At 43.7% G+C, this 106,479-nt stretch overlaps 2 protein-coding genes across 2 annotated transcripts; both read left to right on the forward strand.

Annotated features, from left to right (window-relative positions):
• Positions 1 to 8,111: 8,111 nt before the first annotated feature.
• On the forward strand, positions 8,112 to 37,283 carry SMC2 (structural maintenance of chromosomes 2). Its single transcript, XM_066614642.1, has 24 exons — positions 8,112 to 8,279; positions 11,238 to 11,387; positions 11,538 to 11,660; positions 12,267 to 12,305; positions 12,409 to 12,519; positions 12,785 to 12,829; positions 13,627 to 13,860; positions 14,679 to 14,828; positions 18,343 to 18,576; positions 19,905 to 20,064; positions 21,590 to 21,707; positions 22,622 to 22,760; positions 23,042 to 23,161; positions 23,441 to 23,645; positions 24,390 to 24,525; positions 24,907 to 25,031; positions 26,748 to 26,941; positions 27,550 to 27,693; positions 28,114 to 28,308; positions 31,115 to 31,315; positions 31,810 to 31,926; positions 32,053 to 32,213; positions 34,007 to 34,154; positions 36,568 to 37,283. The coding sequence occupies exons 1-24, from the start codon at positions 8,112 to 8,114 to the stop codon at positions 36,757 to 36,759; spliced, it is 3,609 nt and encodes a 1,202-aa protein (XP_066470739.1). The 3' UTR covers positions 36,760 to 37,283.
• Positions 37,284 to 63,863: 26,580 nt separating this feature from the next.
• LOC136638618 (T-cell surface glycoprotein CD4-like) lies at positions 63,864 to 90,728 on the forward strand. The gene is made up of 8 exons (XM_066612654.1): positions 63,864 to 63,909; positions 82,475 to 82,612; positions 82,761 to 83,015; positions 84,115 to 84,414; positions 87,500 to 87,739; positions 89,073 to 89,200; positions 89,510 to 89,577; positions 90,698 to 90,728. The coding sequence occupies exons 1-8, from the start codon at positions 63,864 to 63,866 to the stop codon at positions 90,726 to 90,728; spliced, it is 1,206 nt and encodes a 401-aa protein (XP_066468751.1).
• The last annotated feature ends 15,751 nt before the right edge of the window (positions 90,729 to 106,479 follow it).

Genomic DNA, 106,479 nt, shown 5'->3' on the forward strand with positions numbered 1-106,479 from the left:
TCCCCTTGGTTTGATAGGGATTGTATGGATCTCAAAAATCAGATTAGATCAGTTTACCAGCAATACCGCTATTCAGGGGATATTCAAATTCCCGATACATATTTTATTCTAAAGCAGCTGAAACAACTGATCCAAGAAAAGCGACATAATTATGCTTCCCGCTTGTGGTATAAACTACTAGCCGCCATAGAACACAAAAATTCTAAGCAATTTTGGGGTATAATCACCAATTCTGCTCAGAAAACTGCACCTCGCTCTCAGATGGTCATCTCCCCACACAAGTGGTGCCGCTTTTTCTCCACCTTATATTGCCAAGAGGGTGAAAGTGGCTTAGCATCTTTTACTTTAAATCCTTCAGCAACCACCCCATGGCCTCCTGTATCTACTGAAGAAATTAGAGCTAGTCTCTCAAAGTAAACAAGGGAAAGCTCCTGGGCCAGATTTGGTATTGTCAGAGATCCTGAAAGTGGACCCCGAATGGTGGGCCCCTATTCTATCCTCATTATTCACAGTGGTGGACCAAACAGGTATAATACCAGCTGAATGGACAAATGCTACTATAGTGCCTATTTACAAAAGAGGCGACCATCGTGATCCCTCCAATTTTAGACCTATAAGCCTTTTATCAGTGGGGGGAAAACTTTATGCAAAACATCTTTTAAACAAGCTGCTATCCTGGATGGAAGATCTGGGCCTTCCAGGATGGGATCAGGTAGGATTTCAAAAAGGATCTTCACCAATTGATCACTGTGCTGTTTTAGTTCATCTGATTGACAAGTACACAAGGCTAAAAAATCAAAAAGTTACTTTTCTGGATCTTAAAGGAGCCTTTGACTCCGTTAATAGATCGCTGCTATGGGACAAACTAGTTAAACTCAATATAGACCCTAGACTTCTAACTCTTATTCAGAAACTTTATACAGGCACCACCTGCCAAATTAAATTTACATCTTCGGGGAAATTGACTTCCAAAATTCAAGTCGAAAGGGGAGTGAAACAGGGGTGCATTTTAGCACCCAATCTTTTTAATCTTTTTCTACACGATTTTACCCCTTTTGCTTCAGATAGATGGACATTTTTCCAAACTAGGTTCAATGCATATTCCAGCATTGCTTTATGCAGATGATGCAGTGCTGGTATCCTGTACACCTATTGGACTTAAGCGACTTTTAAATAGAACTTCTGACTATCTGAAATGTAACAAACTCAAACTGAACTCTCAGAAAACCAAAGTTAAGGTCTTTTCAAAATCATGGAGCCCAGGCACTTGGTCTATTGGAGGGGAGAAACTGGAACAGGTCAAAAGCTTTAAATATTTGTTTCAATGCCAATAAAGGTTCTCAAAATTGAATCCTTAAACTCAGAAAGCCAACTGAGACCGTATCAATTTTTTAATGATTTGTTTAATGACACTTAACAAGAATCATTAAAAATGGTATTTAACCATTAAACAAGGGAATAAATCAGTCATATCAATTTTCTCCCTTGTTTAATGGTTAAATATCAACTATGTATATACTACATATGTACATACTACATATATACTACATGTTGCATACTACAACACTTTCATTTACGACATCGTATGATATTATTGTATGATATGGAAATGTAATTCAGCGTACAGCCCCCCGGCTCTGTGTTGAATTACTACTGCAGCCTTTCGCATGAAAGTTAGACCACCCTGATGTACGTTATCCAGTGGGAGCTGGGAAGATCAGTCGTTTACAAGCCAAGATTAAGAGCATTCTGGACTTGTTCACAAATAAAAGAAACTACTCAGACGGTTTTTGGTGAAAGCATCTTATTGCCATTACTGTTGCCAAGGGGGGAAAAGCCATAGTGTGGAGACAATAAAGTTGAGTCTCACCACCTTTGCAAAAGCTACTAGAGATACAAGAATCATTAAAATGGTGGATGATGTTGCTCTTACAATACTGGAACGAGGCAAGGTTGATGAGATGCCCAAAGACATTGCTAAATTTCTTCTATCTGCACATGCAAATATTTTCCCCTCACTATATAAAAGAGATGTGACAAAATTGATGTACAAAGAGTTGAGTAGTAGGCGCACTGTATCAGCAAACAGTTTGATATGAAGATCTTCTTGACTTGCGTCAGTTGGCTTCAACCAGAGAAGTCATTTTTTAAGAAATAAAAATAGTTATGGGAAAATGGGGAAACTAGATAGCAGGAAAGGGCACTCAACTCATGATTCTCATCTGTAAGTGACAAGCTGCACCCTTTAAAGACTCTGACTTGATTTAGATGCAGGAACTCACAACTCAACTATGGGCTCCCTTGAGTGGGAGGGGTTTTTGTCATACTATGAGCTGCTCCTGCCACCACTCCGCCAACTCACTACCTCATTGAGCCAGATTCAATACTTTGGGTGTGCTAAAGTGTCATCCCTGCCACTGTTGACCTCGACTGCTTGCGCGCCTCTCGGCCAAGCTGGTTCACACCGCCCCCCCTACACACCATTTAAGGCTGCAATGTGCAATCCTATTCCATTAACTGAAAGGAAGCCTCATTGACTATAATGGGACTTCCAAGTAGACATGCATAGGATTGGGTTGTAAGCATCCCAGCTTGGGATGTGACCAACCCTGTCTGCTGTTTGTCCCCTCACACCTTGCCAACCTCAAGCACCACCCTGATTGGTCCATGGCATGCTGCTCATCAGGCCAGGTGCTCCTGGATGGAATTGTTCTGTGAACTAGCGGGATTGCAGGTAGGGGGGCCATATCAAACCAATGGTTTTTCAGAAATGCTACAAACTTGACAGCACAGCTTTTTTTTTTTTACTTAAATGTTGGTTGCAGGACTTCCAGCACATAGCTGACTGGACTGCAGATGGGATGGTAGGGTGTTAAATGACAACACCCACAGCCACCACTATCACCTCCCTTTATTCTGTGAAATCTGACTCAGACTTGAGACTTGCAACTCAAGAGTCTTGGGATTAGACTTGAGAATCTGGTAGAGACCTTGAGGCTTGATGGCCAAGACTTGATTGACACTTGAGCTTAGGTACTTAAGCACATCCCAGCAAAAATGGAGCTCCTGCAATGAATGGCAAAGTACAAGGTTTTGTGGCTTTATTGGAAAATTTGAAATGCAACATATTCATATACCACTGTATTACAGTATTCACCAAGAACCCCCCCTGTGCCAAAGACATGAAATTTTCTTCTGTCCTGGATGAAACGGTTCAATGTATCAACGAATCTGCACAGGAGCACTCAACAGAAGTGAATTCCACAAACTCCTGAAAGAGGAAGAACACAGAGGGGAATTTCTGCTTTATTGTAGCATCTGTGGGCTGAAATAGGGAATTATGCTTGAAAGATTTTGGATATTAACATTCTGAAGTGTTTAGAAGAAAACAATGAATCTCCTAATGCGTGCACACTGCTGAAAGATGAAAATTGGCTACGAGACTTGGCACTGGCAACAGATATCAAGGCCACCTTACTAATCTGAATCTGCATTTGCAAGGTAAAAACCTTTTCCCAGTTTTATTCAGTTCCAGTTTTTAAAACAAAACTGGTTCTTCTCAGAATGCAGTTCTCTCAGCATATGCTGGCCCGTTCTCCACAAACCAAACTATAAAACACCAAGCATAGTGGGCTTCCATACTTAAATATAAATGACTATTTCTGAATTAAAAACTTTGGAGCCAAGTTTTCAGGCTTCCAGAAGAAAAAAAATCTTTGCAAATTCCTTCACCATATCTATGCAGAACATCATTCACTAACCTCCTCCTTATTCTAGTCTGAAATTTTGGAGCTTCAGGAAACTGCAATTCATAGCAAGTTCAAGAAGGCCCTTGGAAATCTAGTCAACCAGGAATTTGCCACCTTCTGGAAATATCCTTTCCCCCCCATCAGTTTCCGGGAAATACAATACATGGCCCCATGATAGGTTTGGGTTACTATACATGGTTTTCTATTATGAACTTGGTGTAAAGTACCATTCAGAACTCACTAATCAGCATCTCAGAAACCCATTGCTTCTTGCTCCCTCATCTACGAATCCCAACATTGAACTGGTGAATAGGAAAGAAGTTCTGAAGACTCACTACGGAGCCAGTTTTGTTTCATGTGAATGCTAATGTAATTATGCAATGGAGGGATGTTCCTTTCTTTGTAAGTAATTTTGCTTTTTAATATTCGTTCTTGAATGATTATTCATCAAACACATGTATTTTTCAACAAAATTATTTAAAGCATTCAAAAAAACATTAGTATTGGGTCATGTAGTAAATAATGCTAATAAAATAATAGTATTGGTTTGTTTCCATTATAGCAGTATTTGTTCTTTCAAAATATTCTATTTCTGAATGCTTCAAATTCACAACTGCATAACTTTTAGATCATTTCTGGCAACTGTGGGAAGGGATGGTAAGGTGAAATAACTCATTCAAGATTCTCTTCATAAAAAGTGGCATGTGATGTACTACAAATTGGCCAAACCTGATCTATTACGACAAAACATAGAAAGCTTAACATCAGAAAAGTCCAAATTGGTATTTGATAGAGCATCCCATTTCCCACAGTGGCCTACCAGCTGCCTCTAGGAAAGCCCATAAGTAGGAAAGAAAGGCACACTTCCCTCCCAAAGTAGCTCTTCCTACAGCTGCTATTCAGACATATTGCTGCAGGATATGGAGATAACAATTATGACCAGTAGCCATTGATAGTCCTGTCCTCCGTGATTTTGTCCAATACCTTTTTAAAGCCATCCAAGCTAGCATTCATCGCATCTTATAAGGAATTCCAAAGATGCATTGGATTAAGTACCTCCTTTTGTTCACTTTAAATAGCCTCAATGATCTCTGGTTCTAGTGGTATTAGAGAGAGAACGTTTTCTGTCACTACACCACACATAATTTCAGAAATCTCAAACATGTTCCCTTCCTTGTCTTCTTTCCTAGCTAAAGTCCAAAGTCCTGAAGCCCCCCCAATTCCTGCAAAGCTTACTAGCTTTTAGCACCACACATCAAGTCCAAAATATGAACTTGTGTGTATTACTCAAAGGTTAGCATTTCCCCTATACATTCTTCTACAAGTATGTCATTCCCTATACATACATACAAAATGACAAATTTTCCATTTCCCTATACATTCTTCTACAAGTATGTCAACTTGAGACTGCAATTGTATATTCTGAGACTAGTTTCTGCTCCAGTGTTTGTATAAAACTGCAGGGCTCACTTATTGCTTTAAGAACAGAACCTTACTATAATTAAAAGTTTATCATCTACACTATGCAACTATTAGGGATGCTTCTTGGACTTTCTATTCACACACTAGGAACTACTTCACATTTCAGGACCACACAGATCTCAATCCAAAGGGAGGAAATGCCTAGTGCAAAAAACAGATGTATCTATGAATGAATAATTATGAACATCTAGTTGCAGTTGAATTCTCCCTCATCACTAAAGTATAACAGGAGAACTACAGAATTTCTAGCAATCTGAGCCCAAAATCCCACTATTGCTTTTATACTACATGACAAGCCAAGATTGTACCCCAGCTAATTCTTTCATTTTTCTAAGGCTGTGATCCTATACACACTTTCCAGGGAGTAAGCACCTTTGAACACAATGGGACTTACACCTGGGACCAACTGTGCTGTAGGAGTGTTAAGTAATTACTTCCCCTTTCCTCCCCCTTCTGATAGGCAGTAACTATTTCCCTTTTCCTCCTGTCTTGCATAGGCAGAAAAAACTGCCCAAGTGCTAAAAACCCAGTTCTTAAAACCCACTCCAAGAGCAAAGTAAAGTAAAAGATGCTACTTACTACTGTAGTAAGCTACTACTACTGCCTGAGCTTACAAAGCCTAACCTGCTGAAGTCAGTGCAGGGCAGGCTGCATGTGAATAAAACATGCAAAAAATAAATGTAGTAAGAAGACAAATAATGAAATAAATATTTCTTTAAGTGTTTTAGGAACAGTCCTAAAAAAAATCCCACATTAAACGATTGAAGGAAATAAAATCTCCCTAAATAAAGTCCTCCAGAAGTTCCCACTCAAAGCAACAACACAGCCAAGCCCTGGCCTGGAAGGGGGGGAAACAGCCAGCAACAGCACACAACCAGCACCCCCTCCCGCCTCCCTTCCCTGCAAGCAAAATGGCTGCTGCGTGCTCACCGCCTCCTTTTATAGCCAAGCCCCCTCTTCCTCCCCGCCCTCCCGACTCGTTCCAAGAGGAGGGGGGAGGGGCGGGGCCTTGGCGGTTTTAGGCGTCCACCTCCAGCGCCTGACTAGAAACCGACCTTCTTTCAACAGCTAAGCAGGCAGAGGGCGGGCAGCCCTTGACGGAACGTTGACTGAGAGGAAAGGAGGGGGAGGGCCTTCGGCTTCGCCGGCGCCAAAATTCAAGTGGAGGAGGAAAGAGGCGAGGAAGCTGCAGGAGAGCTGGGAGTTCAGCGTTCAGGTAGGAGTCTTGGCAGCGCCTCGCGGCTTCGGGGGCCTCTTTAGGTAGGAGGACTCCGTTGGGAGAGCCCAAGCCTAGGCAGGTCTACTCAGAAGTAAGCCTCATTAGAGTCAATGGTGCTTACTCCCAGGAAAGTGTGGAAAGGACTGCAGCCTGAGAGCCCTATCCTAGGCATGTCTACTTGGAAGTAAGCTCCATTATAGTCAATGGGACTTACTCCCAGGTAAGTGTGGCTAGGATGGCAGCGTGAGGGCCCTATCCTAGGTATGTCTACTTGGAAGTAAGCTTCATTATAGTCAATGGGGCTTACTCCCAGGTAAGTGTGGATGGGATGGCAGCCTGAGAGCCCTATCCTAGACATGTCTACTTGGAAGTAAGCTTCATTATAGTCAATGGGGCTTACTCCCAGGTAAGTGTGGCTAGGATGGTAACATGAGTCTGTGCATTCTGTGCAGAATGCCCCCTATCCAGAATAAAGTTGATTCCCCTCCAATTTGCGGTGTGCCCTCAGTAGTGAGGTTAAAAAGTTAATAGGTTCACTCAGGTTTAAGGGTAAAACTCTGTATGCAATTACCTGGGAGTAAGCCCCATGGAACTCAATAGGTTTGTGGTGTTGGTTCCATAGAGTTCAGTGAGCTTTATACACCCAGGTAAGTGCAATCAGGATTGTATATGAAGCTGGGGGTGTACACTCCTGCTACCTAATTGTAACATAATTGTGTCTGCTGCTGCAGAATTATAGCTATGTAGTCTGATCTTATGTATGCTTATAAAGCTGTTGTGTTCAGCAGGACTTACTCTCAGGTAAGGGTGTCTCCCAGCTTCAGGGTTTTGTTTTGTTTTTCTTTGTGCTTGAGAGGAAAGCAAGGAAGAGCAGGATTTGTAGTAAAGCACCTGATTGATAGAATCCATGCATGTGCTTGCTGATTGCGCACAGCTGTGGTTGGGTTATGTTTGCTAGTTATACAAAATTTCCTTACCCCTTTTGTAACAAATTCTTTGCAGCTCAAAAAACTGCACAAGTCAAGAATATTATCTGACCAGCTTGTGCCATTCTCAGACTTTCCGATCAGTGTAACCATTTGTAAATATTGAACCTTTTCTTAAGAAACTTTAAATTTACAAACTGTGCTTCCCTTTCCTTTTGTGTCATAAGTTATTATTATTATCATAAAAGCTTTGAATGCTGCATACAGGGAATACCCTTTATAAATTAGAGAGCGACTAGAAAGCTTGGACCTATAGTGAAACAACTTATAAAGCAAAATACTCCTCTATAAGAAATAGTGAAATAAGGTAGGAATAGGGAAAGAGTTGTATGCAGTCTTGAAGAGGATATAAAACGCCTGCTATGCCTCCCAGAAAGGAAGTCTATCCATCACATGAGTTTAGAATTTTGTATCGGGCAGCTAATTAGTGGAGACTCATACTATTGCTATCAATAGGAGGTTTTCCTACTGATGGTTTCTAGAAAGTTCCAGTGAGTTTGATGCAAATTGCTTCCCAAAAAGTCATTGCTGCCAATGTTGTGACTAGCACCTGCTGAATTGTGACCAATGGATTTTATGACGTATATGTGATTTGTAACTTGCAGAATCAAAAACTGGACATATTCTTTCTCAGTTTTAAAGTAGGTTTACTTGGAATCTTCATGATCAATTAAGATGTACATCAAATCAATTGTTCTGGATGGATTCAAGTCTTATGCTCAAAGGACAGAGGTTAATGATTTTGACCCACTGTTCAATGCCATTACTGGTTTAAATGGGAGTGGCAAGTCCAACATCCTGGACTCCATCTGTTTCTTATTGGGTATCACCAATCTATCACAGGTAGGTATACAGCATCTACTGCCATCAACACTTCTTTCCATTAGCCATATGTTATTTTATGGTGAGTCTTCAGCTTAAAATATTGTGTAGTATGGTTTTGCTTTTTTAAGATGTGTTAGAGAATCTTAAAGTCATTCTTCTGATTTAACTCAAAATTCCAAAAACAGCATTAACATGTAATTACTGCAGCATAAAAGTCAATTCTGTGGATAGTGTTAGGGTTTGGACCAGGAAAAAGTTGGAATCTTTGGAATGGATTCCTTTAAGTTTTCCTTCAACAAAGTTTGACAAATAAAGAAGTACTTTACTTCAGTGGTATGACGATGAATGAGGGATACAAATGAGGGATGCAAACATCATCACGCTGTACAAGAACAAAGGTGACAGGGGTGACTGCAACAACTACCGCGGCATCTCTCTCCTTAGCGTTGTAGGAAAGCTGTTTGCCCGAGTTGCACTAAAGAGGCTCCAGGTACTTGCAGAGAGCATCTATCCAGAATCACAGTGCGGATTCCGAGCCAACAGGTCCACCACTGATATGGTATTCTCCCTTAGACAACTGCAGGAGAAATGCAGGGAACGACGACAGCCACTCTTTATAGCCTTCATAGATCTCACAAAGGCTTTCGACCTGGTCAGCAGAGACGGCCTCTTCAAGATTCTCCCCAAGATCGGATGTCCACCCAGGCTCCTCAGCATCATCAGATCTTTCCACAAGGACATGAAGGGCACTGTTGTCTTCGATGGCTCCACATCAGACCCTTTTGACATCCGAAGCGGAGTGAAGCAGGTCTGTGTTCTTGCACCAACCTTGTTTGGGATTTTCTTCGCTGTCCTGCTGAAGCAGGCCTTTGGAACTGCAACAGAAGGCATCTATCTCCGGACCAGATCAGACGGAAAGCTCTTCAACCTCTCCAGACTGAGAGCAAAATCCAAAGTCCAGCTGAAATGTCTGCGTGACTTCCTCTTTGCCGACGATGCAGCTGTCACTACCCACTCTGCCAAAGATCTCCAGCAGCTCATGGATCGTTTTAGCAAGGCCTGCCAAGATTTTGGACTGACAATTAGCCTGAAGAAAACACAGGTCATGGTTCAGGATGTGGTCTCACCTCCCTGCATTACAATTCTCTGCGCATGAACTGGAGGTTGTCCATGACTTTGTGTACCTTGACTCAACGATCTTCAACACTCTTTCTCCCGATACCGAGCTAAACAAGCGCATCGGTAAAGCAGCTACCACGTTTTCCAGACTCACAAAGAGAGTCTGGTCCAACAAGAAGCTGACGGAACATACCAAGATCCAGGTCTACAGAGCTTGCGTCCTGAGTACACTTCTGTACTGCAGCGAGTCATGGACTCTTTGCTCACAACAGGAGAGGAAACTGAGTGCCTTCCACATGTGCTGCCTCCGACGCATCCTCGGCATCACCTGGCAGGACAAAGTTCCAAACAACACAGTCCTGGAACATGCTGGAATCCCTAGCATGTATTCACTGCTGAAACAGAGACGCCTGCGTTGGCTCAGTCATGTTGTGAGAATGGATGATGGGCGGATCCCAAAGGATCTCCTCTATGGAGAACTCGTGCAAGGAAAGCGCCCAAAGGTAGACCACAGCTTCGATACAAGGACATCTGTAAGAGGGATCTGAAGGCCTTAGGGATGGACCTCAACAAGTGGGAAACCCTGGCCTCTGAGCGGCCTGCTTGGAGGCAGGCTGTGCAGCATGGCCTTTCCCAGTTTGAAGAGACACTTTGCTAACAGTCTGAGGCTAAGAGGCAAAGAAGGAAGGCCCATAGCCAGGGAGACAGACTGCACTTGCTCCCGGTGTGGAAGGGATTGTCACTCCCGGATTGGCCTTTTCAGCCACACAAGACGCTGTGCGAGAACCACCTTTCAGAGCGCGATACCATAGTCTTTCGAGACTGAAGGTTGCCAATACAATGACGATGAATGAAGAAAGAATGTTGTTTCATGATAACATACAATCTGTTTTTAAATAAAGACAAGTGTTTGCTCCTTAATCTCCAATGGAGTAGTTTATTAAGTTACTGCAATAAAAACAAAATGAGATTGTAATCCTATGCACACTTCCCTAGTAATATATCCTACTAAATACAATGGTACTTCTGAGTAAACACGTAGATGATTGCACCTTAAAGACTAATTTATTTTAGCAATAAATTTTATTCAGAACCCAGTTTCAGAGATGTGTAGTGAGGACACCACTGACTTGTGTTATTTGCAAATCATAATCTGCTGTTAGAAATTCATTCTGGGGGTGGGGGTATGTGGCAGATCATTGCACTGGGGCAAAAGGTGTTGAATCTTACTTTGTTTCCTTCTGAGGCAGCCAAGAGAACCAAAAGGTCAATCCTAAATTGCACTGTAATAGTTCACGTGATCTGTGGATTACTTGCTTAATGCTGTACAAATCCAGATTGAATTATTGTATTTAATAAAAGGGAGAAGTAATTTCCTGGCACATCAGATTTTTGGGGAATGAAATCCTGATACATTCTGGGGGTGTGGACCAAACTTTCTATTTAAATTATGCTGCTGAAAGGAGGAGAAAAAAGATTGCCATGTTTCAGATCACCTTGGTGCAAAGCACCAAGGTAGCAGGGGCAGGTAATTTGGAACCTGCCATTCCTTCCCTTTAGTCTACTTGCTTTCCTGCTCTGGGATGCTTCTGTCTGATATGAACAAACAAGGCTGGGAACCCAGACTGCACTGTTCCCATTCTCATCAATCAGAAGCAGTGTGGAGCAGGAAGGCTGTGTGCTGGATACCTGGTAAGTAAAGGATGGTGGGACAGGAGTGTGCCCTCTTGTTCCTGCACCTGCCTTCCCTCCACATCCATAGAAATTATGCATGCAAAAGCAGCTCTGCCAGCAGCTGAAACAATTTTTCCTAAAATGCAATTGTTTCAATTGAAATCAATATCTCAACTTTTTCAGGTGCGGGCTTCCAATTTGCAAGATCTTGTTTACAAGAATGGCCAGGCTGGGATTACTAAAGCTAATGTATCCATCACCTTTGATAATTCTGATAAGAAGCAAAGTCCACTGGGATTTGAGAATCATGATGAGATTACAGTCACAAGGCAGGTGAGCCAGGGTTGGGTTTTAGCACGATCTATATGACTTGTAAGCAGGGAGTGGGGTCTTGCACATCTAACTGCACATGATAATTTGACTTGTCTGATTAGTGTCATATTCATCTGGAAAGAACTGTGCTTTACCTTCTTCCTTCTCAAGGTGGTGATAGGAGGCAGAAACAAATATCTCATCAATGGAGTTAATGCAAACAATACCAGAGTACAGGATCTCTTCTGTTCTGTTGGACTGAATGTCAATAATCCCCACTTTCTTATTATGCAGGTAGTATATATGTGTTTGTGGCACTGGTTCCAATTATTTTCCTTGCTTTCCTCCCCTTTCTATTGTATTGGTTATTTGAGTTCATAAGTCTGCAGGCAAGGAGTTGAGCTTTTTTAACCCCTTGTTAACACCTTGAACCTAGTCCCCTCAATTTTTTGCTATAAACAAAATTAAGTTGTGATTAAGTTCTATGTGAGGATCTGTCAGTGGGGATATTAGTTACTATATCAACATTATTGGGGGGTAGACTCTCTTCTAAAACCAAGCAGAGAAAAATAGAAGAGCAATGCTACCTTGACTCCCTTCTTTCCAAATCACATTGAGGAAAAAGCACAGTCACCATAAATTCAATGTTGGGATCCATGAAGGTCCTCCGTCAGGTGCATTCAATCCACCCAAGTCTTGGCTAATGGGAACAAAAAACATCTGGTACATATTCTTATCCTTCCCTGTACCTTCCCCAGTTCTTATTCTTCACCTGTAACTTGATGAACCTACTCTTCATGTGCCCTGCCCCACAGTTTGCTAATACTAAATCAGTAGCTTTTTGAAGCATCCCAGCATGTAAGATATTAGTGACTGATTATTTTGCTTCTGTGGTTTTAGGGGCGAATTACCAAAGTTTTAAATATGAAGCCTCCAGAGGTAAGTGTACCAGCGCGTTGTCCTCCTTGTTTAAATGCTCTTTATACTTTTTGGAGTAATTCTATGTGGCCTGAGATAACAAAGTGTTGTTGTGGTGTTTTAGATTTTGGCTATGATTGAAGAAGCAGCTGGAACAAGGATGTACGAGTGCAAAAAAATAGCTGCCCAGAAAACCATAGAGAAAAAAGAGGCAAAACTTAAAGAAATTTGCACGGTACTGGATTTTTGCAATGGCTCACTTCTATTTGTGCGATTTATATTGCTGTGTAGAAACAGGTGGCTGCATAAGTTTCTCAAAATATATCTGACAGTTTAAGAGAAATACATATTACTTCCTGAAAACAAAAAAGTCTTGTTCCTTGTTTTATTAAACCACCTTAATGTTTAATAATATCCATCACAGTTATGTTTTCTGTGTAAAGCATTATGCGAGCATTTGATAAAGCAAAATGAAGGATATCCTGTCTTTTCATTTACAGATTTTGATGGAAGAAATCACTCCCACTTTGCAGAAACTGAAAGAGGTATTTCCCTTTTAAATTAAAAGCACTTCAGGCTTGTTTCAAAATGTGCAGTAATAAGTTTATGAAAGTTCTAATTTGTAGGGGGAAAGGATATTTTGAATAAGATTTCATTATCTTTTTTGTTTTTGATATCACTTAATCGCTGTACAAATTGATTCTAAGGACACAACTGTGTTTGCACCTCCTTGCATAGTATGACTCTGTTAAGGAACAGAGTTGCATGAAATGCATGTAGGGTACAGAGCCTGGGAAAGAGATGGTCGTTGAGTGCTGCAGTGGGCAGCATTTTCCTTGAGGTAAGGAGTGCTATGCTTTTGTTAGAGCTTTTGAGTATCGAGACCAGGAAATGGTTTTCTAATATGTCTTAACCCAGGCGCTACATCACCTCAGGCTGCAATCCTAACCAACTTTCCAGCACTAAGGACAATGCAACTCTGAGGTAAGGGAACAAACATTGCCTTACCTTGAGGAGGCCTCTGTGACTGCCACCCAACTGCAGTATGCAGCACTTGCCCCAATGGCACAGCTATGCCAGTACTGGAAAGTTGGTTAGGATTGTGCCCTCAGTCTCTTAATTTACAAAATACGTAGTTTATCTGTATTTGCTTCACCTCATTTGCATTATTTTTAAATTTGGGTTCTTGCATCAAAGGACTACATTCTTAAAGACCAGTAATGGGAGCAAACAGTTGATCAAAGTGTCTCATCATTAAACCTTGTTGGCTATATTTTCTATTCTTCCTACAGCATTCTATCAGTTTTGAATGACAGCTTTTCTTACTGGTTGTCCTTTCCAGGAACGATCCTCTTATTTGGAGTACCAAAAAGTCATGCGAGAGATAGAACACCTCAGTCGTCTGTATGTTGCATATCAGTTTGTGTTAGCTGAAGAAACTAAGGTACAGTCTGCTGATGTGCTGAAGGAAATGGAGGGCAACATTGTGAAACTCCAAGAACAGATAGTTGAAAATGAAAAGAAGGTGAAAGAACTCGGTAAAGAAATAGCAGAAATGGAAAAGAAAAGGGATCAAGTAAGACTGGTTAAACTTTTTTTAAAAAAAAATAGTAACATGCTAATACCAGAAATAAGAATTATTTTGTCTCTGGATTAAACAGAATTCTCTGGGTGGAGAATCTTAATGGGTGCTTATTGCCATTAATGAATTTATTAAGAATTTGATTTAGTTCATTTGAAGGAATAGCAGTTGATTCACTGTATGACTAGCAGAGCAACTCTTATGCCATAGCTCAGCAGTCGAGTTTGGGTTTGGTTTGAGCACCCCAGTTCAGTCCCAGTCTCCTCCATTTAAGGGATCCTGGATCATTGGGGTTGAGGAAATTTAGCTGTCTGGCCATGTTGGAGACAAGGCAATCTCAAAGAACTGGTTTATCACTGAGAAGAACATCACTTTTTCTAGTTAAAGGTGACCATGGGGTCACTGGCTCAGAATATATGTTAAAACATGATGATGTGAACACTTAATATATTTGGCCAAAAGTAAGTAAGTAAATGGGACCATTTTTATAAAGCAAATGGAAGATTTTGGTCATACTCTGGTTGGTAGAATGTTCCAAAAGGCTGTGCTGTCTATTAACAAATAAGGTGTCTGTTACTACTCTTCCTAGAGGGATGGGAGCTTGGGGGGGACTCCCTCCCAGGGCAAAGGTTGCAGGTTCCCTAACAATGGCTTATTTTCCTTACCCTGGCATGGTAAGGATATGACACAAGTTCATGGCATGGGGAGGATATCTTTTGAGGAGGAATGGGACAGTCTCTCTTCCAGGCAGATTTGCAGTTGTTTGGAACACTTTCATAAAGACTGAAATTTGCTTTTAAAACTATTGGTAGGAATTTGGTGGTGTGCTTCATTCACTAGAAGAAGCTCTTGCTGAAGTTCAGAGAACTGATACCAAAGTACAAAGTACACTTGATATAAAAAAGCAAAATTTGCAAAGTGAAGAAAAAAAGCATAAAGAGCTGGTTAAAAGCATGGAAGAGGTAAGTAATAAGAATTATATGGCAACTTCCTTGGCTTAATTTTTCCCTTCTTGTACCTCTCCATACTCTCATGTGCTTGTTTTTTAGTATGTTTTATTGCATGCAATATGCTAAGCCAATGGTTTTCCAAACTGATGAATCACAAGCCAGCATCCAAGGAAGCACTTGTCCTTGGCTCCTTAAGGGGTGGGGCGATGGCAGCGACCCTATTCCCAGGATCATACCATGACAGGGCACAGAAGGGGGCGTTACTTACCTAAGCCAGTGTCGGCCTCAAGGGTGTGTGGGGAGTCTTGCAGATGCTTCTGGAAACCGGAAGTGGGTTCTGATGGCTATTTTTAGTTATTCTGATGCTTGGGAAGCCCTGTGGAGGCACCTGCAGGGCTCTCCCCCCAGGTTGGCACTCACTCAAGGGTTTTTAAAAAACCCTTCTGTCCTCGGCAGTTGTACAATCCTGGGGATTACATCACTTCCCTCACCCTTCCCCCCCCTGCAAAGACATAACCATGGTCTTTGGACTTTGGGAACTGTTGCGCTAAGCACTTTTGTTGGAGCACTCATAAGAGCATTTTTAAAGGTGAAATACAATCTAAGGGCCCAGTCCTATTCAACTTTCTAACACTGATGCAGCCATGCCAACAGGACTTGCACTGTATCCTGCAGTGGGCAGGCAGTCACTGAGGCCTCCTCAAGGTAAGAGAATGTTTGTTCCCTTCCCTTATCTCAGGGCTGCATTGCAGCTGCATCACTGCTGGAAAGGTAGATAGGATTGGGCCCTAAATGTATGAAGGAAACTACGCCTGCTTCACACATTAAAGTAGAAGCACCTGGATATAGTGTACCTATCTTTGCAAGGGAGAGAGAAATTCCGTTTCTCCTTCTGAGAGGCAGGGTCAACCCATACTTTCTTTCAGCACGTACATGCTGCAAAAAAGGTGTTGTATGTTGTTGGCCATGCTGCAGTGCTTACACAGTGTATGCATCAAATTGTAACCTGTTAAGTTGCCCTTAGGCTGTTACTTTGTGCTGTAGAAAAAGCTGCTTCAAAAGAGAATGAATAAATAATTTGTACTACCTGATGTCCTCAAACAATCTGACTGTGCAAGTCTTTCTTTGTTATCATTACATGGGTTAAGTAACAGGATTCCCACTAAGCTGCAGTGCCCCATAACTCTAGCCAACCTCTGCATAGCACAGAGCTCAGCAACCTGGAGGTTTGGCAATGACATGTGACGGCTGTCCAGAGTTAGCATTGCGATGCTGCTATGACATCAGACATGAAGAGAAGAGGTCTGCACACCAACCTAGACCCCTTATAGGTAGGGGTCTTTTTTGGTGACTGCAAATTAATGAGGATTGCTGCCCAAATTGCTATATTAAATGAACAATTAAGATCAAAACACAAAAAACACTTGTGTCACAAAATAACATCACTTTTGTGTATTTTTGAGGAATTGACAAGTAGTTTTCACTATAAGGCAGTGAGTGAGTCTCTGAAGCATTTCCAATAGAAGAGCGGCTGAGTAAAAGTACCTTAGGGTACTGCTAGAGAGTGACTTGTGCAGCAGCTGGGGTGGGGGTGAGTGGATGGGGAGAAAGCAAATGTCTGAGCAGAGGCCCTGAGAAAGAAGAGCTAAGCTTGCAGTTCTGTTGGCTTTTGGGGGTTTTCCAAAGACACCTGACTGCTGATGAGACCAGAAAGGTAGCCAGCATGGATCTTTAGTCCAGCTCTGCAGGACCATTCTGAAATCTATATAAGGTGCATTCATTGCCCTTCTGCACAGCCCAGCCCCCGCCCCAGCTGCTCACCTCATCCTCAAAGAAGAACTTCTGTGGTGCTGTCTTTGTTATTTAAATGTTTTTCAACAATATATGGCAATTTTGTGCATACCACTCAGAAAGTGTCCATGTGCCACAAGTGATGTGTGCCACAGGTTGGCCACCCCTGTCTAAAATGATACAGAATTCACAGTTGAAATGCTCATTGTGCTTTATTTCACTGTTTGTACAATTTGGAATAAGAATTTGGATAAAAACACAACACCACAATTTGCCATTTTAATCAAGAAACTTTGGAAATAATATCACAGAAAAGCACCAGAATATAGCTGGGAAAGATGGTCAGCTGCAATACGACTGCCAAAAGCCTCTGTTCTACATTTCTTGTTCATAGTTCTTGTTTTCCAAAGGAAGCTGGAAATTGCATAGCATCTTTGTTCAACACGAGCTGAGGCACAAATTCATAGGGATGTGAGACACCCTAGACCAGTGGTTTTCAACTGCTGTGACCCTCCCTGTGTTGCCTCACCTGGCAAGCCTTTGGCAGGAAGGGTGCTGGGCCACAATCCTATCCACACTTACTTAGGAGTAAGCCCCATTGACTATAATGGGGCTTACTTCTGAGTAGATGTACAGAGGCTTGGTTGGTCACACTGTTTCTTGAATAAATGAGCAGGCAAGTGATGTTTTTCTCCCCCCCCACCTCCTCCCCTCCTGCACACACATCCCCCCCATTATAATTGCAGTTAACCCCTCTGGCTACCCCTCCCTCTTCCCCACCTTCCAAAGTTCAAAACCAGTTGCTTCCCATTCATTCTCCCCCTCCCCCCACCCACCCCAGTGAATCCTGCACTTGTTTCAGCAGCATCTCACTGCCCCTCCAGTATGCTCAGTCTCATCTCTCTTTGCCAACACCTCCTGGCATATCAGAGTATATCAACTGATAACAGTTTGAACAGACCTGCTTCAAAACCTTTCCAGAAACCACGTACACCTCCCTCTCCAAGCTTCTTGGGAATTTCTTTTATTGTCATATAATGATCTAAGGCTGCAATCCTAACTACACCTTCCTGAGAGTAAGCCCCATTGAACAAAATAGACTTACTTCTGAGTAGACCTGGTTAGGCTTGTGCCTTAGTTATATTAATTAAATTGTAACATAATAATGTAATTAAAAACTGGTAGTGTGCCTTGACAACTTTAGTGCTTTATCAGTGTGCCGTGAGCTGAAAAAGGTTGAAAATGGCTGCCCTAAACAATAACTTAAAAACAAATATGAAAAAATGAGGGAGATAACGTACAGACGCTGAAGGAACTGGTTGCATTGCCTGATGCTATTTCTGTTGCTCTTTTAAGGCGACAGGTTTAAGCATGCATACTTAGAAATCCCTGTGGAAGCCAGTGGGTAAGCTTACTTTAGGGTAAGCATGAGCTGGGATTCAAAGAGCTGCTTCAGGAATGCCTGTAGGCTTGAGTATATCCAGTGGTTTGCTGTAAAGTATTGGAGGCTGCTATTTTGGGAAACATGAACCCAAAGCCCCCTTGGGTGCACAGAACTGTGTATTTATTGAGACTGCTCCATATTAGGCAAAAAAGCTGTTTCTCCCTTTGGGGAGTATGGGATAAGTTTGTTACTGGGCTGTCTGCTTTTGTTATGTGTTTAGGATTCTTAAATTTGCGTAAAACTGTATTCTCTTAAACTGATGGTTTCAATTACGACAATCTTTTGTTGTAGGATTCTAAAGCTTTGGTGGCGAAGGAAAAAGAAATAAAGAAGGTAACTGACACCTTGAATGCTCTTCAGGAGGCAAGTAAGAAAGACACAGAGGCTTTAGCTGCTGCACAACAGCATTTCAACGCTGTGTCTGTTGGTCTGTCTAGCAGCGAAGATGGGGAAGATGCTACTCTTGCTGGCCAGATGATGGCGTGCAAGAATGATATAAGCAAAGCAGAAATGGAAGCTAAACAGGTAACAATCATCATATGTACATTGTAAAAGAAAGTATACTGGATCATCTTGTGACCATTGTGGCATGTGTTGTGGGGAGCTTGTAAATGATGTTGTAGAGCAGCAATTTCCAACCTTTTTCATTTCATGGCACACTAGCAAGGCACTAAAATTGTCAAGGCACACCATCAGTTTTTTGACAATTGACAAAGCGCACTTGCACTGACAGCAGGGGCTTGCATCCCCCAGTGACCCTAACAAACAATCTTCCCACGGCACACCTAGAGACCATTCGCGGCACACCAGTGTGCCACGGTTGAAAATGACTTGTAGGCATGTCTACAAAATTTTCAGCAATAATATTTATTAATTTTAGGTGCCACTGGACTAAGATACAGGTTAACGATGCTTCTCTTCCAGACAGCCTAGTTCAGGCCTTGTGTGTTTTAATCCAGAAGGTGTTCTCAAGCTCACACACTCCACTTCCCCTAATGCATGCAAACAGAGGAAGTTGTAAGCTTTTGCTTCTGGTTAAGAACAAGCCAGGACTTGCTTCAATGCCCAAACCCAGCATATGCAAACAAGTCACAAAATGAAGTTTTTGGTGTTGTGAACTTTGTGTGGAATGAGGATTAAACTATGATTCTGTATGTCATCTGACCTGGGTATACAATCTGACAATGGTATATAATCCTGGACATTTCAAATGAAAAAGGCCGTCAGGAGCTTTGTCCCTTGTGAGGCAAAGCTCCACTTGGTCTGTAAACCATTAAATTATTTTGAATCTGATATGGAAAGCATCTCCTGTGTCTTTTTGTCTCTTTGGCTAGTAGAGAGGCTGCCCTTGACAATACCCCGCATGTCTCAAGTAACAATGAAACAGTTCAGAGGCATTCTTGATGACCATTGCCATCCTTCCTAGGGAGATTCATTAAACCCTAAATTTCTCCATCTAGAGAAGTGATGATGGGCCTGTGACAGGGTGGGATTGGTGGTGGAACCACCGCACACTGTATCCTAAGCCCCAACCCAGGCAACCCTACATGAGTGGTTCAGATTTGTGCCAGCTAACTAGCCGGTGTAGATCTGAGTAGCCCCATAGGGCAGGCTGGGGTGGTACATGTGATAAGGGGGAACATATCCCCTTAGCCTAAGGTGACCTCCAGCTTGCTGCTAATCTTCATAGGATGCAGTGGATGCAGTGCAGGCCATGCATGGCTGTTCCAGCACAGGTTTTGATTGGGCTATTAGTGGTCAAGAGTCAGAAAAATTATTTCCTGTCAATATGAAAAAAGAAACTCAGGTCTGTATAAATCTGATCCTAGACTTGTCCTGGATTTTCTTTTCAGGCTCAGATGAAGCTGAAACATGCTCATCAAGAGCTAAAAACCAAACAAGCTGAAGTTAAAAAGATGGATAGTGGCTACAAGAAAGATCAAGATACATTTGAAACTGTCAAAAAGCAGAAAGAGAAACTAGAAAATGAAATGAAGAAGCTCAACTATGAAGGTTGGTTTAATTCAGGGGTCTCCAAACTCAGCATCGTATGTCTGACATGGTGTCGAGGGATGGAAAACAAATAAATAATAAATACACAGATGACCAATGTGGTGAGAGTCTGATTAAATACAGTAAGTGGTAGAGGTGGAAAGAGGAGGTTAGCATATGGCGAAATTGATAGGAAGAAGGGGAATGGTTTCTGAAAAAGCATCAGGTAACCTATGGCACAAATCACAAACTTTTTGTCTCTGTTTCTGCTCTGTATAAGTTTAATGTAGACATTAACTGTCAGGTCTCCCAACATAGGTATATACCTCATTCAGCCACTAGAGGTGCTGTATGTAACGGAATGGAATACAGGTTGAGCCTCATTATTTGCATGGGTTCCGCTCCAAGCACTCATGTGGATGGCAAAAAAAAGCACTATAGCAAATCAATTTAAAAAACAAAGTTTCTTTGCTCCCGTGATTTAAAAACAGCCTTGATGACCTTTGTGATGTAAGATAAGAGTCCTTAAGAAGACAATCCATCAATCAGTCCTCCTCCAAGCACTTAGAAAGGCGCTTTACTCAGCCCTTCCCTTCACCAATGCAAAGGGATCACCTTTCTTTCACGTGCTCAGGGGAAAGGGAGGGGTCTGCTGGTGAGAGAAGGATTGATGGATTGGCAGCCAGCTGCGTTCTCTCTCTCATTAAGGAGGCTGTTAAAGGACTGTTCAGTTTTTTTAAACTGATTTTAAAGGGATGCATTTTCCCCTTCTCCAGGGATCAGCACATTCCTTCTCATTTGCAGTGGCCATTCACGTTGAGTCAAATCCGTGTATAAATAGGCTGGACCTGTATACCCAAGCTGGGAAATCTGGAAGTGCATCTTTGGAGTTATTTTTAGCTCTGAAACACTGGGGGAGCTCGTAGGCCATATAAAATCCTCCAGAGGGCCAGATGTGGCCCGTGGGCCAGGGTGTAGAGACCCCTGGTTGGTTTGATTGAATGATGAAGTATTTTAGATTGGATTGTTGCAGAGGGAATAATGCCACAAATGGGGAAAGAACTCGTGAAACTAATACTTTGTGTATAGGAGGTTGCTGAGAGAGGAGGTAACACAGAAGTATATGTAAAATTTAACATGGAGAGGTTTCCTTTACATGCCCAATGATTTGTATGTGATATTTACTGCAGTAGCAAATGAAAAGCAAACTCTTGTGGAAGGCAATGACATGCTAGTTAATGGGGAATGATGAGGCCTGAGGTAAAGACATGCATTGTGGGTAAAGTTCAAGTGTGCTAATGTGGCACATACATGAGCAGCATACTTAAATGAGACTAAATGAGTCTTAAATGAGACTAAAGCTGTGTGGAAGTCTTAAATAAATGCTTTTCCCATAGCTTATGTCACATTTGAATTGGATCCTGATCCTGTGGCATCTAAATCAAAGTTTCACACATTCTAGCTTCTATGGCACTGGCTTTGTATTCCCTCCTAAACAGATGTTACTGCAATTTTTTAATATTGGTTTTTTTTTTTGCCATTCTAGACAAGAAAGAAGAGAACCTTCTAGAAAAGCAAAGGGAGTTGTCCCGTGTGGTTAACCGTTTGAGGGAATCCTATGAAGCTTTAATGGCCAAGTTTCCCAGTCTACGCTTTGAATACAGGTTAAGCTACAGCAAACTTGTTTCACTCAAATATCTTTTATTTTATAAAGTGAAAAACTGAAGAGAAAAAAAAATGAAACCCAGCATTCTGACTTTGGGTTGGATTCCTATGTTTCAGTTTTAGAACTTGTTAATTTGGCAAGCTATTTTAGGGCAGTAGAGACAAATGCCCCTACAAGTCTAAGCAAATGTCTTTGTTGTACTAGCCCACCTGACAAGTTACATCCTATCCTGGGATAGTAGTACACAAGATTAAGGTGACTGGCTGGCGAGATCTCCCATCTCAGTTTTTCAAATGTCTTCTAACGGAATTTTCAGCATGGGCTCCAAATGTTCCTATTTTGTCTGGCATTTGAGTAATGCTTTGTTGTCTGACTTTTTATATCCGTGTGTCTGTAATAATGCTTTAACTAAATAGTTAGCCCCCAATTGTTTTGTTCTTATTATGAACTTTATTTATTTTACATATTGTACATTTTAGTGTGGTATTTGTATGCCTCCTGGGGCGTTTACTTTGGCGTGCTTTGTGGGAGGTGTCTCCTCAGCTTTGCTTTCACAACCACAAATGACTCTGAAGACAAGGAGGAGGGGCCACTTTGCATGAGCATTCAGGTGCCTGAAAAAACTTAGCATTCCCACACCCCAGTTTCAGCATATCCTTATTGGAATTGCAGCTCAAGATGGAACAGGGTATTGCTGAATGGGTGCAGCTAAAGTAGCATCTTGAGCACATTTATACTCCTGAAAATGGCTGTTTTATAGTGTGTGCGTTGTCATATACACTTATTATTTTACTACTATTCTAGGTGAGCATAACATGGCTTGTGAGATTATGTCTTGATTATTATTAATTCAGCAGCAACTGAATTACTACTAACAAGTGACCATTTTAACAAGTGACTTTTTTTTTCCAGGGATCCAGAAAAAAACTGGAATCCAGACCATGTGAAGGGGCTTGTTGCATCTCTAATTACTGTGAAAGATGTCTCCACAGTTACAGCACTAGAAGTGGTTGCTGGGGGTCGCCTCTACAACATTGTGGTGGACACAGAGGTATGTTTCTCAAAGGTTTCTTTCCAAGTGAAACACACAACCTTGTAGTGCTTTTTGCACACTGTGTGGATTTGTCATCAAATATAGGTTTGACAGTGAGCTACAGCCAGTCCTACTTCTCCCGAGTATTCTTGTTTGCAAAAGTGTTTTGTCATGTTCACAGATAGCACCTTAGATGTTACATGTTGGCAACCTTCAGTCTCGGAAGACTATCGTATTGTGCTTTGAATGGAATTAGCGCTTAAATTTGGAATGTTCAAACCTTTTCCCCTCTTTGTTAGGTTACTGGCAAAAAGCTACTAGAAAAGGGTGAACTAAAGCGCCGGTATACCATCATTCCCTTGAACAAAATTTCAGCGAGGTGTGTTGGGAAAGAAGCCATCAAAGCTGCCAAAAACTTGGTAAGCCATGTTCTTATGGAGAGCTATAGTTAATGGTTTGGGATCTGTTGATTACTTCTTTTGCCGATCCCTTAAGTCCAGTATTGTGTGTGTATAATGAATAACAAGCTAGATAACTGATTTTCTTTCCAAAGATTTTTCAGTTCTGTCTTCTGTTTATATCTTCTCCTTTGTATAGTTAAATGCCTCTATTCCAGGCTGTGAATGTTTAGCAAATTCAAAAAAGGGGGGAGAATTTTCTCTTTGAATTGTGTTAATGCCTTTTTCTTTGAATGCTAGGTTGGTAATGACAATGTCCATCTGGCCCTTACTCTGGTGGGATATGAATCTGAAGTTCAGAAGGCGATGGAATATGTCTTCGGGGGCACACTGGTTTGTGATAATATGGACAATGCCAAAAAAGTTACCTTTGACAAAAGAATAATGACAAAGACGGTCACTCTTGGTGGAGACACCTTTGATCCTCAGGGCACTCTGAGTGGAGGTAACTGCACTGTTTTGCTTTGTATAATACTGTATGTTTTATGCTTTTATTGTTATGCTGAAGAATGTAGCAATTGTTCTGCTCTACTGAAATCATCTTCTGTTCCTTCTTTAGCAACCAAATAGCTTTGTCTTTTTGCATGTGCAGTGTGAACCTGTCCATACTTCTAACCTGCATTATTCTCATCTTTACTGCAAGAGGGATCTGAAGGCCTTAGGAGTGGACCTCAACAAGTGGGAAACCCTGGCCTCTGAGCGGCCCGCTTGGAGGCAGGCTGTGCAGCATGGCCTTTCCCAGTTTGAAGAGACACTTGGCCAACAGTCTGAGGCAGAGGCAAAGAAGGAAGGCCCATAGCCAGGGAGACAGACCAGGGACAGACTGCACTTGCTCCCAGTGTGGAAGGGATTGTCACTCCCGAATTGGCCTTTTCAGCCACACTAGACGCTGTTCCAGAATGTGATACCATAGTCTTTTGAGACTGAAGGTTGCCAACAACAACTGAGTTGGGGGTGGGTGGGTTAAATTCTTGCATTTTATTTACTCCACGTTGTGTTCATTAACAACTATGGATCACTTGATGAGTCTAACAAGTGATCACTTCCAACAGCCATCATAGAACAGAGGGAGCTTTCATATTGCCTGACGTAGTTCTGATTCATGTGCATTGCTGTGGATTAACCTATTGTGTTTCTTATGGGCAAACTCAAGCAACTATTTTGGTGTCTTTTTTTTTTTATGAGCCAGGTGCACGATCACAGTCTGCATCAGTTTTGTCTAAGCTTCAAGAGGTGAAAGCTGTGCAGGAGGAATTAAAAGCAAAGGAGGCTGAGCTACAAATGATAGCAGAGGAGCTGGCAGGTCTCCGGGGGACTGCGGAAAAGTACTGACAACTATTTTTGTTGTGTGTAAAATTGGAGTAGAAGGAAAATACATTTTACTAAAGCAGTATGAATGTTTCAGAAAGAGTGGAGTCATTTCTAAATACAAATCTTTAAGACCATAATTAAGTTTATATTCCAAGTGATATTTGTTCTGAAAGGTCGCTGCCATAATGCTGCCTTCATATCAGTTAAAGGACACTGTTGAGTAGCAACCCTGCTATACAAAAGCTTAAATTATCGCATCATTTTTAATGCTTGTTAGGGAAAGTTTTAAATATGATATTGATTTAGAAATTCCTTGATGTCTAGTTAATTGCTATTGAAGGTAAAGTGTTGAAATGAAGAACTGTAACACTTTAAAAATGATTACATCTGTTAAGGTTTCGTCAGCTGAAGCAGCAATGGGAGATGAAATCCGAAGAAGCCGAGCTCTTGCAAACCAAGTTGCAGCAAAGTTCCTTTCACAAACAGCAGGAAGAGCTGGATATGCTGAAGAAAACCATTGGTGAGGAGGGAGAATTGTGGTGGGTCTAAGAGCCCCTGCTAGCGCAGCCCACCAAAAACAGATGTTCTGTATCCAGTGTATCGGGGGGGGGGGGGCTTCAGAGGTGAAAGGAAATTTAAATCCCTTTACACCTATGTAAGCTTCCTGCTCCACAATGGGTCTCCTCAGACTTGCACTCGTGCAAGTCCAAGGAGAAAAGGAGCAGGGAGGCTGCATGAAAGGTGGGTGGAATCTGGCACATGCTGTCACCACCTGATCCAACCCCCCCAGCCTCCCTGCCTCGTTCCACTCTCCCCCTCCTGCCTCTTCCTCTGATTTGCCTGCCCAGATGGGTGGCAGGAAAGCTGATGATGCAGGCGAGGAGACGCTGGCTGTCTTGCCAGCACCCTGACAGTGCATTAATGAGCACACTGCAAGTGAGCATTTTACAACACTTTTGCAGCAATTGGCACTGGTGGAACACTTGTTCCATCAGTGATAAAGCCCAGTAGGTTTGAGCTGTGAATGCTGTAACCTTGGGCTGGAGTATGCAAACACGTGACTGAAGCAAGGAAAAGAGTCCTGTGGATACTTTTAAAAAGATTTTTTTTAAAGCTAACCAAGAGACTAAATTCAAGATGACTGTCTTTTTGCTAGCCTGTCTGATTTTGGTCTGTTCAATCTTTGAGATTTTGTGTACTTTTCTTCTCCAATTAAGAATAATTCTCTTAAAGTATCAATAGCAGCATAAAAAGTTGGTTTTGATTTTGGTTGCATGTGAGTTGACATAGTGTAGTGATTGGAGTGGAGGAGCCCTGAAACTGGTGCTTCCCTCCTATCCTCGGATCTGACCCTATGCCAAGACAAAAAATTGTACATCTTCCTTTTAGGAAATGGGGGGATCAAAGAGAAGGGCAGAACAAAGGCAAAGGACAACTCTTCCACCTGTCATACCAGCAGTGATACAGACCTCTATGATGAAATGATAAGGGGCAGCCCCTCCCACCCTCACAATAGACTTTTTTTATAGCTTGAAGGTGACTCTTGTCAGACCAGTTATAGCTTCTAGATCAGTGGTTCCCAACATTTTTTTCACTTGCGTACCTCTTGGCAACCCATGTCCTTAAATTGTACCCCTCATATTAGCCCTCAAGGCATTCTAATACAGACCTGCCATTATTCAATTCTTTTTCAAGTACCCCTAAAGGTCATAGCAAGTACCCCTAGCAAGTTCATGTACCGCAGGTTGGGAAACCACTGTTCTAGCAGATGACCTCAGTGGCTAATGCAATTGCTGGGCAACCACTTCTCCTCCCAACTAGAGATTTACAGCTGCAGCTTGTTACTCCAATGAGAGACCTTGGTACTAGCATAGCTGATTATGCTTCCAAGCTTGGCCATTGAATGAGAGGCCTTTAAGGTTGCTCACTGTCTCATAATACACTATCTCACAACTGCTTCAAAATGGCTTCTGGCCATTTGCAGTGGCCCACACATCCTACACACACTTCCAATGGACATGAGTAGCAAAATAGGGCACAAAAATGTCACCTTTTGAAAAATGACCTGGAAAGTATTAATAGTTTAAATGATACGTTTCCTGCTTTAAAGGTGAAAAGAGAAAGTTGAACTTGCTTTTGCCTTTTGAAATATCTCAATGAGCCGTTGCAAAAGGAAAGCAATTCATTTCCCCTCCAGCTTTCTAAAAACAGATGGTCACTATGAATTGCTTTTTAGAGGAAAGTGAGGAGACTTTGAAGAAAACGAAAGAGGTACAACAAAAAGCAGAGGAAAAACTCAAAGTGCTGGAAAACAAAATGAAGAATGCTGATGCTGAAAGAGAAAAGGAGCTGAAAAATGCCCAGCAAAAGCTGGATGGAGCCAAGAAAAAGGCTGATGCTTCCAGCAAAAAGATGAAAGAAAAGGAGCAGGTAAAACTCTTAATGAAAAACATGTTGTATTTAAATGGATTTTTTTAAGTGTTGATGTTAACTTGTTACTGACCTAGTTAATATTGTGAACATATTTGGCTGCTTTAGTTGAAGGGACAGTAGCTTTCCCTGCAGTACTTCTGTTATCTTCAAGGTAGCATTTTTTATTTTTAAATGATATTGTGCATTAATTTGTTTTGGGTTTTCATCTTCAGTCACTGGTGTTCATAAGGAACTCAGCCTGATGTGATAGCCTCATTGTGAGATAGTCTAGGTGGAAAAACCATGACATATCTGAGGCCACCCAATAAATGCCACAGTTGAGGATTTTGACATGAACTGTTTGCTTTCAAATCCAGCAGTGTAGGTACACCACCATACTGGTATTACTTTGTAGTAATTGCCTACAGTGAACCCTTTATTAAAGTTCTCAGAAAAGGAAATCGGCAATGTCATCAGAGTTTCTTAGCATTCAAATACAGTAGGCTGCCTGAAACTTGAAGAATACTGTCTTAATACAGTCCAAATGCCCAGTGTACTCTAGTCGAGTATGGTGCTTATTTAGGCTTATTGTTTGTGTGTTGAAAAGGTGTGTTGTTGTTGTTTAGGAGGTTGAAGCTCTAGTGCTGGAACTTGAAGAGCTAAAACGAGAACAAAGCTCTTATAAACAGCAGATTGAGGCTGTGAGTGAAGCCCTGAAATCCCTCCAGGAGCAGATTGGGGTGATATCAACTGAGGTAGCAAAGAACAAGGTTAGTCTTGTCAATCTGAGTAACTAAAGAGGGACTTCTTATTTTCTTTTGCTTTGTACCTATTCAAGGTTTCTTGCCTGGAACTCTCACCTACACAGCTTGGAGGCCTTTCAAAATATTCAGCAGCCCCTTTCATCAACTAGTTTTGCTGGAGGGCTGCTTTGTGAAAGGAAAGGCGTCATGACCTCAAACCCCATTTCCCCAAGTGACATGTGGGCAAATCCATCACTGCAGTTGCAGCCTTCTGCACCTCATTCTTCTGGTTTCACAGCTGGGTAGCCAGGAATTCTCCCTCAAGGCTGAACTACGGCCAGAAGTTGTCAGTTGCTGATTGTCACTTGCTGAACTTGAAAAATCTTCACCCACCCCTTGTTTAATGATGATCAAAGCAGGGAGATAACGGCTTCATTTCCTGTTTAGGAATCTGTGAAGAATGCTCAAGAGGAACTGGCTAAGCAAAAGGCCTTGGTGATGGCCCAGGATAAGGCAGTTAAAACCAAGTCAGCAGAAGCTGTTAAACATAAAGAACAAAATAATGAATTACAACTGAAGATTAAAGAGCTGGAACACAACATTAGCAAACACAAGCGGGAGGCCTCTGATGCTTCTGCTAAGGTATGCTAATATTGCATGGTAATATAGCTTGACTAATATTTATATATGCATCCTCACCAGTGATTGACTTTTCTACTGGTGTTACGGGAGAAGAAATGCTCAGAAATAAGCACTGTTGTAAATGCAATGCAAGCCATGAACCGCCATACCACTAAGTGACTGTAAAACTAACACACAATGTGTTAGTGTCAGATACCAAGGTAGCTATGCAGGAGCAAAGTGGATAGAGAAGTAGCCTGGTTAGTCAGCAACAAGTATAAAGAGTGGGGGGGGAAAATAATGTACAGCCCTAAAACTGCTATAGCACCAGTTACATTTGCCCATAGCATTAAGCATGCTTAAGCCCTTTGATTTCAGTTACTTTAAGGAGGTGTGTTGGAACGTAATCCCTGTCTCCACCATCTATTCCTATCTGCTGTTACGAGAATAGGAGACTGCTGCCAAAACAGGACAAAAAAATGAGGTTTCTAGAGAATTACTGAATGCTAGAAGCATGCAGTTTCGTTACTTAAATACTATTGTTGTTATTAACAGTATTTATATACCGCTTTTCAACGGAAAGTTCACAAAGCAGTTTACAGAGAAAAACCAAATAACTAATGGCTCCCTGTCCCAAAAGGGCTCACAATCTAAAAAGATGCAAAAGAACACTAGCAGGCAGTCACTAGAAAAGATACTGCTGGGGTGAGGTGGGCCAGTTATTCTCCTCCTGCTAAATTAAAGAGGAGCATCCACTTGAAAAAGTGCCCCTTACCCAGTTAGCAGGGGTTAAACACACATCCCAAATAATAAGGGACAAAAAGGTCCCCCCAAAGCTTTTCTTCCTGGTGCTTTGAAGATTAAAGGCAGAGAAAATGTAGTCCTCAAGTGTAAAGGTGTCCAAACATTTTGGCAGGAGGGCCACATCATCTCTCTGACACTGTCGGGGGCCAGGGGAAAAAAATAATTTATATTTCAAATTTGACTGTATTTACATATTTTTACATAAATGAATACATTAAAGATGGAATTTATATGAAAGAATGAATTCTACTGAGCTTATTTATAATAGAAATATTTCTAGGCAGAGACACATCTTAGCAAGGCAGGGACACGCGAGGAAAAATATTTCTAGGCAGAAACTCATCCCAGCAAGGTAGAGACACATGAGAAAAAGTTTTTCACGCCCCCCCTCCCCCAGTACTTTACAAAATTGTACAGAACTAAATATCTCAGAATCAACATTAGGGGTATTTTCCTCCATAAGAAATAGGGCAAATCGGGGTTGGTGGAGATTGTAATTGGAAATGAGGCCTCTACAATTGAGCAGCCATCTGCCTAACTATTTCTGTGTGACAGAATCATGTGTCTGTGCAACAAGGAGAGAGTAACATAGAAAAGGAAGTTGGCATTTTGGGATGAAACCTATTACCATAAGAACAGCCCCACTGGATCAGGCCATAGGCCCATCTAGTCCAGCTTCCTATATCTCACAGCGGCCCACCAAATGCCCAGGGAGTACACCAGATAACAAGAGACCTGCATCCTGGTTCCTTCCCTTGCATCTTAAATTCTGACATAGCCCATTTCTAAAATCAGGAGGTGGCACATACACATCAAGGCTTGTAACCTGTAATGGATTTTTCCCCCAGAAACTTGTCCAATCCCCTTTTAAAGGCGTCCAGGCCAGATGCCATCACCACATCCTGTGGCAAGGAGTTCCACAGACCAACCACATGCTGAGTAAAGAAATATTTTCTTTGGTCTGTCCTAACTCTCCAACACTCAATTTTAGTGGATGTCCCCTGGTTCTGGTGTTATGTGAGAGTGTAAACAGCATCTCTCTATCCACTCTCCAGCCCCTGCATAATTTTGTATGTCTCAATCATGTCCCCCCACAGGCGTCTCTTTTCTAGGCTGAAGAGGCCCAAACGCCGTAGCCTTTCCTTGTAAGGACGGTGCCCCAGCCCAGTAATCATCTTAGTCGCTCTCTTTTGCATCTTTTCCATTTCCACTATGTCTTTTTTGAGATGCGGCGACCAGAACTGGACACAATACTCCAGGTGTGGCCTTACCATAGATTTGTACAATGGCATTATAATATTAGCCGCTTTGTTCTCATTACCTTTCCTAATGATCCCAAGCATAGAATTGGCCTTCACTGCCGCCGCACATTGGGTCGACACTTTCATCGACTTGTCCACCACCACCCCTAGATCTCTCTCCTGATCTGTCACAGACAGCTCAGAACCCAGCAGCCTATATGTGAAGTTTTGATTTTTTTGCCCCAATGTGCATCTGCAGTGATGATGTCGTAAAGGAACTAGGTGGGTAACTTTGCAGAGCTAGACCAAGACAGTAAAAAGAGGAAGAAGGACCACAGCTCAGAGTGAATGGATTATAAACAAATGGCATATATAGAAAGACGAGCACAGTTGGAGAAGAACTGATGTACTATCTTACACTTTGCCTAGTCAGTCATGGCTCTAGTTGGGATGTGGTTTCTGGGCAGTGGTGATGCTTCAGGGATTCACCCTTTCCTAGAACATGTAGTAGGGACTATGGGAGGGAACTGCCATGTGTCTTTGCTTTCTCTCTTGGGATTCTTCTGCTGTCCGTATGTTGCTGAACATAATTCCTTCTCTGCTCTATAGGAGCATCTAGGGATGCGGATGCCTCCAGCAAGGGGGCTTGTGAGGTTTTCCCTTTCTTTATTTCAGGAACACTGCAGCAGCACCCCTGTAGCACTGCTGTGCTAAGAGTTTCAGAAACGTTTTGTGTGATTGTGTAGGTGTCCATAAATGTTTTCTTTGCATGTGTTTTGCAGGTAGCTAAAATGCAACAAGACTATGAATGGATAACTTCAGAAAAGCACCTGTTTGGTCAGCCAAACACAGCTTATGATTTCAAGACTAACAATCCCAAAGAAGCTGGTCAGAGGCTGCAGAAATTGCAGGAAAAGAAAGAGAAGTTGGGCAGGAATGTCAACATGAGAGCCATGAACATGCTTTCAGAGGCAGAAGAAAGAGTAAGTTGTTCCTACGCCGGTTTTTCCACTGCCCTGCTGTCAGATGAGAACAGCATGTTTGTTGCTTCATAGGCAAATTAGGCAATAGGTGTTGTGCTGTCATCTTGTTTCCTTATGTACATACATAAACAAGCATCATCTGCATTTCCAGGAAGATGCTCTGAAAACTGTTGTTTAAGTCATAAAGAGTCATTTTAAGTTGTTTTTTTTTTAGTGACACCCAGCTGGCATTCAGATGTCCAGACCCAGAATGTCCAGCCTGTGTGATTTTGGAATAGATTAATCGAATGGCAGTTTGAGGGGCTGATATCCCTGTCAAATGCAAAGAACTCCATAAAATATCAAGTTGCTAAACTTGTCAACCATTCTTGTTTTGGTGAATTTACTCACAAAACCTCCAGCACATCAAGCAAAATTGCAAGCTCTAAGACCAAAACTTGATCTTCCCTGTGTCAAAAATTTCATGAGCCTGTGTCCTGATCTTCTTGTTCTAGTATAATGATTTGATGAAGAAGAAAAGGATTGTTGAGAATGACAAGTCTAAAATTCTAGCAACCATTGTGGAACTTGACCAAAAGAAAAATGAAGCTTTAAACATTGCCTGGCAAAAGGTAGGTCTCCTTGGCATCTACATTTTATTCAGAGTGTTTTGTACAGTAACACACAAACACAGTTCATGCAATCATGAAAGTCTTTTTCAAAAGTTTTTGAAAATATGAGTGTATTTGTTTTCCCAGGTGAACAAAGACTTTGGATCAATTTTCTCAACACTCCTGCCAGGAGCCAATGCTATGCTGTCCCCTCCTGAAGGGCAAACTGTCCTGGATGGTCTGGAATTCAAAGTTGCCTTAGGAAACACCTGGAAGGAAAACTTAACAGAATTGAGTGGGGGTCAAAGGTTAGTGAAGTTCTGTCGGGGGAAATGTAGCACAAAAGCAAAGACAGAATAAGTTCTGAATTTAACATTCTCCCCAGGCTTCTATTTTATGATTTATCTCTTCCTCCTAAACTGCACAGTGATCTTTTCATTTTATTCTTTGTAATCATCTGGATACGTGTTTAACATGTACTCATGTTAAAGTACATGAGAGTTCAAGGAACAGTGGAACCAAATGGGGAATTTCTCCCTACCTAACTGGGTAACTAAACTACCAAGATCTACATTTGAAACCTTAAAAATCAATATGACGGTCTTACACTTTGTAAATCATTGTTATGGAAGTTTCTGTTGTACTCAGTCCTCAGCTAAGACTGAGTACTGCAATCCCTGAGGATTGCTGTTCATTCCCCATATCCCAGACATTCAAACATATGGTGATGTGTGAATCTTGGTTTTTGTTTTAAGACACACAAAAGTGCTTCCTGGAGGAGTGTTGTGGTCTCCTTCCTCAGGACGATCCCAAAAGAGCAGGTCTACATTATAAGGGTGGGACAGGACACTTCTGGTTTGCCTAGCAGGTAGCAATCAACAGGGAGAGCAAGAACTGCCATAACGGGTTTATTGACATATGGAAAACAGAACAAAATGGTCTTTGCCCCAATGTCTTTGAAAGTGCACTATCTCCTGCAGTTACATCGCTTGGGTCTGCTGACAATCAAATAGATCATCTTCAGGAACCAGGAGGGGGGTGGAGTATGAGGGTGGGTCTGGCTGGCCTGGCTGCCCTGTTAGGTGCCTGAAAAAGCCCCTTCCTTTCACCAGCTCCCAGATGACAGAGTGGCTTCTGAGCTCTGCAGACCTTTCTTCCTGCTGGAGGCAACCCTTTGCTTGCCTGAGAAAAGGTTTTCAATCCTGGACATGTGGGGCTTCTTTCCCCTCTCCCCTCCTTTTCTCCTTGGCCGCTCCCAGGCTTCTGTTGCTCTCCCAGTTCTTCTCCAGTGCACTCTTCTTCTTTGCTTTTTTCCCCATCTATTCTCAACTTTTTCCTTCTGCCAGCTTCTCCCTCTCTCCTTCTGCCTTTTCTGTGCTATCTCTTCCTTTTTCTTCTCCCCTTCCCTTTTTGTACCCTGCCTAGCCCACTTAAAGGATTCCTGCACCTGGTGTAGCCCTCACCAGTGGAGACTGTGGTCAGGTGTTCTGGTTGGCAGTGTTTACTTGTCTCCAAGTGCTCAGCAATGACATCATTGCCAAGCCAAGAAACGTGCCACACCTACTTACCAAAGCTCCCAGCCACTCTTTTGGGGCTCCACCAGAGTCCACAAAGAGGCAGAGCAGGTTGTATATACATATATTTAAAACAGCATAGTTTCATCCATATTAAAACAAACTATCCTGTACCAAAACACTCTTTTTGTAAGTGTCGTGTGAGGTTTTGAATTTTAACAAGAATTAAAAAACAATTCCTTTTAAATTATTGAGAAGATGCACAACAGCTAATGTCCTAACATTACTATTGGTTCAAATTCCTTACAGAACATTATCCATTAACCACAAAAGTCATCCTAAAGGGTAATTTTACACTCAAGAGAGAGCTGTTCTCCTCAAAATGAACTGTCCATTGAAAGGATATTGGTAGGAATCCATCAAATGAACCATCAGTCACTGCGGTCTGATCCATCAATTTAAGACTTTTCTGTGTGGTTTTTCCCAGAAATGTGTTATAGAAATGAAATGTTTGTTTCAGAAAAATAACTGAATGCAGCTAATGATACAATTCGTCTGTGTCTAAATATTTTTTGTACTCTTTCTAGGTCTCTTGTGGCTTTGTCTCTGATCCTAGCCATGCTTCTCTTCAAACCTGCTCCAATTTACATCCTTGATGAGGTGGATGCAGCCCTTGATCTCTCACACACCCAGAATATTGGGCAGATGCTTCGTACCCACTTCAGGCATTCCCAGGTAGGTAAAAAGTTTCTATTAGCAATAAATTTAGCCCACTGGAAACATCTCCTGTGCCAAGCACACTTCATAAAAGGTCCCTGTTCTGTTTTGGCCATGGCTTTGTTGGGTGATCATAGAAAAGTCCTCTTTGCCCGAAGTGCAGTGCAATCCTAACACCCAGGTTAGGCCAGAACAAGTCACATGTGTCGACCTGGGAGTGTCACAAACACATTTGCACCAACTTTAGAGTCAGGGAGGCCAGCACAAGGAGTTCAGGTCTGGTGGGGTAAGTTTGCATCAGCTGACACAGGGGTCGGGGGGGGGGGGAGACAGGGAGGAGGTACTCCAGGGCAGGGCAGGGGAGGTGGCAAGAGGCTGGGTCAGGATCTGGTAGTTATGCCAGATCCTGACCCTGTTCGCGGGTAGCACAGAGCAGCTTCTGGCTGGTCCGTTCTACTTGTATTTGCAGCACCGCCTGAGGTGGCTGAGATCTGAGTAGACCCATTGGGGCCAGTGCAGTGCAACATGGGGTTAGGGGAAGTTTTCCCCTTGCCTCAGGTTGCACCAATTCTGGCCCCACACTTGTGCTGGATGCAACGCAGGCCTGCCAGCCTGCCTGCTCCAGTGCAAGTTAGGATTGCACCCTTATTTAAAAGAGACTTAAGCCATTTCTGCCCACTGTTGTTTATATGCAGCAGGGACCAAATTTGTACACCCGTGGGCTGGGCAAAAATTGGTTAATGACAAATCACTGCCAGATGCAAAATCAAAACCCAATAGAGCTGTTAAATACTAAAATATGATTTGGTCAGGAGTAAATCAAGCCACATTCACGCTAACACAGGGTGTCCGCTTTATAACTTGAGGTTGAGGCCAGGAGGCTTGGACTTGCAGCAAAACAACTTATAAAGGGGTATTTTCCTCCATAAGAAATAGGGCAAATCGGGGTTGGTGGAGATTGTAATTGGAACTGAGGCCTCTACAACTGAGCAGCCATCTGCCTAACTATTTCTGTGTGACAGAATCATGTGTCTGGGCAACAAGGAGAAAGTAACATAGAAAAGGAAGTTGGCATTTTGGGATGAAACCTATTACCATAAGAACAGCCCCACTGGATCAGGCCATAGGCCCATCTAGTCCAGCTTCCTGTATCTCACAGCAGCCCACCAAATGCCCCAGGGAGCACACCAGATAACAAGAGACCTGCATCCTGGTGCCTTCCCTTGCATCTGGCATTCTGACATAGCCCATTTCTAAAATCAGAAGGTTGCACATACACATCATGGCTTGTAACCCGCAATGGATTTTTCCTCCAGAAACTTGTCCAATCCCCTTTTAAAGGCATCCAGGCCAGATGCCATCACCACATCCTGTGGCAAGGAGTTTCAAAGACCAATCACAAACTGAGTAAAGAAATATTTTCTTTTGTCTGTTCTAACTCTCCCAGCACTCAATTTTAGTGGATGTCCCTGGGTTCTGGTGTTATGTGAGAGTGTAAAGAGCATTTCTCTATCCACTTTATCCTTCCCGTGCATAATTTTGTATGTCTCAATCATGTCCCCCCTCAAGCGCCTCTTTTCTAGGCTGAAGAGGCCCAAACGCCATAGCCTTTCCTCATAAGGAAGGTGCCCCAGCCCCGTAATCATCTTAGTCGCTCTCTTTTGCACCTTTTCCATTTCCACTATGTCTTTTTTTGAGATGCGGCGACCAGAACTGGAAGCAATACTCCAGGTGTGGCCTTACCATCGAATTGTACAACGGCATTACAATATTAGCTGTTTTGTTCTCAATACCTTTTCTAATGATCCCAAGCATAGAATGTATCCTTCTTCACTGCCGCCGCACATTGGGTTGACACATTCATCGACTTGTCCACCACCACCCCAAGATCTCTGTCCTGATCTGTCACAGACAGCTCAGAACCCATTAGCCTATACGTGAAGTTTTGGTTTTTTGCCCCAATGTGCATTACTTTAGACTTGCGTTGAAACGCATCTGCCATTTTGCTGCCCATTCTGCCAGAGAACTTGCAGGTTCGCCTCCCAGAACACCTTGAAGCAAATCCCATAAATTAATTGGATTACATTATCTTGCCTCTGCCCTGCCTTGCTGTTGCCTTATCACCTTGTAGTAGGTCAAATTATGCTAACTTTCATTCATACATTCATTCTTCACCCAGAGGTTTAGTGAGGCATTTTCTCATTTATAGAGGGAAGCTCCTTTTATTAGTTTGTGTCATGCTGCTGGGCGGCTGTGTTTAGTTACTTCAATGGACTTTAAGTTTTAAAAATAATTCTAAGCATGTATATCTACTCATAGATGGTTGTGGTTAGGAAGCTTTTTACATGCAACTGCTTACTTCATAATTTTGTTGGCAAAGAAACTCAACAGTGTTCCAGATGTTAAATTTAATATTTTGTTTTGTTCCTAGTTCATTGTGGTATCTTTAAAGGATGGCATGTTCAACAATGCAAATGTACTCTACAAAACAAAGTTTGTGGATGGTGTTTCTACTGTGGCAAGATATGCTCAGGCACAGAATGGAAACAGTGGGGCTGTCCAGCAACAGCCTGATAAGTTAAAAACAAAGGAAAAGAGGCAAAGAAGACCCTTGGATGCTTGAATTGTCTTATTCCTACCACAATACTATAATATGTTACATTTAAATATATAGGCCACTTTTTCTGTACATTATAATGATGATAGTCTACATTTAACTCACTTTTCTCCTTCCCTTAAAAGACTTGTAAATATATCTTCTTGCTGTCTGTTCTTTTTCTTTTTTTTTATAACTGGCTTTTTGAGCAAACAACTAGTTTGCACTTAAGCTGAATAACTTGTATGGACTGAAAAGCCATAATATGGTTTCTGTTTGCAGGGTGGAGCCAAACAAACCATTTCATGGGACTTTGTGGTATTTAGACTCATCACAGTTGTATGAAATCTAGTGTTAGGCATGCAAACAGAAATGATCAAATTTTGCTACAGCAGTTGTATACAGGAAGGGACATCCTGAGGTGTCTTGCTTTCTCCAGCTTGATTCCAAAAGGCATTTGGAAAGGGGAGAAGAATGGGATATTGCAAGGTTGTACAAAAGTAAGATGATATGCAACAGTGGCCAACTCCTGGCTCTTTATCTTGTTTTTTAAGGAGACTTAATCCTTCCAACACAACTTTATTCTGTGAAGTTGTCCTGAAATGTTGACCTTTTAATAAATCTGTTTATTTTGGCTCGTTTTGCTCATGGTTGCTGCCTTTTACTGTTGAAACTGCCTGAAAGATTCCTGCAATGGAAATCTCAGAGCTCACCTCCAGCTCCTAATTTGCAGTCCTAGTTTGTGGATATCTCTGGAAGCTGGGAAGAGGGATAAGTAGACCAGGAGAAGCTCCCCTCAGATGCAATTGCTTGAAAAAAATGGGGTTCTGATCAAGATCCAGTGGAGGGAGAAATATTGCTTTTCTTCATCATGGAAGGCACAAAGAAAAAGCTTTCTATCTTTGGATGGTCAAATAGTTCTGGTGGCTCCTTTATAGGAAGAAGAGTGAAGACAGTATAGACTCAAAAGTCACACTTTTCCAGGAAAATCCTGTTATATTTATTGGGAAGAAGAGAGCACTTCTTATGAAAGTGGCTTCAACATGGTGCCTCTCATACTTCAAAACTGAGATTTCACAGCCTTCACATTCAAAGGAATACCATCCTAGGTATACTTAACCTTTGGTTTGGAATTTATTTGTCCCTTGTATCTTTTTCAAAGAGGTCCAAATTAAGAAAGCAAGGCATGATCATGACTGGGGCTTTGAGGGTTTGCAGCCCCAAATAGTGTTCACATGAATGGACTGTATAGCAGAACACTGTCTTACAAAAGTCTACCTTCAGATAAGAACTGTTCCGTAAGGTTATACTAACAAAAACCTAAAACAGCTTTAGCTATGCCCCTGTAAAGTTGTTGAATGAAACTCAGCTTGCAGATCTAGTACCAGTACTTGAGGTTCTCCAACAGGATCCTGCACCTGCGCTGAAGTCCATGTTCACCTTTCCTGCACTACCAGCACCAATGTAGCTACACTAAAAAGGTACACACTGCATCCTACAGCCAGTGGCGGGGGGGTAACCTGAAGGCAATGGGGCATATATAAAAATATTTTATTTAATTAAAAAGGGTCTCCAAGTCCTGGCCCGGGGGCCAGATGTGGCCCGCCTCTTCTCCCCTGAAAGCCACTAACCCACTTGGCCAACGTGACAGGAACTATGCTCTGGTTGTGTCTGGAGGGTGTTCTAAGAGCCAGAGAGGTTGAATGAATGAGCCCATTTATCCACTCATCTTAAGTTCTATATTTATATAAATTTTATATTTAAATTTTTTCCGGCCCTCAACACCATGCCAGGTATGATTAAAATAGTATACTGGTGCTGTATGCCCAAAGAGGGAGGAGTGGGGAGGTTCCTGAAAGGGAATAGGTCTAGCATGTGCCCAAATAGTCATCAGTGGCACACTGTGTGTGCTGCCTTGTGGCGTAACAGCAGAATTGTTACCACATAACTTAGTGGATAGGGTTGGACTGTTGTAGAGTGGTCAGATATGGGTGTCCTTCCTTCAACTTGTGGTGTGTTTTGGGTTGTAACTAGGAAGAAAGCATAAACACCAGCTGTGCATCAACAAGGCACCACTTTCCTTTCAAAACCTCACTTCCCACATCATGGGAAGCTGTTGGCTTGCTCAAAGAGGAAGCAGCAGCAATTGTTAAGAGATCAAGCAAGCTTTCCAAAATGTACCTGGATTGCAGACAATCCTTCCCTGCTGATGAATGTATTCTGTTCTGGGGCAGGAAGGCCCCTATGGTCATTCTCAATTTACTTTTATTTGCACACAGTGGGTTATATCATCAAAAGAAAGCTAATTGTGACAACCTTTCTTTGGATGCAGTCATTAAAGAGCCGGTTGGCGGGGGTGTGCTCCCAAAGAAAATGCAGGAAGAGCTGCCTTAGCCCTTCGTTTTTAAGGTATAATAATGAATGAATGGTATCACTTCAAACTGCAGCTTTGTGGTAGACTATTAAAATATTCTCCACATTAACAGATGGCAATGAAGGCATTGGGGAGAGAGGTTCTCACCAAGTCCTCCCTACAATAATAGTTTTCTACTTGCAGGGAGCTTTTGCACACAATAGCATTCAGCTTTAATAAAAGGCCTTTCACAGTCTGAAGACATGCTGGCTATTCTACCACCTTGTTCTGCTAGTCAGAGAGCCACTATAAGGTACCTAATTTATGGCCCAATCCTATTTGATTGCTCCACCAAATGCACACGGACACCCCTGCAACAACTGCCATATCCTAAGCCTATTCAGCAATGCCATGCCAGCACAGCTCTCCCAGTAATGCTGGCACAGCCCTTTTCAGTAATACAGCATCCATGGAAACCCCAACACCACCCATCAACCAAGGAGTGACTTCCTGACATCTGTTGGAGCCAATCCAAGGAGCCAATCACCGCATCCACCCAGCCCCCATGTTGGCTGCCAGACAAAACACTGCAAGAGTGAACTGAGCAGGGGTTGGGGGACAAGTGCAAGGCCAGTGAGCAGCCGCCACTGGTCCCCCTGCCAGCCACTAGAAATGAGCAACAAGCACCACAGGGTGCATGCAAATGCACACAAGCACCCTACCCCCTAAAAGAACCACTTTGCCATCAATGGCAAAGGGGCAAAAGCAAAGAACTGCCAGGAATCCCTGTACCCAGATTTCATGTCCCCATATCCCACTCATAGAAACACATACATCCAAGGAATACTTTTTGGAGGTGGGAAGGGGGTGTTTTTTGGCAGGGTGGGCAGAACAGGGGAGGATTGGGCCTGGGAGAGGGCAAGATTGTCGGAGGCCTCCTCTGCTGTATCCAAACCCACTTCCTGGTCTGCCTGGCATTACACCGAGCTTTCCAGATTTAGCTGGCACATATCTGAGAAGCCTCGTAGAGGTGGCTGGGGCTTTACTCGGGGTAAGAGGAAATATATCCCTTAACCCTGAGGAGACCTCCTCAGCCACCTCCTAAGTTGCAGTGGTGTGTCCTATTTGCTCAGGAATGTATCATGGTTCCCCATATGGCACCATATGACTGGTTTGAAAGAATGAAGTATTTTTTAATTAAAAATACAGTAAACATGATGGCACCTGATGATCTAAAACAGGGGAGGGCAAACCCCAACCCGGGGGCCAGGGACTGACCCTCAGGCACCCCCAATCTGACCCATAGGGAGCCCCAGTCTCCAATGAGCCTCTGGCCCTTCGGAGTCTGTTGGAGCCTTCGCTGGCCTGCAAATGCTGGTTGTGACTGCCAGACGTGAACTGCGGGCCAAGTTAGAGCAAGGCCTTTTATAGTCTCCATGTATTTTCTGCTTTTCCCTGGGCATTTGTTTAATACCCCCATTGTCTCTGAACAATGTATGTTTCCATGTGTTTTTGGCTTGGTCTATATGTTTTCACTGTAAAAGAGGTGTGTGGCAAACAGTTCATAGGTCTCATGTAGTTCTACATGCTTATATTATAGTTCTCATGTGTATTATAAATAGGCTCATTAAAATTCATTCATTCATATAAGTTCCACCTCTAATGTATTCATTTATGTAAATTTCTTCAAATTTGAAAGGTAAATTAATTCTTTTTCCCCCTGGCCCTTCACACAGTGTCAGAGAGATGATGTGGCCCTCCTGCTAAAATGTTTGCCCACCCCGATGTAGAACAGTGGTCTCCAAACCATGGCTCACTGAGCGCCTGCAAAATGATCTCAGATAAAGCACGGTGTTAACAAAGCCTTAATGTTCCGCGTTGCAGCCTCCACTCATTACATCCTCTCTTTCCAAATAGTAGCGCTGGGCAGCCATTTCTACAGCACATTGCCCCAAGGCTCTGCGCCTGGATTTGGAGAGGAGCGGCTGTCTGGCATGACTCTTTGCAAATATCAGGCAAGAAGAACAGCGGCTTCGCTACTGCCACACTGCTCCTGAGATCATTTTGCAGGCTCACCAGATCCAGCCCGTGGGCTGCAGTTTGCAGGCCCTTGATCTATAAAGTTCATTTAACTGGCTCAGCAAGCTCACCAGCCCTGACTTCTGGTTTGCATCTGATGCTGCTGACTACTATGGAAAACTGACAGCGTCCCAAGTGAAACTGACAGTTATAGTAACCAAGACATTCAACAAAGGAGAACCATCCATGACAAGCAGTGATGCGATTGCGGGGTGGGGGGGGTGGGAGAATTGCCTCCCTCCAAATTGCTGCAGATGCAAGCCACATCGTTTTCTTTCCACCTGCTAAAAGCAAGTGGAAAGTGGATCCCCCGCCTCCTTAACTTGCTCAGTGTGCAGTTTCTTCAAACACAGAAGTGCAGGACTTCCAGGTTGATTTACAGGAATCATACAAACAAAGGATCTCCTCCATTTGCTCCCTCCCTTTAAATAAAACTGGAATATCTGCACTTCTGCATGGTTCCAGGTTGTACCACCCCTAATATCTGAAAAGTTACAATATGCAACAACCCTTCAGTTCTGGAGATGCTGGATATCTCACCTTTTACCGTACAATACTAAGTTTTCCCCTGCATTCTATCTAATAACTGAGGAAATTCTGTGTGAGTTACAATGCAATTCTTTGCATGTCGACTCAGAAGTAAATCCCATTCTGTTCAGTGGGGCTTACTTCCAGGAAAAGGTGCATAGGACTGCAGCCTTTTAAATCAGTGTTTGTTTTTCTCTTGCCTTCCCCTCCATATTATTGTATAATTATCCCCCTAATTATCCCCCAACATATTACTTTGTTGCACGTTTATCTCCATCCCTCTCATCTTTGTTAAACACCAAACTCCACTGAGATGTGACATTTGCCTTCAGATACAGTCCTTGCACATGTATTTATTTCTCCATGTGCACATGTTGTTTTACATGTTCTAGACTAGAGCATGCCTGGTAACACAATTCGCCAGAAAGTTCGTGTTCAGGACAGTTCATTTCAATGGTTAAGGGAGTGTGGTTCACTTGGGGTTATGTGAGGACAAAGCTGGGAGTCTTGCTAGGATTTCCACATGATTGGTCCCTCTTTTCCCCCTATTCCTCTTAAATTCTGGGATTCCAACTGTCTTTTTCATTTGCCTACCAGTACTAATTATGCAGGGAGGTGAGTCCACATCCTGAACCATGACCTGTGTTTTCTTTAGGCTGATTGTCAGTCCAAAATCTTGGAAGGCCTTGCTAAAACGATCCATGAGCTGCTGGAGATCTTTGGCAGAGTGGGTAGTGACAGCTGCATCGTCGGCAAAGAGGAAGTCACGAAGACATTTCAGCTAAACAAACGCATCGGTAAAGCAGCTACCACTGAGTAGCTACCACTCTCTCACAAAGAGAGTCTGGTCCAACAAGAAGCTGACAGAACATACCAAGATCCAGGTCTACAGAGCTTGCGTCCTGAGTACACTTCTGTACTGCAGCGAGTCATGGACTCTCTGCTCACAACAGGAGAGGAAACTGAACACTTTCCACATGCACTGCCTCCGGCGCATTCTCGGCATCACCTGGCAGGACAAAGTTCCTAACAACACAGTCCTGGAACGTGCTGGAATCCCTAGCATGTATGCACTTCTAAACCAGAGACGCCTGCGTTGGCTCGGTCATGTTGTGAGAATGGATGGTGGCCGGATCCCAAAGGATCTCCTCTATGGAGAACTCGTGCAAGGAAAGCGCCCTACAGGCAGACCACAGCTGCGATACAAGGACATCTGCAAGAGGGATCTGAAGGCCTTAGGGATGGACCTCAACAAGTGGGAAACCCTGGCCTCTGAGCGGCCCGCTTGGAGGCAGGCTGTGCAGCATGGCCTTTCCCAGTTTGAAGAGACACTTGGCCAACAGTCTGAGGCAAAGAGGCAAAGAAGGAAGGCCCATAGCCAGGGAAACAGACCAGGGACAGACTGCACTTGCTCCCGGTGTGGAAGGGATTGTCACTCCCGGATTGGCCTTTTCAGCCACACTAGACGCTGTGCCAGAACCACCTTTCAGAGCGTGATACCATATTCTTTCGAGACTGAAGGTTGCCAATAGTAATAATACCAGTACTAATTAACTTGAGAAGAAGGGAACTTGTACAAACGACAACCCAACCCTATTCAGTGCTGATACAGCAGGGCCACACTGTCCATGCCATATCCAGTGATGAAAGTAAGCATGTCGGAAGTCTCCTTAGGGTGTCGAGCCCCAGTCTGCCCAATGGGGCTACTCGGATCTGCACCAGTGAAATTGCTGTGCAAGTCCAAGAAGCCCTGTGCAGGGCTTCCAGTTCTGGGAAGGGGGTTAGGATATGGAAGAGGCTTCCTCCACCCTCCCCATTCCCCTCCCAGGCCTCCTAGGCCTGAACCGCCCCTCCCTGCCTCTGAATACCACCAACTCACCAAAACAAACAGGGATGAGTATCACAAATGTGTTTGTGCAGGAAAACTTTCCAGGATATTGTGTCCCATGGGTCAGAACTGCTCTTTCGGCCATAGATAATTGCACGCAAAATCCACTGACTGAGACTGTCTTACTTTACCTCATGGTAAGGCAGCTACAGTAACCATGAAATATCTACTCCATGCTGTACATCAGTTCAGACATGGCGCTGTGACGTTTTGTGGGCAAGACAGTACATACCACAAGCATGCCTTTCTGTCTTCTCACCTGTAAACCCAAGGCAGTACCCCCCTCACCAAAGAAGGGGTGAAAGTGGCAAGGAAGGAGTGGGTGGCAGTGAGATGAAATCTCAGCAGCGTTTGGGGGCTCTGTGGATTTCCTCTGTGCTGCCTAGGACTGGGATTCAGAGAAAGAGACCAACAAAATGTGGGTGAGAAACCACAGCAGTCCCCACCTTACTCCCCCAAAGAGGAGAAATCACTGAAATTCAACATCTTCAGGTACATTTATTCACAGCAGCATCCTGAACAATTTGATCATGCTGCGATCCATGCTAGCGAACGCAAAGCCTTTCTAGGTGTTGGTGGATTTTGGTCCTGAATGAGCAAGCAAGACTCATTTGCTCAACCCAGTGCTGCTAGGTGTGTCAGAATTCTTACACACATGCTACACGAAATGGATGTATTTGTTGCATGCCAGGAGACTTCGCACACTCTCCCATGCAAATATGTGAGAGTTCAGTTCTTGATCAGGCCTCAAGCAATGAGCAGGAGACTGCAGGATAGCTGAGGAGATGGCTGGTGGGTTTTCTCTGCTCTCACTGCTGTTGCCCAAGTCAGAAGTGGTTGGCTTTGGAAAGGGGAGTTTCAGTTACATGTCACTACCTGAGCAGTACCAGTAGAGCAGTGGAATGCAGGGGCAGTGTGACCAGATAAAATAGAGGACAGAGTGCCTATCCCTTTAACCATTGTATAAAGGAGGGAATTTGGGCAGGGGTAGCTTTCTAAACCCTTCCATGCTGAGCTGTACCTGTCCATATTCCCTCCTTTATACAATGGTTAAAGGTATAGGCACTCTGTCCTCCGTTGTATCTGGTCACCCTGTGCAGGGGAGAAGCATCTTCCTGTCTCATTTCCCACCTTTGTTTGACTATGGCTGCTTTCACACAAGCTCTTTCCTTTGGAATTGCCATCCTTTACTTGCTTACTTTTTACACAAAAATAATTGCAGAACAGTATTTTCAGCATCTTGCTCCTGACCTGATTTTGGATGATCCTTTTTGCAAAACTATTATGGTGATGGTTTCAAATAAAATGCAATGGCTATCCAATGAAGGCAGGCAAAATGCTCCTGAGGCTTGTCAGGCTCCTGCGCCTTTAATTAAATGCGTCCTGTTGGCAGGTCCTGCCCATTTTATCCCTTCCGATTCATTATGGCTAGGGGATCAGCAATGAATCGCTTCTCTTAATTACCCCTGTGTCAGTCCCAATTCCCACAGGTGGTAGAGACAGGCTTTAACTACTGATTTCCTCTCATTATTTCTTAGTAGCAATATACTGCTTTTGCCATTTAAAAAAAAGAAAAAAATAATGTGAGGAAAGCAGTAATTAAAACCCACATTTTCCCCACACCACCCTCCAGTTGTGGAACACAGAAACAGACTTCTGAGTAATTCGGATGGGCTAGTCAAGGGCTAATTACAGGACACTTTAAAAAAAATTTCCCAGTGATGATCAGCAACCAGCAGCAAAAATGAGCAGTGCCTGAAATCTGGACATTTCTAATTAATACTGGAAATGGTCTTTCTTGCAAATGATTTACTTTGTGAGTGAACATTATAGAAGACTCTTGGCTATGGGAAAAGGCATTGCTCAAAAAGTTAAACACAGTACTGTTTTGAACCCCTGCTTTAATTCCCCTTCCAGCAAATTATGGAAAGCAATGTCTCAGCTAGGCCCAGCTGTAGCCAGACCAGCACCTAAATTCTGCACTCCCTTTTTGCTTTGCCTTTGCTGCTGCCATCTCCACAGCCTCCTCTGACTACCAGACCTCCCCCAGTAGAGAAGTGTCCTGGGAGTGGTTCCACTTCTCCTCCCAAGATCTTCAGTGCCTGGCCAGTTTGGAAGAAGCACTGGGCAGCAGAGGAGGTTGGGAGGTGGAGGCAGGAATTCTCACCCATACCGCACATCACCTTCACCACTACCTCCTCCATTTGGCACTTCTTCAGAACTGGCTGGGCAAGGGGGAATCCTCCGACCTTCCCTGCCAGTTTTGAAGATGTGCTGAGTTGTGGAGGAGGTAAGAGGCAGTGATCATCCACCCCAAAATAATCAAGAACAGGATCAGAGCAGCTGCACCTCTTCCTTCAACTACCCTGCAGCAATTTTCAGCAGCAGCCCTGGAGGAAAAAGGAGGCTGTTCCCACCCATCTTTTTTTACCTTGAAGGAGAGTGAGTGAACAGGTGGAAGAGCTGTACTATTGGTGGACCAGGAGAAACAGCACACAGGTGTTGGGTGCAAGGCATCCCCTCCATTTTACCACTTGTCCCAGCTTTCCATTTGAAGCAGCCACTGCACCCCCAGCCAGGGTGACCAGATCTCCTCTTTTCCCAGGACATGTCCTTTTTTATATGTAATACATCATGTAATATAACTTTAGTTTAATAATAATTAATTTAGGGCCCAACCCAATCCAACTTTCCAGTGCTGGTGCAGCCGTAAGGCAGCCCTGAGGCAAGGGAACAAATGTTCCCTCACCATGTAATCATGGTTGTAATCATGGGGGACTTCAATTATCCTCATATTGACTGGGTCAATTTGTGTTCTGGTCACGATAAGGAAACCGGATTTCTTGACGTGCTAAATGACTGTGGCTTAGATCAGCTAGTCACGGAGCCCACCAGAGGACAGGTGACTCTGGATTTAATTTTGTGCGGTACGCAGGACCTGGTTAGAGATGTAAACGTTACTGAGCCATTGGGGAACAGTGATCATGCTGCGATCCGTTTTGACGTGCACGTTGGGGGAAGAATACCAGGCAAATCTCTAACAAAAACCCTTGACTTCCGACGGGCGGACTTCCCTCAAATGAGGAGGCTGGTTAGAAGGAGGTTGAAAGGGAGGGTAAAAAGAGTCCAGTCTCTCCAGAGTGCATGGAGGCTGCTTAAAACAACAGTAATAGAGGCCCAGCAGAGGTGTATACCGCAAAGAAAGAAGGGTTCCGCTAAATCCAGGAGAGTGCCCGCATGGCTAACCAGCCAAGTTAGAGAGGCTGTGAAGGGCAAGGAAGCTTCCTTCCGTAAATGGAAGTCTTGCCCTAATGAAGAGAATAAAAAGGAACATAAACTGTGGCAAAAGAAATGTAAGAAGGTGATAGGGGAGGCCAAGCGAGACTATGAGGAACGCATGGCCAGCAACATTAAGGGGAATAATAAAAGCTTCTTCAAATATGTTAGAAGCAGGAAACCCGCCAGAGAAGCGGTTGGCCCTCTGGATGGTGAGGGAGGGAAAGGGGAGATAAAAGGAGACTTAGAGATGGCAGAGAAATTAAATGAGTTCTTTGCATCTGTCTTCACGGCAGAAGACCTCGGGCAGATACCGCTGCCCGAACGGCCCCTCCTAACCGAGGAGTTAAGTCAGATAGAGGTTAAAAGAGAAGATGTTTCAGACCTCATTGATAAATTAAAGATCAATAAGTCACCGGGCCCTGATGGCATCCACCCAAGGGTTATTAAGGAATTGAAGAATGAAGTTGCAGATCTCTTGACTAAGGTATGCAACTTGTCCCTCAAAACGGCCACGGTACCAGAAGATTGGAGGATAGCAAATGTCACGCCTATTTTTAAAAAGGGAAAGAGGGGGGACCCGGGAAACTATAGGCCGGTCAGCCTAACATCTATACCGGGTAAGATGGTGGAATGCCTCATCAAAGATAGGATCTCAAAACACATAGACGAACAGGCCTTGCTGAGGGAGAGTCAGCATGGCTTCTGTAAGGGTAAGTCTTGCCTCACAAACCTTATAGAATTCTTTGAAAAGGTCAACAGGCATGTGGATGCGGGAGAACCCGTGGACATTATATATCTGGACTTTCAGAAGGCGTTTGACACGGTCCCTCACCAAAGGCTACTGAAAAAACACAGTCAGGGAATTAGAGGACAGGTCCTCTCCTGGATTGAGAACTGGTTGGAGGCCAGGAAGCAGAGAGTGGGTGTCAATGGGCAATTTTCACAATGGAGAGAGGTGAAAAGCGGTGTGCCCCAAGGATCTGTCCTGGGACCGGTGCTTTTCAACCTCTTCATAAATGACCTGGAGACAGGGTTGAGCAGTGAAGTGGCTAAGTTTGCAGATGACACCAAACTTTTCCGAGTGGTAAAGACCAGAAGTGATTGTGAGGAGCTCCAGAAGGATCTCTCCAGACTGGCAGAATGGGCAGCAAAATGGCAGATGCGCTTCAATGTCAGTAAGTGTAAAGTCATGCACATTGGGGCAAAAAATCAAAACTTTAGATATAGGCTGATGGGTTCTGAGCTGTCTGTGACAGATCAGGAGAGAGATCTTGGGGTGGTGGTGGACAGGTCGATGAAAGTGTCGACCCAATGTGCGGCGGCAGTGAAGAAGGCCAATTCTATGCTTGGGATCATTAGGAAGGGTATTGAGAACAAAACGGTTAGTATTATAATGCCGTTGTACAAATCTATGGTAAGGCCACACCTGGAGTATTGTGTCCAGTTCTGGTCGCCGCATCTCAAAAAAGACATAGTGGAAATGGAAAAGGTGCAAAAGAGAGCGACTAAGATGATTACGGGGCTGGGGCACCTTCCTTATGAGGAAAGGCTACGGCGTTTGGGCCTCTTCAGCCTAGAAAAGAGACGCTTGAGGGGGGACATGATTGAGACATACAAAATTATGCAGGGGATGGACAGAGTGGATAGGGAGATGCTCTTTACACTCTCACATAATACCAGAACCAGGGGACATCCACTAAAATTGAGTGTTGGGCGGGTTAGGACAGACAAAAGAAAATATTTCTTTACTCAGCGCGTGGTCGGTCTGTGGAACTCCTTGCCACAGGATGTGGTGCTGGCGTCTAGCCTAGACGCCTTTAAAAGGGGATTGGACGAGTTTCTGGAGGAAAAATCCATTATGGGGTACAAGCCATGATGTGTATGCGCAACCTCCTGATTTTAGGAATGGGTTAAGTCAGAATGCCAGATGTAGGGGAGAGCACCAGGATGAGGTCTCTTGTTATCTGGTGTGCTCCCTGGGGCATTTGGTGGGCCGCTGTGAGATACAGGAAGCTGGACTAGATGGGCCTATGGCCTGATCCAGTGGGGCTGTTCTTATGTTCTTATGTTCTTATGAGGAAGTCTCCATGCCTGCCTCCCTACTGCAGGATGCATCACACACCCCACTGGTATGGCTGCATCAGTGCTAGAAAGTTGGATAGGATTGGGCCCAAAGTGTTTAAATTAACCCATTAAACCAACATGTTTTTAGCTTTTATTTTGTCATGTCCTACTGTTTTCTTGGACATTGGACCCCTAAATTTTGGGGTGCCTTTGTGGACATAACATCTGGTCACACTGCCCCCCCCATGGGTGGGCTAAGCCTGCCTCAGCAGTGCCAAAGAGGTTCTCAGCTGGTAGCAACCTAAGCAGGTTACCAGCTGCTGTTCCCCTGTTAGTGCTAAGTAGTCATGAAGTTGAAAAGGCACAGCTGTGTAGTTTTTTGTTTCTTTCTTTCTTTCTTGCAAGAGGGGGTGAGATAAAAGGAGAGCAGTGAAAGAGGATCCCTAAACCCCTTTCAACTAGGTTATGTGTGAGGAGGGGCAAGGGATATAGCTGAGGTTGCCTCTGTCTGAGGAAAATAGCAGCCATCCTCCTCTGAGTTAATTAAGCCATTTCTGCCCAATGTTGCATATATGGAACAGGGACCAAATGTGTATACCTGTGGGCCAGGCAAAAATGGGTTAAGTCAGTAGTGATACGTTAGTGAAAGAGGGTGATGGAGGACTAAAACTGAGAATTTTGGAGCTCTGAGATGTGGAGTCTCAAGCTGATCAATTGGCAGCCTACATCTTTAAGGGCTGCCTACTGCTCTTGGTTTTTTCTCCCTTCAGCTTTTTTTTTTCATTCTCTTTCTCTTCATATTGATTCTCAGTTTCCTCCTTTCTATGCTATTAAATTTTGCTTATTACTCTTTGGAACAGTTGTAGGTTATGGTGAATGACAGTCTTTTGTATGTTGTTTATAGTATGTACTGTTGTAAAAATGTAAAAGAAATCAAATGTACCAACAATAAAACCCTCTTTAGAGTGTGCTGATGTGTAGCTGGCCTGGTGTGCAAATAATTAATTGTGATTAGTTTAAGTGTGCCACCCACTGCTGGTGCCTGTGTGTGTTGCTGCGATCTTATCAGCAACACACCACCTTCAGCTGCGATGGCAGCAAATGATTCTTTTTGATTTCAAAAGTGAATGGGGATTAGGTTGCAATCCTATGCACACTTGCCTGGGAGTATGTCCCATTTAAATCAATGGGATTTACTCCTGAGTAAATGTGTGTAGGATTGCACTGTAACAGCACAATCCTATCTAAATCTCAGTGTGGCAATGCAATGGGGGGGAAGGGAGGGGTCCCCTAGAGAGAGAAGGATTGATGGATTAGCCAGCCAGCTGCCCTCCCCCTCTCTCATTAATGAGGCTATTGTTAAAGGACTGTTCAGTTTATTAATCTGATTTTAAAGGGGTGCATTTTTTTCCCTTCTCCAGGGATCAGCACATTCCTTCTCATTTGCAGGGGCCATTCGTGTTGAGTCAAATTCGTGTATAAAAAATCTGTGTATAACAAGGCTGGGCCTGTATATAAGAACAAGGATATACATATTTTCAGTGAACAGAGTGATCAATTCACCCCAGCAGTGCTAGGTGTCTGCAATGCTAATTTGATGTTGGTTAACGATGGTATTCTTTCCGATCTACGTTCCATCAAATGTACATAATTCAACAAGGCAGTTTGGATAGTTTGCATTGTGTGTGTGTGGGGGGGGGGTACCAATGGCAACATGCTATATTGATCTGCATTTTGGCTTCTACCACCCTGGGGATTTTGAGTCTCTGGCTTTCTTCTTCAGGGGTTGTATTCTATTGAGTAGATCGTTCCTGTGGGTTATTTGGAGTATAACAAGTCCTCATGAAGTTGTCAATTGTCTTGGAAACTGCAACTTTAAGCAAAATGACTTATAATGAAACCAATGTTACTGTAGGCTAATTGATATTCGTAAAAAAGAGTTATGTTTCTATAGCACACTTCTCATAACAAAAACACCATCAAACTTCTAAATGAACATTTCTAGTAGTAAACATTGAAATAAATGTTTTACAGGCCGCAGAAAACCCATGCAAATGGTGGAGATGTGCAGACTTCACACAGACAGTGGCCCCAGCCGGGAACTGATTTTTTTCCTCATCAACTTTGTAACAAGACAACTTTGAACAAGACAATTTTCAATGATGTCTTGCTGTAACGTGCCGAGTTTGAAATGTTTAGCGCTACCCTAGAATGAGCAGTAAGAAAGTTGACTGGGATGGATGCCACTACCCACTGCTGTTAAGATGTCTTCCTGTTTGTGAGTCCTGGGAATTTTGGTCAGTGCCAACAGTTATTGGAGGGGTTTGTAAATTACGGAGGAAATAGGGATCCCATTTGAATAGGAAAAGACTGCAGGGTAGGATCACGTATTTGGGCACAAAGCTGGACTCCTTACAATGTTTCAGCAGTGTTGCCTGCTGAAAAAATTGATGGCCCTGACTGAGAGGATGATGGACTTCTGGTAAGCAAGGAATGACCCTTCTGCAGCTATTGATGTTGGTCAGCAATCTCCATTTTGCATGTAAGGCAGTAGCACCAGGCAGGGCCGGTTTGCAGCGTCTTTGGGACATCATGGCAGGTGATGGTCTTCATGGTCTTTTTCAAGGGGTGACAGAATGCTCAGAGGTGTTGTCTTTGTGGTTGAGCCATTTCTTGCTCGAGGTCAGCATTTGGACCTCAATTTTGCAAAAATCTCCATTTTGCATGTAAGGTAGTATCACCAGTCAGGGCCGGTTTGCAGCATCTTTGGGACATCATGGCAGGTGGCAAGAACCACACCACAGGATTAAGGGCACAGCATCTGTACAGAAAGATCTGAATGTGGCAAGAGTTCCCACAAGGATTTAATGGGGTTGAATTCCGAGGAAGCGAGACATGGGTGGAAGCAGAACTGAAAGTGAAGGCTTCATGGTCTTTTTCAAGGGGTGACAGAATGCTCAGAGGTGTTGTCTTTGTGGTTGAGCCATTTCTTGCTCAAGGTCAGCATTTGGAGCGCCCTGGGTGGTCACAGACTAGAGTCCATTCCAGGACTTATAATGGGCTGATGGGACAGGAAATATTCCAAAAAGGAGTGGACAGCAGTCTCTTCTATGGCTAAGTGCAGAGAAGGAACCACAGCAAGAAATTCTGCATTTTGTTCGGTCCAGTTCTGCTTACATCAGGGACGTCAGACATAAGGCTCATGGGCTGGATGTGACCTTGGAAGCTCTTTATCCAGCCGTCTGGCTCTCCCAGCACCACCAACTCACCTGCTCTCAGCTGCTGAGGTGTCACTGCCTGAAAGGGCAGCCAACGTGATAATCGGGCTCTCCCATATCTTGAAAATGTGATGAAGATTTGCTTATATTCTCTTCTGTCATTTGCAGCTAATGAGTTCCTAAGTGAGAAAAAGTGGTTATTTCTGGTCATGACCTACTTCATGACATCACTTCCAGCCCTTAGCAGGCATCATGAGTGCTATTTGGCCTGCTATATGAAATGAGTTTGACACCCCTGGCGTAACGTAGTTTCATTTTCAAGAGTTCCTGACATTCTGCTACAAGAGGTGGCTGAAAGAAACCCATGATCTTGTTTAAGAATGATAGCATTAACATCTATGACCACAGTAGTGTATGGGCACACAGTTCTTATCTTGTTACCATGCGTGTTTTTCTGCCAGCTGAGAACACTTTATGCATCTGATGAAATTAGATCTAGTCCAAGACAGCTTGCATGATTATACATCTGTTAGTTTTTAAGATGTTTCTCGGTGATTTAGCTCCAACAGACCAAAAAAAAATGGCTATTACTCTGGAATCCTGGTTGTAGTGGACATGTTATCTTTCAGGGAAGCTTGTTTGTCACAGTTGATCATCCCACTGAAGAATCACTGATAACAGAGAGATTCCCTGGAACACCACTTGAAAACCATTGATGTCAATGAAGTAAGCAAGACCCAGCCATCCTAGTTGGAGCAATACTCTCTGTTTACATAAAACCTGGATGTAGTTCCTAATTTGATTTCTGTGTTGATGTAAATGGAATGAAATAATAACATACATACAACGATGGACTTTTTCACAGTGATTTCTGCCCACTTTGAATTCCAAGAATTGTGAAGAGCACATAAAAGAAAAAGAAAAAGACATATGGAAAATTGAGAAACTGGAATCAAGAATACAAATTCGGTCAAAATTCTTGCTGAAGCTGTGTTCAAGAAATTTCTTAAAACCAAAAGCAACCAGATCTCCCAAAGTGCAAAAGCTGGTCCCTTTTGCAAGGCTCTGCACCCTGAGTGAACTGGCATTTGCTGCTTTCTGATGATAGGGGGAGGGATAAAAGGAGGACCCACAGGTGCTTTGCTCTGGGGCTTTCTAAGCATGACTGCTTTTTTTTTTTTTAAAGTCTCTGTATTTTGAGGATGAGAGCAGCTGCGCTTTTCCCCCTTCTTCCCTCAGCTGTTGTTGCTTTTAGATCGGTTAACACCTGGTGAGGACCCCATGCAAAGGAAAAGGACAGAGAAAACAAATACAAACCTAACTAAAGAGGTAAGACTATAATTCAACAATAGCAGGGGACTTCATGTTGTCTTTCTTGATGATCTAACTCAGAGATTTTCAACCACTTTGGTGTGCTGCAAATGGTCCACAGGTGTGCTGCGGGAGTTTGGGGAGGGTCATTTATTAGTAGGGCCATTGGGGTTGTTAGCCCTCTGCCAGCAGCATGGTGTGCCTTGTCAATTTGTCCAAAAACAGATGGTGTGCCTTGACAATTTTAGCTCCTTGTCAGCGTGCCATGCGATGAAAAAGGCTGAAACATGCAGATCTAACTGATTGACTTTGCCCTTTCCCTCATGTGAATTCTGCCTGCGGAGATGGAAGTATCTTTGCACTCTCCTTTACCTATAAAACATCATGATTTAATTTAGACAATAAGTCACTTTCTCTCTAGAAGTATGGTTTAGATGGTTTGATACAAAGGTCACCAGTACTGGCATTAGAGTATCTTGAGGTGTTCTCCCGTGCTCATGAGACATTTAATATCTTTTCCTCTAATTTCTCTTGATAGGAATTTCATCTGTTTGCATCCCATGAGCATTTTTCAGGTGCTTAGTTACTGGATGTATGGGGAATTTGGATTGCTTAAGCAATCGAATTATTTTTCTTTCAGAAATGTAACTCGCATGATAAAGTTCAGCTTCCCACAAAGTGCACTTTATACATTCTGTGCTCTCCCAATATATTTTCTGGTGCCACTGCTCTGGGATTGTGCTTGCTTCTTGGTACCTGTCCTGACACCCATGCATTCCTCTGAGGATTTGCATTGGGTTATTAAGTTGCATGACATGATTGTGGACCCCTGAAAAAGGTGCCCTGAAAAAGGCATGTTGTGTGATCATGTGTGCTGAACCTATGCGTGTACAGTTAAGCACACATGGGCACTATTCAAACTTTCAGATGAATTTGTGGAAATGTGTTCTCAGTCCATCCGTCCCCCACACATTTACTGAACACCTGAAAAGAGCATGCTCTTCTGATCTAGTTTGCACAGTTTTCATCTGAATTTATATCTGGTTTTTCTGGCTTTGCTTTTTCTAAACTGCTCGTTCCTGAATATAATATCATGCTTCTATTGTTCTACATTTCACATCAATTTTTTTGCAGCATCCTAACCATTACTCATCTCTCTCAGCGCAACATGATGCCTGAAAAGTCTGATTCAAATTTCTCAGGGCATTTGTTTTCACTTGCCTTGACAATTGCACTAATCATCACAGACATCACCGTTGCTCCAGCTCATTCACATATCCTTCATTTTCAAGGATGATTTCTCATGCTTTAAAGATCCCTGTGATATCTTCTAGCATAGAAGCATAGCCTGAAAGCATAGCCTGAAAGAGAATAGCCTGAAATTATATAGTCCAGGGGCAGCTAAAAGACCAGTATTGTGCTTCAGGATGAGCAAAAAGGCCCATTCAGGATATTTTGGTGCCTGAAGTAGAAAATCTAAAATGGTGTGTATACATAGCCCACAATGCAACACACTTGGGTCAAAAAAATAAGAGAGAACACTTTCACACACTAGAAAGTTTTGGAATACATTCAATCTGTGATGTAGATAGATATGAAGGTGTAAGGAGTGGTGTAACAACTTTATCTTACAACCAAATTGTTGTGATAATGGAAGGAAAGTCACCATTTTTCCAGTATCTACAAATTTATATTTTTCTTATCTCTGACATTGGGCTGTTATGATATAAATTGTACAAAAACTGAGTTAGAGGGTCGTTTAAAGAAGAGACTAGGAAAAAAGTTATGATATGTAAAGTTTTTTCTCTAAAGTTGAAAGTAAAAGAGAAAATAAAGTTTCATATGTACCTTAATGAGGGAAAAGTCCCAAAAGAGAGTTCAGTATATAATTTGAAACCTTGTGTTTTTGTTTTAACAGACATTTGTTATTTTCAACAGCTATGAACTATAGAGAAAATTGTTCTAAGATGGCTAGTCAATGTCATTTGACGCCATGGAAACTATTCATGGTATATAAAACTGGTGAATATAAAAGTTAGTGGGACCATTCAGATAAGGGGGATTTCCACCATATGTGTGTTAACCCGTTTAGGACCCAGTATACAACTAGCTGTAAAATCTTCCAGGTTTTTTGTAGAATCCTTGTCAGGGGACCTTAGCTAAGAGATTTATGTCACCAGGAAAAATTCCAGGTGTTTTCATATACAGTGGTGCCTCGCATAACGAAATTAATCCGTTCCGCGAGTCCTTTTGTTATGCGAATTTTTCGTTTTGCGAAGCGCGTTTTCCCATAGGAATGCATTGAAATTTAATTAATGCGTTCCTATGGGCAAAAAAGGTCAAAACGAAGTCAAATTTGGTTTACAAAGTGTTTATTACGTGCTCTTTAAAGGCATACATACTGTACAGAGAATTTCTAAAATTTGAAGCATACACGAAATTTTTAATTTTTTAAAAAATTCGTTATGCGAAGCATGGACCTAAAAAGTTTTCGTTATGCGAAGCACGGCCAGAAACTTTCGTTATACGAGTTACCAAACTCAATCGAAAAACTCGTTATGCGAGTTTTTCGGTGTGTGGGGCATTCGTTATGCGAGGCACCACTGTACTTGAAAAAGTGTTGTCTTTCTGCGCTATCCTAATCCACTTTCCAGCACCAACATAAGGGCAATGCAGCTCCAAGGTAAGGGAACAAGCATTCCCTTACTTTGAGGAGGCCTCGGTGAGTGCCACCCAACTGCCCACACTGATCAGAGGGCTTACCTGGCCAGGCTGACCTCAGTACCAGTGATAGTACCAACAGGGGGCATCATGGGGGGGGCTTAGTGCAAAGTTTTGCACCAAGGCTCCTAGCAACTCCTAGCCAGCATTGCACTAAAAATGACTAGCCGGGGGGGGGGGGGGGCTTTCTTTACCACCTTTGAGAACACTCTGGTTAGTTCAGGCAGGGAAACTCTTGGGCAGTGGGGTGGGTGGTTCGCAACAGAAATCTTACCCTTCCCTAGAAACCTACCTTCAGAAACAGGCAGTCAAGTGCTGTAATTGCTGGATGGAGCACCTGAGTAGAGACAGCATCACAACAGACTACCATGAGCTTGCTCCCTGGTTCTAGTTACTGCTGCATGGAGAACCTTGGTGGGTAAAGCTGGGTTGCATTTAAGCTCTCTGTCTTGTCCAACCAGGTCTCTGTGATACGTGCCAAGTCAGCTTGCTAATCCAGGAGCAGGTTCCGGGTGGCAGATGCCTGATCGGGCATTCAGCAGCAATATTTTGAGTCCATAGAATGGCCACTAGTGTAACCAGAGTTCTGGTGCTTGGGAGGACGTTTGTAAGAGAGAGTGCCCAAAAGATGACACAGGCCTACAAAATTGAGGGTCAGAAAAGTTTCCCCCAAACTTTTTGGTGGTTTGATATGAATTTGGGGTACCGATTCCAAAAATGGCATCTGTTTTGCCCTATCACGTCTAGTTTTGGAGATATAGTATAGCCTCATCAGTGAAAGGTTCAAGCAGCTTCCTCATGAGGAAGCCATGGTGTAGGCTTCCTCATGAGGAAGCTGCTTGAACCATTCACTAAAGAGGCTATGCTGTGTCTCCAAAACTAGACGTGATAGGGCAAAACGGATGCCATTTTTGGAATGGGCACCCCAAATATACCCAGGAATTGGTGTAACATTTAAGGAAGTGAAATGTGTGTTGGCCTGTGTGATTAGTCCATTTTTCCCATGGAGTAACCTGGAAGCCCCTCACCGCCACGTAACCACTGCTGAGTCGCTGTGCCTGGCTCTGGTTTTGTCCCCCATTCTACAGTACATTGCCTCCCCTGCTTTATCGAGGCATTTTTTAAAAGTACAACAATAATCTTTTGTGAATATTTCCTAGTTAATATTTTAATGTTACAAAATATAGTTTTAAGTTTAGGCAATCATAAGTATTTTTGTGAATAAGAGTCAAATGAGACTGAATGCCGAAGACTCCTCTCTCTTAAAATGTGAATCAGTTGTTGTACCTATGCCTCCTACTCCCATGTGTGCTTACTCAGATTTGGCCTACGGCATTTAATTGAACTTGCTCCCAAGTCAGTGTGCATAAGATTGCGGTAATAGTCACACTTTCGGGGCATGATATTGTACTGAGAAATTGTGTTAATAAGTACATAAAATCTGGGAAGATATCAAGGAGAAAATCTCACTCGCCTAGGCACTTAAAATATACTCCCATGTTGCAGTTAAAACTTCTAGATCTTTATCGCATATGGAAATATATGGGGCACTAATTGCAAGTTTCATTATCACTGTTAATTTTGCATTATGATTTCATTCTAGGCTCTGTGTTAATTATCAGTCATCACCAGGTTTTTTTGTTTTTTTTTACCAGTCTGGAAAATAGCTAATGATATGGCTTTTCTCAGTATGAAGCAAACCATGTTTTTCCAGTTTTAAAAACCCTGTGCTTTCTTTGAAATTCTTGTAATGTGAAACTGATGGTTCTCAAACTTTTCCGACTGACAGCTCCCTTGATCTACTGGGCCATTGGCCACAGCTCCCCATTACGGCTATAATCCTTTACATTGTATAGGAAGGTGGGTTTTTTGCGAGGATTCCGCTGCTCCCCTGGCTAGTTTCTGTGGCTTCTCAGGGAGCCAAAGCTCACAGTTTGGGAACCACTGTGTTAAAGTTAAGCAGGGAAGGTGAATAGAGGGCAAGGGGGAAATAAGAGTATAGGGATACCTAGAGTTTTATATGAAAAGTCCAAGAAATTTTCATAAAAGACCAAAAAGCATGCTTCCACACCTCTCTAATTCTATTTCTGCCACTTGTGACTTTTAATACAAGTCAAAATGTGGAAGAAAAATTGAATGAATATTGTAACCAATGCTGATTTTTTTGTTTAATTTAGAGAATAACTGACAATCTTTTTTAAAAAAATAAAATAAAAACCTTAGACTAGGGTTTCTCAAACTTCGAGGGAGCTTTACTCCCTCAGTAAGTTCTTGCAGGGGAGGGGGTAGGGCAGCGATGCAATCCCCAGGATCGCGCCACTAAGGGGGGTTAGGGGGGTGCTTGTGACTTACTTGGGATGGAGGAGGTGCAGGGAGCCCTGCAGGAGGTGCGGGGAGCCCTGTGCAGCCCTTTGCAGTGCTCCCCGAAGCTTGGAACCTGCAATAGAAGTGGGTGCAAAGCACTAACATTTTGCAGGTGATCCTGGGGATTGCGTTGGTGCCTCCCTTCCCTTCCCCCACCCCTTAAAGGGACGGGGAAAGCATTACATGAACTGGTGGGTCACGACCCGCCAGTTTGAGAACCACTGCCAATTTCAATTTTCAATTTCAACAACCTTTAATGGCATAATAAAAGTTATTACGGCATACATAAATAAACTACAGAGATACAGAACAACAAATAAAATAAAATAAAACATAGAAACGAGGCCACCGGAAAATGCTCGCCCAAATACACCAATCAGAGCTACCCAACACTGTTAAAGGTAAGGACTTTTGCTAGAAACTCAGCCACTAGAGTCGTAATTTCATGTGAAAAGTCGTGTAAAAGGAACGCAACAAGAAGGTGAGGAGGGCCGGAATAACTTGAAAGAACAGGGCCCAAGATAGAACAGCGAAGTTTACTGAGCGCAGGGCAAACACAAAGAAGATGGGTAACAGAATCAGGCTCAATACCACACCAGTTACAGTGCCTTTGATTGAAGGGAACCCGGGAGTAGCGGCCACTCAACACCACTGAGGGGAAAATATTGAACCGGGCTAACATAAAAGCCCTCCTCTCGAGAGGATTCACAAGGCGCTGGAAATAGGAATGCCCATTAGCAAAGGAAAGAAAAATTCCGTAATAAGTGGGGGAACATATCCGGTTAAAGTTGAAAGACAGCCGTAAACGTTTGGACTCCCAGAGTCTATCATGAATAAGGGATAACGCCTGATCAAAATTACTATTAAAGAGAGAGTCTAAAGGGACACCAATGGAAGCTAATTTAGAAATACAGTGCGCAGACCAAGAGGAAAGGGTCTTTAAGAGAATAAGCAAGCAGAGAATCAGAATCAATCTTAAAAAAAAGATGTAACCAAAATTTAAAGGTGGATTTCCAGGCCTTTGTAGAAAGAAGATGAGTACCAAGCTCAAAAGACAGAGTGGACAGTTTAATACAGTTGGGGACCCTAAGGATCCGCCTATAAAAAGAGGCAGCCAACTGATTGATTTTGTTAGACATGGCCTGGATCCAGATTGGAACCCTGTAAAGCAAGCGACTAACCATTTTAGTATTAAAAATGAGAAGCGCAGCTGGAACATACTGGTTACCTACTGTATGATGGAATTTAGAAATCGCACTAATTAGGTGGGAAGAAGAGGCTATCATGGAGTTCCTATGGAAAGACCATTTAAGCTGGTAATGTAAGAAAATACCTAGATATTTAAAGGCTTTTACTTGTTCAATAGGCCGGTTATTGACTGCCCATTGTAGGGGCCTCCAGGATTTGGAAAAAACCAAAATTTTGGTTTTTTCTTCATTGATGGATAGATTGTTATGTAAACAATAAGATTGAAATAAATCAAGTTATCTAAGACCCATACTGGTAACTGAAAGGAGAGCAGCGTCGTCCGCATATAATAGAATGGGGACAGGCATTGTATTTAAAAAAGGAGCGGACTTCTCAGCTGCTGACAAATGATCCCGAAGGTCAGCTAAAAAAAGATTGAACAAAAAAGGGGCTAAAATACAACCTTGTCTAACTCCTTTAGTGACTGGAATCTTCCCGGATAGCAAGCGATTGCTATCATAACGGACCTGGCAAGAGTTAGCAGAGTGCAGTTTGCGGATCAGGAAAAGTAGACGGGACAGAATATCCCACGAAGCTAGTTTTTCCCACAAGATGTTTCTGCAAACTGAATCGAATGCGGCTCTTAGGTCTATAAATGCCACATATAAGTGACCCTTAAAATGGATAGAGTATTTCTCTGCTAAGAAGGAGAGGGTGATGACATGGTCCAACGTAGTGGAACCAGGCCGAAAGCCAATTTGTTCGCACCCTGGCAAATTCTTAGAGAAGGCCCAATTGACAAGCTGTATTGAAAGATGCTTAGCATAAAGCTTCCCGACGGCCGAAAGTAAACAAATTGGCCTATAGTTTCCGGGTAATGACGGGTCACCCTTCTTAAAAAGAGGGACTAAGATGGAAGTGAGCCAGTCATCTGGAATAGTCCCATGCTTATCGATGAGGGTGAACAGATTTGCCAAAGGATCTGCCCACCAACTGGCATTGTTGATAAGAATATCATTAGAAATCCCATCAGGGCCCGGAGACTTACCTGCTTTCAGTGAAGAAATTAACTCGATAATTTCATCACTAGTGACACGAAGCCACAAGGGAAGCTCTTGGGGCAGATCACGCAGTGCCAGGGGGGAAGAGAACCACTGCCTTAGACCATTTACAGGCAGGGCTGGCCTTAGGAGCTGTGGAGTCCAATCGGAAATATTTTTTGTAGGGCCTATGTTCACAGCCAAGGTCTGTAGAATCCTAGAGATATAAAGTATTATAGACATTATATATCTATGGTAGAATGGAAAGCAATCAAAATATGTGCTTAAAAAGTGCACCAAATGGATCTAAGCACATTTTAATATAAAGCTGCGTACATGTAAATCTACAAGTGGTTGGCAACCTTCCGTCTCGAAAGATTATGGTATAAGCCTACAGCGCCCAGTACTCCCAAGCAGTCTCCCATCCAAGTACTAACCAGGTCTGACTCTGCTTAGCTTCTGAGATCAGATGAGATTGGGCATGCCACACAAGAGAGATTTCTAAATCTACAAGTAAACAAACAAAATGTGTAGATTATCTTTGGAAAAGTAAATCGTTACAAAACCACTTGCTGGGCACTCTTAGGTTCACGGCCCAATTGAGAGCAATTGGTCCAATTGGCTTGAATTCAGTCCTGTTTGTAGGTATTGCTACTCTTAAAAAAAATAGAATTTTCCTAGTATTAGTCTTTGCTTTAGTTTAATCTCTACAAGATGTGACTGCATATCTCTTTTCAGTACCATTACAATAGTCTCCACATGTGGACATGCAGTGGAGGGTGAATTTCCTGTGAGGTTGCCAACTGTTTTATATCCCTCAGCTCCTGTGCTAGTAACTGCAGGCATCAGCAGGTAATAATTCTTATCTCCAAACTGTAAAAAACCTCCCCTGCTGATCACTGCAGACTAAACTGCTGTTCAAGTCACAAGAGCAAGCCAAGCTGTTTTCTTCTTAATTTTTTTAAAAAGCCACAAAGAACAAGAGGTTCCATTCTGTAACTGTACATCACTGGAGCTCATTATAAACCGTCAGTTTATATAATCTTGTTATGATTGCTGCATGCAGCCAATACATGGGGGGGAGGGGAATGGAAGCACCCCAGCTAGCTATGGCTCCTATACCAAGATGCACACTGGCTATGACCCTGCATTCAGCATTTGTCTAAAATGGACAATGCCAAACACATTGGCGTTGGCATAGAAGGAATGGCTAGCCAGCACACTCCTGTTTGTCCCCCTAAAGTGTTGGTTGTACATGGCAGCCATGTACATCTGAAGAGGACAATCATCTTCGTATAACGCCTCCCACAAGACTGTTGGCAACCTTCAGTCTCGAAAGGCTATGGTATCACGCTCTGAATAGTGGTTCTGGAACAGCGTCTAGTGTGGCTGAAAAGGCCAATTCAGGAGTGACAATCCCTTCCACACTGGGAGCAAGTGCAGTCTGTCCCTGGTCTGTCTCCCTGGCTATGGGCCTTCCTTCTTTGCCTCTTTGCCTCAGCCTGTTGGCCAAGTGTCTCTTCAAACTGGGAAAGGCCATGCTGCACAGCCTGCCTCCAAGCGGGCCGCTCAGAGGCCAGGGTTTCCCACTTGTTGAGGTCCACTCCTAAGGCCTTCAGATCCCTCTTGCAGGTGTCCTTGTATCACAGCTGTGGTCTACCTGTAGGGCGCTTTCCTTGCACGAGTTCTCCAAAGTTCATTATTTATGGAGATATACATAGTATTCCTGTGAGTTTTATCACTCCTCACTAATTGATTAACAAGCCATATCCAAATGGGTGCCTGTGATACTCCCACTACCCACATTACATAAGCGGCAATACAATAGCAATAAATTGTCCTTAGTGCATGCAAACTGTATGTAAATGGAACTTCTTGCTGCTTTTTTTCAGGTGGCAGTTTCCAAAACCTAAGCCAATTTACAGGCATTGCTACCATTTAGCTGCCCCCACTGCAAAAAGCTGCACGTTCATTGTGTCTGTCTGCCTATATTGGTTTGTTTGTTCACTTGATTTATATCCCACCTTTCTCCCTGAAGGGCACCCAAGGGCATTGTAAGATATTAAGAATACATACAGTGTATGTTAAAATACATAAAAGTATAAAATACATAAAAACACCATATTAAAAGTCAGCCAGCAGCAATAAAAAGCATTGGTTGTAAAAACATTACGTAATTAACCCATTTTTGCTTAGCCCACAGGTGGTACACATTTGGTCCCTGTTGCGTATATGCAACATTGGGCAAAAATGGCTTTAATTAAACAAACAAAACAACAAGCACCAGCCAGCACCAGCAGGCATACCCTTAAAAACCCTACTGGGTTCTGAAAGCCTCTTGAAATAAGGTCTTTATGCAATGCGATGTGGCAACCTTGCTGCACAGCTAAGCAGATCTGACCAGTGCCTGGGTGGGTGAACATCTGGGAACCCCACGTATGCTGCCATGAACTACATTAAGGAAGAAAGACAGGATATATATGTACAAAATGAATACACATACATTCAGCTTTCCTCTAGCTATGAGTACTTTACTTCTGCCATGTGCCTGTCATTTCAGATTTCAGCCCCAGATGGAGGAAGAAAGAGAAATTTAGCAAAGTTTAAGGACTCTTGTTGAAGGGATTAGTTCTATATATTCCATTCTTCTGCCTAGCTCCTCTCTGTTGGACACTACACAGACCAACAGCCCAAGCCTACACATTTCTACTTAGAAGTAAGCTCTGCTGCATGCAATGGGGCTTACTCCAAGGAAACTGTGCATAAGAAACTATGCATATGCTTAGTTGCAATCCTATACACACTTACCTAAGAGTAAGCCCCACTGAGCACATGGGACTTACTTCTGAATGAACAGCACTTGTATAGAACTTACACAAAGCCACAGCCACAGAGAGATTTGATTCCTGGTTGGTTCATTGATACATTTTCTCCTTGGGTGGGCTTTTAGGACTGTCTTTGCATTCCCTCTCTTATAGTGTCTTTTCTTCTCAGACCAGTGGAGTCTGACCTTGACTCGTACAGCAATCCTCTCTGCCCCTTTTACAGAATAGCCTGCCATGCACAGACTCTTTGGCTCACTAGAGGCTTCCCCCAAGATGGCTGCAGGTTTCAGGGCGCCTTATATGGTCTCCTCCGACCCAGGTAGGTTCCCAAGGGAGTCACTTTGGTGACACTGCATGAAGGCTATGGCCACAGAGGTGGTCCCAGGGTTCAGCAGTGGGTCCTACTGAGGCACCTGGGCAGCTACATTACATTGCTGACCTTTGATGTCAGTTCTGAGCTTTCCTTCTGTTTTCTGTTCAAGGTTTCATGGCTTACTCTCAGTCCAAACTGTGGCTTCCAGCTCCCTCCCAACAATGTGTGGTCCTGGCCCAGTTCTCTCATTGCCATTTAGCAGCATGTTCTGCCGCCCCACCTCCAGCTTTACCTGGGCTCCCTTTTTAATCCTATTGACTGCTTCTGTATCTCTCTTTTGTCTCCTTTAGCTCCCTGTCCTGTTTCACATGCATCTGTTCCAGCTGTCCTTGGTCTTCTTGTCTGTTCCAGCTATCCTTGTTCTTTTCTAAATCTTTGTACTGTCCTGTTTGTCTTGATCTTCAGAGAATCATGCTGAGACACAGCAAGCAGTCTGAAGCGGACTCCAGAACAGAAAACCACTAAATTGTCAAGGCCTTGGCCACATTCCATTGTGAGGCCAACTCTGGAATTTTGGGGACCCTTCAGCGATCTCCCTATCCCTACAAAGACATGTGGACATACCCCTTACGTCCATGCTATGCTCCTAACCCACACAGCAGCACTACACAGCTGCCACACTAGGATAAACTCAAGCCTGTAATACACTTTTGAATGTGGTGCTCCGCTTTCATTTAGCCAGGGGACATGAACTATCCCTGTTCACGCCAACACAGAGGTTTTTTTTCAGAAGCTTTGGCTGGCATTTCTTATGCATCTCTTAGATGGCAAACCTTTTAGGGAAAGAGAACCATTTATTTCTCTACTTTGCTTTGTTAGCTGCTTTGCAAACTTTTTTAAATTGAAAATCAATATTTAAATGTTCTCAATAATAAGAGTAATAATAATTAATAGTCATCTATCTGCGTTAGGTGAGAGGAGATGGGGAGAAGAGAAGGACAACACTGTCTTTTCAGAAAGCCACCCTCCTCGCTGTGGATCAACACCCCAGGGATCCAAGTTACTAACCCTCCCTTCAATTAAATTGATTACAAGGTGTAATGATCAAACTGATGGCTAGATGCAAAGAGCCAAGTATTATCCTTTTTTTAGAAGCAGAGAAAGTATTTGACCATCTGGAATGGTCTTCTAATGGCATTAAAACGATTCGGATTAGGAGCACAATTTAAAGATTAGTTAGTATTAATGTACAAAGCACCAACTGTGAATGTTGTCTGCAAATGGTGCAATTTCTGCTAATACTGTTTTGAAGAGGAAAATTCGGCAAGGCTGCCTATTATCCCCTTTATTATTTGCTTATCTCTGGACCCATTCGCCTTAATGATAAGACTAAACAGAGAAATCGAATGCTTAAAATTCAGGGAAAATATTCCTGTATGTCAACAATATTGTTTTGCTGCTAAAGAATCTAGAGAACTTGGTCAGGGCACAACTACAGGTTCTGAATGTTGTTCAGGTTATATAAGGCTAATCTAAATAATTCTACTTGGATGGGATTTGAGCTAACTAATGAAACAAAGGATAGAATTTCTGAAATTTCAGTGGAACTCAAATTCCATTAAATATCTTGCTGTATGTGCAGTATATCTCTCAACATATACCCGATGGTGAAATACGTTCATTCTGAATTGTTGGTGTCTGTATCTTCTTTGGCATTCATTAAAATGAGCTTGGTGAGGAGAAATTGCAATTGTTAAGATTAAAGTTCTTCCCAAGATATTATTTCTATTCTCGTATGTACATCCTATTGATAGTAGAAATGGATATACTGAAAACATGGTAAAGACCTCTTTCATAATGTGTAAGAAATACTAAGCCGTCAAGGAGATTGATATTCAACCCAATCCCATGCACGTCTACTCAGAAGTAAGTCCCATTTTGTTCAACGTGGCTTACTCCCAGGACACTATGTAGATAATTGCAGCCTTTGTTATCTCAATATTTGTCTCAAGGGAATATGAATCTTCAATTATTATCATGCAATTAGACTTTCTGAGATGCATTAGCAGCAGTAGAACAAAATATGTTGGGTCTGTGACCGTAAAAAAAGAATGATGATGAGTAGAACAAAACCTTTTCTCCTTCAGCTTACCAAGGAGCAAAGGGACAAATGTCTCCTTACCCTGAGGAGACCTCCAGCAGCCAAAAGTCTCCTGCAGGATGCCTGTGCTAGCATTGCTGCACAGGGTTTTAGGTAGGATTGGGCTGTTAGTCAACTGATGTTTGACATTTTCTGTTAATCAGTTTATTGAATAATGGTATTTATTCATTATTTATCGGAATGCTAATTTGGTGGATAAGGCTGAGATTTTTTAAGGCTTATATCTATTGTAGTAGTAAATTTTATTTTATATGTGAGTGTGCATATATAAATCTATATGTGCATGTATATATACTTGTGTGTGTGTGTGAGAGAGAGCGAGAGAGAGAGAGAGAGAGAGAGAGTGTAGTGTCTGTTCTTAACCTATTTTTTGAAAATAAAAACTTGACTAAGATAAAAAACAAAAAAGATGCATTGAGCTCTATAGGCAGTTTGGCCCACAGAGGAAGAGACACTGCCATCTCCACTCCCTTAAAATGTAGTGCCTCAACTCAAACACCTGGCAGTCAGCAGCTGCAAATGTTGCTCTGCTTTTATTGTGCTGGCTGCTCTGTCATACCTAATTGCATATATTATTGCCCTGCAATTTACATACACTGTGGCTATCTTTGCTGAAGCTAGCACCTGCCATGTGAAACAACAGAATCACATTTTCCCGGTAACTCAGAATCGCTGGGAATCATCATTTGGATGCCTGCAACAGCTCAACAACCAATGCATTTTCAATCAAACAATTTCTGATATCTCCTCCGATTTCCCCCCAGTGCAATGAAGGAGTTAAGCAAGCATAAACACAATCTCATCTGATCTCAGAAGCTAAGCAGGGTCAGGCCTGGTTAGTACTTGGTTGGGAGACCACCTGGGAATACTGGGTGCTGTAGGCTTATACCATAGTCTTTCGAGACTGAAGGTTGCCAACCATTCTATTGCGGGATGAGGAGCTTCACATGTTGACTGGATGCTGACATGCATTACGCTTGTGGGTCAGGCAGCCAATGCAACGCTTCATAGAACGAACAGGAAAGTTGCACGGGTCTTTGCATTCTGAGCACGTTCACCATAGTGGCCCGCAGTATAAGTTGTGAACTAAGAAGTTCCCAGTTCAAACCATGTCTCAGCCATGACCTTACACATGGTCTGAGGCCAGCCACTCTCAGCCCCACATCTGCAACAGGCAACATAGTTTTGCAGGCTATGAAGGTCTTGAAATGTGCTATATAAAATTAAGCATTATTGTTAGCTACAGTCTTGGGCTACGCATGCTTTGCTGAACATAATTATTTCTGAACTGGGCCTTTATGTATTTCTATTAATTGAGTCCAGGGCCAGCCCAAGACTTCCTGACGCCTGAGGTGGCATGCGAAATGCTCCATAGTTACACAATGCTATGCCAGCCTCTGGGCCTCCCACTCTCCAGTGTTCTAGCTTAGCACTCTCCTCCCTCCACTTTTCCTCTTCCTCTCTGCTCCCCTCTTTCTTTTTCCTCCCCAGGGCCTGGAAGGAAAAGGAGGGTTAGTGCAGGGAAATGGGTGGGCAGAGACGAGGGTCCCTACCAATCCGCTGTCTGAGGTGACTGCTTCAGTTGGCTGCAGGGATGGGCCTGTCCTGGGTGGGTACCTCAGGAATATTTAACCTGGATGTTGGAAAATCTCAGGTGATGGTTAAAAATAAAATTGCTGTTGGGACAGCTCAGCTCAGTTTTGTTTCATCATTTTGGAGAGAGAGGTATGAATCTTCTCTTCTTTATAAACTAAGGGCTAAACCAGTGAGATATGGTTGGTTCTTGATCAGATTTTCTGCCATTTTCATTTTTATCTAAAACCAGTTGTCGCGTAGGGAGCAAGGACTCTGATTTTGTTGAGAGCAGCAATGTTGAGGAGGAGGGCTTCCATCCCCATGCTGTTTTCCCAATTTCAGAAGCTGCTGTCTGTCCTATTGGGAATATATATATATATATATATATATATATATATATATATATATATATATATATATATATATATATATATATATATATATACACAAGTAAAATGTAGGTTCCTGTACGTTTTCCTTAGCAGGGCAAATAGCAGCTTCGGGGGAGATTTTAGATCAAGGAAATAACACAAGAGGGTTCCCCCCCCCAGCACCACTGTGCTGATAAAAATCAGAACTCCCCTCAGTTGCTTTTTAGATAAAAATGAGAATATCAACACTGATCTCGGGCCTCTCGCATCTTGTCTGTTTTGACCCTAAATGGGCGTCAAGATTTAGATTCATGTTAAATGTGGTGGAAATAGCTTGTTCTCATTTTCTTGGAGGGAGGTGGGAGGAAAGGCAAAGTGTTAAGTTTATTCAGGTCGTTGGCCAAGCCATAAGATGGATGCTGACAGACCCGGTCCTTGTAAGCAGAACCTCTTTATCATCTCTCAGCAGGCTTCTGAAAAAAACCTCAGCCACAAACAAGAGCAAGAGCAGAGCAAGAAAACCGCAAGGCCAAAGGGGGGGGAGGCTGAGGCAGAGGAAGGGATGGGCATCAACAAACACAACACCATGACAAAAGGCTTTGTTTATATAACCCTCACACACACACAAAGAAGGCAGTTATGAATCCTGTGTTCCATTTCTCTGCCAAATACAAAGAAAGCTACCTGTGGCTTTATAGGTCATACTTTTTAAAAAGCTGACACTTCTACCTCTGTGCCACATCCAGAAGTATGTCTTCAGAGGGATGCGAGATTGTATGCATGGAGATTCAAAGGATCAAGCCGCAAGCATCCTTACCATGCGGCTCCTGAAAGCCCTGTGGCTAGAATCTGATTGTGACCCACAAGCCTGACATTCTTGTTTTGTGGCAGAGCCATAAGTTAGTGGTAGAGCTCATATTTTGCATCCTAGCCCTATCATTTTCTCTGGAAAGACCAGGGATTGAACCAGGGACTTAAGAACATAAGAACAACCCCACTGGATCAGGCCATAGGCCCATCTAGTCCAGCTTCCTGTATCTCACAGCGGCCCACCAAATGCCCCAGGGAGCACACCAGATTACAAGAGACCTGCATCCCCTATCCTGGTGACTTATACCTATGAAGCCTCCAGACAGCTGCCATCTGTAGAACCAATGGTCCAACTTGGGCATCAGCTACACTCTACCATAAATGCAGGGTCACTCATCTGAATCTTCTCCCATCTTTTCCCAGGGGCACAAAAGATGCATGATTTGTCACCATTGTGCTCAGTGTTTCTGTTTTTGCTCCACTCTATTGGTTGTTGTTAATGGAGGGGGGCCCAGAATTTTGTAGAATGATGTCACAGGAGGTGCAATCTTTAAACGTTGATGTATTGTATTATTTCAGTTTATAACTCACTGTACCCCATGGGCTTATAGTGGTTTGCAGTATTCTTTTTTCCTACATGCTAGTAGTTCTGTCCCCAAGGACTTCACAGTCTTAAAGGAAAAAATGGTTTGGGCAATTGGAAGAGGTCAAGTGAACTCATCATGACAAAACATAAAAAAGAGCTCAGAGCTCAGCCCTAGGTGCCATGGAGTCTTCATGGGTTAATCTTGAATATTTAATCTTTCAACCTTACTGAGAAGACAAAGGGACAGACTCGGATTTAAGAGCGGCCACATGTTGATAGTGACATGTAGTTCTCTTTTGTGATTGCTGCACAGTTCCACAATTGGAGTGTGTAGGTTGGGATGATGCATTGTATGACTACACAGAGCAATCCCTGGACTTCACAGAGTTTTGGCTGGGGAACCTGAATTTTCCCACCCCACATAAGAGAGAGAGGGAATTCCCTCTGCATATATTCCACAGAATAAGGAAGATCCTCTCCCATTCAGTTTTCTTCTAAGAGCTGTGAGAGTAACATATCTGAGAAACTTCTCTAGTTTTTCTAGCTTTTAGACTGCGGAGTGTTGTTGTTTTTCCACTCTGGTTAAGTGCCCTAGTTTAACCATGACTTATTGAAAAGTAATATCTTTTCTTCTTTTCCATGACATGAGTATCTGTGGTGTAAGAGGTCACCTTCAAGATGAGTGACTAAATTCCTCACCGATGAAGGACATGAACTTGCCTTCTCTGCTTAACATAAATTGTTAAACACAGTTGTGTGTCATTTGTGTAATTGTTGTGCTGAAATCAGGGTCAGACCAAGACCTCCTGATGCCTGAGGCAGCATGCCAAATGCTGTTCCCCTTACTCAAATATGTGCTAGCCTCTTCTCCTCCCATTCTCCAACAGTCTAGTAATCACTCCCCTCCCCTTCACATTTTCTCTTCCTTTTTCCAATCCAGAGAGTTTGGAAGGAGAAGGAGCAGAGACAAGTGGGCAGACAGAGAAGGGTGCCCTCTACCAAACTACAGCCTGCTTTGGTCTCATGGTTGGGCCGGCCCTGGCTGAAACGCAAATTGCTCTTTGGGTATATCATAGTCCAACAGGTAACTAGTGCCATGAGTGGGAGGGGGAAAGACTCTAAAACAGATTCCTCAGCTCAGCCTCTTTCTTGCTCCTCCCTCCTGTACACTTCCCTGCTGCCACCATGTGGAAGTTGCCTTCACTAAAGCAACCCTCAGCCTCCGGAAATCCTTTGCTTACAGTCCAGGGACTGCACCAGTCCTGGCTAGAGTGAGATCAGTTATTACATGTGGGCTGAGGAAATCCCAAACCTCAGAATTCAACGTAAATGAACAATAGGAAAAATGTTTAGTAGATATTTTGAAAAAGACTTCAGTGACAAAGAAAAATAGTTTTAAAGCTGTTTGAAAAAAAACCCATCAAAATGTTTGGAGTAAGAAAATGAACAGAGATGAACACACACACACCAATCTTAATTTGACTTGTTCTCTGTTACAGACAGGTTGAAACTAAAGCAATATCCATGTACAATCTCACAATGGCAATGCCATTCAGCTTCTTGACTTTCCTGGCTCCCTTTTCCAAACAGCAGTGGCTCTCGTTTCCAAGCTGCCTACCGCTCTGGCTCACTTGGGCAGCCCAATCCTACCTAACTACTCCCCAGGCAGCGGTGCAGCTGCACCAACCGGGTGCACACTGCATCCCACAGAGAAATTTGGGACCATGAAGTCCTCCTCAGGAGCATTTGTTCTCTTGGCCCGGGGTAAGCAAGAGTAAGTGGGGTAGGCAGGTATTTTCCCTCTCACACAACAACAGAACCAGGGGACATCCACTAAAACTGAATGTCGGAAGAGTTAGAACAAACAAAAGAAAATATTTCTTTACCCAGCTTCTGTGGAACTCTGTAGAACTCCTTGCCACAGGACGTGGTGATAGCATCTGGCCTGGATGCCTTTAAAAAGGGACTGGACAGATTTCTAGAACAAAAATCCATCACAGGTTACAAACCATGATGGGTATGTACAACCTCTTGATTTTAGAAGTAGGCTACCTCAGAATGCCAGGTGTAAGGGAGTAACAACAGGATGCTGGTATCTTGTGGTGTGCTCCCTGAGGCATCTGGTGGGCCACAGTGAGATACAAGAAATTGGACTAGATGGGCCTTTGGCCTGATCCAGTGGGGCTCTTAAGTTCTTAGGTTAAGCACTCACTGCCCCGCTGGGTCTACTTGGACGCGGATCAAGACTGGAAAGGGGAATAGAATATTGGCGGTGCTGCCTCCATCAATATTTCCTCCTTCCAGGCTTTCTTTGATCCATTCTCCTCCCTGCCCTGATCTCTGGCCCCATTTCTCGTACCATTCTGCCTCCCTCCCATCCCCCGCACTGATGATGATGATGATGATCAGTATTTATATACCGCTATTCAACAAAAAGTTCACAAAGTGGTTTACAGAAAAAAATCAAATAACGAATGGCTTTACCATTAACTAATGGATTTACTAATGAATTTACCTGCACTGGGGCGCCATTGGTGTGCAGACCCAGCCATTTGTTGCTTGTAGTGGCAGCTAGGCCATGATGCATTTTGCGGTAGCCGTAAGGGACCTTACTTGTCAGAACACTAGTTCCAACAGCATAAGGCCCTGTTGGGATTGGGCCACATATAAAAACCAGCTACCCTTCCAGTTTTTACACACTCAGATAGCTGCTTTTAAATTTCACTTTTCCATAATGAAGCATTCCTCAAAGCCTGTTTCTCGATTTTTTTTTTAATAGTTCTTTTGATTTCCTTTTTCAGGGATGATCTTGTAACTTTTCTGCCTAAATTAAAGTGAACATAACACAAACTATTTTTTTTTTAAACCTTTCTGGCAGCTATTTTACAATACAAAACATAACACAAATACAAAGTGGCAGAAGCAAGTATATTTCTTCAGAGAGCATGAGGGCATGTTAGTCTTCGGGCCATGTTAACAATCCTAACAAACAATAGTTTGATTCTGTCCTCTGAACCCACCCCAAGTCTGTGAAAATTCTGTGAAAAATCATAATGTATATAAGCTAAGTACAGTAATAGTTCATAACAGCCTTAATTGATGACAACGAAAACTTGCTAGATTTACTAACTGTAATGTGACAGGAAACTGCTATCTAACCTCAAGCCTGAACCAACAGAATCAGAGTTCTTGATAACATTTTTATTCAGCAGTTGCACCCTGGAGTCTCCCTTTCTTTCCTTTCTCTGGCAGAGCTTTTGTGTGATTCCTGCTCACTGCTAAATTCAGTTATTTTCCAAAGTAGATTTTTTAAAAATCCAAATCCTCATGGTCATATTCGCCAATTAGAATTAAAATTGCAAGAACAGTAGAACAAGAACTTATTTATTAAATGGGACTGCCTCTGAAAACAGCCCAAAAGCTTCCAGTGATGTAAAACAATGGGACAGCTTACTTACAATCATATTACAACTCTACTGCTCAGTTAGTACTGGTTATTTGTATGCTTCCAGTTTCAATTCAAGGTGCTGGGTTTCACCTTTAAAGCTCTAAATCAGGGGGGTCAATTCAAACGAAAGGCCCATGGGCCAAATGAGCCCCCCCCATAAGCTGTTTATCTGGCCACTGTTATAATTGGGCTCTTCCATCACCACCATCAGCTGCTCTCAGCTGCTAAGATGCAAAATGATGCCTTGACAGAAGTGGCACTGGTGAAAGGGCAGCACTAGGAGAGCCTAATTATCATATGGGCCACTCTTTCAGCAACGCTGCTTCTGTTAAGGAGTCACTGCTGAAAGGGTGACTCATGTAATAACTGAGTTTTCCCAGCACCACCCTTTCAGTAGCCCAGCTTCTGCGAAGAAGCTGGAAGGTTTTTAGCGGTGCCACTTCTGCTGAGGTGTCACTTCGCAGAGCACCTCTCAGCTGCCGGGGTGCGAAGTGACACCTTGGCCTGAGTGATAAGTGGGCTCTCTCCTATCATGAAAATATGATCCAAATTTTCTCTTGCTAGTGTGTTCCTAGGTGAGAACAAAGTGCTTGTTTCTGGTCATGACCACTTCCTGGTTAAAGACATCACTTCCAGCCCTCAGCAGGCACCATGAATGCTAATCTGGCCCACCGTGTTGCCAGGTGGGCCTACCTCAGAACCTGACCCCAGAACCAGACCCCAGAAATTAATAGTTATGCTTCAGCAGGCCCACTAAAAACAGGAAACTAGTGTGCCTCTTTCAACACAAGAACTGCTTTAGCTGGGTGCTCTGATGCTGGCTGCTTATGCAAAAAAATTGTGAAACAGGAAAGCACTTGCCAAATGGAAAAGTTAACCAATGAGCGAGAAGCAAAGTAAAACCACAAGACAATGCTATGCAAGATGAGAAATTTCCCTTGTCCAGCGACCCTGTCACTGACCACAGCCCCACTTGCAAGTGTGAAGTAAAGCCTTAGCTCATAATTCCTCGCTGGTCTTTGTTGTGTCTTTTTTTCATCCAATCCCGCAATGCGTTAAAGCTGAACATGCCCATCAGTCCCCAAAGACTGGGCAACAACAGTAAAATGAGTTTGACACCACTGATCTAAATGATCTGGGACTTGGGTCTTCGAGGGACTGCCTTATATACCACACCCCTGTACACTCACATCATCAGCTGCAGTTTGACTCCAGGTGCCCAGCTTGTCAGAAGGGAGATGAGAATCCACAAGAAGCATGTCCTTTTCAGCAGGAGTGCTGGCCCCTTGGGGTGCTCTTCCCTCAGAGGCCAAGTAGGCACCCACTCTATAAAGTCTGACAAAGCTGGTTAAAACATGGCTGTATAGGAAAATGTTGATACTTCAGAGATGATGTGTTTTGTTACTGCTGTTGATACTTGTTGCTGTTGTTGATTTTAACTGATAGTTAAAATGAAAACAATATTAATTATTTTAGTTTATACAGTAGACTGCTATTTTTATATACTGCTCAGGCTCCTTTGGGAGCAGGGCAGCACTGTTTTCCCTAAGCTGTGCACCCTTATCATGGTTCCATTGACTGATGAAGAGAATAAAGCCAAGAAAATCAGAGTATGTATTTCACAGAATTTGCCTACCCAAGTACCTCGGTTTTTCATTTTTGTTTTCATAAATCTATCCCTTAGGATGGTTTGGTTATGCTTGAATTGGCAATGCCTGGTTTAAAAAAAAGTCAGGATTTTTGAATGAGTATTCCAGTGACCACATGGTAAGACTTCAATACCCCTGGTTGTGTCCCTGCCTTTCCCTCCCACTAGCAACAACAAAATAAATAACTGCCACTTTTAAGGTGGGTCATAGAATTGAGATTTTCTTGCTTCACACACTGCACAGAGTACAGAAAATTCTGCCCATTTCTCAGACAGAATACAGCAAGAGTTGCTAAACCATGGCTAGCGAGCCACTTAAGGCTCTTTGAGCGCAATCCTAACCAACTTTCCAGCACCAACATAAGGGCAATGCAACTCCAAGGAAAAAGAACAAACATGGCCTTCCCTTGAGGAGGCCTCTGTGACTGCTCCCAACTGCAGGATGCGGCACATGCCCCACTGACACCGCTATGCCAGTGCTGGAAAGTTGGTTAGGATTGTGCCCTTTGACACATAATGTGCGGCATACAGATATATTTTGGCTGAGCTCCTTTTTGCACTACAATTAATAGAAAAGGTAAATAAACATTTTCAAGCTTTATAATTGCTGGAGGTGGGAGAAAATGGTTTTAGGATTTCAGAGTTTTCCAAAGTTAGAAGTGCAGAAAGCGATGTGTTTTAATTCAAAATTTACATTGTAATTATACATTATAATTATTAGTTACTTACCAGGTATAAACAAGAGTCCACTGGACTAAAACATAAGTTTAATGTTCATGGTGAGTAAATGCAAGGGAGGACACCAGGATGCAGGTCTCTGATTGTCTTATGTGCTCCCTGGGGCATTTGGTGGGCCACAGTGAGATACAGGAAGCTGGACTAGATGGGCCTTTGGCCTGATCCAGCGGGGCTGTTCTTATGTTCTTAAATATATTTAAGAATTTAAATGCTTCTTAAATATTGTGGCTTTCAAACATCTGAAGTTTATCATACTGATGCCTGCGTACCTGTCTCAGACCCCTCTCTCCTTTCAAAGAAAGAACCTGTAGCAACCATCAGTACAGAGTAACCGGGGGGGGGGGGTTTAGAAAGAAACAAAAACAGGAAAGCATGAATTTTAGAGAAAGATTAAAACTTACTGCTTTGCTAATCTTATCAATGGTAAACCTTTTTGCTGACAAGTTAACAAAGTGCCTAGCTAACCACAAGCCAGACATAACCTTTAGACACTAGATAAAATTAGAAAAGCGAACATACTTGGAACGGTCAAAACGAGATAATGAGAACAAAACGGCTAATATTATAATGCTGATGTACAAATTGATGGTAAGGCCACACCTCCAGTTCTGGTCGCCGCATCTCAAAAAAGACAAAGTGGAAATGGAAAAAGTGCAAAAGAGAGCGACTAAGATGGTTACGGGGCTGGGGCACCTTCCTTATGAGGAAAGGCTACGGCGTTTGGGCCTCTTCAGCCCAGAAAAGAGACGCTTGAGGGGGGACATGATTGAGACATACAAAATTATGCAGGGGATGGACAGAGTGGATAGGGAGATGCTCTTTACACTCTCACATAATACCAGAACCAGGGGACATCCACTAAAATTGAGTGTTGGGAGAGTTAGGACAGACAAAAGAAAATATTTCTTTACTCAGCATGTGGTTGCTTTGTGGAACTCCTAGCCACTGGATGTGGTGATGGCATCTGGCCTGGATGCCTTTAAAAGGGGATTGGACAAGTTTCTGGAGGAAAAATCCATTACGAGTTACAAGCCATGATGTGTATGCGCAACCTCTTGATTTTAGAAATGGGTTGTGTCAGAATGCCAGATGCAAGGGAGGGCACCACGATGCAGGTCTCTTGTTGTCTTGTGTGCTCCCTGAGGCATTTGGTGAGCCACTGTGAGATACAGGAAGATGGGCCTATGGCCTGATCCAGTGGGGTTGTTCTTATGTTCTTATGAGATAAGAACAAGAGCAAGCCTTCCACCTTTCAGTGTTTTGCTTATTCGGTCTCAGCAGCACTGGACAGAACCCACCCCTGTCTACCAACTGGCTCTACCCTTTGGGGCAGGGGTATGACAATATGTGACTCTTAAGCAAATTTGGTCACCCTTAGAATATAGGTGTCAGGCTTTGTGTGGGGGCGGGACGGTTGTCATCCGTGGAGATTTGTTCTCTGCCTCCCAGGCCTTCCCAGCAGGGGTAGGAGGCCTAAATAAGGGTGAAGTGCCTCAGGAGCCTCAGTTGTGTGACCAGAGGGAGGGGGTTACAGCACCCTTCTCCTCCTCTCTGAGGGTGGTGTTCACCGGTGGGGCAGCGGGAGCTGCTCCACACCTTGCCCTCCTCACCCTCATCACAGGCTTCCCTTATGAAGCCCTCTCTGATCCACCCTTCCTCCCTCACCCTCCTCCCACTTCCTTTGTGAGAGCCATAAAGGGGCCTGGGCTCTGGTCCCTGCCTCCCTTTTTTCCCTTCTGTTTGGTGGAACAGGCAGCTGGGTGGGCGCACCCAGGGTCCAGGCAGCCTCTCCCCCTCCTCCTGTGGCCTTTGCTGCCAGTCAGGGGACTCTCCCCCAGCCCCTCCAGATAAGTTGGGGCAGGAGAGAAGCAGCCAACCCTGACAATAGGCAATCATAAATTGTGGCAACTTATCCTACTTGTAGGATCACTGGGTAAGCCTGTTTTCTGCAACTCCCTGCCAAATGATAGTGAGAATGTCACCATGCTGGCATCTTCACTGGGCCAGCAATCTTGGGCAGAAAGAAGGGATGTGTGGCTGCTGACCCAGATCTCCCCCATGTATTTCCCTCATATCATGCGTTGAAAGAAACGGGTGGCAAAATGTGACTGTGCTTAACATTTCCTCATCCCCGACTAGATCAGCGGCTGACTACTGCTGGCACTTGCAGGGGGTGGGAAAATGCTGAACATGATGAAGTCTCATGCATTTTCTCTACCAGTCGTTATTGGTAGGTAAGGCAAAAGCAGGTTGATGGCAGTCACAAGGCTACTAAGCCACAGTGGAGAGGACAGGCTTATCACTTGATTAGTTGTACACCAGGGTGAATTGCCACTCATTGAATGGTTGTCCATTTCCGTCTTACATGTCATGTGAAAAAAGACAGCACTGACTTTGTTAATATCCCATTTTGGACTTTCCTTGCCAGGATCTCTAGGACAGTATTTCCAGCCTTCAGTTCCCACAAGGGATACAGTGTGCCAGTGGAGATGATCTTGAAAAGAGTCTTCTTTTTGCTTCACCTGGGTGAGTTCTCCCCAAGAGGTGTGCATGGCATGGTGGCAGAGTTGCCATCGTGAATGGATTTTTACTGCAAATGTCACAGGACACCTGAAGCGTTCCTTAGGCTGCTCAAATGATCTCCTGTTTTCTGCCTTCAGCCTAACAATCTTTGCACCCTTTAAAAATAATGGCCTTGTCCCATAGGCAGGATAGCTTGGTAGTTCATAGCTGTCTATCAGAACAAGTGCGTGGATGCTCCAGTAATGGCCAATATGAGCAACAGAGGAGGAGAAAAGAACCCATTTGTGAAGCCTTAACACCAGCAACCACGGGTCCTTTTCTCCCCCCAAAAGTCAGGGATCCAAAAGGGTAGGAACTATATTGTTATTGCAGGAGGAAAAGCCTAGTAGAGTTGCCCAACTCTCCCCTAGAGCAGACAGCATTGGGAAACTCAGAGCCGAATCCCATTGTTTCCCTCACCACAGCATGCCGCCGTGCCAAAACAGACATGGCGATGTTTCCAGTGGACTCAGTTTATAGCCAGCATGCTATGGCGGGTGGGGCAGATTGGGAGGCTTGGGAGAGGTAAGGAAAAATATTTTGTAATTGTTCCCTCACCCAGAGACAAGTCTCTGTGGACAAGACAAGGTGGTTCTACTCAGACCTATGACAGCTATTTGGCTGTTGCAAGTACTCATTGACCTGCGCCACAGGATCAGGTTCCAGGAGGGTTGGATTGGCACTTCCAGCACCACCCCCTTCCCAGGCCTGATCCTGTGGTCCAGATCAGGGGTGCCCAAACCCCGTCCCTGGGGCCACTTGCAGCTCTCGAGGCCTTTCAATGCGGCCCTCAGGGAGCCCCTGGTCTCCAATGAGCCTCTGGCCCTGCAGAGATTTGTTGAAGCCCACACTGGCCCAATGCAACTGCTCTCAGCGTGAGGGCGACTGTCTGACCTCTTGCATGAGCTGTGGGATGAGGGCTCCCTCCACTGCTTGTTGTTTCACATCTGTGATGCAGTAGCGGCAGCAAAGGAAAGAACAGCCTTGCTTTGTGCAAAGCCTTTTATAGGCCTTGAGCTATTGCAAGACCTTCATTCATTCATATAAGTTCATCTTTAATATATTCATTTATGTAAACTTATGTAAATTTATTCAAATTTTAAATGTAAATTATTTTTTCTTTCCCCTGGCCCCCGACATAGTGTCAGAGAGCTGATGTGGCCCTCCTGCCAAAAACTTTGGACACCCCTGGTCCAGATCAATGCAAAGTTGTGACAGCAGCGTACATGTCATAGATCTGAGGAGACTCACCCAAGCCATAGAGCCTTACTTCAGGGCAAAGGAACAATTATTCCCTTACCTGGAGGAGACCTCTGAAATTGTCCCCCCCACCATAGAATTCAGCAGTCACCATTTTGGTGCCACTGAATAAATGGGTGGCAGAAGGATTGGGCCCTCAGGGTCTTATTGGCCTGGAGGTCAACACAGTGACTTTCACTAGTCTACAAATGTATCAGCTTGTAGCATCTTTCTACTAGACTTACCAAATGCCACAGTTTGACCTTTGGGACTGATCTTGACGACTCTATGAGTATGAGTGTATGTCAGGAGCAGAGTCAATGGGTACCTGACAGCAAGGTAAAACAGTTGAATAGGAGAAATTTCACAGTTAAGAAGGAATCAGAGTAGAACTGGGTAAATGGACATTATTAGTGACAAAAAGATGTGGTCCTGCAATGCTTACTTGTTCCTGTATACTCTGTTGAAAAGAGAAAAGCACTCTCAAGTTCAAACGCCTAAGGGCAGCAACCCTGAGGTTTCTTGATAGGGCATCATCATAAACAAAGCAGGGGTAAGGGGCCTTGCTTTTTAGAGCAAAGTTGGTTTCCAGGTGAGGGGAGTAGAATCCTCCCCCTTCCCACCACTGCTCTCTCCATAAATGTTCCTCACAAACACTTCCTAGCCAAGCTCACTTCCAGTATTGAAGCTCAACTGTGGAGCACCTCAGGGTAACAAACACGGAGAGATGCTGCAGGCAGAGGGAGGGTTTAGCAGCCCCTACTCTGTTCCTTTGCTTTCAAAATCAGACCTTCTCAAATCACCCCCCCCACTTAACACATGATTGACAGATCTGCAAACAACTCTGCTGCTGTCACATGTAGCTTGAGCCTCAATTAATCCAGTTTTCCCTCAAATACCAGATTATACTGGACACTGGAATATGTATCTGTTTCATGCACTATATACCATTATACAATTTATATAATTACTGTGCACCACCATTTGGCATAATGCACTCAGTTGATGAGATCAAAACTTCTGGTTTTAGATGCTTTTTGGCCAATAAGCCGATAGCAGCTTTTGTGTGTGTGTGTGTGTGTGTGTGTGTGTGTGTGTGTGTGTGTGTGAGGTGTGTGTGTGTAGCATGCAGGAGGTGGGCATAAGATTAGGCTACAGACCCTTGACAGGGGGCTAAGTACTAAAGTCCCTCCCTCAACACCATGGTTTTGGACTATTTCACATACCCGCCCTTTCCACACTATTTATTTGAAAAGCAAATCATTAACGAGTGAAAAGCAGATAATTTATTATAGCAACAGGGGAACCAATCCGTATTGGGACATGTCATGGAGGAAGGATATCTTTATCCCTTTGTCTCTGCCCCATCCTAGTCCAGATACTACTTCCAGTGGTGTATCTACGTAGCATCACTGGTAAGCAGAGCACACTGCTCCACCTCCTCACACTTGGCTACTGGAAGCCATGGGTAGTCCTGTCCTCTACTTCCTCTCCAGTAGAGGCTAAGTCTGTCTGACACTCAAAGTGGCAGGCAGACCTGGTCTCCACCTTGAGATCCTCACCAGGAGGCCAGATCTACCCAGCATTTGAAGCAGCGGGTAAACCTGGCCTCTAGTTTAGATAGGCCTCTCTCTTCCCCTGTGGAGGCAGATAAGACTTCGCAGCCTTTGAATACCCACGTTGGGACCAATTTGTTCCTGAGCCAAGTGGGGAGGCAGCATCAAGCTGCTAGGAGGATCAATTTTATTTACAGGCAAGTGATGCAGACACCTACCCTTATGGCTGGCACCTCAAAGCACCAATGAGGTGCTACAATTATTGAGCCAGCCAGTGACATACAACATGATGGCACATGATGCTGGCACCCCCTTTATGTCTGGCATCTGGGGTAGACCACCTTCTGTCCCCTTGGTATGGACTTCTGATAAGTCCGTCTCCTTATTGCATCTCACCCCATCCACTTGCTAACTGTAGGGTGATTTCCTGGTTTTTTAAAAACTAACTTTGATTAAGAAGACACCAACTTCCTTAGTACATACGTAACATTATTTTTTTCTAAAATAAAAGTGCAAGTTTACACTCAACAAATTGTTAACCAAAAAACCCACAAACTTTCCTCCTCTAGTAAGCAAGTGAGGAGATGGAGGTATGGAGCATGCACACCAATTAATTGGACTAGGCTTATAGTGCTAAAGTGCAGATTTTACTGTTATGTCTGAACTCGGGCCTTAAACTCACAGAGATCAGCCTGTTTTTACACTGGTACCCAATTTGATGTAACTGCTGTTAGGCAAATAATCAGAAGAACTACTGACATAACTCTATGGGTACTTGCCTTGGGTTCAGTTTTGTAGAAAGGTGGTTTATAAATATTAAAATAATAATATTTTATTGATTCAATAAAATTGATTCAATAATATTCAAATATTTTATTTGAGGGACCGCCTCCTTCCCTACAATCCGGCCCGTGCTCTTAGATCTTCTGGGGGGGCCCTTTTGACTGTGCCGCCACTAAGAGATGTGAGAGGGGTGGCAGCCAGGAAGAGGGCCTTCTTGGTGGTGGTCCCCGAACTGTGGAATACCCTCCCCTTAGAACTGAGAACTGCTCCCTCGTTGCTAATGTTTCGGCGTGGACTGAAGACCTTTTTATTTCAAAAAGCTTTTAATTGTTGACAGGCTGGCTGGTGTTCTTGCTTTTTATATGAAAATCCATGGGGTTTGTTTTGTTTTTAGCTTTTTAATCATTGTAAATTGTTTTTAACTGTTTTTCATGTTGTATTTTTAAATTGTTTGTTAGCTGCCTTGTGTGCCCGTTGGGCAAAAAGGCGGGGTACAAATTAATAAAATAAATAATAATAATAATAATCCCTCCTTAGCTTTTTCAGGGGCTGTCCAAATTATAGTTCATCCCTCCTCAGTAGCAAATCAAAAGTATTGCATTTCCCAGTGGCAGGAGACTTTAGTAGGTGCCAGAAGCATTTGTAGACTTTTGTAGGTGCTTCTGAAACATCCAGGGTAGAACAAAGATACTCTTCAACTGGTGTGATGTAATGCCTCAAACTGTGAGCTTCGGGCCTGGAAATACCCAGAGTCCCGGGCTTGAGGGAGATGTTAGTTGTTGACCTGCCTTTGGTTTTTGCCTTTGCTGACCCTATGTATCTTTCAGGGGTAATGTTTCCTGTGACTGAGGGGCAAACTGTGTATGCCACCGCAGGCAAGCCTTTTACCCTTCCGTGTCAAAGAGATTATGGATCAGAAAAAATCGAGTCAGTCGTCTGGAAATATGAAAGAAAATTGATACTTCGTTACCAAGGGGGGCAGCCTTTCAAAGGTAGAATTTGAATTGTAACATTCCAAATGCACCCAACACAGAAATGGGGAACCTGCTCTTAGCAAGAAGCTTTAATTCCTTCCATTTCCGCTTTCTCCAAAGGTGCCGGGTTCTTGACATACGAATTGCAGGATGTGGAGAAAGGGAAGTTCTGTTTGGTAATTCCCAAAGCAGTAGAAGGCCTTTATACCTGTGAAGCTAATGGGAAAGAAACATCCTTTGACCTTCGTGTGCTGACTGGTGAGTATTGAGGGTAGGGGAAGAGAAGGATAATGTCTAGTCCTTCTCCTTGTTCTGTCTTCCCAGCAATTTACTGGGGAGGAAGGCGAGAGAGAGAGAGCCTGGAGTAGAAAAAGTTCACTGAATGGGCTTTTCATTTTCTGCACAGTGACGGGATCTCAGAATGGATACCTCCTGGAGGGTGAAACTCAAGAACTGAAGCTAAATTTCTCTAACAGGGCATCTATCAAGAATATTAGATGGTATAGCCCCCGCAAAACCCAAGTAATTGGCAACAGTCGCTGGCTTTTGAAAGACAATGGTTGGAGCCTACAGATAAGGAACCTTAGCTTTCAGGAGGACAACGGGACTTGGGAATGTCACATCCCTGGACTCAATATAACCTATGATATCAAGGTGATAGGTAAGAGAGACAGGTTTCATTTTCCATAGGGTTCCATGCATTTTTTGGTTTCTGATTTTTTGGCCATAACTTGATGTAAAGGAGATATTTCAATCCAGTTTTTTGCATTGCATTCCGCTGGAAATTCCACATCCAACAGTGTAAAGCACGATGGGGTTATTCCAAACCTCCACGATGTTAGCGATGTTGGGGCATATGTGGTGTCACCCCCACAAGGGTGGTACCCAGAGCGGACCACCTCCCTGCCCCCCGCTAGCTATGCCACTGGGGAGGGATTTACATGGGCAGAGCCACGGTGGATCTGGTTGGAGGGCATTTTGACAGGTGAAGATAAGAGGGTGTATGGTGAGAGTGACTTAGCAGGCAAGGAGGGAATTGTAGCTCTCCCACTTTCTGTGAGCACTAATTGCCAATGTTTAAATCCCCAGCCAGCATGAGGAAATGTCTCTCAATGGTGACAATTAGCCATGGTGGCTAGATGGACCCTCCAGACTGAGAATATACACAGAATACCAGTCGCGCAAGAGCAATGCTGGAAGAGACTTGTTCCCTTCATGTCCTGCTTATGAGGTTTCTAGAGGCATCTGGGCTGATCCTGTAGGGCTCTTCCTGGATTTGACTCTTTAGAAGGCCTTCTCATGCCTCCCACCCCAACCCCGCCTTCAAATTGTGGCTTTGCCAGATTGTGAAGATAGAGCTTAATCCTAACCAACTTTCCAGGGCCAATGCAGCCACAATGCAGTCCCAAGGTAAGGAAATAAATGCTCCCCTACCTTGAGGAGGACTCCTTGACTACCCCCCCAGCACAGATTGCAGCACACGCCCCATTGGCACTGCTGCGTCAGCACTGGAAAGTTGGTTAGAATTGAGCAGTGAGTCTTCGATGATGGAGTCCCTTTCTCATTTCCACTTTTCTTTGCAGAGAGTCTATTTGCTGTCATCTTTCTTAGTTTAAGGAGTCTGGAAATGGGCTGACTATCATAACATAAATGGCCTCTTTCTAGATGGAAAAAAAGCATATCTTCTACCAGCTCTGTAGTGAAGAAGATGGAAATTAATGCGAGGAAATTGACACATTTATTCTCTACCCTGAAATCAGGTTTTGAGAATACACCGAATGCAGGGATGAGGTATGCAGCTGTTAACAGCAATGTGAATCTTTCATACCCACTGAATGTCAAGCTCCAGGATCTGCCAGACATCCCTGAAGTCCTGATTAGGAAATTAACAAATGATAATATGAATAATTTGAAGATGCTCATCCCAATCAATGCCAACAGCACCTATCCTGTCAAAGAGATACTTAATGTGCAGTTTGAGGATGCTGGACAGTACCAGTGCCAGCTCAGATTGAGCCACAGGACTTTGAACAAGAGCATCCACTTAATAGTGATGAAAGGTAAGAAGTCTTGGTTACTTTGCATCATGATATCATTGCATTAGCATTCCTTAGGCATATCATTTTTCTCCGTTTCACGGAATGCTATATATATGCCTCAATTAAGCACAAAAATGACAGTCTGTGAGCAAAAGGACATGTTTTTATATCCCAAAATAAATGTGCTCTATTTAGCTCAACAATAATCAGCTTTTGGTGTGTACAGTAGTTCACCCACCTGTGTTCCCCAAGAATACATAGCTTGCATTTATTTATTTTAAAAGGTATATTTAGTGACTTTCTTTAGGATACCCAAGAACAAAAGCATTTTTAAAATGGCAAAATTCAATCAATTTTAAAAGAAAACAGCAAATAAAATTGCTCAGTATAAATGTCTCCACAAGAACAATTGAAAAATGATCAAGTTCACCATCTCAAGAGCATTGCTAAGGAAGTATAGATAACTGGTAGATGAAAGACGATGGACCCTGAAGTGACCATCAGTCATTTGCCTGGGATCATTAGCTAGAATCTTTCTGCCTCTTACCCTCACTTATGGGTAGCTAATTAAGGATAGTTCTTTGCCTAACTGACGTTTGTGTCAATCTGTGGTTGCTTCCACATTTCTCTCCAGAATTTCCATCCTTTGCTCGCTCACTTCTTACTGAGAATCAAAAAGACATTGTTGCCAAAACACTGCATTTCGGTATTTTCAGACTACTGTTTGCATTTTCCCCCCAAGGCCTCACTGCTGCATCAATGTTGGAAAGTTGGATAGGATTGGACCCCAGGACAAGCAAGGAGCAAATTTACAGTGGCACTTTCAAATGGCTGACCTCACTGCAAGAGGTCTTGGCTGAGAGGGATTTTCTGATCCCACAAGCCCTGTTCTGAGTTATGGGCTTCCTGTGTGGGGTTCATTAACTGTGGTAGCTGTGGTGTCATTGGCTGTGGAGTTACAGCCCAACCTTATCCACACTTTCCTGGGAGTAAGCCCCATTGACTCTAATGGGACTGACTTCTGAGTAGACATGAATAGGATTGGACTGTAAGTCAGAATCCTATATCATTGTGGCACAGTGACAGAGAGTAGCAGGAGTGGAGGGCACTGCCATTTGGCTCTCCAGTGGGTGAAATAGGAAATTTTTAATTGCCATGAACTGTCAGGATGCATACTGCTAAGTCAGCATAGTGGTCAGAAAATGAGTCATATAGGATTTCATGCAAGTCTACCCCACCCCAACCACTGGCCCTTTTGGGGCCTTCAACGAGCAAAGCTGTGTTGGCATGGTGCCACTATACAGTATATTGATGTATCTGCAACATTAACTGTTATGTAGATACATGTTATCTGCAGAGTAACAGTTACAGCAGTTTCTGGAAAAGCCAGTGTAAAGAGGCTTCCTCTGAATTTTAAAATAGAACCCATTTGTATCAAATTCACACAAAAGAAAGTTGGGGGGTGGTCAGGTGGGCCAAAGGCCTATATTTATCAGAGGGCCCACCAGGCTGGATTGACCCTTGAACCCACAATGCCAGTAGGAGTGCCAATATACCATCAAGAGTGGGCAGGGAATACCCAGTGCATGGCTTATTCCGGGGCCCCCAGAGAGGCTTTACCCCCAAGGTCACCAGCATATAGGTGTCTGGATCAAGGATACACTAACACAGGGGTGTCAAACTTGTTTCATATAATAGGCCAAATAGCATTCATGTTGCCTGCTGAGGGCCAGAAGTGACATCAGTAAGCAGGAAGTGACATCTTTAAGTTGATGATGGCCAGAAACAAGCACTTTTTTCTCACTCAGGATCTTATTGGCTGCAAATGAGAGAAGAGAAAATGTGCAAATCTTGTTCATATTTTCAAGATATGAGTGAGCCCCAACTATCATGTGGGCCAACCTTTCTGCAGTGCTGCTTCTGCTGAGGCATTGCTTTGCAGCTCAGCAGTTGAGAGATGGTCTGCAAAGTGATGGCAGAAGTGGCACTGCTGAAAGGGTGGCCCGCATGGTAATTGGGCTCTCCCAGCACGCTGGTAGCATCTCCCTCTCTAACCCTTTTTGGTCTGTGCCTTACCCTGTAGCGTTTCTTGCCTTCTGAGGCCTCCTTCCATCTCTCCCTCCCAGAGCCTCTGCAGAAGTGGTGCTGCTGAAAGGGCAGCTGTGGGAGAGCCCAGTGATAGCAGGGGCCAGATAAATTGCTTCTGGGGGTTGCATCTACCTGTGGGCTTTAAGTATAACACCCCTGCACTAACTGATCACGAGAATTATTGAGTTGTTTATGTTTTCCTGCAAATATGAGATATTTTATGGAATCCAAAAACAAATTCATGTACACTAAACCAGGATATAAGTTTGTGCCAGAAAAATGGAAAATGTGCATTGTTTTTCTTTACAGTGTAACCCTCTGAATAAAGCTGACAAAGCTTCATCTCTATAGCACCTGAAGTTTCTGTCCATGTAAGCCCATTTGTGTGTTTGCCTTCCCTAAAGGGAGAGCTGTGTCCTGTGAACTGGACAGCTTAGGACTTTAGCTTAGAGCAGGGGTGTCCAAAGTTTTTGGCAGGAGGGCCACATCATCTCTCTGACACTGTGTCGGGGGCCTAGGAAAAAAAGAATTTACATTTAAAATTTGAATGCGTTTACATAAATGAATATATTGGAGATGGAACTTATATGAATGAATGAAGGTCTTGCAATAGCTCAAGGCCCATAAAAGCCCTTGCACAAAGCAAGGCTGGCCTTTCCTTTGCTGCCGCTGCTGCATCACAGACGTGAAACAGCAAGCAGTGGAGGAAGCCCTCATCCCACAGCTCACGCGAGAGGTCAAACAGTCACCCTCATGCTGAGAGCAGTTGTGTCGGACCAGTGCTCCAACAAATCTCTGCAGGGCCAGAGGCTCATTGGAGACTGGGGGCTCCCTGAGGGCTGCATTGAGAGGCCTTGAGGGCTGCATGCGGCCCCAGGGCCGGGGTTTGGGCACCCCTGGCTTAGAGAATAAGTAAATGTCCCTTCTGTGATAAGAAGCATTTCCTTAATTATCTCTTCTATCCTGAGCCTTGTGGCAACGGTACTGCCATGAATTTTCCTTCTTGTCTTCCCTTCAGTGTCTGCCCAACCTCTGCAGCTCAACTCCACAGAAGCCAACTTGATCCTCTGCTGTCATATCTCTGCTCCTAGAGATCCCATAGGTCAACTGGACTGGGTTCATACGAATAGGACCACAAAGCGTTACTCTGTTCAAGCAAACAAATTTTGTATCTTAACCAGAACTGCAGGGCTGTGGAGATGCAGTCTTCTCGTGAATGAGGATGTGAAGATCATGATGGATTACAATGTGACTGTGGGTATGTTCCAAAAATGGAGGCCGTGTTGGCCTGTTACAGCAATAGCGACAAATAGTGTTGTGGTACTGTGACAATTTGTGGAGCCTCCATGGCCACTATGTGGGGTGCACCTGACCTTCCCGTGCACCTTCTGTTACTCTCTTGGGGTGGCAATAACTGACATGACAGCTTAACACAGACTGTCCCAGAAGGGCATTTGCTGCCCCTAGGAGAAAAAAACCCAAAGAAAGAGGGCACTTAAAGATCCTTCCTCCTGTCTGGTGAGAGACCAATTATTGGGGTTCCCTCCACATGAAACACAGTGGCTACCTGACCCAACCGACCTGGCTAAACAGCAGAAGTTCAAAAATAAAAGTAACGTATTCAAAATGAACAGCACTGATGCAGCTGTAATGCAGCCTCAAGGTAGTCATATCAGGCTCTGGTCCTATTCACACTTTCCTGGGAGTAAGCTCCATTGACTATAATAGGACTTACTTCTGAGTAGACATGCATAGGATTGGGTTCTCAGTACTGGAAAACTGGATAGGATTGGGCCCAAAGATTTTTACCTACTGCCCCTGAGCCACCCTGAGCTTCTCCCCTGCCCCCCATATCATGCAGCTTGTGCTCTGTCAGTGGTGCTGTATGGTCTGGGCTGGTGGAAGACTGGATTGGGCTGTAAGGTTCTTTGTTGCAATTTGCCTCCAGAGTGTGCAAAAGCATAATGGCAACTACATAAGCATCTCTGCAAATGCTGGGAACAAAGCATGTCAATCAGTCTGTCTTTGGGGAACAAGCTGCTTTCTTTCCCTTTGGCTACTTCAACAGCAGGAAACTAAGCAGAACTCCTCCAAGGGGAGGACCCAGGGGGCTGAGCTAAGTTTAGCTCAGCCCCCTAGGACCTCCCCTTGGCCATTGTCAGGTGGATGGACTTAACTAAGGGATAAGTGTGAGCAAAATTCCATGGGGTGCTGGTGCTTTCTCTCTGGCCCATTGTTCTAATAGAGCCAGGTGACAGTCAAAGAGGCACTATCAATCTGCATCCAAGTTTACGCTTTTCCTGTGAGTTAAAGGTCATGATGGCAAAGCTGCATCACCCAAGGCAAGTCAGCTCCATATTACACAATCAGGAGTTTCCCACATGGTTGAGAGGGTTCCATTAATTACAGCCACCTTATTGATTAACAAATGCATCATGACATAACCTTTCAAGGGCCAGAGCTCACTTTATCAGATACATGCAGCTTTGGGATCATAAACACAATCATCTCTTGCCTTGTCCTTTGTCTCCGTGTGCTCTCCCCATCTCAGTTCATACACCTTTCCTTCTCCACCTCTTCCTTTCCCACAGCAGAGAACCCAGATGAACCCAACACATTCCCAGTGCTCAAAGTGGTTGTTGGAGTTGTGGGCCCACTGCTGCTGCTGATCCTCATGGTCGTGTGTGTGTTCATTTGCAAAATTGTTGCACGGAAAAGGGTAAGTCTCTCTGGGCCCAATCTTATCCAACTTTCCGGCACTGGTGCAGCTGCAAAGCAACCCCAAGTTAAGGGAATAAACATTCCCTTACCTCAAGGAGGCTTCCATGGCTGCTTCCCAACTGCAGGATGCAGTGCATAACCCATTGGCACAGCTGAATCAGTGCTGGAAAGTTGGATAGGACTGGGCCCCGTGTGTCCAAAAATGGAAAGGCAAATGGAAAGAAGTCTCATCTGTGACAGGAGCCAATGGTAGAGAGCTTGAAAGCACATAAACACATAGAACAAACTCTCTTTTCTGTTTTGGCAGCAACACGCAAAGAGGATGGTCCAGGCGAAGGAACATTTGCTTGCAAAGAGGACTTGCCGATGTCGGAAGTATGTACCTCTGTTGGAAGGAAAGGCACTTTTATCTTTCATTCTTTCACAAAACCAAATATACTAACAACAAAACCGGAATAATCTCCAAACGAAAAACTGTGTACCTTTAGCTTTCAGTCTGGCCTCATCAAATTTATCTTGTGCCCATTAATCAATGAGAACTCATGTTCATGACTTTATCAAGTAAAGTTTGGAGAACTAGTTAATAAAAATGTGAGAACGCTCAAGAAATGTGTGTCCATAGAAAGTTTGCCAACAAGACAATGCAAACCAGAGGCCAGATGAGCGCAACCCCACTTCAGCCAGTCTCATTTGCTTTTTTTAAAATAGCCTTTGGCAAATTGTGCAGGTCCTGTTGCAAGACCTGTTGCAAGGTCCTGTGCACTAGAGCCCAATCCTAGGCATGTGTATTCAGAAGTAAATCCCATTACAGTCAATGGTGCTTACTCCCAGGTAAGTGTGGATAATATTGCAGCCTTACAGCCGAATCCTGTGCTCCCGTGGCATGTGGCTGTGTCGGCACCAAAAACGGCTGCTGCTGCATCTCGCATGTCCGCAGCACCTGCAGGCAGCACCGTGGGAAGAGGGGACATTCATCCCCTTCTCCCAGATAAGGGAAGTAGCCCTGCAATGGGGCTATTCAATTCACAGCCGACCAAAAGGTTAGTCATGAGGGAAGAACGTTCGCGTAGGGTGCCAAGCCCCGCACGAATATTCTGGATCGGGTGGAGCTCTGCTCCCTCCCTGCTCCCTCCCCCCCACATGCCCCCTCCCCACCCTCTCCCCACCTCTCCCCTCCCCGGAACACCTCCTCCCCGCCTTCCCCCACCTCTGCTTACCTTACCACGGCTCAGCGGCCCGTGCAACTGCTGAGTGGCGGAGGCTGGGTGCACACCTGGCGCTGGCCCAGCGCCGGGCAACGCTGGGCTAGCATGGGCGCTTGCCTGGAGGTAAGCCGGTGCCTCAAGCTCAGGATTGGGCTCTTAGTCTGCATGAAATTACAAACAAGTGAGACGTTCCCTTTTTTCAATGCAAAAGTATGCCTTGTTTTTCCTTCTGCCTCTGGCCCTCCATTATTTCAGAGTGTGTAACTTTCTTTTATCTTTTCTCTTAACAGGGAGCTAACGAATGATTACTATCATGCCTGAGATGTAAAAAAAATGTGTGCATTTGACATCCAATCTCTGCTGGCTTATTTTACTGCCCTTTTTTTTTTTTTAAACCTTTCATTCATTTCTTCAACATGTACTCCCTGTTACGGCTTCAGAACCAAGATGGACATAATACGATGTAACAGAAAATACAAATGCCTCTTGCTTAAAACTTTGATACTGTATAACGTTTGCTTAAATGTGCATTATTTTACTGTACATACATAAGCAACGCATTTCATCAAGGTCTGTTCAAGTGATCGTCCCCACGTTGAATATTTTTAATGCATTTGCTGAACTGTAGTACACCAAGTTTTTGTTGAACATCTTAACCTAGTGTTCCCACTGCATTTTTCCAGAGGGCACAACCATGTTAATTTATTGCAGCAGAAGCAACAAAGATCTTATAGCACTTTAAATAATATACTGCCCAATCCTATCCCCACCAAGCTGAGGCACGTGTGTGCTGCACACTACGGTGATGGGATGATCAGGAGGCCTGCAAGAGGGAAGGGAAAATATTTTTCCCTTACCTCTGCATAGGCCTTCTCCTGGTCTATGGATTCCCTCAAACCTGTGCCTGCTATACAGTTGGCATAAGCCCAAGGAGAGCCAGGGAGCAGTGTGGGCTGAAAAATGGGGGATAAGATCTGGCGTGTGTGACTGCCACCAGATCCACCCCTCCCTCTCCCAACATGCCCCCAGTTCCTCCCCTGAAATGTCCCATTACTCCCCTTCCCCATCAAAAGCCCACCTCTCTCACCAACCTCTCACCACCTCTCTCACCCTTCTAGAGGTGTATGGGTGCTCTGGTGGTGCATGTGGGTGGTTGCTGGCCAATCACACTGGCAGCCCCATTGCGCATGTCACTGTTGTGTCTGCAGTGCCAATGGAGAGGGCCTTCTGCTGATGGAGCACTAGTTCTGTGAGTGGAAGGCAGTCATAGAATCAGGCCCTTTGTCATTGGCTTTACCTTTTCCATGCTATTTCTTTTTTAATCTCACCTTGTACAATTTTTTTCTCTCCTATTTCTGTCTCCATGTGTGCCTGTGGATTTCACTTCATGCATCTGAGGATTTGACCTGGGGTCCACAAAGCAAGGCATCCTGTATTAAACTTAGCTTTTCTAAATTTGCTAGCCTTCTACCCAAGAATAGTTATTCTCTTGGTACTTGCTATTTGAACAGAATAAAATCCATTATATGTGGCTGAAGATTTAGTGTCTTGCTTTGGGGATGTTCTGAAGCTAAGGCAATTCTTGAGTAGCACAAATTGATTTGAACTACAGAAAAATTTACTCAGCAGAAAAGTTGACTCAAGTTTCATGTCAGTAAAAATAATAATACAGGACTTAGGAAATATAATTACCATTGAACTAAACATTTTCCTGTTGCTAGTTCTGTCTTAATTTCATGGATTTTGGTGTGAACACTCAGCTGATGTAGCTAAGCCAGTGAACTTTTCAGATCTAGTTCTTTGGTGACTTAGGGCCCGATCCTATCCAGCTTTCCAGCATCGGTGCAGCCATAATGCAGCCCTGAGGTAAAGGAACAAATGTTCCCATACCTTGAGGAGCCCTCTGTGACTGTCTCCCCACCACATGATGCAGTGAATGCCCCATTGACACGGCTACACCGGCACTGGAAAATTGGATAGGATTGGGCCCTGAAAGCTCAATCCTATGCATGTTTCTTCAGAAGTAAGCCCATCATAGTCAATGGGGCTTACTCCTAGGTAAGTGTGGATAGGATTGTAACCTTAATATTCTCTCAAAATCTTAACCACATTTGATAGGGATGCTTAATCTAGAAAAGCTGCCACTAGCCTACCTTGATATAAAAATATATACAATATTTTATAACTTAAAATAGGCTGCAGTTAAAATTCTTGGTCCTATGATACTTGAAACTGACGTGAAGGGCTATGAACCTTTATCTTATTTAACACAGGACTTATCCAATCTTACTGTTCTCTCCACAGGAATACGATATGCAGATTGCACAGGAAAGAGTTCCAGGCTAGTGACAGCTTTAAAAAAGCAAGGGCAAAATAAATCTGAAACAAAAAAGACATATTTAGGAAAACAGAATATACAGCAAAGCATATAAGAAAATAAGGTCACAACAGCAGGGTAAATTGGCTAAAATTTTTAGCTTCGCTAGAGATGGAAACTACTTGGTTAGAAAAGGGTACAGTGCTCAGGATTGATTTAAATATTGCAGCTTTTAGAAAGAGGCTTCTGAAAATCACTTCCCTATGGCAGTACTCCATGCAACCAGCGTAACATTTGAAAACCCCTTCCCATTTGTGACTGATTGCAATTGATTGATTTCCATTAGTAATCCATGTTCAGTATCTTTATGCCAACACATACACATTCCAGGCATTAGCTGATGTTCCAGTGATTGGTGTTGATTAACCAAGACGGCACAAGGTGCACTGGGCCCAGGGGAAAGCCATGAAGGAGCAACCTCATGTATGTGAGAAGTGTCCCCCCAGGACTAGGCTCTTTCCTCCCTCACAACATTACCCCCTCCATGCCTGATTCTCTGCCCTGCCCAGCCCAGAGAGCAAGCAGGTGATGCGAACTTCTTCCCAGGGATCTTCTGCATTCAGAAAGTTGAAGCAAATGTGGTCGGTGGGGAGACGGGGGGGGGGGGCAAAGAGCTGACATGAGTTTTCCACAGGCTCTTTTCCCTTCCCCTACTCCCCAGCCAATCACCCTTGCTCGTCATAGACCTGAGGTCCAGAAGGAGCAACCCATTTGGCCAGGGAAGAAGGAGAAAGAGTTCACAGGAGCTCTTCCTCCTTCCCACACTCTCTACCAATCTTGTTGGTAGCGACGACATGCTCCACTGGGCATGTCGCTCTGCCACAGTCCCCTGTAAAAATGCTACTGGGGGGCATCAGGAATGCCTTCAGGGCCTTTGACCAGTTCTTGACCCTCCCCTGATCTCCAACACTGTCCACGAATTTAAACGTCTGTCAACTTACTGTAGACTAGTCAAGCAAAACAAGGAAGTTCTCAAGCAGGGGATACTGGTGGTGTCCACTGTTGTTACCGGAAACATTAACCTCTTATGACCCAACCAGATACTGTGCTGATGGGGTACAGACGCCAGCACAATGTCTGCCACATGCTAAACCAGACCTGGCTACATCGTACCAATGGCAAACTAACGCCAGCGCAACAAGGGCTAAGCAAGGGCTAAACCTATCCTGGCAAAGCAATGCTGGCACAGTCCTTCCCTGTAACACCTCCAGTGTCCACAGAAAACCAACACAGCCCGCTATCCATGGAGCAGTGTCCCGACATCATTGATGCAATCTCCTTAGGAGATGAGGGTGTTGTATCATCTGTGTGTGTGTGTGTGCACGCGCGCGCACGCGCGCTTGCAGTAACGTGCACCCTACTGCACCCAGTGAAGTAGGAGACTAGCACATCACTCCTATGATGAACTTGCTTCCATGCAGTGGGTGAGGCAATGCCCCAGGCCGTGGGCATGGTGATGTACCGCTGGTTTTTTGGCTATAATTTTGATAGAATAGAGATATTTCAACCTGGTTTATTTCACTGCATTATGCATGAAATTATGCATCGACTGATATAGAACATGATTGTATTCCTTGAAAATACCAAGATTTTTAAAGTTTTGGCTAGTAGTTGTGTCACACACACCCCCCCCCCGTACAAGTTACCTGGTGCATTCTGCATTCCCCTAGCAACACCACTCTGTGTGCGTGTGCGTGTGTGTGTGTGTGTTGGAGCGTAGTCCCTGTTGCTGTATTGCTCACTCCTAGTGGCTAGCAGGTGGTGTCCCCCTTCCAGCATTGGTCACACATTGACCCTCCACCACTCAAGCCTTCAGCTGAGTTCACCCTGATGAACTCAGTGGCATCAGCAGGAAACGGACAAAAGCAAAGAACTGCTAGAAGTCCCTGTACTCAAGAGTCAACTCTGGTGTGCACACAAGTGCACACATCCAAGGAAAACCTTCTTGAGCGCAGCAAGTGTAGGAAGATAGCTCCCTTGAAAAAGGCAACCACGTGAAACAAAAATACAAGTCTCTCTATGGCAGGGATCTCCAAACTTATCAGCACGAGGGCTGTGTCTTATGTCTGACACAGTGTCAAGGGCCAGAAAATAAATAAATAATAAATACACGGAGAAATGATTTGCTGAGAGTTTGATTGAATACAATAAGTGGGTGGGGGTTGAAGGAGGAGAGGATAAGAGCAGGGTTACCAGATACATAGGCCTATACCTCTACCATTGTATAGAAGAGGGAGTTTTGGCAAGTGCAGTTCAAAATGAAAGGGTTTAAAAAGCTGCACCTGCCAAAATTCCCTCTTCTACACAATGGTTAAAGGTATAGGCACTCTGTCCTCCTTTGTATCTGGTAACCCTAGATAAGACGGCAAAATTGATTTGCACAAGATCCGGGGGCGGAATGGATTTTGAAAAAGATTGAAAAAGCATGTTATACAGCATTCAGCCACTAGAGGTGCTGAATGGAATGGAATGGAATAATTTCATCCCATTCCATTGCATTATATTCTGCACCTCTAGTGGCAGAATGAGGTATATACCCATACTGGGTGACCTAGAAGTACATCTTTTGAGCTATTGTTATCCCCAAGAGGCTGGGGGACCCTGAGCGTCGGATAAAATCCTCTGGAGGGCTGAATGTAGCCTCCGGGCCAGGGTTTGGAGACCCCTGCTGTATGGCAAGTGTTCAAATCTATGTGGGGACATCCTCCAGCTCAAAGGGGCATTTAAGCCAGCGGAGAGACTGGAACAAGGTCCAAGGGAAGCCTCAAGAGCCCTCAGGCAAAACAGGGTACTTGTAACCCACTGCACAAAGAAACAGGCTGTGAGTCAGGCAAGATGGGTTTGAGACTAACCAAGAGAGTTGCCTCAGCCAGTGAGGCAGTTTTCTTTTGCACGGATGCCTAGAAACACCCATGGGAGGCAAAATAAATTTTAAAAAAAGTGACAGGCAGGTCTGGAACCACCACCAGCTACCCATCAAAGCTGCTGTCTGATAAGCCAGCCACAGCAGGAGGCAGGCAAAGAGCACGTAATCTGGCATTTTAACACCTTGCATTATCACAAACGGGCACATCTGGCTAGGAGGCCATAGTGCATGGACCTGTTAGAGGGAGCACTGTATGGGCCAATCATTGGGCTGGCATGTAACACAGGGTGCCAACTGCAGTGGCCCATCCAGCTAGCCAAACTCACACACCTCATGTCCTTTGCCGCATTACTTGCACTGGTTGGCATGACTGTCAGTATGTTTCCCCCCTGCCACTGCCCACCATATACCATTGTAGGGTAGGGAAAGGGGGTGGGAAGGGATGCTATTTTTGCTGTGTTTCCCTGCCCATTGTTCCCTAGAGTTACTCCTACCTATGCCAGCTCTGTTGTTGTTGAGGCAGTTTCCTGGTATTGATGGTGTCTATTGTCCTAATGGATGTTAGGATATAGTGTATATCAACTCCATATCCCTCTCATGTCCCTCCTACATAGCATCCCAATCTCTTCCTTGTTTTGATCTCTCTGCACAGGGTAGAGTTGTGCTGGCAGATGTGGAGAGATGGGCAAGATATGTTGGCATCACTTTTTGGCATGGCACCAACATTCGTGGTGCATCTGTTGGCTGGCAGGGTTCTGGCGCTAGACTATCACTGCACTGCCATAGGCTGGTATATTTTGAGGACAGGATTGGGCCTTTACCTTAAATCTAGCTATATCAAGCTATATCAAGCAGATATAAAGAGAGAGGCCATCCTTGTACCACTATTTGATTTATGATTTTATAAAACTTTATTAAATGTCCATCTTTAGTCATCATTTTTTCAGAGTTGTAAAGACCAGTTTTTCTTCTTTCATAAAGAAAATAATTCACCATCAGACCGACTGAAATGGGGCAATCGGAATTATACAGAATATTCTAAATATGGGAGCACCATAGAGCACTTATATAATAGCATTATGGGGTTTGCTTTTTATATCCTGTCCCCTCCTAATGATTCCCAACATTGAATTCTCCATTTTCAATGCTGCAGATCATCAAGCTGACATTTTCAGTGAGCTTTCTAGGTGACCCCAGGATTACTTTCCTAAATGGTTGCATCCAGTTCAGAACCCATCAGTGTACATTTGCATAGCCAGGTTTATTTGCTCCCAATGTGCATTAACATGCCGTTATCAATGCTGAATCTCATCTGTCATTTTGTTGCTCAGTTACCCAGTATGGAGAGATTTGTCTGGACTGGCATTCTTCACGACCTCTTTTGAATATTACAGTCTCAAATACATTGATGTAAATTTGTTCAATTTCCTCCCTCCATATTCCCCCCCCCATTACTCCCAAATTTCTCACTTCTCCTCCCTTCCCCTGGTTACCAGCAACAGCAGTTTGTTTTGCCCTCTCATGGGCCAGCAGCTTTTAGAAAACCAACAAATCCCTGAAGGCATGGTTAATCTGACGGATGAAGCCATGTCTGGTATCTCCAGAAATAAATTTGTCTGGGAAACAAAGAAGCTCAGCTCTTCCTCACATCCCTTACAATTCCCCTCCCACTTACCAACCCTTCCACGCTTCTTTATGACTCTGGAGGCCAGTGCTAGAGCTGGGTTGCTGTGGGCCCTGAGACAAAGCCCTGCAATGGCTCCCCACTATCTTCTCCCAATTATATATTGGATGCTACCACTGGCATGAAGGTTTCAGAGGTCAGTCCAGCCAAGTGGACCCCCTGATGGGCATAGCCCATTGGCCAGTGGCATAGCTAAGGGGAGCAAGAGGATATATTGCTCCAGGTACCATGCCTTGAGGAGATGTGTTATTTTTCTCCAAAAGGCACTTCTGGTTTTCAGTGAAAACCGGAAGTGCCTTTCAGAGGCCTCTAAGATGTCATTTCCAGGACTCTCCGCTCACAACAGGAGAGGAAACTGAACGCTTTCCACATGCGCTGCCTCTGACGCATTCTCGGCATCACCTGGCAGGACAAAGTTCCAAACAACACAGTCCTGGAACTAGCTGGAATCCCTAGCATGTATGCACTGCTGAAACAGACGCCTGCGTTGGCTCGGTCATGTCGTGAGAATGGATGATGGCCGGATCCCAAAGGATCTCCTCTATGGAGAACTCCTGCAAGGAAAGCGCCCTACAGGTAGACCACAGCTGTGATACAAGGACATCTGCAAGAGGGATCTGAGGGCCTTAGGGATGGACCTCAACAAGTGGGAAAACCTGGCCTCTGAGCGGTCCGCTTGGAGGCAGGCTGTGCAGCATGGCCTTTCCCAGTTTGAAGAGACACTTTGCCAACAGTCTGAGGCTAAGAGGCAAAGAAGGAAGGCCCATAGCCAGGGAGACAGACCAGGGACAGACTGCACTTGCTCCCGGTGTGGAAGGGATTGTTACTCCCGGATTGGCCTTTTCAGCCACACTAGACGCTGTGCCAGAACCACCTTTCAGAGCGCAATACCATAGTCTTCCGAGACTGAAGGTTGCCAATACAATACAATAAGATGTCATATGGGGGGGGGGCGTGTTAAAAATTTGGGAGATACATTGTAGCAAATAGTATTTTCAAGGTTAAAAAGCTGCTCAGCAGAAGCAATTTTCAACAGGAAAACAATTCAATGGAAAAGGGTTAAATGCCCCCTAACTTCATGCCATGATCCTGATTAAACTGCAGCCTCATGCAGCTCCTACACAAGAGTAAACTGAAGTATATTATCTGCCACAGGATTCCACTATGTTGAAGAAGGTTCTATGGTGCATACTTAGAGTCTAAATTTAGTAAAGGTCTAAATTTTAGACCTTCCAGGCCTCACCACGGTTCAGTGTAAACTGATTGTGTGAGACCTAGAACACACCCGACACACTCCTCCATAGCTACAAATTTGTGCGGGGAGGTTAGTGGCGATAGGCAAGTATGAACTTAAATAACACTGGTTCACTGGCACACATAGCTCCCATGTATGCTATAAATACAAATCACAGCAAGTGTGCAGGTTTCAATGCAGATCTCCACTTGTTTATGTTTTTTATATCACCTAATACTGAAGGCCTCTAGGGGGGAAAATGAAAAGTGGCAACCTTAATTAGAACAAATTCTAATCGATTAAAAAAATTCTGATAGATAAAAGCCACATAACACTGAAAAGGTGGTTTGAAACTGTCTAGAATATATGATAGGTTTAGACCTGAGTGTAGGAAAGGACTCCCTCTCTTCTGATGCCAAGCTCATTTGTGTTGTTTACTGAGAAGCTATGATGTCCCAGTCCATTCAATTCCCATCCCTACCAGATGTGACTCATGATCCTCCCCAAGGCGAGAGCTTCACTTTGACCCTCTGAATCAGCAGTGTCTGAATGACCATGGATTTTTTTTTTATATATCTCCAATGCCTTAGGGATTAGGCGAGAGAGCGAGCTTTCTGCTTCTTCCTCTTTCTTTTTCATGGCAGTTCCTTTTTGATTTAACTGTGTATCAACCAAATCTTGCACTGCCAGTAAAGACTGTTCTTCCAATCTTCACCAACACACACAATGAAAATGTAGGGAAAACTATATAAAGGAGTGAAAAATGGAACAGTATGAGTTCAGATTAATTAATAGGCAAAGGGGATATTTTCATGAAAGTTCAGCATTTAGGGAGGGAGCAATGTGGGGAACCCTCCATTCGCAACATACCAGAGCAGAAACATTGTAAGACTTGTGGTGGACTAACCCAAATGGACAAATGGAAGAAACCTAGTTTGATGGTTTGGGGATGGAACTGGCACCAGAGTGCATGAGATGTCGTGCCTGGGGGAGAAAAACAGGTGTGTATTTGATTGACCAGCAGGAAACCAGAAATTCCTGAAAATGATGCAAACTGAGTACAGTATAAGCAGAACCTTGTTGGATCAGGCGAAGGCCCATCTAGTCCAGCTTCTTGTATCTTACAGTGGCCCATCAGATGCCTTACTGAAGACACTGAGGCACTGAAAACCAGATACCCATATCCTGTTCCCATTCCCTTGCATCTGGCATTCAAAGGCTGGCTACCTCTAAAACTCAGCGGTTGCATATAATCATATGATTCCAGATGTTGCCACTGGATCAAGGTGCTGAGGTAGCAAAGCCAGGACAGATGCTGAAAACAATACTGGTCAGCTTCCAAATTTGGACAGGGGCTGGGCTCCACTTATGTCTGCAATGGGCTCTGCATTTTTTTCAGAACCTGTGATTATAGAACATCTTTGAGTTATTCAAAGAAGCTGAATGTTCTCAAGGTTTTCTAAACTTGCACTCATGTTTCTCCTTGTATTTGGGGGACTGTGAAGCCACGTGGGCTTTTGCAACGGCTTTATAGTATTTGATCTCAAATCCCATCTGCCTCATTTTAGTATCATTTTTTTGCCCCAAAGAAGCTGTTCTGCTGTTTCTTGCTGCTTATTTAAATTGCAATAATTTCTACATTTTCAAAAGGTTAGTGCCACTTCTTTTGATTTTTTTTAAATACCTACAATATGAATTTTTGTTGTGGATTGTTTGGTTGGGTAGTCATGAAGCAGAGTTCCTAAAACTGACAGTATCAGTGCAACTTTGAAGAATCAAGAAATTTCTCAAGAACAAACAAAAAGAAACATCTCATTTCTCAGAGGATGTATCTATGGCTGTGCAACGAATCACAACTAGATGGTGCAATTGGTAGCACAAGACCAACTTTATCACTTATGTATCAGGCACCAGTGCCACAATGCTAGATGTGCAGTTGGCGGTGCACTTTCCTCTCACTTGCTGACTTTCCATCTACCAAAGTGTTTCACCTGACCAAGACAAAGATGGTGAGCAAACATTAGCCCCAACCCAGGCCAGCATGTCATGTCTACAATGGGGAAGCATGTCACAGTTCACCCTTTGAACAGTGTGGTCCAGGCAGCTGGCCTGCCTATTCTGTCTCTGTTGGTGACTGGGCTTTCCAGTCCTGTTACATATCATGGCTTTGCTTAGACTGACTGGGGCTTGGACAGATAAGAGTTTTTTGTCTCATTGTCCTAGTTGACCTGGCAAAACAGAAGGAAAATGATTGATTCATAGCCAAGTCTGGGACTTCTTCCAAAAAAGCAGGCATCCCATGAAAGAGGAGTAACTTTTGGCAGTCCCAGAAGTACATACCCCATAATTCTTAGACCCTAAAATGAGGTGCAGAAGTTATCTAAATGGAGAACATCAGCACCACAACAAAAAAGTTGCTAATTTCTATTACTGATGTTCACTTCAAAGAGTATGGTGTCCGTATACAATGGGAATATTAGCATGTGACATCCCTAACACGAGAAGGCCAACTGACATGGCATTTGGTTTTGGATTAGTTCTGATCATCTTTTGATTTTCTGAAATTTAGGGGAGTTATTAAAAAAAAAATGCTCACATCATTAATAGTGTAATCCTGACAGCTCCATGAGCCAGCACAGCTCTCCCTGTGCCAACTCAGTGTATTGCAAACGTGACATAATAAATGTTTGCGACTACTCATGAGCTGGCAGCACCAGCTGAAAGGCCTGTGCTGGCCTGCTGGTGTTGCATCCAAGAATAGCACTAGCCAGAGCAGGTAGACTAGCGCCAACCAGTGCAGGGGTGTGAGGAGGGCAGCAGGGAGCAGTGTTATGGAGCTGGGGAAGAGCAGATAGGGGGCAGATCTGGCCCGGATGAGGTGAGATTGGTGGAGGCCTCCTCCACTATATACTAACCTCTGTCCCAGCCCATGAGGCTTCCTGGATTTGCACGGGCTAAGAAGCCCCACAGGGCCGGCTGGGGCTGAAGATGGGGCAAGGGGAAAAATATCCCCTTACCCCAAGGAGACCTCTGGCTGCCTCCTAACCTGCACTGGATAAAGCTCAAGCCATTTGGCCTGGCTGTGCTGGCACAGGTTCGGATTGGGGTGCCCGGTTCTCAATGACTACATTTACTGATTAATTTGCATTTCTGGACATCCAGCTGTGCAGCACTATAAGTGCCTAACTAGAGGCAGTACACAACTGCTATGTGGTTGTGATTTGCATTATGAGTGATCAGTGACTTCCATTTAGAAGTTTTTGTCATTCAAATTGGGAAATCAGCACAACAGGGTAGTGGAATAACAAAACAAAACAAAAATCTCCTCCAGAGCTACTTCCCTGATCAAATTTGGAGTCTTTTGCAAACATTCTAAGGTAAAAATAAAAAATGTCTGCATATTCACTTATTTGAGAAATTTATTTGGGGAATTCTGGCTATGGCTCAGAATTCAGGCTTGACATATGTGACAGAAAGTGAAATGTAAACATGATTTTGTTTTTCTAATTTTCTTGGTTTAAAACAAGCAAGAGTTAGTTGAAGGAGTGAGGAAACAGCCTGTGACACATATTTGCAATATAAGCACAAGGAAGAAGTCAAGCACAGTCAGAAAAGTATTACTCATTTCTGTAGCACCTTTTGTGTGAAAAGTACTTTGCAATCCTCCTCTCATTCAACCTAAGAACAATCTTGTGAGATGAGTCATTAAAGTGCCTATTGCACAAAGGCTGGGAGAGATTTTCACAGGGCTAAGCACCAAGTTCATAGCAAAGACCAAAACTTGGGACTCCCAGAATTAGATGTATGATGTACAATGATGGCGCACAAACTCTTCATTGTTGCTTTACCAATTCCAGATGTTCTTCATGTTCTTCACACTCATTGACTATGTAGTTGCTGGGAAACCACCTTAGTTTTGCACATTTCACTGTGATAAGATGCCTTCGATGGCTCTGTGCAGGCTGCAGACATCCGTCTCACTCATTCTTTTGTGCATATTCTCTCAATGACTCATGTATGGCTATTTATATTGCTTGTCTATATAAATATTTTAAATGTCTTTCATTTGAAGCAATTTGTTCCATTTGTCTGTAGTGCTAAGTTAGTGATCATGAAAAGTGAATTACGATATATAAACATGTGACTGTATTGTCAGTTGATGTCATTTCCAGACCCTGACGCTATCCCGCAGAAAGGACATTTCCTGCTTGGTGGATGGAGAATTAGACATTGAATAGCCTCTTATGTGCAATGAATAGCAAAAAGACAATGGCAGAGGATCAGTTAGATTCTGCTTTGTAGTCTATACACACAATGGCCAGGATCAGAGAGATTGATTGTTGAAAGAGAAAAAAACAAACCCAAATCCCAGTGGACTAGTATAAGCCTCTTGCACAAGCCTAAAGAGCAATCTGGAACCCAGTCAATATATTTTCTTGTAGAATTCCAAATGAAGTTCTTCTATTGAGGTTTCTGTATAGTGGATTCAATTCAAAACTTCTTTTGCAAAAGTGCAAGAGATGAGCACATTTTTTCAGCAATTCCCTCCCTCCTTTGCGCCAAGAACAAGACAAGATGTTATATAGCAAAGGGGGCTGGAGAGGGAAGAGGGAATTGCTGAAAACTGCACATACCAACTTGTTCATGAAGATCCACCAGCCCTCAAGAACAGATTTATGAAGAGCACAGGAGGCTGAAGAGGGTAGGGAAAATAGCTGAAAACTATGCCCTCCCTCTCTTACATGAGCACAAGATAGCACCTGTACAAGAGAGGATTTGGATCAAATGTTACTGCCTTATCAAAACAGTCCTTGATATAACCCTGCACGGCAGGAATGGCCAACTGCTGTATCCTTGCGGGATGCTATCTTCTTCAAACAATAGTCCAGGCACTATATATATAGTCAAGTGTAGAGATGTTTGTATGTCCACAGGTTTTCATGACCAGCAGCAATCCAATATATCCAGGTGGGAAGACCATGGTTGTGTTAAAAGATTAAAATCCATGTAGTTAAAAAAAAGTCCAACGTTTCATTCTGTAACTTTTTCAGAACTCCATCAGGGAAACGAGCCTGGAGACAACCAGTGTATTCTATCCAGGCTCAATTCCCTGATGAAGTTCTGAAAAAGCTACAGAACGAAACATGGGACTTTTTTTAACCACATGGATTTTAATCTTTTAACACAACCATGGTCTTCTTCCCACCTAGGTATGTTGAATTGTAGAGGCATAAACTACAGGAAGATTGCCCCTTATCCGGACATCCGAACTCCAGAAGATTCTGAAATCCAGACATTTTGTCCAAGTCTTTAAAAAACTTTTTCTGTACTGTGGAGACTAGAAGGTCTTGTGCTCATTTCCACATACAGTGCAGGTACAGACTGTAAGAACTATTATCTGCTCTGTGGTATATACCTGTACAGACACCACTGAAAAATGTAAAAGAGACCAGCCGACACCTGTATGGGATACAGTGAAAAGAGTAAGAGGGAGCATTTCTCATTATGGGGCATTTCTCATATCTGCAGATCCTGTATCCGCGGATCGGGTCCATGGGGCCCCCCTGAGCCCCACCTCTAGAGGTGAGGGGAGCTCTGCTCCCCTAGTCTTCAGAGAGTTCTCTGAACCCAACAGAGGACTCAGACTGAGCTTGGCAGCTAAAATAATGCAACTTCTGGTTTTACGGAGAAACTGGAAGTGACATTTCTAATGCCTTATAAGACATTAGGAAGCCTGGGGAAGTCCTGGAGGGTGGGGTGCAGGCATTTACCCATATGCATGGTTTCAGATAACTGCGGGAGTTCTGGAACAGAACGCCTGCGGATACAGGGGGCAAACCGGTATTTTTAAGCAATTATTCCAAAATCCTAACCTATCCGAAATCCAGATACCTTCCCATCCCAAGCATTCCAGATACTTTACCTGTACCTTACAAGTGGTTAGGTTCCATAAATAAAACTGGAAACATCTAGACCTTGACATGTGAAGATACGCTCATTCATGTAGTTTTTACATACCACATTTACAATCAGAGAGAGAGAGAGAGAGAGAGAGAAAGAGAGAGAGATGCTAGTATTAAGGTGCTGAATATATCTATTTCTTAAACCAACTTGAAGCCAAGAGGGTGTAGTGATTTGAAAATTAAACTTAGACTTGGAAGATCCAAGTTCAAATCCTTGCCCAGCCATGAAACTTCCTGGGTGACCTTGGGCCAGTCACCATCTCTCAGCCTCACTTACCTCACAGGGTTGTGTGAGAACAAAAGGAGGGAAGGAATCATGGATACTACTCTGAACTCCTTGGAGTAAGGGTGGTATAGAAGTGTGAAAAATAAATAAAACATTCATACCCCTGACTACTCTTTTCTTAAAACACTGAAAGCATGTTTGTGCTTGCACTTTATTTGGTTAGGGACCAGACCATGGATGAAAATAAAAAATGGATGAATGTCAAAGCATAGCCTTATTTTGCTTGCAAATGTATTTTAGCAGGCAACAAATATAAATAACTAAGGGACCAATTCTATCCAATTTTCCAGCACTGGTGCAGCCACAATGCAGCCCCAAGGTAAGGGAACAAAAGTTCCCATACCTTGAGGAGGTCTCTGTGACTGCCTCCCCAACACAGGAAGCAGTGCGTATCCCATGGGCACAGCAGTTCCGGCACTGGAATATTGGATAGGATTGGGCTGCCACTATATAGCACATGCAAATATGTGCAAAACCAACATAAAGAGAAATTAAAGAAAAATAAACATAAGAACATCGGTGAACGTCGTGGAAGGTTGGATGGAATTGGACGAAAGAGAAAAGCACATGAACAAAATTGGAAATACGGTTATAATGGAAAATGGATGAAAAAGCAAAGTGATGAAAGCCAAGTGGATGAAAGTCAAGGGATTGCTGCAGTCCTAAACAAACTTATTTCCTTAATATATTCACAAACACACCTCTCTATAAAAAGCACACAAGTGTACTAATTCACATGACACATATTTTTGGTGGCAAGATTTCAGCAGTGTCAGACAGGCACAACTCTGGTGGGTGATGCTTTCCCCACTACCGCATGCTAGGAAAAGGTTCACCTGGTGGGTTGATGTCTATCAGAGCAGAGAGAAAAGATACAAGAGCTCTGTGGGGGGACACACTGCATCCCTCCACTCACACACAGGGGCTTTTGCAGACATTTCAGAGCCCAATCCTATGCAGGTGTACTCAGAAGCAAGACCCATTATAGTCAATGGGGCTTACTCCCAAGTGAGCATAGACAGGGCTGCAGCCTCACAGCCCAATCCTATCCACACTTTCCTTGGAGTAAGTTCCATTGACCTTAATGGGGCTTACTTCTGAGTAGACATGCATAGGATCGGGCTGCCAATCCAGATTGGCTTTTGGGTCTGCCTGCAACCAGTCCTAGCTCCCTCCCTCCCCATAAGGATACTGGCATGATGGACATATTTGCAAACACCTGTTCGTCTGGACGGCAGGCGCGAGACGCGTGAACACCCTCCCGACGACAGCGCGGGGGAAGGAGGTGGCGAAGAAGGCTTTCTTCGCCCGAGGGCCACTTCCTCCCAGTGGGTTCCCTTCTGCAAGCTGCTTTCTCCTGGAAGAGGGAAAAATAATAACTTCAGATAATAACTAGCGTCTGCTGATCTCTGCATGTCTACTCAGAAGTAAGTCCCATTGAGTTCAATGGGGTTTACTCCCAGGAAAGTGTGCATAGGAGTGCAGCCTTAGGCAATCGTATGCACACTTTCCCGAAAGTAAGCCCCATTGAACTCAATGGGACTTACTTCTGAGTAGACCAATCCTATGCAATCCAATTGCAGCACTCCTATGCACACTGTCCTGGGAGTAAGCCCCAGCGATTTCAATGGGACTTACTTCTGAGTGGACATGCCTAGGCTT

The sequence above is a fragment of the Tiliqua scincoides genome, chromosome 2 (genome assembly GCF_035046505.1).
Source record: "Tiliqua scincoides isolate rTilSci1 chromosome 2, rTilSci1.hap2, whole genome shotgun sequence".
NCBI classification, from domain to species: domain Eukaryota; kingdom Metazoa; phylum Chordata; class Lepidosauria; order Squamata; family Scincidae; genus Tiliqua; species Tiliqua scincoides.

Excerpts from the sequence above, each read along its gene's own strand:
- SMC2 (XM_066614642.1), top strand. The coding sequence starts at position 8,112 with ATGTACATCAAATCAATTGTTCTGGATGGATTCAAGTCTTATGCTCAA. Across the intron at positions 26,942-27,549 it reads AGATGAAAGAAAAGGAGCAG|GAGGTTGAAGCTCTAGTGCT; the intron begins GTAAAACTCTTA and ends GTTGTTGTTTAG. Across the intron at positions 31,927-32,052 it reads TAAACATTGCCTGGCAAAAG|GTGAACAAAGACTTTGGATC; the intron begins GTAGGTCTCCTT and ends TTGTTTTCCCAG.
- LOC136638618 (XM_066612654.1), top strand. The coding sequence starts at position 63,864 with ATGGCTGCAGGTTTCAGGGCGCCTTATATGGTCTCCTCCGACCCAG. Across the intron at positions 63,910-82,474 it reads TATGGTCTCCTCCGACCCAG|GTGCCGGGTTCTTGACATAC; the intron begins GTAGGTTCCCAA and ends CTTTCTCCAAAG. Across the intron at positions 87,740-89,072 it reads GGATTACAATGTGACTGTGG|CAGAGAACCCAGATGAACCC; the intron begins GTATGTTCCAAA and ends CCTTTCCCACAG.